This window comes from Crassostrea angulata, chromosome 5 (genome assembly GCF_025612915.1).
Source record: "Crassostrea angulata isolate pt1a10 chromosome 5, ASM2561291v2, whole genome shotgun sequence".
Taxonomy (NCBI): Eukaryota; Metazoa; Mollusca; class Bivalvia; order Ostreida; family Ostreidae; genus Magallana; species Magallana angulata.
The window spans coordinates 1025587-1169765 of NC_069115.1; the positions used below are offsets into that span (position 1 = coordinate 1025587).

A 144179-nucleotide genomic window follows, 5' to 3' on the forward strand; every position below is an offset into this window, starting at 1 on the left:
TCGTTATTGAGAAAAATGCACTTAATATATAAAATCGAAATTTCAAATTTACAATTATATAACAATCTGCCTTAAAGCTTGTTTAAAAAGATATTGCTTGATTTTAAAATTTTAGCAATTTCTGGAAATTGAGATCATTTGTAGTAATTTTATAATGATATTGCTTGTTAGTTTTAAACAGATTTCGCTACTGTTTAGCAGAGCTACAGAGTGCATGTTTCTTGTAAAATTAGATTGTCGCCAGTAACAACGATCAAATGATGAATAATATTTATTTATGTTTATTTGCTAATTTTCATAATTTCTTTGTTTTCACACCTGATAACTTCCAAACAAAAAAAGATGAACACTAAAAACTACAGTGACAAATTACGATACCAATATTATTGCAAAATAAAAAGCCAAAAAGTTTTGTCAAAAGTAAGATAATACTAATCGCATTAAGGATCTTCCTTACAGGGAATGCTACTTATTCTTTAAAATATAAGCTTTGGTATTCGAACAATATTTCCAGCCTTATTTAATAATACACCATGCAAAGACCCCTAATGAATAAACATTACCAGATGTTAGAATATCAAAATGGAGTAGCTTAATTCTTTTCATTTAAGCATCAACTAGATGGTCTCTTCTGGGGTATATTTTAGGGTATATCATTGAATTTGATGAAGTCTAGCTCACATCTCATAAGACGTAAAAAGTATCGTGTTTTTAACAAGTATTATTAAAAGGATGTTGTCATGGACGCCTATGCAGATGTCACAACAGTATTTCACCGTAGGTTCACGTCAAAACCTATCTGAGGCAAAACCATTCGAATTCTTCAAAATTGGGCCGTTTTCGACTGCGACAGGGGCTACTTTTTTATGAGATAAAAAAAATACCGATATGTGTAAGATGTCTGACTATTCACGTTTTGTAATAATGCGAGCTAGGTCATTTTTGTGATGTGTGTTGTTTTTAATGGGAAGAGGGGTGATAGGTTCTTGGCTTGTGGTCTTGTGGTTTTCAAGCACACGTGTAACTTCGACGTAAACAAACTCTCGTTCCTTGCTGGATGTACCTGTGTTTTGCTACTAAATTGTAGAAGCTTTGATTTTAAAAATATCAAAAGGATTTTCGCAGAAGTTTGTAACTTGTGTCTAAAGATGCGCATTTATGGTAGGGATTTATAGTAAACTTGAATACTGTAGTGACACCTGCAATACATACAAGGTCTGCCGGAAAGGCCCGAGAAGTTGCCATTGGATGGAAGAACTGTTTTCACCAGCGTATCAGAGGTCGTATTAAAGAAAACTCGTAGCCATGTAATAGGGTACGGGTTCTGTTTAGAAAAAAGTGAACTCAGAAAACTTTCAGTTTTTTCCCGACGTTATCAAGCAATATTTAATCGGCAAGGTTTCTTTTCATATATGCTAATATAATGGGTACAGTTATCACATAATACGCGAATTTATTTAAATATCTAATAGTTACATGTATATTTAATTCATAGCAATGTTGAATCTTACAAATCACTTTCAATTTTTACTGTTACTAAGTGTTTTTATTACTGCGTAATTTGTCCATACTGCACATCAATTAGATCATTAACTAGAGCAGAGCTCGTGGCAAAGCCCCGAGTAGGTCTTCCGTTGTTGCTGCGAGTTGAAAATATATGTTATATGGTGTCAAACGATTATAATGACTAAACTTTCAGTTCTGCTTTTGTTATAAAAACGTGTTGTGATTGAAAGCCTGTATATAAAACGTGTTTTGAAACAAAGAAAGGAAGAAAATATTTTAGGAAAACTATTTGTCGAGCAGAGTTTATGTAATCGTTTCAAACATTCTTTAAAAAGTGAGATGTTTAATGGCGAGTTAAATTTTCAAGGGTAGCAAGCATTGTTATAAACAGTATGTACTCATGATTCATGTCAGGAATTGTATTTCTTTTTTAAACTGAACCCGCCTACAAAACACGTAAACCTTTCTCAAAGATAACTTCTATATTAAAATATTTCTAAATTTTTGAAGACTATGTGCAAGTTTAGAATTGCGTGCTGACAAAATTTACAGACCCTAAAACGTACTACTACACCAAAAAAGCGTGCGGCCTACGTGCGAGAAACGTTTCGTGTAAACCTTTTAGAGTTTCATGTAAACCGTTTAGCGTTTCGGGCAAAGCCTGTAAATCGTTTCGAGCAAAGCGTGCGAGAACCGTGTGAAACGTTCATCAGATTTCATTCGGAACTCTCTGACAAGTTAATTGTTTCAAAATGGCGCCCGTGTTTTACATTACTTTAACAAAATTGAGCGAATTTTTAACAAACAAAAGAAAGGTACATATATTAAAAGACGACTAGTAACAGATAATTACATGTATATTTAACGTTTTCATGCGATGTTTCAGTACTGAAACAATATTAAATGTCGCTATACATAAGAAATATTAAATACAGTTAGCGAAACATGATTTCTATTGGAACAAACCTAAATCAACTTTAACTTGCACGATCATGTTTTGATAAGCATGTATTTTTATTATTTATTTACATCGATAACTCTTACTGAGACCATTCGGCTGTGTACAAGCAGCACACATAACCTCGGACATCGGGTGAGACCTGCACCTGGCTAAACCTGTCAATCAAACTCTGTGTATTTGTTTTCATTGGATGGTCAGGCGTCTCTCTTTTGTCAAAAGCCAATGGAAAATTAATGACTTCAAGGTAATCGGAATACGTATTTGATGAAGCACACAATTTAAATGATAGAAAATTTATTAATTATTTGAACAAAATTAAATGTAAACATAGAAAGGTAATCAAAGGCCGGAACGGCCACAAAGGCGTCGAACTGACTTTTTCTTTTATATAGAATGATATCAATAATTTGAATTTCTGTTAATTTAATAGTTGTATATCAAATAATTTTAGACATAGAATAGAGAAGTATATGAATTATGTTTTGTGCTGCTTTAAAAACAAAAATAAGTTTATTTTCTTATAAAATAGGTATTGGTGCTTTTACAATTCAATAGCTCATTATCAGATTATGGTTACAAAATTTGAAGAAATGTCAAAGTTTAAAAATAAATTATTTTCTTTAAACAATTTTCACAGGTTCGTGATTTGAATACATTAACAGTATGTCCCTAATTATAATAATAAAACATACTTTTATTTAATTCAATTCCCGTTTGAAACAAGTCTCCCTATGGTACTGTTGTTTACAAACAAATCCACAACACGTGCTATCTAAAATGCTCGACCAGATCAACTGCATTATCGTGTTTATTCACTAGATACGTTTATCGCTTACATTTATTTTGGAGACCGTGCCCGATAACAAATAAATCTACATCGCAAATTTTATTTCTTTCGGGCACGCTCTCCAATTAAAATGTAAGCGATAAACTAAAAAAATATTTAGTGAATGTTTACACCTGATTGTATTCATCCGCCATTTCTTGATTAAGCAAATTCATACTTATGTCAATAACCAGGTAGGCAAAGTTTGTTTTTTTGTACACAATTTAGTTTAATAAATGGAATAAAAATTTTGTAATACGTTTAATACTTTAAGGAACTTATTTCTTATGCGCATTTAAAAAGCGGTGCAGTGCATGAATTTGGGCGATTGCTAATCCAGACGATCGCTAGAAGGCTGTCGAGCATTAGCTCGACGCCTTAATAAAAAAATTAATTATTATGGGAATCTATACGCATTGTACTCAATTCAAATAGATTATATTATGATTTTGTTATTTTATGTAGTAAAATCACCCTTCCAACTGTTACTCAATTACATAACAATTGATGACCTGGGCTGTGTGCGCTGAAGCGACACAAGATTCTCGGTCGCATGCGGCAATTGAATTAACCCAGACTGGCCGAATAAACAAAGGGGTGGGAAAGTGAAACAAAATGTTACACATAAGAAACCACCAAAAATGATTTTCGACAGATCTTGCTATCTTTTCTCCAATTAAAAAAAAATCCAGCGCGAGCACCTGTCAGCGGGGCGGGAGGAGGGGAGGGGGGGGGGGGGCAGCAATGAGTTCGCTTCCACAATGAAACTACAGTAGTGATTAATATGTGACCGATAGAATCTAATCTAAAGTTGTTTAAACTCATGTGAATATTTTTTAAAATAATCATCGAATGCCTCAATTCAGGGCATTCCTTTATCGTGCTAGCACCTACCGCAAACATGTAACATGGGACTTTGATTATAATTTGATTTGATTTTTAAACTACCTTATACGCTATCGTATAAATCAATGCTTAATCAACTGTACAAGTAAAATAAATTTATCTTTTCATCTTAAACCAATATAATAGTTGAAAACATAATAAAATATAGTTGTGTCCGTGCAAAATATGAAACATAAACGCGTCATAAAGTACATGTAGAAGAACACGAACCGACCGCGGATCACTTATCCACTCGCGCCGGATCTCCTCAGCCATGTGCGAGGGATGATCATCATTTAAATGTTTAATATTTGAGGGGGGGGGGGGTGTTGATTTAAAACATTAATTGTACAGTTTTTAAAGTAGTTTACATAAACAAACCAACCATTAGTTTATGTCTAACGATTTTTCCGATTTGGAGTAATATCGTTCATTAATATTCATTTACACTCAAATATTTAATTAAATATATACAAGTAGGACAAACTTTTATAACATAAAATTAAAACAGTTCTTGTATATACGGCTATATTAACTCAAACACGTTCATATGCATGTAAGTGTAAGTCGCGGTGTGCGAATCTTGTGTATTAAATAACCGCTTACCGCTAGGTAATGCAGCCGTCGCTGATCTCCTCGGCCGTGGGCAAAGAATATATTTCGTAAAAGGTACAACGCACAGAAACGCACAGCTCACAACCAAGGAAGATGTGAAAAGTTTGCAATATAATGACCTTACTCTATCAAATAGAAGTTATATATTTTAAACTTAAACCCCACAATTGATCTATGTCTATTATTGCTTTAGAGAATGACATTGCTTTTATTAATTAAATGAACTATTTCTTACTTGACATCCAATCGTTTAATCCACAAAAGATTTTGTGTAATCAAAACTAAAACAATTCTTGAGTTCGCGGCTAAATAAACTCATATATGAGAGACGCAACTCTCGTGTATTAGATAACCGCTGACCGCTAGGTAGTCCAGCCGCGAGCATGGTGACCGATTTTCTCGGCCGCGGGCGAGGGAGAGCTTACGTAATGGTACACACACACACAGCTCTGATTCAAGGTAGATTTTAAATGCATGGAGTTAATAAATAAACTGTAATGCATAGAGTTTTTTAATTCCATATTTTGTGGTTAAAAAGAAAAGAAAAAGAATGTTTTGTTTTCCAGTTGCCGTTTTTAATGATTGTGCACTATAAGAACTTAACAACAATGACTTAAACTCCTAAAAAAAAAAAGCATGTACTCCAACAAAATTTTTTTTTTTTTTTTTTTATAAATTAATGCCTCCTGTATAAACCAGCATACTTTCTGCGGCAACTTTATGCCAGTTGTACGCACAAAGACTTTCGTTAACTTGTCAAATGAAAACAGGTACATGTCAACATGTAAAGCTTTTTACACTCATACTACACAAATCACTTACAAAATAATATTGTTACGACCTTTATGAGATCCCAACAAACAACTTTTCCAGCGACATCCATATCAAAATCCAAACCATTTTTGAGTTATTAAGCAAAAACTTTTAGGGGCTATTGGCCCTTAATTTAAGGGGCCAGCCCTTTTTTATTGGTGTCAAATGAAAGCCCTTGATATTCTGCACAACTTTTATTCTGCATGTCTCAACAAAATATTTTTCGTTAAAAAGATATAAAGGAAAATATGTCTACATTTTTGCACTTTTTGGAATCCTGTTTTTTGACCCCCTACCTTTTCCTAAATAAGGAACGTAATCCAAAAACAAAAACCGATGTATACAACTTCAATGTCTTTGTTATTCAAATTCGTTGGATTCCCATTCCCTGCTATCATAGTCTCGGAGCCTTTGTCTGGAAACCAAAGGCCCTAAAAAATTTTAAAAGGGGAATAACTCGTTAACGGAAAGGGAATTCTAACTTTTATGAATTGATGAAGATAGTGTTTTGTAAAGTCCATTAGCCCTGAAAATTTGAGCAAAATCCATTCAGAAATGAGCACGATATGAAGCCTCAAAGTTCGCGTCTAGGAAGAAAAAAAAAAAAAAGAAAAATAAGAACTAGAGCAGAGCTCGTGGCAAAGCCACGAGTAGGTCTTCCGTTGTTGCTGCGAGATGAAAATTTATGTGATTTGGTGTCAAACGATTATAGCGAGCGCAGCTCGCCGGCGCGCAGCGCCGGCGCGAAGCGAGCTCTACCGGCAAGGCGTGTGTGAATAGAAAATTCGGACCAGTTGCACATTCATTCAACGGATATTTTTGGCGTCAGTAAATCGGACCAGTAATGCCTTGTTTTAATCGTCCCAGTAATTCCCTGTAAATATGATTTCCCATTTCACACTCTCACGAGAACAAGATAAAAGACTATGTACATCATGCATTGTAAATAAAATAATTCCATTACATAAGACTAACAGAGTTGTCGTTCCTTCCAGTGACGTCACAATTGATTTCTTGCACATTGATCCCACAAAATTTTTCGGAGTCAGTAAATTTCGACCCACAATGCAATTTATCAATGTCGGACGATCTCACTAGACTTGATTCCTTCTCGCGAGAATCAACGTAAAACTTTTGAGAAACAGATAAATTGTGTAATTTTAAGAATATCATGATTTTTAAGTAAACAAAACAGTATATTTCACTTAGGTTTTTTTCAGGGTTTTTTCAAAGAGACAGACGACACTTGACCGACGTGAACTTTGACGTCACAATAAGGGGAGATTACTCTAAGTAGTTATTGTAAATCTGCTGAAATATAAATACCAAAATCTTCTCAAAATCTTGCAAAGCTAACGAATGGGGACATCTTTTTATTTTAATAGGAAACAGTTGTAACTTGCTCACATTTATTTTATTCACTATATATTTACAGTAATTTCCAGGAACGTTTTTTAAAAGGGGGCGCAGCAGCATCATTAAAAAAATATTTACAAGCAAAAATGAAAAAGAAATTCACAAAATCAGGGAAATTCTAATCCGGTTGAAGAATGGTGAGTGCGTAGTATGCATTTAGCTCTTTAACTGCTCAATGGTATCTTTATTTTCACATTTATTACATCCTCTCCGGGGGGGGGGGGTCCAAAACCATTTTTATTATATGATCAGCAATTTTTTTATACGTAAATTATATTTTTTTTAAACGGGGGGGGGGGGGGTACTCTATGATAAGTCAATTTTTTATATGTAAGTTTAAGAAAAATGTCTGCTGCAAGAAAAGAGGAAATAAACTGCAATAAACATTATGTTAAAATCTTTATTATTCAACAACATTGTATCTGAGATAAATTCTATTTAAATAAATAAACAATCTTATAAATTATGAATAATGAAAATTTACTAGAAAAAATAGGCATGTTTATATTTTATTTTTGCATTCTAATTCATTTACGTTACGTTGATACTTTTATTTTTATTGATTTATCATAATTCATTATTTGATTACATGCTGCGCTCGCCCCAACGGTCGCACCGTAAACATATTAATGACTGATGACTAAAATTTCACTTCTGCTTTTGTTATAAAAACGTGCTGTGATTGGAAGCCTGTATAAAGACAGGAAGAAAATGTTTTAGGAAAACTATTTGTCGAACACAGTTTGTGTAATTGTTTTGAAAACTCTTTAAGGCCCTGTCACACAAAGTTTCGTTCCCAGTGCGTGTTCACGGCGTTGTAAAATTAATGGAATCGCCGTAGGATCGCAAGGAAAATTCAGAAAGGCGTTCTTACAGAGCTCCCAACTACGTTTCCACAGAGTTCTACTTGGCGATTGACTGCCTTCTCGCTGGGTATCCGCCGAGCGCTCATGACGTTCTAGGAATTTTTACCGCGCATCCACATCGTGCTCAGCGCGCTGACTGCGTGCACATGCGCTGTTGGAGACTTTACGGCGCTGTCATGGCGACCTTTCTCCACTTCTACGGTGTGTTTATCGGAACGCAGAGCCACGGCGCATACTTTGTGCATGTTCAAAGTACGCACCGTCGCATGGCGTTCTAAAATGTTCTAGGCTAGGATATCCCACCGCGGCGAACGAAGATGCCGTTGAGTTGTTTCGGCGCTGTAGAAGACTCTAGTTCGTTTACCATGGCGTTTTACATTATTCAATTACGCAGCGGGATCGCTGTGAGGACGCAGCTCCAGTGTGACAGGGGTTTAAACAATGAGAAGTTTAATGGCGAGTTAAATTTTTCAGGGTAGCATGGATTGTTATATATTACATGTACTCATGATTCATGTAAGGAAATGTAAGTAAAAACGTGCATAAAAAACACGTAACTTCTGTAAATAAATCTTTCTAATATTTTGAAGACTATGTGCAAGTTTGAATTTGTTTTGTGCTGTCAAAATTTGGTAAATAGCCAAAATTGATGGCATCTATGAACATTTATTCAGGGCTGATATTATTTGATAATACGAGTAGACTTGAACATTTAAAATAATAATCAGTTATCTAAGATCATCGGGAGAATTTATGCATAAGTGAGCGTCTAAATTTTACTCCTGATATACAGACACCGCTATGTAACGTAAAATTTAATAACATTATTTACAGAAATGAATATTACTTCTCCCTACGATGCAATAATATTCAAAATCCCTATTTTTAAGTCAGTTTTTTTCTCCTTTATCGGATCAACAGTTATTCTCTCGGAGAAAGTTTACGTATGTATTTAAAAAAAAGAAGAAGAGAAACTTCAATTAAAATAAGCGGAAAATAATGGTGTTACGGTTTTTATTTTCAGTTAATTTAATTAAATGTGACAAAGGCGCATATTCGGTCGGATTTTTGGTATCATGTACATGAAGTAAATTTGATGCCAGTTCCATGTTTGTTTTTTGTGGGTTTTTTTAATTTTTATTTTTTTTATTTTTTTGCTTTTCTCTGCTTTATCATAAAGATATATAAAAAAAACTACGTACATGTCACAAGCAATATTTGCCTTCTCTATTTATCTTGTATTTTAATAGATTGGGTAATCATTGTCAGGGGCGGATACAGGATTTGTAGTTAGGTGAGGGGGGGGGGGCGTTGATAAAATTATTGAGGCAGGGGGTCTGGGGGCCGCCTTGAGGCCCCCCGTGGATCCCGAGCAAAGCCCTGGTGGGGGCCCAGGGGGCGAAGCCCCCGGGTTTTCGTGTATTTTGAAGGTAAAACCAGGCTCAAAATAGTGGTATTTTTTCAGTTATGTACACTTTACACAAAAGCCTTTTACATATATATATATAACAATTTGACACATATTGGTACTTATACCTAATACATGTATTGGATTAAAAACAAAAAGATTTGGGCATTTATGAACTCCCAAAATTAACTAGGTTATCAAAGTTACAACATTGTAATGACGTTACGGTATCCGACCCCCTATTAGCTGTTAGAAATATCTGATGCATCAAATCTTCAATATTCTTATATTAAAATAGTCTATTTACCTAGAAAAAATTCAAAAAATATACAGTTATTCAGAAATTTCTGCTTGCGTCGCAATATGGAAATGACAGCGCAGTCTACACTTGAAACAAAACTGCTGGGATTTCCAGTCGATTCTTGGTCGAAGCCCCAAGTTCAGGGCCCTGGGGAATTTGTTGCAGCCACCATAATGAAATGACCAACACTGCTTGTTTAAAACACAGTTTAATTGGTTTGTTATCAGAACCTGTCAACATGCATTAGGATTAGATGTTTATAGATGTTTATAGAGCAGCAGAATTACAGTCAGCATAGCACAGCTAATGTATCAATGAGGTGAAATATTGAGTCAGGCATAATTATAAATAAAGTGAAACACAAAATGCTAACTTTTCTATGTAAAATTTATCAAATCATCTACAGTCATGCATACTTTGAAAATTTTAGGGGGGGGGGGGGGCGTGTGCCCTCCACGCCCCCCCCCCCTTAAATCCGCCAGTGATTGTTGACTTAAAATTAGTATTCCACTGGCTGTAGCTAACCTTGTAAGTAAATTAAGTTGCATGACATCCTCATACCACACAACTTCAATAAAACTTTTTAAAAAAAAATCAATTTTCATATAATTAGCAATAAAGAAAATCCCCAAGAACACATGTCCATCTCACTGAAGTGTAACTTTGAAAAGCGCATATTTTTTTGGGAGGCAGATATGTCGCTATATTATAATAGTCTGTAAGTCAAGTAAACTAATCTGTCCTAACTTGCAATACTTTGATGATTTCTATGGCGACCACCTGCATAGCATAATGTAGTCGTATTTCATAACATCTTATCCCAAGAAAACATTACATTTGACTTAAAACTTTTAATTATAATATATATTATTCTGTTCATAATTTACTATATATAATAGAAGTTTAGCGTGTTCGACATGTTAATTTATTATAGCCACGTTCTCAGATTACGATCCCGCACCATTAATGTGAAAATGAAAGTCTTGTTGTTTGAACATTGACCACTTTGAAGAAAGCACCCTTCGAACTGTTGATTAATTACATAACAATTGATGATCTGCAGCCATAAATAAGCTGGGGCTATATATGTTCTGAGCTGTTTGCGCTGTTCAAAGTGACACAAGATTTTTGGTAGCACGTGGCGATTGAATCTACGCAATATAGAAAGTTGAAATTTACAAAGACTGACCGAATTAAAAAAACGGGTGGGAGAGAGAAACACGCTCAGGAGAAAATGTTACACATAAGAAGTCACTATCAAATGATTTCCGACAGATCTGGAATTTAAAAAAAAAGAGAGCACTTGGCAGCGGGGCGGTGGGAGGGCAACACAGAAATAAGTTCCTTTTCACAATGAAACTAACGACCATGTAGAAACACTACAGAAGTTATTAATATGTGACCGATAGAATCTAAACAAAACTTGTTTCAAAACTCATGTGAATATTCTTTAAAATAATCACCGAATGCCTTAATTCAGGGCATTCTCTTATCGTGTCAGCACCTACCGCAAACATGGCACTTTGATCATAATTTGATTTGATTTTTAAAATTACCTTGTACGCTGTCGTATAAATCAATGCTAAATCAATTGTACGAGTAAAATAAATTCATCGGTTCATCTGAAACCAATATAATAGTTTAAAACATAATAAATATAGTTGCGTTCATACAAAATACCAAACATGCACGCGTGATAAGGTACATGTAGAGGTCACTTAATTGCGCGGGATCTCCTCGGCCATGTGCGAGGGATGATCATTATTTAAAGGTTTTAATATTTGTGTTGTTGTTTTTTTGTTGTTGATTGAAAACATTATTTGTACAGTTTTTAAAACATTTAAGACTTACAAACCAACCATTCAAATATATCTCACGAGTATTTCCGATTTGGAGTAATATCGCTTTTATTAATTATCAGAACGACTTTTTAATTTACTCTCCAATGTTTAATTTAACTAAATACAAAATGAACAAACTTTTAGAACATAAAATTAAAACAGTGTACGGTGTATTAACGGCTATATAAACTCAAACACGTTCATATTCATGTAAGTGTGCGGGTGCGAATCTTGTGTATTAGATAACCGTTTACCGCTAGGTAGTGCAGCCGTGGATGATTTCCTCGGCCGCGGGCGAAGGATAGATTACATAAAGGTTTAACGCATACACACGCACAGCTCAGAACCTAGGAAGATTTGAAAAGTTTGCAATTTAATGACTAAATTCTATCAAATAGAAATTCTTTTTTTTACTTAAAACCCACAATTGATATATATGTCTGATATTGCATTAGATTGAGAATGGCATTGCTTTTATTAATTAACTGAACGATTTCTTAATTGACACCCTATCGTTTAATCCAATTGAAGAATAAACCTTTATGTGTAATCAAAACTGAAATAATTCTTCAGTTCGCAGCTAGATTAACTCAAATATGAGAGACGCAACTCTCGTGTATTAGATAACCGCTGACCGCTAGGTAGTCCAGCCGCGACCATGGTGACCGATTTTCTCGGTCGTGGGCGAGGGATAGCTTACGTAATAATACACATCTCTGATTCAAGGTGGATTTTAAATGCATGCAGTATGATAACTAAAATGTAATGCACAGAAATTTTTTTCAATAAGTATTTTGTGTTTTACTAGAAAAGAAAAAGAATGTTTTGTTTTTCGATTCTCGTCTTTAAGGATTGTGCACTATAAAAACTAAACAACAATGACTTTAACTTCTATATAAAAAAAAAAGCATGTGTTCTAAATTTTTTTTTATGAATTAAAGCCTCCTGTATAAACCATCATACTTTCTGTAGTAACTTTTTGCCAGTTTTACGCGCAAAGACTTTCGTTAACTTGCCAAATGAAAGCAGGTACATGTTAACATGTAAAGCTTTTTACACTCATACTACACAAATCACTTACAAAATAATATTGTAAAGACCTTTATGAGATCCCAACATACAACTTTTTCAGCAACAGCAATATCGAAATCCTAACCGTTTTTGAGTTATTAAGCAAAATCTTTTGAGGGCTACTGGCCCTTATTTTAAGGGGCCAGCCCTTTTTTATTGGTGTCAAATGAAAGCCCTAAACATTATGCACAACTTTTGTTCTATATGTATTTAGGAAATATTTTAAACTAAAAAGTTACGAAGCTTAAACATGAGAAAAATTTAGTTATTTTTAAAACATAGATTTCGATTGATTAATTCGAGTGGAATAATTGGAAGAAACTAAAATTAAAAAATCAGAGGACAATATTCAAAGTGTCAATAATAAAGATTTTTAACTATAAATTATTTGCTACGGACCATTTCGGAGCCTTTGTCTGGAAACTAACGCCCCTAAAATTTTAAAAAAAGGGGAATAACTCAAAACCGGAAGTTGCGATTTCAATTTTTGTTGTGCTCTAGAAACCTAATTTAATTTACAATATACCGTGAAAATTTGAATGAAATCAGATGACAAACAAAAAAGTTATTGAGGATTTAAAAACGTCTAGAAGAAGAAAAATTATAATGAAGAAGAACCATCAGAATCAGTACAAGGTCTTCCGTTGGAAACGGAAGACCTTAATAATCTTAACCCGCACAATAATAGAAAGGTCTTCCGTTGGAAACGGAAGACCTTAATTAAATCATATTTGCAAATTAAACGAGGTTAGCTGGTATCACTTTATAAAGATTATTACATATATTTACAGTAGTATTTCAAGTAACTCGACAGTTATATTTTTTTTTATAAATAATAATCAAATCATTGGTTTTGGAAAATTATAATGTTACATATCAATGCAAATTGATAGAAAAATATTCCTGAAATATTGCATACAGAAAACGAAGCCTAAAATAATGTTAATAAAAAGCAGCACAAATTATCGTGGAAAAGGTGTTAATCCAAAAATTTTGTATAAAAAATTCTGCATTTTTATTTAAAACATGGTGTTCATAACTGTAACATATTAGATTTAAAACACTCAAAACCTATTGATGTAGAATCATTCCAATTATTAATAAACACCTAAAACACAACCTAATGCATATAAAATCCATTTTTTTCTCGAAATTAATCATCATGATATGGCTTTTGGAGCACCCGTATCTGATATATAATATCAATTTAAATAAGTTCTCCCTACTGCAAACTTACGATATTTCAAGAATACGTCATCTCCAGGGTACGACCTCTCCAGCATCCGCCAGTAGGTGGCGGTATATAGGAAACGCGAAAACGAAAGTGGAAGTAGGTTTAGAAATCTGGCGACAAAAAAGCGCTGCAGCTATGCTTAGCGCTTTAAAAAAGCACGTTTCCATGCAGTCATGCTTACATGTACTTACCACGGTAAGGGGATTCTCCTTTATAGGCCTACTGAGACTCTTGTAGACAAGTGGAGAAACTCGACAATGTTTTAGTTGATATGGAATGTGTACGTGTATATGTGTGCTCTGGGACTTTTTTTTAAAAAGAAAAATGATATAATCTGTGCCTGAAACATTCCCCAAAATATATATGGTTTATGCACATAATTGTAGCTCATCTGCTTGGGGGGGGGTTATTATTTACATTGTTGTTGGATTGGCAATCGGGGAAATAATTCACGGTGGCATAAACAGAGAGTTCATGGTGTCTTTAATAGAGAGAAAGAGAGAGAGAGAGAGAGAGAACGTTTCACGTAATTGCTGTTACAGCAGTATAGACCTATAAAAAAATGCTTCGGATCCATATATAGTATACCTATGACTTCAACTTCTCAATATTTCAATCTTTTCAAGATAAATTTAGGAACTGTTATCTTTGCTGCGAGAAAAAAGGGCGGGGGGGGGGGGGGGGGGGGCGGGGCTAACCCCCCCCCCTTCCCGGTTCCGATGCCTATGTAATATGTATATTAGCTGTGGAAAGAAATGTCGTTTTCAAAAAGGGGGCGGGGCTACTTGATCATACAATTTTGAATCTAAAAATCAATTAGTAAATAAAAACAGAAAACGGAATCGAAGAAATGCGGAGAGATAATATTATATGCCTGAAATATATGAACGTACGTACGTTATCAAATTTGTATTTACCCGTCTCGCCTGTAATATATGGTAGGAACATAAATCTTCAGGTTTTTAACAGTTAAAGGAATAATTTAATGTTTTGTTTTTTGAAGTTTGAATTTTTTTATGTGTGTATATATTATAAAAAAAAGTAACATTAAACATTTCGTAAGATTGTCTGACATCAATAATCTTTTCACCTTTGACCTTTAGCCTATGTAAACAGTACTTAGCAAGTTGTGGAAAAATCACCCAGGTAGCTGTTGACTTACTTTGTGAAATGAACATCAAATATTATTGCCGGTAAGTGTAAACATGAATTATTTATTAAAATGGGAAAGTTCCCGATATCAAAAAGGTTTCTTTGTTTTTGGAGAATTTTACAATGTACATGTGACCCAAACCAAAATATTTACTTATACGGGGTCAAAGTTCAGTTATGAATGGGAGAAAGCTGTGCATGCGATAGTGCATGCAGACTACACGTGGGAAAATAACAATAAACCGACCAATGGCAGAGATCAGTTCGAGACAAATCGTTTCTGATTGGCTGATCATAAATAATCTCTGTCAGCAATAAATACCGATATTCTGTTGATCTTACAATCATAACACAGTTTGCCACGCAAGCAGATTGACCAAGAATAAAAGGCTACCAGAGACTAAATCCACCCTTATTTATTTCTTAACAAGTCAAAATGCCGATCATTGAAAAAAGCCAGGTCTTTGATAGCCGTGATGAAATTGACGAATGTTTTCTGGTCAGAAGATTATCCCTGTACGCCACTATCCGCCCCGAGGACATAAAATCTCTAGGCGCGGATCCAGGACTGACCAAAACCCCGCGCGGATCCCGCGGGTCTCTCCAAGATTTGTTCCGGCCCGCCCGGGATCTCCACCATGACCTGGCCATCACCGAGGAGAGAGTGTGTGACGACACCCCGGTCATTGACGGGCGGGGTTTCCCCATCCAGTATAAATCGGCGGGAATCAAGCCGCACGAATTTCCCGTGATCGGTAAGGTTTTACCTTTATAAAATGATTTACAACTGATTTACATTATTACGAAACTATTTCAGTAGTTACATTTACTTCAATATATTTTGTTAATCCTTGTTAAGAACACATTTTATAGCTAATATAATATGTATCAAAATAATATATATATATTGAATTTTTACACTACTTAGTGTAATTTTACCCTAAAACGTACAGCAGGAACATTTTATTTGAGTAAAAAATATTAATTTTTATTTATTCAAAATGTTATTTTTTAACTTTGTCAAAAGTACCAAAGTAAATTGTTTAACCTTATTGATATTTTTGAAAAGATGATCATCTAAGCATTGAGAATTGTAAGGTAAGTTTATGATGATGAATCATTGACCGAGACTTTGTACCTTATCGACCGACAGTTACCATAGTAACGACAAGACAGCTCTTGATAAAACTGGAAAGTTCCAGCTTATGTAGCGCATCTGTAATCGATATATACCTCATTACGCATAAAGGGGTTCAAATAGGTGCACATATGCACCGCTGTTTATCATCATTAAGGAGGTTCGATACTCGTAGCTCATAGGCGTCGGACCCCCCCCCCCCCCCCCCCACTGTTTTTGCAAATGTAGACTTAACCATTAGGCACATAGCATTATAGAGGGTTTAGCCCCCCCCCCCCCCCCACTTTTTATCGCCGGAAGTATAGTAGTTCCTAAATTAACCTTGAAAGATTGAGAAAGTCGGAGTAATAGGCCTACTCCCCCCCCCCCCACGGATTAGGAATTTCATGATTTGGGGGGGGGATTTGGGTAGGGAAAATTGTTTTTGGATAGGCATCCCCCCCCCCCCCCCTGGATTAGGATTTTCATGATTTTGGGAAATAGGTTTTTTGGCAATATTTCTGAGGATTAGTCTAGCCCCCCCCTTTCAATTTGCTTCCGACGCCATCGTAGCTACTGCATAACGTTTTTATTTTATTTTCTAACACAGAAAAGTTAAAATTGTTCTGTGTTTTACAAATAACTAGCGAATGAAATTGAGTTTAACAATATCGAATTATCAATATTAGTTCAGTTGACCTTAGATTACATTGACAATTTTGATATTTAGATATCGGTGGGGGGGGGGGGGGGGGGGAGGGGGTGATAACTCTACAATTTAATGTGACCTGAGACCTCTTTATCAAACAGTGACTTCTCTGACCTGTGTTGTAGACCGTATGTTGTGGTTTGAAAAGGTTTTGTCTTTTCAGTTACCTTCGATTTCTGCTGTGACGATTCGGCAGATAATTACGGATAGTTGTGTAAGTGGTAACATATTCATGTTACGTTACTGAAAACAACTGCCGAAATTTGTAGATTTTAATTCTGATGTCATTTTGTCACGTGGTATATGCAGATGGAAAAAAAAGATAAAAAAAAAAAACAACTAAAAATCATACATTGGGGTTTGAGACTAGTTTACCATAGTGCATATGAAAAAACGGGGTATAATTTTTAACATTTCTTTGAACGTGGAGAAAGCTTCACCCACAGGGGCATCGTATCCGCTCTACACTCTATGACATATATATAATAATACACAAGGGAAGAATCGAAAGTAGGACACGAAATGTAAACAATGTCAAAAAACAACTTACTTCACAAAAGTTACGCAAATCCTCGCACACATTGTTGCAAATGTTGTAAAAAAAACACGTTCACACTCAAATATTTTTAATAAACTCGGTAAAAAGCGTTTTTATCCCATTAAAACCGCTGTCTGCTGCAGAAACCCAATCTCTTCGCCCAAGAAAAGATAACTCTGTACTTTCTCTCTATATATGTTCAGTAATGATAGTAGATATTTCGGCAGTAAACTGTGTAAAATGTCTGGGGAAATTTTCGTCGTATATGTTACTACCGTAAACATAATAAGTTAACATGCGTTCCGATATATTTGGCATGTACTTTAATTAGCGTAATTTAAAAAACAAATTAATATACATGTATTTCCTATCATTTAATCTTTTGTAGAAACGTAAATATACTAGGCTAGTAATTTGATACTGACAATTAAAACAATGCTGAAATTCTTAGGCAACGACAATTAATTTTGAAGGTTTAAATTGGAATAATTGCAAAGACAAAAAATGAATTATGAGTATTTTAATTATTGAATAAAAAAATAATATAATTTTTTTTAATGTGAACACCAACGTAGTTTTCCATTAACATTTAAGAGAAGAAAAAAATATTTAAAATTTCCCCAGACATTTTACAGTTTACCGCCGAAATTTCTACTATCATTACTGAACATATAGAGAGAGACAGTACAGAGTTATCTTTTCTTGGGCGAAGAGATTGGGTTTCTGCAGCAGACAGCGGTTTTAATGGGATAAAAACGCTTTTTACCGAGTTTATTAAAAATATTTGAGTGTGAACGTGTTTTTTTACAACATTTGCAACAATGTGTGCGAGGATTTGCGTAACTTTTGTGAAGTAAGTTGTTTTTTGACATTGTTTACATTTCGTGTCCTACTTTCGATTCTTCCCTTGTGTATTATTATATATATGTCATAGAGTGTAGAGCGGATACGATGCCCCTGTGCTTCACCCAAGAGACAGCGATCGAACAGTCGAGGAAAGAAGAAGAGGAGGAAAGACATACACAACACAACAGCAATGTTCTAAATTACCCCATATTTAATTTTATTCAAAATTATCCAACGGGGAAAAATATTTATTAGATAAACGGCATCTGCCAATGCTCATTTTATTTTTGAACAGGGCAATGAAATACCACGTGACAATTTAATTTATTTTAAATTGAAATCGCTCATACTTGCACCACAAAAACCTTTGTAATAAAAACACATGCAGATATTGATTATACTGTATTTTGATAAAGCGTTCTGTATGAATATATTATGCCAAGTGAATTTTTTCTTGATGCAGTATGTTGAAGCACTCACTAACCGTCAAAACTTCACACTGTATATTAAATGTGCATTTTCACGGTTAATCTAGTCAGTTTAAAAGTACGATGCTCTTTATTCAAATCGATGCATTGTAACGTATGAAATGTAAGACAACCGGTTTTGAAGAGTCCTCAGCATTTTGATTTTTTTTCGTCAGGTTTCCATGTCGACGAAAACATCTGTCCAGGGTTCCGATACCGAGTTCGCTACATGGGATCCAAAGACTTCCTGTTCAACGGAGAACCGCGCATGCTCCAATCCATCGGCCTTGGATATGGGAAGCGACTGACTTTCTCGGGAGAAACTCTCAACAACAACGAGAACTACTTCTGGTCCGACAGTCGACCGGAAGGATACGCATTTACAGTATGCGCAGTGGAAGCTGGCGACAAATTCGTCATCTATGACGAAATGTCACATGTCGTTGGTGACGTTGATATTATTGAGGTCGAGGAGAGCCAGACAGAAGAAAAGACCGTCTACGAGCCTGATTACGTCAAAAAGATCGTCCGCGTGCGTCTTACCGCCAACATCCAGTACCATATACACCACGGTATGTTGATGGACGTCACAGACCACGTGACCAACCTCGAGGGTACTGCGGTGCTTGTACGTCACAGGGGCTCAATGGCGGCAACTCTGCAGCAAATCAGTGACGTGAACGTTCCCCGTTTCGGCAAGTGCTCGCTGTGGAAAGAATGAGGGGGTTATACTCCAGAAAAAGACTTTACCTCAATAGGAAGCGACCAGGGGCTCCAAATCCCCACACTGCCCGCGGGGTCCCATCGATGATAGTCCCTGATGCACGTGCATTACACAGTGCCGTGCAAATAACTGATACCATGTTACTTTCAGAAAAATATTTTACATATACATTTGTATACTGTTGATGTTTTTTATATACATTATTGTTTTCAATTTTTTTTAAGTTTAAAAAATAAGAATAAAAGGATATTCTTTGAGAAAATTTCTTTGTTGTTTGTCAAGTGGATTTATAAAGTAAAGTCTTTAAATTCCATATGAAACTCAACTTATATTGTATATCAATTGCACCAGAAGTGATCTTGTGTTGACAATCAGTTTAATTGGAGGGTTCAGCCGAGTTACAAATGTGGAAAAAATAATTTTGAACGTTCTACATTGGTTTTTATGACAACAATTTCTTTTACTGAATTGCTAGAGTTTTTTTTATTTAATTAAAGGAGAGCATGTCAAGTTAAGAAATGTAAGAAACATATATTATTCAAATTTCTAAGACTTATTTTATACAAATTTTGTTTTAAAACTTACTTTTTTTCTAATAAGTTTAGGTAGAGAGTGACATTTTACTATAATTCACACATTTAAATAATCCTTTTGCGCTTTAAAAATCTTCGTAACTAAACAAGTTTTTAATGATGGCGTTTTTGACGCCATTTTACGATGCCTATATCGCTATTTCTTTGAAAAAGTGACTCCATCGCAAATTCGTTATTTATAATTATTAATTTCATGAGTTCTAATTCAGGAACATATACGAGACAACACAACAACAGGGAAAGTTTTGTTTTCCGGGATGGGGGGGGGGGGGGGGGGGGGGGGCCAAGGCCTATTTTCCATGAACCCCATCCCCGACCCCCTTCTAGATCCACACAAGTACAGTGCGGTCTTAGAGCAATCGCAACTTCTCGGGCCTTTCCGGCAAGCTTGGAAAAACACCTCGAGGTGTTTTTTTTCGAGCTCTGCCGGAAAAGCCCGAGAAGATGTGATTGGTCTTTGAGGTAACGCTAGTTCAAGCATTGTACCCGCGTTCATACACGGACGTTGTGCTGGGTTTGTCTGTGGCTTTATGAACAACATTAGATAATACGGTTGATGTAAATATTTAACAGTACATTACATAACCAATTTAAGGCAATTTAAATGAAAAGAACATTCACAAGAATTTCATGTAAAACTATATTTAAGGTGCCTCACTACACCTTGAAATTTTTTCTCAAATCAGCAGAAAATTACTTTATTATGATAGAAAGCAGGATAGATAAGTAGAATATATGTCAAATAGGCGAACAAAAAGTGCAATTTTGGATAAAAAATGATATTTTTAAAAATTTCATTTAGTAAACATAAACAAAAGCCCAGGCGGATTCGAACTCATGATCTGCGGTTCACAAGCCTGATACTCTAACCACTGAGCTATGACGATATACAACTGAATTGATTGATACAAAAAGTTTAACAAAACATTTAAATCGCCATCTTGTGACGTAGTATCTTAAAAAGTATAAGTCTTGGTGTAGTGAAGTACCTTAATTAAACAATAAAATGCTTTCTGTGGCGATATGAAGGTGGCAACATTGCAGAAATAAATACTTTTTTTTCAGCAATTATCGCTACCTTCATAACCTGCATGAATCATCAAAGACAGCATTCTATTTTTTATATTTACACTTTTTTGCAAATTAATAAATGGATTGGAAAAAGTAAGTAAAAATCACTTTATTGCCAAATCGTCTCCTATGGGAATTTGAGTCTGACATCATCATGATTATTTCGTGCAGTCCGTGATTTTTCTTTTGTCGCTGTAGGTTTTGACCAATCGATAAACGGGGCATGTATATTTCAGTCTGGCTGTTTCTATAGAGCTATGAATTCACGATAAGTTTCCGTAGGAAATAGAGGGAATCATACTCGGTAGATGTAAATATATTTCGATACATTGGATATATTTTATTTCTCTGTCAACGGAAATCTCGTGATTTTTAAAATCTATATTTATGAATTATAAGACATTTCGCCAAAAAAACTACAAAACGCCTGCACCAGAGTATATAACTGCTTATAAATACCTTTCACGCTTTGGCGGATCTAAGTCAGTGCGAATTTGCATCAAAAAATATGCTTGTTACGAAATTATATTGAATGGTACATTTTTGGGGTGAATATATATATTTACTGGGAACGTAGAAATTAGGATTTGACAATTATTGACGAGTCAATTCGTTTCTTAAATGCGCGATTTTAGGTTTGATGGATAAACGCTTGCAAAGCACGACCTTTGGTGCGAAAACCGGATACATGGGAGGGAACTTTCCAGAACGGGGTATATAACCAAGGCTAGGGCATCGCAGGCTAATATCTTGGGTTAATCAAAAAAAATATTTTTTTTTATCAATTTGATGCGGTTTTAGCTTTGATGGAAGGAACTTTCTAGACGGGTGTCAAGGAATTCGGTTTGACAAAATAACGTCCCGGCGGAGCTAAAGTAAAGCTAGGGGGAGTTAACCATTGGGCAAATTCTTTATATCTGACAAATTGTGTTTATATTGTGTAAATAGATATGCATCCAGTAGCGTTTTTGTTTTTGTTTTTTTTTTATAAATTTCATACATTTTTTAACATGACAGATTGGTAGCAAGCCTTTTATACAATAATTTGCAAACAATGAACAGATTGTGCTAAAAAAAAATCAAGTATGCATAAAACGGGGAAGTTGAATTGGGGGGGGGGGGGGGGTCTTCAAAACAGTCTTTTATCAGATTTCTGATATACTTATTTGGAACAGTGACAAAAATTATAGTTAAATAGGATCCAAAAAACCCCCAAAATTTAGAGAAACGATATATGCAATAAAAACCGATTTACTGGTTTGAATTTAAATAGAAAAGTTTGCTATTTTTTTCCAGTCTTCTGCAGCAAAACGAGTGAAGACCATGTACGTATATGTATAAATCATCCATTTCAGTTTATATTTTTCATCACTGCCCGCTCCTCTATATATATTCAGCCATGCTGTTTTTTTTATTTAAATTTTAAAGAATATTATGAAAGCAATGTTCTAAAAGCGGAGAAATGTTACATTTTTTTTTTACTTTATTTGTTTAGTTCAAAAGGTAGTACGTTGTCCCATACTACCCCAAAGCTGAAATCTGTGCTTTGCATGGTGCAAGGGTTTTAAGGAATAAAGTTGTGAAAGTGGATACAGTATATACAAAAATAAACAAAAATACTGTTTTACATATTGTGCATTGTATCAGTCTAATGAGTACAGTGTTAATTCCCGCGCTTTCGCAGGATATCATCTAGTGATTTCTAGAAATAATTGTAAACATCCAGAACCATTCTCTCATGTAGTATTCCATAAAATCCTCTGCATTATCTTAATGCTATATAATAATTATATATAACGTACCTTTTTTATTTTTAAAACTGAGTTCAAATTATGATCCCCAATTGCTAGGTCCCAGTGTAGCGGGTCATTTCCGAACTTTTAGCCCCACTCCCATTTTTTTTAAAAATAAGAAGATCCTCTTCACAATTTTTAAATACATGCAATTTAAAAAAAAAATAGTAATAAAGATATTCTATTTTTTTAATTGTGTCTTTATATAACACTAACTGATATTCATATGGTGTACATAGGGTTATTGAGGTTACATATGTAGGCCCTGCCACTGCTTGAGCGTCACAGGATCCGGTTTGGTCGACTTCTAACAAACCTGCTTTCATCGTATAGGAAATAAGCATAAGCGTCGGAACCGGGGGGCTAGCGGGGCGCTCCCCCACTTTTTTGCAAAGTTAGACCAAACCATCTGCACATAGCATCAGAGAGGGTCCACCCCCACTTTTTTCGCAGAAAATATTATATTTCTTATACATTAACATATATCTAAGTATCAGAAAGCTATCCCCCCCCCCCCCGCCCGCACATTAGATACCCTTACCACAACAAATTAATTAGGAATTTCCTGATTTTTGGGAAATAGCTTTTGGGATATCTCTCTTCTTTTTTTTTCTTTAAAGTTTAAATTTACTTTTCAGTCGTTTGTATGGTCAGTCTGTTAAAAATAATTAGATATTTAATTGCTTGATGATTGATAAATAACTACAGTGTATGTAACTAATATTATATATTAACGAGATTCACCGGGGCTCGTCATGAAGTTTTTTCACCCTTTTAAATATGTACCACCTCTAACGTTATACAATAAAATACATTTTATTTCATTGTATAGAGGTGATACATATAAAAGGGTGAAAAAACTTCGTGACGAGCCCCTGTGTATAAATCAAAGATGTTCATCCTATTCTTTAGAAATTCAAAATGATATAAAGAAATTGTTTGTTCAAATCGATAAATTCGGAGGAAACTTTTCTTTCAACGAGATTTGTATAGTAGTAAGAATCGGCCAATCAGAGGCCTGCTTTCTTCCACGAGAATAACACGTGTCTGGATGAAAACAGTGCATGGAATCTCTTTACTCGGTTAAAGTTTAACTACACGTAGATCGCTGGGAATAAATTAACAACGAATTCTACTGGTTTATTAAAGTTACACTTTTAGAAAAAGCATCAAGGTAAGATCACTAATTTAGGTTGCCCATTTTTGTTACAGGGAAGACATTTTGACGGGATGCAAGATTCTGCACACGAATGGTGGGGTAAAAAATCGCAGCTCCCATGTTTTGTATTAGAATAAATCATTTCCTCGTTAAGTTAATCAGGAAACGGTTGTATTTGCATGTTATTGTTGTCTTCTTTCAAACTGACAATAAATATCAATTGAAATTTGTCAAAAATTGCTGAATCGAGAAGAAATTAACCCTGTGTTGACATTTTTCTGCAAACCTGCACGTGTCAAGGGCGATTATTCGAGATCCTGTAATATCATGATTGTGAAAATAAGTTTTGGACAAGGTTAGGAAATGTATCAATATATGTATTAAGGATAGTTATACGTATACGTAAAGTTATGCAAACAGGGATCGAAATATGCCGTGTATACAGCGCTGTGTATAGTCCGTCCAGACGGCTTGCATAACATCAACAATCAGAGGTTCACCCCCCCCCCCCCCCTTTAAATTTGTATTTTATTTACATGCTTGTGCATGATTAATCAACAATAGACGTTGGAATTTGGTGAACTTCAAGAAGTATATGTATTTATGAAATTAGGTCAAGCTAACTGAAAAATGAACCCATTTGTATCTTCTGTGGTCTGTATACAGTTCACGGTGCTTGATTTGACATGGAGGGCAGTGAAGCATAACAATTTTTTTTAGCAGACTCCTGCTGGATTTACCCTGCTGACTCCAACTGGTATCAGACCATTAGATGGTACCCCGCATTGGTCAATAATCTGAGTGGATCTAAGTGTGTGTGTTGGGAGGGGGGGGGGGTGATTATGAAACTACATCTTGATGGAGACAGATGAACACATGTGGTAGCCACATGTCATCTACCATGACCTTAAATCAAAAGGTCACAAGCTGGGCAGCGAGGGCTGATGGCTAGGTATTCCTCCAGTCAGACAGATCTGTGTCAGCTGACCCACTATAGAGTTGTGTACTTTAAGCAGTTCATGTACATGTAGGATGGACATCTTTTCTCATATTTATCTGTTTTAGGCTCAACATCGCCATATAGCAGCCAGATTTTGAGACTGCCAAAATATAACTCTATCCTCCCCCCCCCCCCCCCCCCCCCACCTTTCATCACATGCTATCCAATTCTTTTTTATCCAGATCTTTTGATTGCATTAGGTACAGTGTAATCACAGTATCATTAGAGATAAGATTATTCGTAAATTATATATAAATTGCAAACATAGGATGTGTACGACTGACAGCAATCACATGTTTATTTACACTCTCAAAGTGGTTAAAGGGGGTGGGGGTGGGGATGTGGTGGAGGTTGGGTTTTTTTTTTTTGGGGGGGGGGGGGGTTGGGGGAGGGTGACCAGAGTTTTAGAGTTTAGTAAGTGTGGAAAGGGAAGGGGTTGTGGCCAGGGGAGGGGGGTACATATTTCCTGTATTTCAGTGAAGAGCTAGCTTTTCTCCAGGAATTGGTTCATTTGAGGTCAGTGCACCCGTCCTTAAAACACATAAACAATCTTTGACCGGTAAAGCCAGGGTGCCTGGTTAGGGTATTGAGCTGATTATCCCTGGCACCCAGCCATTTTTAGTGACACACACACACAGAAATTAATTTTCTCTGTACTAGATTTATGTTCTTGTACTCATGGTATTAAATGTAAAACTGCATTTAACTGACTAGCTCCGGAAAAGTGTTTGCAAACAATCAACTAGTGAAGTTCACGTTGCGGTTCCCCAGGTTTCCATGTTCAGAGAACGCAGTGTGTGTCTTTTAGGTTCAGACAAACTGCAGACAAGCTGCACCATGATGTTGCACTCGAAACTGCTGACTCTAGTCTTACAAGTTTCTCCGACAGTTTTTCATTAATGTGATCAAAGGAATTTCAGTTTTGGGGATTTTTAACATGTTAAACATTGAGCTTTATGGCATAAAGTTGAATTTGTTAATGTGTATAAAACATAAATAATACTGCAAAGAAATTTCATATGAAAGTCTTATAAAATAAAATAAGACAGTTCTGAGGGGGCATAGTTCAACACAAATGCTTGGAAAGAAAAATTCTAGAGTAAAAATTCAGTTGTAACATTTTGCTCTCTCTGGTGCCATGTCAAGCCCTTCTGTAGGATGCAGTTATGAATTGCTGCGTTATTTCATGTTGTACTATTAATATCAATGCTCTATTTTTTCATACACATATGACCTTTTCTTTGATAGACAGCGCCCCCTATCTTCTTTATCTCATGCATGTATACTACAACCGACCCCCAGCGCCGCTTGACCTTAAATAACATCAAAAGGGGGCACTTGTTGATCTATTTATTTCCCTATCAAATGTCATACACCATGGCTTGACACTGTCAATCAATGTGCACAGGTAGTAATGTCATTGTGCACAGGTTATAGAAGCGTGTCACAATTTAAAAACATTTAAAAAGCCGTTATCTCTCATTGCACATAGTTGAGAGGCCCAGGGTGACCTACTTTCGAGCCCCTCAATGTGAGTCAATATGTGTGTAACAGTTTAATCTGGGTCATTAATGTGAGGCCATGAAATAGCAGCTAACAACTGCAATCTGAAAAAATGTTCCCCAAATTACAGGCATATTAAAGAGTTTTTATTGTAAATAAAGTCAGTGGATGTTAATATGTTGAATTTTTTATATATCTGAATTGCCAAATAAAAGCTGAAATGTGCATTGATTGTGTTACCGTATTTATGATAACAAAACATATTAAAAGGCATGTTTCAAGTTTAGCATGTGATTGTTGCATTGCATTAGTAGCATTAATTTTATACATACCATATAATTCTTCAAGACAAGTACTTGTGTACTAGGCTTAGAAATAGTCCTTTATTACAGTCAAGCAAGAATCCAGGTTTATAACTGTCCCCCAAATTACAGGCGTATTACATTGTAATGAGTATTAATTGTTATTAATATGGTCCATGCATGTTGTGGCATTTACCTCAAACTTCTGATGTAGGAGTTACAATCCCATCAGATGTTGAGGATAGCTTATAATTACGCGGTACATTTACTCCGTCGGTGTAAAGAAGAGTTCTGGTACACGAGTATATATGTATATCATGGCCGCTATTGCATACAATGTTAAGTAGGAGTAGAGTTTGAACATTTTGGTTGTCATGAGGCAACAATTCAGTTCACTTAAATTCAGTTTACTTGATGGTCAGACCGCTTTAAATTCTGACGCCAGATAGCTCAGTTGGTACACCACCTGACTAGAGATTCAGGGGGCCCGGGTACGAATCCCTGTCTGGTCAGTCAATATTTCCCCCATCCTGTTACATTAACATTGAGGACTCTTGAGGGGCAACAAGACTTAACATCAATGTGGCAGATGTTTGAAATATAAATTTGTATTTTAAAGGTTTTAAGAATTTGATTGTCTCTTTATTAACCTGTGATCACATTTCAACAACTTTATGAGGAAAGAAAGAAAACTAATTATTACCCAGTCTGATTAAAATCAAATATTCCACTAGCTCCTTTATTTGGATGGTCGCGTGGAAGCTCTACAGGACCATCAAAATATAGGTTGATTTTAATCAGACTGTTTGTTACCCTTGTGAATTAAGTATGTGCGTTGTTACTGGGAATTTTGTGAGGAAGTCCTGTTATAGGCTATAGCTATGGCATTGTAATGTGACGCTGTCCTCTTTCTCTTGTAGCAGGTACTGTAGCAGTGTATACCCATGAGATCTGTCAGGGAAGAGATGTCTACAATGAAGGGACAGTTCCCCGGACTGCCCCACCCCCAGGGCCTGTATGACCCCACCTTGGAGAGAGACGCCTGTGGGGTAGGATTTGTGGTCAACATTGATGGCTCCAAATCTCACAAGGTCAGTCAGCAATATTTACTGAGTGATAAATTCCTAAAAAAAATCTTTGATTTTGTTGTTTATCATGTTTATTCAATCCATGAAATCAATTTTCATTGAGGTAAAGTGTCCTACTATGGATTTTATTACATTAACCATTTTCCACAAATTAATGAATTCTTGAAACTGAAAATTCACAAATTAAATTATTAAGAAAACCACAGTATCTATACAATGTGTTTTTGAATGAATTGATAACATGCATATAGTGTACATATTGTTATATATATAGTGTACAGATTGTTATATATATATGCTTTAGTTTAGTAATAGTGTGAACAGTACCGTAGTACCAGTACTCATAGCATGGATAACATGGATACTGTTCACTGAGGCGACGTGTCTATGTGTCTCTGCCTGTTTTAGATATACCACACTACACTATACACATTACTAACTGCTTTATGTATATGTACCCAGACAGTACACATACATCTGTGTATACTACACATGAATGAACATATTACAGGCATCCTCGTACACCTGTGCACACTTAGCTCCCAATAACCTATCATACACACATCAACTGCCAGACATCTGTGTATTGTATACTTGTCAGAACTATGTAACAAATATAACAGTACTTTTATCATTGTGATATATACCCTTGACACTTGCTATCCCCCCCCCCCCCCCCCAAAAAAAATGCTCTCAATGAAAGAAAGAATCAATGGACAGTGATGTAGAGAACATTGAAAGCTGACAACAGATTTGACAGAAGCAGGAAACATTACAGGTGTAATGTGTACCTTGGCAAGGTGTGATTAGAATAAAGCATACAGGTGTAATGTGTACCTGGGCAAGATGTGATTAGAATAAAGCATACAGGTGTAATGTGTACCTGGGCAAGATGTGATTAGAATAAAGCATACAGGTGTAATGTGTACCTGGGCAAGGTGTGATTAGAATAAAGCATACAGGTGTAATGTGTACCTGGGCAAGATGTGATTAGAATAAAGCATACAGGTGTAATGTGTACCTGGGCAAGATGTGATTAGAATAAAGCATACAGGTGTAATGTGTACCTGGGCAAGATGTGATTAGAATAAAGCATACAGGTGTAATGTGTACCTGGGCAAGGTGTGATTAGAATAATCCCATCAATTAAATTAAACTTCCTGTCTGCTGACTGATTTGTGTACATACATGTACACATGTCACTTTTTAACCATTCATCCCTCTTAAATAATTTCCTTGTCTTTGTGTTTTTGTATGAGAGTGTGAAAGTGTGAAAAAAAAATTTATAAGGAGAGAGAGAGAGAGAGAGAGAGGGGGCAAATACTTGATGAACAGTAACGAAGTGTGATGTAGCATAAATCCAAATCTTGTGAGACCCTGTCTATGAAATAAAAATGTATAATTATAAGATTTGATCTTTGTTGTCGGCAGTTTTGTCCCATAAATTGTTGTGTCTGAGAACTTTTAAATTATAATAGTTAATATTAGAACATGGAAAATCATGCCAATATTGATTAAAATAACATTTTTCAAAGCCATTAAATGAGTTATTTACATTACTAACATTGTATCATGTAATATATTGACGTAATAGACGAACACAATTATAGTACATTTTGCAGTACATTGGATGCAGGCAAGACAGGATGCTGCAAACATTATGCATCAATAAGTCATATTGATCTCACACAAATTCATCAGCAAGTCTTCCAACAGATCACAATTAATTCCCATTAAGCCCCCCAGGAATTATTGGACGGTTTATGTATACATTGCAATTCCCATAAAGCCCCGAGAAGTTTGATTTGTGTATTGGCAGATAGACGCATGCCTAACTTCTATTAATATCAGTTTTTTAATAGGAGCTCTTGCAGCCAAATATAGATTTTCTTCTTCTTTCCACTCTCGTTTGTATTGAGATACAGAGAAAGGATACGGACATGAAGTGTAAATCGACTCTGACAGCTACTGGCATCCTCCCCCAAATATTGGCTCTTTCTGTAGAAGTTTTCTGAGGCCATTGGAACCTGATTTGGGCCAGACATGAAATGGAAATCTATTTGTAACATGATGTAACGCTATAAAAAAACCCACCCAGATTTATGGTGATAAATAAGTATACACGCTATATACCCACCCAGATTCTCAAGATATGGCGTTTGAAATGTTTGAATGAAAAACCATATATTATACAATTGTAGTCTTTTGATGAGGTCAATACACGGTTTTATAGACCTGATGAGAGTATATCGACCAAGGACGAAGTCCAAGAAATACGATATTAAGATAAAAGAGAATATTTTTAATATGAAGAGTTTGGGGATTAGATTTAATTTTCAAGATGACCATCATGACTGATTACATTAAAGATATTACATTAATTTATCATTTATGAGCAGACCTTGAAATGAATTCAGAGTCATCTTAAGGCATGTAAATGCATGTAAATCAGTCTAGTGAATGAAAGGTGCCTACAGGTTTATGAAATTAAAGATACTATATAAGTTCTGTCAATGATGATAACAATAGCTTTGGTTGATTGGATGTATCAGGGCATAGAATGTAGACACATGCAATGAAAAATCATGTAAACTTTTAAACTGTCATGTTATATGAAATATAAAGGAAATAAGTAACAAATATCAGAGTTTTGTCCCTTTGTGACCTATAAAAAGTTTAGAATGCCCACAGTCCCTCCTAAAATGACATCAAATAAGATTTTAAGGGTTATACCTCCTCTTTAAAATGAATTCAAACTAAATATAGGTATTAGGATTACATTACAGACTAAATATAGGTATTAGTTAATTAGGATTACATCTCCCATGATTTGATACAGAATGGTAAGAATTGTAACAGTTGTTGATGTCATTTCAATGATAAACATCCATGGGTTGATTACACCCTAATTAGATTGATATTATCATTTGTCAATGATTACAGTGCTCAGATACAACACTGATTACATTATGTTATTACATAATCATTACATTTTCTTTAATACAGGTGCACAAATACAATGTTGATTCCATTATGTTGATTCCAATATGTTGATTACATTATATTGATTACATTATGTTGGTAAGATAATCCTTATATTTTGTTTATAACAGGTGCCTAGAGACAATGTTGATTACATTATGTTCATTACTTTATGGGGATTTCACTATCATTACATGTTGTTTATTACAGGTGCACAGAGACAATGTTGATTACATTATGTTGATTGCATTATGTTGATTACTCTATGGTGATTACACTATTAAAACATGCTGTTTTTAACCGGGTTTTCCAACTGAAAAATCGGGTTATTAAAATGGTGAAAATGGCAGGCGGGCGGGTCGGCGGCTGCCAAAAGGGTACCCTCATGGTATGGATAACTCCTCCTACAGTTTTCAAGATAAGAAGTTGTTCTTTTGCAGATCAATTGTACATATATCGGAGGTGTGCATATTTCTAGGATTTTGATTTCCGATAATTTATCGAAAAAATACCAGCTTTTGAAGTTAGTCATTTTTTGGCAAAATATTGCATATAGGGTACCCTCATTGTACGGATAACTCCTCCTACAGTTCTCAAGATAGGAAGTTGTTCGTTTGCAGATCAATTGTACATATATCAGAGGTGTGCATATTGCTAGGATTTTGATTTCTGATAATTTATCGAAAAAATACCAGCTTTTGAACTTAGTCATTTTTTGGCAAAATATTGCATATAGGGTACCCTCATTGTACGGATAAGTCCTCCAACAGTTCTCAAGATAGGAAGTTCTTCTTTTGCAGATCAATTGTACTTTCCGATAATTTATTGAAAAAATACCAGCTTTTGAAGTTAGTCATTTTTTGGCAAAATATTGCATATAGGGTACCCTCATTGTATGGATAACTCCTCCTACAGTTCTCAAGATAGGAAGTTCTTCTTTTGCAGATCAATTGCACATATATCAGAGGTGTGCATATTGCTAGGATTTTGATACTGATTATTTAGGAAAAAATTACTAGCTTTTGAACTTAGTCATTTTTTGGCAAAATGTTGCATATAGGGTACTCCATTTCACTGGATATGGGTTGACATGGATTATGGATACAGTTCACATAAAAATAAACCCGGTTTGCTGTCACATTGACAGCTTTTCACTTGTTTACAGGTGCTTCGAGACAGAGACCATGTGAATTACATCATGTTGATTGGGTTATGTTGATTAACTTATTGTGATTACATTATCATTACATGTGGTTTATTATAGGTGCTACGAGACTCTGAGACCATGTTGATTCGGATGGAGCACCGCGGGGCCTGTGGGTGTGACAATGACTCGGGGGACGGGGCAGGGGTCCTGACCGCTATCCCCCACAACATGTATGCCCGCATCATGAAGTAAGTGCAATCGTTCACAAAATATTGTAATATTTTGTATTACCAGGCCTCAGAATCATGAAGGAATTACAGACTGAGGTCAATCAGTCAGAATCCCATACAAGATGTACAAGTATCATGAATTAAGTAAAACAAAAAACTTAAAAAGAACATTTGATGTTATAGAATGACTGCATGTTACATTGTGTGAGTGCATTCTCTATGCCATACCTTACAACATGTTTGTCTGCGTCATGAACTTCAGGTTAAAGTTAAAAATTTGTGAATATCAGATGTCCAATCTTTAGATCAGCATCTACATCATATGTCACCATGAAATAATATAGTTCCGTCTCTAGAGATGTACTCGATGTTTTGTAGAGCGGACCAGGGAATCGATCTACCAGAGCCAGGCCAGTACGCCACAGGAATGATGTTTGTCGACAAAACCCAGGTGGAAGAGGTCAAGGCCGTCTTCACTCAGATGGCAGAGGACTTCCAGATCAAGGTAAAGGTCATACAGAGGTCAGGGATAACAGGTGAAGGTCAAAGGTCATTGTTCACAAAAATAACTTGAAAAAAATAAAGTTCAGATAGAATTTACATGCAATGGCCAAGTTAATTGTACAAAATTTAAATTTGTTTAGGTGTTTAAATTTGATTATTGATCAGTGTTATGTAAGATGACAGCATGATTCACATGGAAATTTCAGCAGTAAAGATTAATTGTTACATACTTAATAGAAACAAATTAAGATATGTTGCCTACTTATGGTTCAAGGTCAAATAAACCAGCTCCCTAGCAACGCTGACCATAGTAACGAGAACGAGTAAAAAGTGCTGAGAGAAATCAATTTCTACTTAAAAGAAACTTTGATTTTCATAGGTGATTGCCTGGAGAAATGTGCCAGTTGACAGCACCCAGATTGGACGTGTTGCCATGACAACTGAGCCAGCCATTTTGCAGGTAAATATCCAACTCCAGGGGGAGTGTTGGGGATTTTGTGACCACTGTATAAATTTTATCATAACCATAAAAACATGAAAACTTGACCCTCCCTTTGTGTTAGGGGCAGAGTCAGGCTGGACGTGAATACAGAGATAGGGACGTAGAACTCCCAGAGTCGGTGCTCACAAGCACTCATCAACATTGAGTAAACTAGACTCATTTGTGATTATCTGAATCCCTCAGAAACCCACTACAGCTGAAACTGAATATGAAGTGTCAATTGTCGTGGGTTTCAGCCAAAGTGTGATATAAAAGTCCTTGTTAAAATAAATTTTGAAAGTATTATTTTTGCTGAAGAATTTATAATATTTGGGGGGGGGGGGGGGGGGGGCTCAAACACCTGAAACTTTTCTTACATCTCTGTGTGCATGTCTCGGTCTGATTCTACAACAGTTACTCAGTTGATTTATAAACAGAACATCAGCATGTTGGCTGGCACTTTATGCACAGCTTGGTCTTTGTTATAAAGATTCAGTATTGTTCTAAAAGAAGTCCCAATTTTGTTGTAATGAATTACATGTATGTAAAGTTTAGTTACTGTATGATTTATACTCCTCAGTATCTGTTGATTTTATCTTCTCCCACACTTTACTCAGAGAGAATTAATGTATTTTAACTTTTTGTATTTCTGATTAGTTCTAAGAAAGGCAAAACATCATGATATGCTTTAACCAATGTTTATATTCTAGGCAAAAGAAATATTGTTCCCATAATGCCTCATTCAAAATGGTTTTGTGTCCAGGTAAATCATATTGTTACAAGGACATGTTTTGTTATCAGTGTGTCGGGAACTAGCTGTTGGCTGGTTCACTTTTGGCCTGTTTTTCCAGGGTTGCTTCCCTTTGATGAAGTCGGCTAGCGAGAATGTTAACGGGCCCGAGAATTGAGCCCTTTTGTCCGGCCTCAATTCGATCGGTCGCCTAGGTTGGTTGGTGTATCATCTGTTCTAACTTATTCCTTTAGTTGTAAATGAGACACATCCCACAATGCAACACTGAAAACTTATTGCTTGATATACAACCTAATGACAACTAGAAATTAAATGTTTGAGTAAGAATGATATTTTCTCCAAAAAACAGTAACCTTTTATATTAAAGGCCTTAAAATGTAATGTTCATGAAAGTAAAAACAAATTTTGATGACTGCATGTAGCTTCACTTTTGATGCTATAAAATATGGTCAAGCTTGTTTGAATAAGCTATTCAGCGTGTTAATTTTTGTTTACCAAAAAATGGGTGGATCGAACAATATGTATAAGTTTATTTTGACAAAACATCGTTCAAGTAAACAGAATATTGAACCTTGGGACAAAAAGTGAAGGCAATAGAAGGTCAAGGTCATAAAAGGGAACCACACTCAATTCACAAACGGGGATTCATAACAAATTCCAGTAGCTGATCCCAGTAAGCAAGCTTGGTAGGACCTCTTCTTTCAGTGTTGAATTGTGGTGAGATATCTTTTACAGCAAACGAAAGTTAAATTTTACATTACACAGAAAATCTTTAATATGTGTTTTGTCTCAAAGAAAGATAACTCTGTATAAACAGGAACTGTGATGTCTTTATTTACAACTGCACTTCATCACACATATCTAAGAGACAATTTTTGATGTGCTCAGTCTATAATTAAATACACACATGTAGCTAAACATGTAATGTCATTCTTTGGTTTAGAATTGTAGAAAAAACAGTATTTCAACCAATTTATTTATTATTTTGTAATTAAACATGTACACATTTTAAATATTCTGCGTTAGCTTGTAAAATTGATATATATGATTTTTTTTCTGCGTTCATTCAAAGAGCATCATGTTACAATATCACACATAAAATAATGCTTCTTGTGTGCTCCGCATATAAATGACATGTATCACATGACCTTATTCCTCAGCAGGCTGGTCCAGTGACATCACTGTTTCTATTTTTAGGTGTTTGTGACAGGAAGCAGTGATCTAGCCGAATTTCAGCGCAAGGTAAGGGCATCATTGACGGGGTCTCTGGAGCGTTTGTTGTCATTCATATCTGCAATGAGTGTCGTGCAATTGTGTTTCATACAAGTGTGTGTGCTTTTGTCAGCAAATATTGCAGTAAATGCTCACCTAGTCTGATTCATACTTTTCATTTGTTTTTGTTTTTTATGTGCAATAAATGTAGTTAAATTTGATTTAAACTAAATTTTAGTAGTGTGTTGTTTGTTTTTCTGACGGGTAAGACATACGTAAACTGTGGTCAAGGTCACAAGTATACCAAATGTCAAGGTTGTCTCCTCTCTCCATCTCTGTTTTCTTGTTTAATATAATCAATACACATCAGCAACAGTCCAAGGGTTTTTCATTAATAACTAAAGCTCATTTGGAATAAGGTCAAATTTTCATCAGATTTAATTTAAAATCCTTACAAATAAAAAACGATTCATAACTGGAAGAAAGAAATATACCATTAATGATTCTAATGTCTTACTAATCATAAGTTTACAAGAATAACAGTGTGTTGATATTTCTCCAAAAAAAAAAATAATCTGAAATGAACTTAACCGGTATGGAATAAATTTCTAGGTTTATGATTGCTGATTTGATTTATTTAAACTATTTATTTGATTTGTTGAATTTTAGCTGTATTATTGACTTGTATATAGGTACCAATTGGAATTGATTTGCTTTACGGTACATGTATTTTTGTTGAATTTTAGGTGTACCTTTTGAGGAAGTTCAGTTCCCATAATATCCCCAAGAAGAATCTCCGATACTATATCAGTACTTTGTCAACAGAAACCATTGTATACAAGGTTTGTATGGAAGGGGGGTGGGTAAAACCAGGGAGAATAGCTTGTTTTAATGGCAGAGTTGTTTTGATCAAAGCCCTCAAGTTAAAGGAATAAATTATTGCAAAAACCCAGTTCTTGGTTTTAAAAAGAGAACTTCATTTACCGTAAATGGGTAGATGTTGATATCAGAGTTTGATAGGTAAGTGATTAAATTATCAGAGTGGAAATTTTAAAGAGAAATCAGCTGGGCCTGGGGTTGTTCAAGTCAGAAATGATTATTAAAAAGTCATTAAAATCTGGCGATAGAATTTGCTGATTTTGCATATTGAGTCTAGGTGCATGTGTTTTGGTGTGTCTCTTTTTCCACACCACTCATCCGTGAGAAACGATTTCAAGCATGGAAGTGCTGCGTGAACATGGGGAAATTTTTGTCACATTAATGTCCTGTGTAACAGGAGTTGACAAAGTGCACACAATACTATTGGCCCTGGATTTGGATTCCTGCCAATTCAGGCAGCCCAAGCAGGGGTCCTGCAGTGATTTGTCAGAATTTTGTATAACCACCCCCCTTCCCCATACCAACTTTTGATTGTTGAAGGTTAAAGTCCAATAGGTCAATGTTTACATTGAGGAAATCCAACATCATAACTGGCATTCTGAAGCCAAGACCATTGTGTTTAATAAATGCACAGTGTTAGAAAAGTTGTTACGCCATGATCAATTTATCAAACTTATCTTTACACTGGTAACATGAAAGCACCTGGGAGTTTTCTGTGGTTGTATACAGGTGATTGCTGACAAAACACACAAGTTCAATTATTCAGATGTAGAGAATTCAGTCCACACTTGTTTGATAGAAACATTTTCTCGTATTGATTTCCCTTTCTGTTGGTGTGTTTTATTGCAAGCTCCTGATACGGTTTATTGTTGTACAACTTCAGACCTTGCCATGGTTTTAATAAAGAGGAAACAGTGTGTACAGAAAACATTACTCAATGTTTGCTCTCCTCAGACCACTAAATCCCGCTATTTATTGTAGAGAGCTTTTACACCTTAAGTTATGTAATTTGTGTGTTAGTTACTTAGTAGCATATTTTTTTTAATTACAAAAGAGCTCCTTCAAGGGGAGGTAATTAAAATGTTTCATTAACAGGATTTATTAAGCTTCCTGGCTTACTTGTATATTAATACCTGATCATACAACGTGAGTTATAAGGAAATAAATCCTTGGGTTTCCTTATCATATGTACCTGGTATATTGGTTCAAGTTTACTCCAGGCTATGTTTGGCAACAAGTGTTTGTTATAAATATTATTATTAAAATGAAATTTAAAAGCTAAATTCTCAAGTTCATTCATGATGAATTTCTTGACTAATATTCTATTTTATCTAAAAAAGAGTTATTTTCATATTTTTCTAAAATTGTCAAATATCGTGCAAAATTGATGACTTCAATTCAAACCACAAAAATATTGGTGTTTGATTTATCTTAGATAGAGAGAGATTTCTCTGTCTAATTCCAGTCCAAATAAAGAGAGATAACTCTGTTGTCTGATTTCAGGGCCAGCTGAATCCGCGTCAGCTGTGGAAGTACTTCCTGGATCTGGAGAACCCGGAGTACGAGACGCACATCTCCCTGATCCACAGTCGCTTTTCCACCAACACCTTCCCCAGCTGGGAGCGCGCCCACCCCAAAAGGTCAGGGTCACACATAGAAATACGGTCTACAAAATATCCCCATCAATTTTCATGCAATTTTTTGTACAAATATACCATTGGTATCTAGCTGGCACAAGCTCAAAAACTGGACTGCTCTGAATCATCACTTTTCATTTGTTTCAGTCAAAATTGATTAATTTTTCACAAACTTTAGGAGATTCAATGTAAAATTTCAACTCTTGACCATGAAAAGTTTTATAGAGAATTAACTTCTGAATGGCCATGTTTTGGCTTTCTGTTCACTGTATTTGATTTGACGATTTATGATGATGCTTTAAACAGGGTCCTGGCCCACAATGGAGAAATCAACACATTGAGGGGTAATGTAAACCTGATGCGTGCTCGGGAGGGCGTGATGCACAGCCAGGTTTACGGGGACCAGTTAAAGAAGCTGTACCCAGTGGTAGAGGAGGGGATGACTGACTCAGGCTGTGTGGACAACGCCCTGGAGTTCTTGTGCATGGCCGGGGGGAGAGAACTCCCAGAGGTACGCAGAGGGGTGGGGCTACTGTAATGGCAACATATAATTAAAGGGAGATCAAAACCATCAAGAGCCTGGATTTCAGTACCTTTTAGTACTTTGATTCAGAGCAACATATTCAGAAAACTATATATCTGATTAATATGCATTGAAATGGGAAATTCACTTTCCATGAAATTCACGCAAGTTCTGTAATACATGAAAAGATTTATGATAAATTGATGTATTGATCATGTAGACATTTTACTTTTATGTCTTAAAAAATTTCTATAAAGGAAAATTAACTGGCAAGTGATGGTTGTAGTAGTGATTTTTGATTAACTGTCAATATTGTATTTATCAGGCAATTATGACCATGGTTCCAGAGGCGTGGCAGAACGACAAAAATATGTCGGCGGAGAAGAAAGCCTTCTACCGGTGGAGTGCATTCGCCATGGAACCCTGGGATGGACCAGGTAGATTGGATACCTGTGTTTTACCTGTATTTTACACCTGAATTAATCATGTCGTTAAGTTTTTAAATCTCCTATCTCTGAGATTTACGTATTATAAGATAGGAACATATTGAATGTTCAGTTGATGTTTTCAATGAATTTTCTACTGAACAAAATTAGAGTTGCTTTGTAGTTGGTGAGTCATGTACAATGTAAATGTATTAGCACATATATGATATACCTGTAATTTGTTGATTAGCCCTTCTGACATTCTGTGACGGACGGTATGTGGGAGCCATCTTGGACAGGAATGGGCTGCGACCTTCACGATTCTATGTCACAAAGGACAACGTGATGTACATGGCCAGCGAGGTCGGCGTGATTGACCTTCCCAGCGCTGATGTCGTACAGAAGGTGAGTGGACGGGAGGGGGTCGGGTGATGTCTAGGCCACACATAATTATTTCTTTCTTATCTATTACACTGAATTTTAATTTGATAATTGACGTCTTTAAAATTGCTAATCTTCTTTTATTGGTACTTTGAGTTCCATACAAAGATGTGAATTCTAGTTGATTGTTTCGCTGTTTTTGTTGTCAGGGTCGACTGAAGCCTGGGAGGATGTTGCTGGTGGATACAGAGTCCAAGTCGTTCATGCGTGATGATGTGATTAAGAACCACCTGGCGGGGCTCCGACCGGTCGCTAAGTGGCTCCAGGAACAGGTAAATAAGTCAGAGAACTAAGAATGGAGTTGTACAACAAACTGTATATTGTAAAGCATTGGTTTACATGTATGTGGTGTATTGTCTGAACAAAACTATCGCTTATTGATAGAGGAAATTCTAAAGGGTTGCATATCTGTAACAAACTTTAAAGAAATGTGTAAACCAATATATGATAATTTGGGAGGGAAGTTTTGTGTCAGTCAAGGCAGGTTGTCAAAATTGTGTGGAAACAAATGCAAATTAATGCATTTAGAATGAACTAAATATACTGAATGAACTGCAAATCAATAACATAGAGATGTTTCTCAGTGAGAATGAAACTGTTGGACAATGATGTCTGAAAATGTAGCATGCATTATGAGATACTGTTTCTTTGTTTCCATTCAGTTTTTCCTCCAATTTCTATTGTTGACTTTCTTGATGTAGACGATGTCCCTGGATGAGATTAAGAAGTCATGTGACCCCGCCTCCCTAGCCCCGCCCACTTACGAGCTACGAGAGATCAGGCACGACGGTTGGCTGCTGAAAGATCCCAGAATTCCATTGTTTGGCTACACCATGGAGATAATCAACATGCTGGTACTGCCGATGGTCAAAGAGAGGTAGGGGAACCACACGTAACGGGAACAAGTTTATGTTTGTTCCTTCGCGAGGAATTTATATTCAGTTGAAGTTATTGACTAATTTAGGGCCGTCAATGGGCAACAAGATAATTGTAGAATGTTGTAAATAAACACTTTGCACAATGTACACATTGAATAAAAGCATTATCTCTGAATCATTATCATCATTACATTATAGAGATTTATTGCTCTCCCTCTTGTTTACTACAGGAAGGAAGCGCTGGGATCTATGGGTAACGACGCCCCACTTGCCTGTCTATCAAGGTATAACCCCCTCATCTTTGACTACTTCAAGCAGTGCTTCGCCCAGGTGACCAACCCCCCGATCGACCCCTTCAGGGAGAAGATCGTTATGTCACTGGTAAGTCAGGGACTCTAGGGTGTTCACATCAATTTTTGTCCGTTAATTCTGTCTCCTCATCTATCCATTTATCTCCTTGTAAGAAATACTATGGCGAATCTCTTCATGATCCAACAGATACTGTTCTATACGATGCATGTAATAGTCAAATATTTCTCACACTGACTGCAGCTACAATCTCTGAAAATGCAGCATCCCAGTATGAAGTAGCCACTTTTCATAATGGTTTAATATTATAGGGCAAAAACACATATCCTATACATGTATGAAGTTAACTGTAACTTGGCGTTTGTTTTAATAGACACTCTCTATGACGTGTACCTTGTTACTGTACCACTTTGTTCATACATTGTATGATTTTGTAATATTATTTACACTGATTACTACTCTTGTTCAATTGACAGGAACAAGTATGTCTAATGACTTTTACACGTTAACTGAATCCTTTTTTTTTTGATTGACAGGCATGCCCAGTGGGTCCTGAGGCCAACATCCTGGAGCCCAGCGAGGCGCAGTGTCAGCGCCTTTGGCTGGAGCAGCCCCTCCTGTCACTGACCGACCTCCAGGCTCTCAAGGTCGTCAATCACCGTGGCTGGAAGGTCAGTCAGAGGTCATAGCTACCACACAATATCTTGTCTTAGGACAAGCATTTCATTCCTGGGTGAAGTACTGGGAGAGTTTGTAAATGTTTGCAGAAATGTTCATGGTTACCTGCTGCAAATCTCTGAGTCAGTAATGTTTCTGTTGACTTCTTCTGTCAATTTGTTCTTGTATTTTAAATATTTAAGAACTGCAATGGTTGTGCAAGATATGAATAATTGGTATGAAATTGTCATAATCCCATTGAGTCATGAACCATTTGTACTGGTAATAAGAGTGTTTTGGTGTGTTTAGGATGCAAAAACTATGATAATGCAAAGTTTCAAGTATTAACTGGGTTACAAAATACTTAAGTCCATTCTATTTTACCACATCCTGTGTGTATTCCTTAACTTAAACACACTGTGAAGGATCTTACAGAGCAAGGGAAATAAGATTTGCTGGTTCTTCTCTAAATAACCATGGTTTACTGTACATTCTATATGAACACATCCATTGTGTAGTCATTGTGAAATCATTTACTTACACCGTTTGCTGTGATCTTACAGAGTAAGGTGATTGACATCGTGTTTCCGCTGGACGCCGGGGAGGACGGACTGGTCCCCGCCCTACAGAGCGTGTGTCAGCAGGCGGCTGAGGCAGCCAATCAGGGCTACCAACTCATCATCCTGTCGGACCGCAGTGTGGGCGCCAACAACGTACCCATACCGTGAGTAGGGCAGGAAATTATTGGAATGGAATCTCTAAGCAAACTTTCGTCAATGGTCTGTAAATATTTTACATAAGCATATGATACATTAATCTGTCTTTTGTCAGGTCTTTGCTGGCAGGGGGCGCTGTCCATCATCACTTGATAGAACAAAAGCTCCGCCTCAAGGTGGGCATCATCTTGGAGACTGGAGAGGCCAGGTCAGTGATTGAGATCTTATTATTAACTGACATGAATTTTAAAACCAATATAGGTGACAGAAAACAGAGGTCTGTTAATCAGAGCTGGCTTTTATTCCCCGACTCTACAACGAACTTGTGCTGCTCTACTAAACAAACTTCGTTCTTGCAATCTATGTAGATTGCTATGATCAATTTAATACTAATCTAGGGCATTGAGAGATCTAACAGAGGGCTTAAGATTCTTTTAGGATAATTTATTGTGTGATATAAAATATACTTGGGACTATAGATCCTTATGATGCAGATTGTTCATTATCAACAGTAATTCTAAGCTTCATATGTGTATGAAATAATCTTCTTTCTCTAGATAATAGTGTAAATTGTTATCTATTGAGGAGTTTTGACATTGTCTTCTCTCTCTAGAGAGGTCCATCACATCTGCACCCTGCTGGGTTACGGTGTTGACGCCATCTGTCCCTACCTGGTCTACGAGACCATCTCTCGTCTCCGAGGGGCAGGGCTACTAGACCCCCCACTGTCCGATGACGAGGTCTTTGACAGCTACCAGGCCGCCTGTGCCCGTGGAATCTCCAAGGTCATGGCCAAAATGGGAATCTCCACACTACACAGCTACAAGGTAGGTCAGGGGTCAAGGTCATTTTGAATTAATCCCAGGGTTAGAGTAGGTTATTAATTCACTATCTTGTATTTATTAATATCGTACTCTGGAATACTGTAGATTCCTAATTAAGCGGGTGGAATTAATATCTGTGTAAAATGGCAAGAAGTACCCTTCGCAGATTTTAAAATCTCGCTATTTTTGCTAAGGTTAAAAACTACTAGAAAAAAGGATAAAAGTTCAGTGTTCGCGATTTATATTGTCACGATTTGATTGGAAATAACGAGATCGCGGAATTAAGTACTTGCATAATACAAGAAATTTACAGTATATCAGAAGTTTGTTAAGAGAGAGCCTATAATGTTACGACTACAGTTTAATTAATTTTTTTAGGAGGCCAAGATCTAGTTATGACTGATAAGGTTTCTGTTTTGTCAGGGGCTGAGATCTTGTAATGACCTCTCTGGTTTCTATTTATACAGGTCGCAGATCTTAAAATGGCTGGTCTGATTTCTATTTTTAGGGAGCCCAGATTTTTGAGGCCCTGGGTCTCCATAACGAGGTGGTCAACATGTGCTTCAGGGGGACGGCCTCCAGGATTGGGGGAGTGACCTTCAGAGAGCTGGCCACAGAGGTAATGCATTGATATGTCAACACGGTAACATCTGGTAACTTTTAAACACTCGATGATCAATTCGTTATGCATTTTATTTGTACAATAATCTTCCACTGTAAATTCCATCAGCATCGCGTACAATAATCAATTATTAATTTAATGGTTAAGTATTATTAATGGCCACTGATCGGTACCCGGTCAACTGGACACGGATTAATTAAGGGTAGCATTGTGTTCAGTTTATAATTAGTAAAAGAAAAACAAGCTGCAAGTGTTAAATGTCAGGGGACCTAGGTCTAGGCTGTTCAAGTTAGGCAGCAAAGTTTGTTAAGCTTAGACCACGTTCACATACCGGTAGATATATTGAGTCAATTTTCCATTTAAAATTACAACATGTGCTTTGCTTTGACTGTGGTGCTGTATTTACAGGCACTGAGCCGGCACAAACTGGCTTACAGACTGGAAGATACGGATGAATACATTGAGATGAACCCCGGGTTGTACCACTGGAGAGATGGGGGTGAGCAGCATATGAATGACCCCCTCACCCTGGCCAACCTACAGGTAGGGACACCGAGATGTCTACAGTAATTATCCTTATAGATCAAAACTTGACTATGTAGACTAAATAGAACTCTCACTATTTTTATTTATCTACTGAATTTTAAGAGGGGAAGGGTGTTTTCTTTAATTTTAATATCTTGAAACCCGGAAAATCTATAGGTGTTTCTCTGATTCATTAAGTTCAATAAAAGGACTATGTGCGGTTTTATGCATTTTTTGCCCCCAAAATTAAAGTTTTATAAAGCGCTTTAAAAATAAGGGTGAAGGTAGTTAGAATCATATTAAAAATAAGGGTGCAAAAGGTTATCGCCACAGTAACGTCATAATGTAGAATTGACGTAATGAATATTGCCTAATTTTGATAAATGTTTTGAAGCAAAATATGGGTGTTTTCCGATGGTTTTTCGACTGGGAAACATTGAGCGCAGGCTTGCTCAAGTACCATATTTTAGTATAATGTGTATAATTATCTGAAGAAAAAAATATGTTTAAATCTTACTTGAGCAGACCTGTGCTCTATACTTCCGAATGCAAAATGAGAATATTTTCATCCGTTTGCAAATTTGCGGGAATAAGGTCATAAAGTTGACGTCATAGATAAATAGCCGATGAGCAATGGTGGTTAAAATCAAAATTAAAGTGATAGGCATCCATTGTACAATGATTTACAATGATTTATGAAGTTTTTATTTTTATGCGACACTATTTAAAAATTGGTTAAAATTGGGGGCAGATATTAGACCATACCGCACATAGTCCTTTTACACTTAATTAAGGCAATGGGAAGGGTGATAGTTTTTTGATATGGGCTTCAGCCTCAAAGAAAACTTGAAAAAGCTGAAACCAGCAATGATAACTGAGTGAAAATAGAAATTTTCAAACAAGTACATGTACAATGTACATGCTTGGTTTTTTTTTGAGAGCCCCTGTTGAAGCTGGGGCATTTGGAATGTTGTTTAAAGCTTTACAAAGATTTGTTTTAATGGAATCGTCTTGTCTATAACAATAGGATGCAGCCAAGAACAACAACAAGTCTGCGTATGGGAAGTTCACAGAGTCGGCCTGGAGAAGCGCCATGAAGTGTTCCCTGCGGGGTCAGCTGGACTTCACCTCACGCGACGGACCAATCGACGTGGCCGAGGTGGAACCCGCCTCAGAAATCGTTAAACGCTTCTGTACAGGTATCTATGTAGCAATATTCTGTCCAGCCTCAAACTCATAAATTTTCCTGTTTTCAAAGAAAATAATTTTATCAGGTAGTTTATATTAATTAATTAAACATACCAAAAACAAGAGTGTTTAGGAAGTTTTGATAGTACTGTCTATAACATTTTGTTTATCTTGTGAATTAATCTCTAAAATTTAGGTATTTTTCAGATTTGAAACTTGAAAATCTCACCACTAATGCCTCAAAGAGTTTAAGGAATTGAGATCTTTCATCTTTATCGAAGATTTATATTCTAACTTGTATTTGACTTTGGTTTTACAAACAGTGCCATGAACTTGCTGTGCAAATCTTGACAAAACTCCTGATTTTTGAGATTTTATATCTGTTGACAGGTGTTTTAAATTTGAGTTTTTACTTACAGGTGTGACCAGGTTGTATTTCTATAATTCCAGGTGCAATGAGTTTTGGCAGCATCTCCATGGAGGCCCACACAAGCCTCGCCATCGCAATGAATAGAATCGGAGGGAAGTCCAACACAGGAGAGGGAGGGGAAAACGCAGACAGATACCTCAATGAAGACCCACAGTTCAACAAGCGATCGAAGATCAAACAGGTCTGTACAAACTTGTGAAAAGAATTAGTGACTGGAACTAAACTATCCCACTTCTCCTGAAACATGAATTATTTCTAACCTTTTCATCATTTCAATTTTTATAAAACAAAGGGGGAATCAAACTTCTCTTTCGTTAAAACTTGTTCAAGAAATTCCAAACTGGAAGCTCACAAATTATTTTTTCATGCACCTCCCCCTTCCAACCCCCCCCCCCCCCCAAAAAAAAAAAAAAAAATTCAATTTTTTTTTTTTAAAATTTGCAAATTGTTTATGATTCAGCAATGTTTTTCCATTCTTCAATTTTCCTTCCAACACTTTAGAAATACAAAATCTTTTAAAGAGTGAATGACCTTCAGAGACTAAGGTAGATTTCAAGGTAAGCTGGACGAGTTAATGATGCCAAGTGGATCAATATTTGGCTGTGACAGTTTTTCTATAATGTCATTGCTCTTGATCAGAATCACCATTAATTGAGCATTATATTTTTTAACAATGAACACAATATTAAGTGTTGGTTCTGTGCAATTGTGCTGATTGTTGTCATGTTTTTCACCACCAGGTGGCGTCGGGAAGGTTCGGAGTAACCAGCTCGTACCTGACCCATGCTGATGAACTCCAGATAAAGATGGCTCAGGGGGCCAAGCCCGGGGAGGGTGGGGAGCTACCCGGACACAAGGTAAGGACCGGTCAGATATCGGAGACACCCCCTCCCCACATACACACACAGACATAACGACAAAGTTCTGGACAAATTCATGTTTAAACCAATTGCTGGCTAATTTGCCAAAATTTTGGAGTTTTTTTATTGTTAAATTTGACTGCAGAAACAATTTTACACAATGTACATAGCTGTTTAAGATATTCTGTGATTAAATACAGTACACTTAAATGTATCTGATTCAAATAAATGAATGAAAAGTTTGAAAGCCAGACATTGCTCTAACAATAAATTTCCAGTATATGTAAATACTTCTATCTATTATTATCTATCTATTAAGAATATATGATACCCAAACATTGATATTTAACAGTTAATTAAAAAAAAAAATGAATTTGCAAATAAAATGTTTACAATCTTCTAAATTATCCAGATGTACGCTTTAGAGTATATGAGTTGTGCGGTCACTGAGATCTTGTTTTCAGGTGTCCAAGGAAATAGCTAAGACGCGTCACTCAATCCCTGGGGTGGGGCTTATCAGCCCTCCCCCTCACCACGACATCTACTCCATAGAGGACCTGGCAGAGGTGAGGCTCCTTGTTTGTGTTGATTCATTTTCAAATACTAATTATCTCATTTCTGCTAACCATACACAGCTAATTACATGATTGGATGCCTCATGTCAATATGACGTGAAAAGAGCACTCACTTGTTTTAAAGTATGAATTTCACATGAAATGCATTTTGTGCTAGATTTTACAAAATCAATCTAAGTATGTTAAATGCATATGACACATGACATCACTCCATGTGAAATTTCTTAATGCAAATTTTAACGTGAAATTTGTATTAGACTCATATTTCCATGTACATAGAAAAAAAATTACTCTATTAAAATTTGTATTTGATTTATTGAATGTCAATTCTTACATTTCAAGTTCTTGAATTAATAATCTCCTTTCTCAAGTCCCCCTGCTTTCACTACCTATGTGTACCCTTGTGTCCATTACAGCTGATCTATGACCTGAAGTGCTCCAATCCTAACGCCAGGATCAGTGTCAAGCTGGTGTCGGAGGCTGGGGTCGGAATCATTGCTGCCGGCGTTGCCAAGGTAGCCATAGTGTCTGGTTAATTCATTGAAAGAAGTGATTATTATAGAAGTTTTGTCTGTTCAATTGGTTTAATCAGGGAAAGAACTAATGGCAAGTAGGGATACAGCCCTGAATGTATAACTTATAGAATAATATCTCATTTCATGAACGATGCAGGAAATGTAGTGCTACTGATAATTTGTTGAGATTAGAGGTAAACTCCATTAATTCCATCAATATACTTACCAAAAATATACGAAGTCTTCTGTCCAGCCAGTACTGACTAAGTTTTTGCTGTTCTGTTTCAGGGTAAAGCGGAACATATCACAATCTCCGGACACGATGGAGGGACCGGGGCCAGCTCCTGGACCGGGATCAAGAACGCCGGGCTCCCATGGGAACTGGGAATATCCGAGACGCACCAGACCTTGGTAATGAATGACCTGAGGTCAAGGATCGTGTTACAGGCGGACGGACAGATCCGATCAGGTTAGTCTTGTGTTTCTTCTACAGCAATCAATATGTCAATCAAACGAAATTAACATATACAGGATTCGCCCTGTGTCATTTTCGCCCTTAAAAAAGTAACGCCCGTCTTGAATTTGCGCAGAAAAGTTATCATTATTGAGAGATAGTTTGAGACATGGAATTTGCTCAGTCTTAAATTTGCCGTCTGATAGTGAATGGGCAGCAAAAGGGGTGAAAATAAAACGGGGGTGAACATTTCCTTGTATACAGTATATGTACACTTGTGTTTTTCCATCACATGATCACACAAACCCTAACCATGTGAAAAGAAAACTATGCTATGATATAATTGTGTGTAAACAAGTACAAAATGGTAATGGGTGTTTGTTTATAGAGAGCTAAGGATTGTGCTCCGTTGTTTTTAGGTCGTGATGTGGTGGTGGCAGCCATGCTGGGAGCTGATGAATACGGATTCTCCACCGCTCCACTGATCACCCTGGGCTGTACCATGATGAGGAAATGTCACCTCAACACCTGCCCCGTCGGCATAGCAACACAGGTAACAACTGTTACAGCTGTCGTAGTCTGATGTTATGTCAGAAAAACACCAAACAGAACAGATCCATTTTATTTAGAAAAAATAGATACATCTGTTTTGATAGATACATGGACATGGACATGAAGGTTGATGCAGAGCGTGTGTTACTTGTTTCATTTGTAAGATTGTCTAGCTACGTTAAAAAAATAAAGGTTATTGTTATATTCAGTAGTATATTCTCACTATATAACTCTATGTAGACAAATAGTCAATAATTATTGTAATATTAGCTCGTCTGAAAAATATTGACCGGTCAATATTTTTTTGATATTGACCGGCTAGGAATAACATCTAGAGAACATTCCCTCTATTTCAAATAATCGCCTCTGATTTGATGATTCGTCATCGATGACGTAAATAACTCTTCGCGACTCCAAAACAAGTTGACTTCATAATAGACAGTCAGTCAAGGCAAGTAAACAACGGACGCGCAATGCGACGGTTTGCTATCATAACCGATATAAGGATTTGCGTTTTACTGTGAAATAAAATCAAGTATAGAACATCTGTATGTTAATTCTTACGGGCAGCAGAATATCACCTGTCCAGTGACCGTTTGATGCTGAGGATATTTTGGAAATGAACCTTGCACAAAATTGAATTCGTGAATTCTTTGTTGAGCTGAGAAAATTACGGCGATCTGGTTTCAATTACTTTCTTAAATTTTGGTTTGTTTCTTCATATAACAAAACAAATGTTGACTGTGTTTTCGGGCAACATTGATTATATTAGCCCCCTTGGGACGAAAATATTGCCCTCTGCTTCGCGTCGGGCAATATTTCGTCCCTCGGGGGCTAATATAATCAATGTTGCCCTCAACCCCAGTCAATATTTGTATAATGTACAATGCATTAATTCAATTAATTAATGATTAACATAATTAATTAGTATGTCAGTGTATACATTGAGTATAGGTGTAATGTAGTCCATGGTCTGGAATTTGATAGTTCTGTCAGGTAATAAGTTGTGAATGTATTTTATTGTATCTTAATTATCTCTTCATTGTTATTCATCTTTGCATCTAAATCGTCATTGTTTTCTGTCTAGTAATGTTATTTTTAAATCCTGATGTTGTATGTTTATTAACTATAAATTTCAGGACCCAGTGTTGAGGGCCAAGTTTGCAGGGAAACCCGACTATGTCGTCAACTACCTGTTCCTGCTGGCAGAGGAGGTAAGAGTTGTCTTCCCTTGTCGACTTCTTATTGCTAAACTTGAGCAGAATCAGGCATAATTTGTATCAGAGTTAATACTGATTTTTGTTCACATATTTTATTCACATATGCAAATATTCCTCGCTCAATTAATGACCTTTTTAGGCAGAATTTTTGTCTTCAGGTCCAAAAAATCTTATGTTGTCCTCATACCCAGTTTATTATTGTATACTGTAATTGTTATGGAATAAATATGAATGATTAAAGGTTGAAATGCTGCAGAGCAAAAACAGATGTAAGGAATATGTTCAGATGTACTGTACATTTGTATGAGTTTTTTCGTTCGTATGTTACAAATTTTTTAAAATGCTTCTTTTAAAAGAACTCTTGTCTCGGTAGATCCGTGATATTCTAGCCAAGCTTGGCAAAAGGAGTCTACAGGAAGTGATCGGCTGTACGGAGCTGCTCAAGTTCTCTCCCGACCCGGAGAATCACAAGGCAGGCCTGCTGGACTTCAGCCTCATTCTGAAGAATGCCCTGACCATCCGACCAAACACCGAGATACTGGGCGGCAGCGTCAAGCAGATATTTGATCTGGACAAAAGACTTGTAAGTTTTAGATACAGAGATTTTAAAGATATAAAAGGAGGGGGGGGGGAGGGTAATAATGTAATCTGGATGAAAGGTTGGAAAGAGGAGGGAGGGGGTTTGAATAAACAGATACTTCAGGTAGGGGAGGCGATGAGGTGAAGCACATAGTTGATCTGCATAAGAGACAGGTCAGTGGTGGATACAGTTTGTTATAGAGATGAAGGGAATGCTCTTGTGTGTGGGTGTGGGTTTGGGGGATGGGGATGAGGTTCAGCCGGTATTTGTTCCAGTTCCGAGGCTGTTCAGTGTAAAAGGCTGGTCAGTCAATGTCAGATGTGTAATATACGACAGTCAATTATTTTGTGTGTGTGTCTGTCTGTAACAAACTCTCTCTATTTGTCTGTAACAAACTCTCTCTACTTGTCTATAACAAACTCTATCTGTCTGTCTATCTGTAACAAACTCTCTCTATTTGTCTATCTGTCTATAACAAACTCTCTCTGTCTGTAACAAACTCTCTCTGTCTGTAACAAACTCTCTCTGTCTGTAACAAACTCTCTCTGTCTGTAACAAACTCTCTCTATTTGTAATAATCTCTCTCTATTTGTCTGTCTATAACAAACTCTCTGTCTGTAACAAACTCTCTCTGTCTGTAACAAACTCTCTCTATTTGTCTATCTATCTGTAACAAACTCTCTCTATTTGTCTATCTGTCTATAACAAACTCTCTCTGTCTGTAACAAACTCTCTCTATCTGTAACAAACTCTCTCTATCTGTCTGTCTGTCTATAACAAACTCTCTCTGTCTGTAACAAACTCTCTCTATTTGTCTATCTATCTGTAACAAACTCTCTCTATTTGTCTATCTGTCTATAACAAACTCTCTCTGTCTGTAACAAACTCTCTCTATCTGTCTATCTATCTATAACAAACTCTCTCTGTCTATAACAAACTCTCTCTGTCTGTAACAAACTCTCTCTATTTGTCTATCTATCTGTAACAAACTCTCTCTATTTGTCTATCTGTCTATAACAAACTCTCTCTGTCTATAACAAACTCTCTCTGTCTGTAACAAACTCTCTCTATCTGTCTATCTATCTGTAACAAACTCTCTCTATCTGTCTGTCTGTCTATAACAAACTCTCTCTGTCTGTAACAAACTCTCTCTATTTGTCTATCTATCTGTAACAAACTCTCTCTATTTGTCTATCTGTCTATAACAAACTCTCTCTGTCTGTAACAAACTCTCTCTATCTGTCTATCTATCTATAACAAACTCTCTCTGTCTATAACAAACTCTCTCTGTCTGTAACAAACTCTCTCTATTTGTCTATCTGTCTATAACAAACTCTCTCTGTCTGTAAAAACTCTCTCTATCTGTCTATCTATCTATAACAAACTCTCTCTGTCTATAACAAACTCTCTCTGTCTGTAACAAACTCTCTCTATTTGTCTATCTATCTGTAACAAACTCTCTCTATTTGTCTATCTGTCTATAACAAACTCTCTCTATCTGTCTGTAACAAACTCTCTCTATCTGTCTGTAACAAACTCTATCTGTCTATAACAAACTCTCTCTGTCTGTAACAAACTCTCTCTATTTGTCTATCTATCTGTAACAAACTCTTGTCTGTTTGTAGGATTATCAAGTTCTGGAGAAATGCCGTAATGTCATTGACGGTAAAGAGAAGACGGTCACTCTAAACATGAAAATCGGGAATGAAGACCGAACATTTGGTTCCACCCTCAGCTACTACATATCTAAGTAAGTCAATCCTCAGTTACTACATATCTTAGTTAGTCAACCCTCAGTTACTACATATCTAAGTAAGTGTCAAGTGTGGCAAAAACTGAAGTTCCTTATGCACCACAACCTATGGTACAGCATATTCTAAATCTAATTGTCTTTTTTAAAATGCTGCAACAATGCTCCAGAACAGATATAGAACGAAATATGTTTGATGATATATTCTACATGTATATCCTGTTTGATGATATATTCTACGTGTATATCCTGTTTGATGATATCTGATCAATCTTATTTCCCTCACCCCACAGGAAGACAGTAGGGGACGGTCCATCCTGTGCTTTATTTAGCCCCTTTATCAGACAGTTCTCTTTACCTTGTATTACTGTGTCCCCTACCACTGATTTTTTTTCCCTCACAGGAAGACAGTAGAGGACGGTCTCCCCAAGGGCAGCATCAACATTAACCTGACCGGCTCCGGGGGTCAGAGCTTCTGTGCCTTCCTGGCTGGTGGGGTCCACGTGACCCTAGAAGGGGACGCCAACGATTATGTTGGAAAGGTAGGCAGCAGATAGAGTCATATTGTTCTTGTAAACAGTGAATAACCACACTCATTTATTGCTTTTATTGTAAACACTTTTTCAGAATGAGCATTTTCAACTCTAACTTTTTTACATTATTATGAAACCTTTAGACCCTTTTATGAACAGTTGATACCAAATATCCAGTAATTTACGTGATGATCTAATTTTCGTGATGATTTTTTTTCATGACCTCTTTTAAATTGCAAATAATTTAATACGCAGAAATTGTATCCTGTGTCATTTTCTTTAAGAAAACTTTTAAATCGCAAAAATTAACTGAGGCAAATGAAAAATGTCACAGATTTTCCCTATTTTCAAAAAAAAAAAATTTCTAACACACAAAAAACCCGGATATATGGTAAGTTGCTTGGCAAATATTTGGTTCTATGGCTGCTATGATTGTATGTGAATGGTTTAAAGTTTCATAATTTGTCCCATGATTTGGGTTAAAAAACCTCATTACCCACTTCCTATTTTACCATTGTGTACTTGTCGTGGGGGATGTAATTTTATGTGCACTCTATGAACCTCCGATTGTACTTTAACAGGGTCTGTCCGGGGGAGAGGTGGTGATTTATCCCCCCAAGGACTCGCCCTTCGACTCTGTCAACAATGTGATCGTGGGTAATGTGGTGCTCTATGGGGCCACCGCCGGCAAGGCCTTCTTCCGCGGACAGACGGCCGAGAGGTTCTGTGTCAGGAACTCAGGAGCCATAGCCGTGTCAGAGGTAAGGGGTTACAGAGAGGTGAGGGGTCACAGAGGTGAGGGGTCAGAGAGTCAGCAGTAAGTTGCCAGAGATGAGAGAGATGCACCTGTGTTACTAATATATTAAAAGATGAATTTTGACAGTAAAGTCTTGCCTGCCTGTGTAACATATAGATAGGTTGTCACAACATTCATGATACATGTGTCATTGAAATAAGGTTTAACATATTATGATATTATACTTGTGTTCTCGGAGAAAATTTAATATGGTTTTAGATCTTCAATGCTCTTTGGACAATGTTTTTATGTGCTTCATTATTTGATTAATCTTTTTTGACAATTTCTTTAAAACTTGTGTATTGTGATATCCACTGTATTTCTATTATCTACTTAATATCGACAGTTTATATGTGGCCTCCTGTACATTTATTTCAATGATCTGTACTGAAAAATTATCTACTTATTAAATATTGACATCTTATGTGTGGCCTCCTGTACATTTATTTCAATGATCTGTACTGATGAATGATCTGCATTGCAGGGATGTGGGGACCACGGCTGTGAGTACATGACAGGGGGGCGTGTCCTGATCATTGGATTGACCGGCAGAAACTTCGCCGCCGGAATGTCTGGAGGACTGGCCTTTATCTATGATAAGTAAGGATTCTGTTGCATGAATATACATGGATTGTTTAAGCCTTTGAATATTTATTGATTGTCTCAGTATGAATATTCATTGACTGTCTCAGTATATGAATATTTGTTGATAGTCTCAATTTATGAATATTTATTGATTACGAAATTATATTTTGTTCTCTGGACATGTAATAATTCATTGGTTATCTTGGTCTGTAAACATCCATTGGCTATCCTTCTTTCAGCTCTCTAATTATTTTCTAGGATTATTTTACACTGTTAATCTTAAATGAATGGCAACAATTCGCTGTATTACCATAGATGATTTTGTTGACAGGGAGCGCCGGTTCGACTCGATGTGTAACAAGGCATCTGTGGACCTAGAGAGTCTGGAGCTCGATGAAGACTCTGACTTTATCCAGAATCTGCTCAAGGAATTCCATGAAAAAACTGGGTCAGTACGTGCCCTAGATATCCTCCAGAACTGGGCCCAGGAGAAACAGTTCTTCATCAAGGTGAGGGTTTCAGTCACACAGGGTGTACAAGGTTCTTCATCAAGGTGAGGGTTTCAGTCACGGAGAGTGTACAGTTCTTCATCAAGGTGAGGGTTTCAGTCACGGAGAGTGTACAGTTCTTCATCAAGGTGAGGGTTTCAGTCACACAGGGTGTACAAGGAAAGATGGAGAAGGCACTTAAATGATTGATACAAATCAGCTGCCGTGAAAATATATGTATACCTGTCAGCCATATGTGTTGCCATATGTTTACATTTGCAAAAATGCTTGTATCTTTTTTAATGTTTTAATGGTTCAAGAGGTCATATTTTGCAGTCAATATTTTTAATGACATAAGCTTATAATTTAATTTTTTCATGATTATAATAAACATAAAAACATAGCTAAGTTTAAAATTAGAAATGATTTGACTTTTTCAAACGTTACTATAAGTTTTAAACAGCAATGTTAAAAAGTTTACCAGAATTTAAAGTTGGTGCATGATCAGATCTTCATGTAGATGTTCTGGCTTCACAGGAATGATCATGTGACCAACCAAGTTTATACCCAGGTGATCTTTTTAACATTGCTGTTTTTACCAATTAAACATTAATTTGGCTTGATAATTACTTGGTGATGTGATGCTTAAAAAAAGGTTTTGAATTAGAAGTTGTTAGTGTAAATTAAAAAGAAAAAGAGGTTTCTTAGATTAACAAATTTATTAAACTGTTTGAATATAGGTTCAGACTTATAAGAAATCATGTGCACTTCACAATCATCATTCCCTCACTTTCTAGGTGTTCCCCCGGGAGTATCGCAGAGCTCTGCAGGAAATGGCGGAGGAGGAAGCGAAGAAAGTGGCGGAGAATGAGTTGATTAACGGAGGCGTAGACGGAGACGAGGAAGATGACGAGGAGGAGGTGATTAATGAGGCAAGGGGGTGATTAATGAGGCTGGGGGGCCAGAGAAACTAAAAGATTACTCTGTATTGGGTTATTATTGAGGCGAAGGGCCGGAGAAACTAAAAGATTAATATGTAACAGATTATTTTTGACCCGTGTACTTTTTGCACTTTTGCACTTGCAAATCATTTCAACCAGGATTATATTTGCCCAAGCACATTAAATACTTTTTCTAATTAACACAGTAATTTAAAAATTGTTTTGAATCGCCAAGTCTTAAATTTGCCTGCTCACAATGAGGGTGAAAGGGTCGAAAATAAAACGGGGCAAAGAATGCCCTGTATACAGTATTTTTTTCTGGGGCGTTATTAAATGATGATCTGTGTTGGTCCTACTGTATGTAAGTATATATTGACAACTTGTATTGTTGTTTGTAGCAGAAGAAGCCCGCAGTAGTAGATATAGAGGAGACCATTCCTAACGCCACACAGAATCTAAAGAAACTAGACAAACTCAGGCATGTCATATACAGAGTTACTGCCCTTTATGACTCGCTTCCTTTAGGCTCACCTTTTTTTTTTCTCATGTGAAGATCTCTGTATATCTAATTAAACTATATAATAGCTTTTTATTTCTCTCTCTCTCCATCTCTCCATATCTCTCTATCTCCCTCTCTCATTCACGAAAATTTCTCAACTCAGCATACGTTTTTGTTTTTAGCTCACCTGAGCTGAAAGCTCAAGTGAGCTATTCTGATCACATTTTGTCTGTCGTCCGTCTGTCCGTCCGTCCGTCTGTCCGTCTGTCTGTAAACTTTTCACATTTTCAACATCTTCTCAAGAACCACTGGGCCAATTTCAACCAAACTTGGCACAAAGCATCCATAGCCTAAGGGGATTTAAATTTGTGAAAATTAAGGATCAAGCCCTTTTGCAAAGGGAGATAATTAGGAATTTATGAAAATTTTCGAGAAATTTTTAAAAATCTTCTTCTCATGAACCATAAGACCAGGAAAGCTGAAACTTGTGTGGAAGCATCATCAGGTAGTGTAGATTCTAATTTGTGAAAATCATGACCCCCGGGGGTAGGGTGGGGCCACAATGGGGGGGGTCGAAGTTTTACATAGGAATATACAGAGTAAATCTTTTAAAATCTTCTTCTCATGAACCATAAGACCAGGAAAGCTGAAACTTGTGTGGAAGCATCCTCAGGTAGTGTAGATTCTAATTTGTGAAAATCATGACCCCCGAGGGTAGGGTGGGGCCACAATGGGGGGTCGAAGTTTTACATAGGAATATACAGAGTAAATCTTTAAAAATCTTTTTCTCATGAACCATAAGACCAGGAAAGCTCAAACTTGTGTGGAAGCATCATCAGGTAGTGTAGATTCATAGTTGTGAAAATCATGACCCCTGGGGGTAGGGTGGGGCCACAATGGGGGGTCGAAATTTAACATAGGAATATAGAGAGTAAATCTTTAAAAATCTTCTTCTCATGAACCATAAGACCAGGAAAGCTTAAACTTGTGTGGAAGCATCCTCAGGTAGTGTGAATTCAAAGTTGTGAAAATCATGATCCCCAGGGGTAGGGTGGGGCCTTAATGGGTGGTCGAAGTTTTACAAAGGAATATATAGAGTAAATCTTTAAAAATCTTCTTCTCAGAAACTAATCAGCCAGAAAAGCTGAAACTTTAGTGGAAGCATCCTCAGGTAGTGTAGATTCAAAGTTGTGAAAATCATGATCCCCGGGGGTAGGTTGGGGCCACAATGGGGGGTCGAAGTTTAACATATGAATATATAGAGTAAATCTTTAAAAATCTTCTTCTCAGAAACTAATCAGCCAGGAAAACTGAAACTTGTGTGAAAACATCCTAAGGTAGTGTAGATACAAGGTTGTGAAAATCTTGACCCCTGGGGGTAGGGTGGGGCCACAATATGGGGTCGAAATTTTACATAGGAATATATGAAGTAAATCTTTAAAAATCTTCTTCTCAGAAACTAATCAGCCAGGAAAGCTGACACTTGTGTGGAAGCATCCTCAGGTAGTGTAGATTCAAAGTTGTGAAAATCATGATCCCCGGGGGTAGGGTGGGGCCACAATGGGTGGTCGAAGTTTTACATAGGAATATATAGAGTAAATCTTTAAAAATCTTCTTCTCAGAAACTAATCAGCCAGAAAAGCTGAAACTTTAGTGGAAGCATCCTCAGGTAGTGTAGATTCAAAGTTTTGAAAATCATGATCCCCGGGTGTAGGGTGAGACCACAATGGGGTGTCGAAATTTAACATAGGAATATATGAAGTAAATCTTTAAAAATCTTCTTCTCAGAAACTAATCAGCCAGGAAAGCTGACACTTGTGTGGAAGCATCCTCAGTTAGTGTAAATTCATAGTTGTGAAAATCATGATCCCCAGGGGTAGGGTGGGGCCACAATGGGGGATTGAAGTTTTACATAGGAATATATAGAGTAAATCTTTAAAAATCTTCTTCTCAGAAAATAATCAGCCAGGAAAGCTGACACTTGTGTGGAAGCATCCTCAGGTAGTGTAGATTCTTAGTTGTGAAAATCATGACCCCTGGGGGTAGGGTGGGGCCACAATTGGGGTGTCAAAGTTTAACATAGGAATATATGAAGTAAATCTTTAAAAATCTTCTTCTCAGAAACTAATCAGCCAGGAAAGCTGACACTTGTGTGGAAGCATCCTCAGTTAGTGTAAATTCATAGTTGTGAAAATCATGATCCCCAGGGATAGGGTGGGGCCACAATGGGGTGTCGAAGTTTAACATAGGAATATATGAAGTAAATCTTTAAAAATCTTCTCAGAAACTAATCAGCCAGGAAAGCTCACACTTGTGTGAAAGCATCCTCAGGTAGTGTAGATTCATAGTTGTGAAAATCATGACCCCCGGGGGTAGGGTGGGGCCACAATGGGGGATGGAAGTTTTACATAGGAATATATAGAGTAAATCTTTAAAAATCTTCTTCTCAGAAACTAATCAGCGAGTAAAGCTGAAACTTGTGTGGAAGCATCATCAGGTAGTGTAGATTCTTAGTTGTGAAAATCACGACCCCCGAGGGTAGGGTGGGGCCACAAAGGAATATATATGGTAAATCTTAAAAAATCTTCTCAGACATTAATCAGCCAGATGATTCTTTATAATTGTTAAGACTTTGGCCCCAGGACAATTCTTTGGCCTCACAAGAAGGTTCAGAGTTTATGTACGTTTATATCCCATATATATACAATTGTTAAGGATCTTTTTGAGAACTGCAATACTCAACATATGATATGACTATAAAATCATCCTGTTAGAAAAGGGACTAATGATTATAAACATAAGAATATCCAGGGGAAAAATGGATTTTATTTATACAGGATCAACATGTATTATTGTACATTGTCCAGATAGTTTGTATTATGACTCCATTAAGCTGATTTTATCATACCTATTGTTCCTCAGGTGAGCGATGTGGCCCATGGGCCTCTTGTTTGAAGTATGTGAAGTAAATCCCATATAATTTTATTGACCTGTGCTTTGTTACAGGGGATTTATGAAGTATGACCGAGCGTCGTACCAGTACAGGGACGTGAAGACACGACAGAAGGACTGGAAGGAGATCTACAACCACAAAGTTGTCAAAGACGGACTCAAAGTACAGGCCGCCAGGTAAATACTCATTACACAGGTAAATATTCATTACACAGGTAAATACTCGTTACACAGGTAAATACTCATTACACAGGTAAATACTCAAGACACAGGTAACCACTCGTTACACAGGTAAATACTCATTACACAGGAAAATACTCAATACACAGGTAAATACTCATTACATAGGTAAATACTCATTACAAAGGTAACCACTCAATACACATATAGCCTCTCATTACCGTGTGTGATTATATATAGAATCTATAACCACAAGCTGGTCAAAGCCTAAGGTGCAGGCTGCCAGGTAAATACTCGTTACACAGGTAACAACTCATTACACAGGTAAATACTTGTTACAAAGGTAAGCACTCGTTAGACAAGTGTATTGACTGGAGGATACTGTTCTGTGTATATATATAATACCTGAGTTTTTTGTACAGGTGTATGGACTGCAGCGTACGTTATGTATATATAATATCTAGGTTATTTGTACAGGTGTATGGACTGCGGCGTACCTTTCTGTCAGTCACATGATGGATGTCCACTCAGTAACATCATCCCAAAGTGGAACGATCTAATCTTCAGGGTGAGTTATCAGTCTGTTCAGTGAATTGCCAGTCTGTCGCTGTTTCTGTAGAGTTCCCCCCCTTACACCGATCTGTTTGTTTGTGACAGGATGACTGGAAGGAGGCCCTGAACCAGCTCCTACAGACCAACAACTTCCCAGAATTCACCGGCAGGGTCTGCCCCGCCCCTTGTGAGGTACGTACAGATTATTCCGCCCCATATCATTCCGCATGGTTATACAAGCGAAATGTGTTATTTGAAGTTAAAGTCTTGAGTCTATGGCATTGATGAAATATTGTACTTTTTGGTATAGTAAGTGGCTTCTTGTCTGTTATTTATTGAATTGTTGTATTATTTTTGTTGTTGTAGGGGGCATGTGTCCTGGGCATCAACTCTCCCCCGGTCACCATCAAGAACATTGAGTGCGCAATCATCGACCACGCCTTTGAGATGGGCTGGATCAAGCCAGAACCTCCCCTCACCCGCACGGGCAAGAAGGTGGCGGTCATCGGGAGTGGACCCTCGGGTCTAGCGGCTGCCGCCCAGCTCAACAAGGTACTGAGTCCATGGGGATTCCCTGTGATCACCTGTAATCAGGTGTAATTAGTCGGTGTCAGTCATTAGCCTAATGAAGCAATAGGGAGGCTGGACTGTCAAACAGTTACCCAGTTTGCCGTCACATTGAGAGCTTTTCTCTTATAATAAGGCTTACAGCAGTTATTTGTAATTTGTTGTTATCTTGGTGAGATTCTTTTAAACCTAATTTTTAGTTATAGCCAGTACTGTAAATTCCTTATTATATGCGAGTACTTAATTACGCGATTCCGCCGATTTGTATCAAATCACGAGAATATAAATCGCAATCACCAATTTTTTGTTATAATTTCCTATAGTTCAAAACTGTCTGAAAAATAAAGACGAGAATTAAAAATTTGCGAGTGTTGGCTCTTGCGATTTTACGCGGATATTAATTCCTCACTGTTTATTTGGAATCTACAGTAAAGGGTCCAGAGGATCAATTACCACAAATGAACATTTAATGACACACCATTCCATGTAAATTGGGGCAGGAGGTTACAGTGAAAGAATTCTTTGAATTTTGAGTAAAAACATAAAGTTTCCTCTTTTAATAATACATTCATAATGACGAACCAAGCCTCGTTTATGAGTCGTATATATCATTCTGTGTAGGTCAATCAAAATCAAGGCCAATTGGAGTGAAAAATTCTCTGAATTTTAGGTAAAAAAGATATGTGTTAAGTGTAAAAAATTCATGATGTACTTACTCTTGACATCCACCAAAATGGATCTCAAACACAATCCAAATCAAAAAAGGAAAATCAAAATTCCTTTTTTTTGACCCTGTTTTTCATATCTGCATCCATATAAACCCTTTTCTGCCAAAAATAAGCCTTTACAAGTCAAAGTTCATGGAATTTTCCTGCATCATTGACATTTAAATGCATTACACAGACATTTAAAATGAGTAACGTTCCTCTTATTCTTATAAAAACTTATGAAGCATCAGAAGAACGTTCCTCTTTACCTAAACTAAAATCTCTACATTTCATCTGAGGAACGTTCCTCTTTTCACTTTAACAGAAATCTTCACAAAGAATCTGAGGAACGTTCCTCTTTTCACTTTAACAGAAATCTTGACAAGTCATCTGAGGAACGTTCCTTTTTTCACTCCAACTGAAATCCTGACAAGTCATCTGAGGAACGTTCCTCTTTTCACTACAACTGAAATCTTCACGAGGAAATTCTTGAGGAACGTTCCTCTTTTCTCTTTAACTGAAACCTTTACATGGTACCTGAAGAATGTTCCAATTTCCTACATTTGAAAGTAAAAACAGCAATAAGCAAAATACCGGTAATCTTAAATTAAATAGGCATTTAAACATGTTATACTTTACGAAAATATTAAGGATGTTAACAAGTACTCGAGTACTTGACTATCGCTCAGTCCTGATGATGATCAGCTAAAATTTTCTAAGTTGATTACTCGATATAAAGTAAAAAAGATTTTGAATTTTTAATATTTTATATCGCGGCATTTTTGGGTGCCCCTTGTGTATTTCTTAAGCGGCAAATACATGTATATTAATTGGTGTCAAAAATTGATCTTGTATTGTAGATCAAACTATAACTAATTGTTTTCAATAAAAATACATAGGCATGTAATTAAGAATACCAATTTTAATATTTCTTTTTATATTAAATATCAAGTTTAGTTTGTAATTGGATTAGATGTTTATATAATTAAAAATTTTACTATATTAATAATTGTCTCAGTGCATATGATTTTATAATTACTAAAATCATAAAGCTCGCATCCATCAAATTCAGGATGGAGTTCCCAAGTAGAGCTGCATATTCCAGAAAGCACTTTCACTTAATTCGGTCTTTGATACATGGTTGACATGAATCAAGGTTTATCTTCTGTTCTGTTTATCTTCTGTTCATACTGTGTGACTAGCTGGATGGCTTTTGAACTTTTCTGTGGCCTCATTGATTTCCTCCCAGGGGGGGATGTCCAGATCTTCTATAGAATCTATGTATGATACATATTTGCATTAAAACTCATCATCGCTAAATAACTTCCTGTTATTTCATTTCATAATGAAGATCTGGTTGTAATGCTTATTTTTGTTAACAACACACAAATTCTCAAACATACATTTAGGTATTGACATTCTTTAAGAAGAAATACCAAGTATATTAAAGGTCACATAAGTTTTTCCCTGCTTAACTTGAAAGAGAGAGAGAAATTAGAGAGATGTAGCAAGAGAGAGAGAGAGAGAGAGAGAGAGAGAGAGAGAGAGAGATTTGTACAACAAATATATATACCTATATACCTAAATATGTTGAAACATTTACAGAATCCAAGCAGGATAATTAAGCATGAGTTTGATTTGAATCTACCAAACATCAATATACTCTTGAATTTCTGCTCTAATCTTAAAACACATTGGTATTACTGCATTATTTTTTTTGGATGGCGACAGATCTTAACACTTCACATCAAATCCCAAAGCTATTGTTATCGGGGCCAAACATTCTTGTGATTATGAGAATGGTTCACAGCTCTAAATTATTTGTTTTAAGCCAGACAGCTGAGCAGATGGAATTTGCATAACTTAAATAAAGCAGGAATTATTAACCACGTCAAACAAGAGAGCTGTATAATTCAGATTCTGTTCATCTTATCAATTTAATGTTGCAGCAAGGGAATACTAGAATTCAGTAAATAAGCTTGATGAGCTTGGGCAAACTTATTTTTGTTTGAAATTTAGAAGCATAAATTATTCAGAATATTTGCTCATCATAAATTCTGACTTGTTATACTAAGGACTTTATGTTTGTTTCATCAAAATTCTCTTCAATATTTTACATGCTCCCCAAAAAATGGGGGGGGGGGGACTCCATGTTTATTCACTTTTTGATATGTAAATTTAAGAAAATTGTTTACAGAAAAAGTTAAGGGGGGGGGGGGGGGGGTCCCTCCTACACCCTGATGCTACGTGCCTGCTTGAAAGGGTTGATTTAAAAATAGGGTGGTGTTTTTTTTTTTAAAGAAAACACTGCAAATAAATGCATCTTGGCTGATAGAAGAAGTGAGGATAAAAGGCAAAAAATTCTGAATGAAACAACATTATAAGGATGATTTAGCATCAATATTCCCAAATCACTTAATTTGCGGTAATTCCTATCCCCTACCCCCCTTCCCCCCTCCCCCGACCAAAAAAATAAGATGAAGAAAACACCTTACATTTCTCCCCTAAAAGAAAAGCTAATTTCGTGGAGGGATAGGACAAATCATCCAGTCATTCTTTAATTGAGTATTTATGTAGTATTTATTCCTTTTTAAGATATCAGTAATTCTCAGGCATGAATAACTTAATTATCATCAGTGCACTAGCTATAACTATATACCCGCTATCCATCTGCGGGTGCAACCAGATAATCTAAAAAAATTGTAAAAATTAAAAGTCTACACCAAAGAAATTAATTGAAGAAATATATGAATAATTTGATAGTTCTAATGTTTTCAGTTTAGAAGTAAAGTGGATATATTACAAGGAGAGGACATACATAGGCTATGCCTGTTGTCCAATCCTATTGAATTTATTCAATTAAACATGTTTAAATAAATTAGAAGTAAAGTGAAAAAGTCTTAATGATACCCGTTATCTAGTATTTTTGTTCAACTTAATTGTGCATATAATTCATTTCAATATAATATAAACAGTCACCATGTTAAGTTTGTTCCTAAAACATCAATTTACCTGTCTTAAAGTTAAAATTCATAATATACAACTGGAATAGTGAAACGGATAAGTAATGAACTTAGGAAAAAGTTCTTTCCTAATTACTTAGTCTTAAGTTTGCTTTGTGAAATGGGCCCCTGTGCACTCATTAGATTAATCCTTTCACATTTGTACAGGTTACAATTAATTGTGTGATAATTCATTTTGGCAGATTAATCATATATTTAATATTGAACTTTTTCTTAAATAGAGCATGTACCTATTCCATATGACCTAATATCTGTTTATGATTTTCCTATTTACAAAGTCTGATTTGTAAGATCTAAAACTCACATCATGTAAATGGAGTTTATAGTGTTACTGAATTCATTTGTCCCAAGAGGGCCATTTTCCTAGCAATGGCGTTGTCTGTTGATAAGCATTTGTAGGGGAAATTGATAACCTGTAAAATGAGAAGTGGCTAGCAGATTACGCTGTTTCAAAAGAGCCTTATGGGAGTAGTCCCAGAAGGACAGCTATAGTGTGAGATTAATTTTAAATTAAGAATAACAAACCTTAATCTTCAAGCATCTTCCATCCCGATCAAGCTCTGTCCAAATTAATGCTCCCCATCCTCTAGACCAGCAAACAATTCAAATGCAGTGATTTCAAATCTAAATCCAATAGGCAAAATATTTTGTCACTGCCAATCATCATCACCTATAACATTACATTGTATTATGATTACATTTTAATTTTGCACATCATTTTCAAAATTTGATGATTACAATAATTTTTTTAAATATCAGATAATCAAGAATTTTGTATCAATTTAATTTAAATGCTTTAGATTTGCAATTACCTTGATTGTAGTGAATTAGCAGAAGAGCAAAAGAAACTCAGTTATGTATTTTAAACGTTTGGATATAATAAAAGTATTTATTACCTTGATGCATGCATCCTGCAAAGTTTGCAACTGCAATTTCCAAACAATATTTCTGTTCTGCTTCATAAAGTACACATGCAGCGTTGATCTTAAATTAAATTTGCGACCACATTTTGCATCTGTTCCTAAAGCAGTGATCTGCTGTTGAAAGCTCTCAAATTTCACACAGTTACTATTATTAGCACACCCCGAACATCTTATCAGCATCCAGTTAGTGATTGACACCTGATAGAGGACCTTAGTTTGTGCATGTAACAGCAAGTTGTTACTCAGCTTGAAATGGCCGGCGGTGACATTAGCAAACCAAATGAAGCAGAGGAATATGGGCTTTAGGTCATGACATTTCTATTGACCATGCATGCTGAGAAGTTATTGAAAGAATATACTGGAGTATTTTGATATTAGATATTTTCTAGTTGATAAACATGAGGTACTCCAAGCAAGCCAAAAAGTGAGTTGGTTTTTTTTTTTCATAAAATATCCTACTTAATACCAGAGGTAGATTTGTAGATTTATCAAAACTACGAGTACACTATTGAATTGTAGCTCGTGTATGTTGTGATTTTATTAGGAAGGGGGTGGGGGTATTTCATGCGCGGATCTAGAGGGGGGGTCGGGGGGGGGGGGGTCCCGACCCCCCCTGGAAAATGAAAATTTATTAAATTTACATAGTAAAATTATTGCGAAAATATGCCTCGGACACCCCCTGGCAAACACAATTATCCTTCGGACCCCCCCTGGAAAAATTTTCTGGATCCGCGCATGTATTTGTTAGCTAGTGTAAGATAATATAATTTACATGTATATTAATATAATGATTGCATTTCATATGAGAACTGTAATTCAAATTTTACATCCTAATAATGTTTGTTACTATCATCCAGCTCAAAGAATTTGACAAATGCAAATTTCTGGTAACCTGATGGTTTTCTCAAAGCTTAGGTCCTGTCACACCAGATTGCATTCCCCCAGAGTTTCACGATACTGTTATATTTCTGGAATTGCTGTGGGTTCGCTGGGAAATTCAAAAACATTGTACTGTTTACAAGGTGAAAATGTGACAGTTGACCAAGGGATTTCTACTCAGCTCCTGCAGCGTGAAACTGCATTCCTACAAACTTTTACTAACAAATGACTGCGCTCCAACTGAGTGCTCATAATGTGCTTAGAGTTGTGACCTCGAGTTTACAGTGTGTGTGTGTGTGTGTGTGTGTGTGTGTGTGTGCACCCTTTTTCATCAGTCCTTATATTACTTAACCAACATCATATTGCTGTTTCAGCGGCTTGACACAAAGTTTTTGATTTTATATTTAAAATTGTTAAATTATGAGCTGCAAACCCGCTATCATCAGGAGTAATTTTGCACACTTGTTAAACAAGTTATTTAATAAGTGACATAATTAGCATGTCTTCTAAATTTCAATTGTGCTTATAGCTACAAGTGCAATAGGGGTTTTAGTGAAAATCATCCCTGCAATAATAATCACCGCAATGTATCAAATCAATTTGCATCATGATAGATATTAAAAATAAAATCAGGATTTTTCAGTAAAATGTTGACAATCGCACATCAATTATTTACAATTAATTTAAGCAAAACTTTTTTAAGTCCAATTGCACAGAAGACGAACAGACGGATAGTCAGACGGACGGACAAGGTGATTCTTATATACCCCCTAAACTTTGTTTGGGGGGGGGGGGTATAGAAACAATAAACTTAAGGTCAGTCGCGGGTTTACAATTTTGCGCCCTCTGCACAAGGTATTGCACAATACTTAAAGGAAATAGTTTCAATGTCGTAAAACACAAATGCAGAGTAAAATGTTCAAATATTCAGGTTATCATGTAACGTTTCTATATTTTTAAAATTTATTTATTATAAAAAAATTTTTTTTTTAAAAGTGAATCCTTAGAAAAATGTTCAGAAGTATTTTAATCATTTCGCCTCTTCTAGATCTTCAAAATCGATGTTATCCACCTCGAAGTCAATGTCTTACGATGACGTCAATTGAGACTCTGAGTCTCCTTAAGAATGATTAGTTAGCTTACTTTTGGTTTGTCAAAATCGTTGTTTCAATTTGTCTTTTATTAGTTTTACAAAGAGGATTGTTGCCAGTCATAGTTTGCGTAATGATTAAAATACTAAAAAAGGAAATGTTTTGAAGTCCTCGGGTGAGAAGTTAACATTTTGTTAAATGAAATGAGGAACTTTCCTCGAATGCATTGTAAAGATTTCAATTTAAGGAAAAAGAGGAACGTTCCTCGGATGCTTTATACAGATTTCATGTAAAAAGTAAACAATCAACTTGTGAAAGATTGTACGTTCATCAGATGCTTTATGTAGCTTTCAGATGAAGTGAAAGGAGAAACGTTTCTAAGATACAGTGTAAAGATTTCAAGTCAGGAACGTTCCTCAGATGCTTTGTCAGGATTTCAGTTTATACAAAGAAGTGGAAAGAGGAACGTTCCTCAGATGACTTGTCAAGATTTCTGTTGAAGTGAAAAGAGGAACGTTCCTCAGACGAATTGTCAGAATTTCTAATGAAGTGAAAAGAGGAACGTTCCTCAGATTCCTTGTGAAGATTTCTGTTTAAGTGAAAAGAGGAACGTTCCTCAGATTCTTTGTGAAGATTTCTGTTAAAGTGAAACGAGGAACGTTCCTCAGATTCTTTGTGAAGATTTCTGTTAAAGTGAAAAGAGGAACGTTCCTCATATGAAATGTAGATCTAGATTTTAGTTTAGGTAAAGAGGAACGTTCCTCTGATGCTTCCTAAGTTTTTATAAGAATAAGAGGAACGTTACTCATTATAAATATCTGTGTAATGCATTTAAATGTCAATGATGCAGGAAAAATTCCATAAACTTTGACTTGTAAAGGCTTAATTTTGGCAAAAAGGGGTGTATATGGATGCAGATATGAAAAACAGGGTCAAAAAAAAGGAATTTTGATTTTCCTTTTTTGATTTGGATTGTGTTCTCAATTTACGCCAAATTGTGTTTTCTTTATGAAGGATAATTACACAACTCACTGTTCATTGTAAATCAAGGAGATACTCTGGTTCATAATTTACCTTATAAAATATTCATCACATGTTATGAATATTCATTGTATATTTTTATGATTTAATGCATCATTCCATGTAAACCAATAAAAGTTGATCAGAAGTGATGCAGTGGATTGCAGTGGAAAAAATATCTGTATGAAATATTCATTTGAATTCATTATTTATCAAATGGCATGTAAATTAATTGAAATGGATCCCTATGAGTGCAGATAACTGCAATAAAACAGTTCTCTGGATTTTGAATCAATAAAGCAGTTGCCATATTTCCTGTAATAGAATTTAAAAGTTGCAGAGGTTTTCTGCAATGATATCGTTTCTTTAGATTTTGTGATTCCCTACATTCTGTAAATTCCTTATATAATGCGAGTACTTAATTGCGCAATCCTGCTGTTTTGTATAAAATCACGAGAATATAAAATCGCGAACACAGAACTCTTTACCTTATTTGTTATTGTTCTCAACTCTGAAAAAATAATGGCAAAATTCTTAAATCCGCAAAGGATTCTTCTCGCGTTTTACGCAGATATTAATTCTTCGCATTAAATTAGGAATTTACAGTAATTATAAAAGCTCAAAAACAGTTCAAAAACAGTGTTAACAGCATGTTAATGAGGCATAGACTTTACAATTTGAAAAAATATTTAAGTCAAACTTAGATAAAGTCAAATTAAGTTTAGTATCTATGTACAAAATACCACTAACAAAATAATGTCAAAGTTTTTTCATAACATGCATAAGGAATGTATATATTTCGCTGACAATCTTAAAGGGTACCAATTTTTGAAATTTTTTTCAGGCACATCAAAGGTTTTAATTTGATAATATTTGTGGTAGATTTTGAGAAGAAAACTATGAAGGTTTTGTTTATGCGTTGATTTATGTTGTAGAGTTGATTTTGATAAGACAGTTATGGAGTTTTTGTTTATTTAGGCCGGACACACCGTGACAGTGTATGAGAGAAACGACCGTCCAGGAGGACTACTCAGATACGGAATTCCTACCATGAAACTCGACAAAGATGTGAGTATTCCACGAACAATCTATTTTGTAGCCAGTCATTCCTTAATGATACCTACAACTCGTGTGGGGTACGTGAGCTTGCTCATTTTTTCTTTCATATTTTATTTATTTATTTATTTTATTGATTCCCTTCGTAAATGTGATGTTATTCAGGTAGTAAATGTGATGTTATTCAGGTTGTTAATGTGATGTTATTCAGGTTGTTAATAAGATGTTATTCTGGTTGAAAATGTGATGTTATTCAGGTTGTTAATGTGATGTTATTCAGGTTGTTAATGTGATGTTATTTAGGTTGTTAATGTGATGTTATTCAGGTTGTTAATGTGATGTTATTCTAGTTGTAAATGTGATGTTATTTAGGTTGTTAATGTGATGTTATTCAGGTTGTTAATGTGATGTTATTCAGGTTGTGAATGTTAAACTATTCAGGTTGTAAATAAGAGTCATTTAGATGCTTATTGGGATGTTATTTAGATGCTTATTGGGATGTTATTTAGATGCTTATTGGGATGTTATTTAGATGCTTATTGGGATGTTATTTAGATGGTTATTTTTATGTTATTTAGATAGTTATTGGGATGTTATTTAGATAGTTATTGGGATGTTATCAGGTTGTACAGAGGAGGGTAGATCTGATGACACAGGAGGGGATCGCCTTCGTGTGTGGACAGGAAGTGGGTAAAGATCTACCGGCCACTAACATCCTAGCTGAGAACGATGCCATGGTGCTGGCTCTAGGGGCCACCTACCCCCGCGATCTACCTATTCCAGGTAAACACCTGTACAATTATACTTCATCAACAGGTATTAACTGAAGTAGTTAATTTCTTTCAGTAACACTTCCCAGGCCCTTCAGGATTTGTAGGGACAGCATCTTCATTTCTGTCAAATCATTCATGACTTGAGTTTCATTTACTTCTTCACTATTTCCCCGTCCACTCATTGTCAAGGACTAGATGTTTAGATGATTGTTGTGTTGTCAATGAGAACTACTCTGTCATTTTAATGAAGAAATTATTCTTGGATTGAGTTAGTAACTGTTTTTTGGCCCTCTCTTCCTTTCTCTCTCCTCTTCCTATGAAATGATTTTACAAGAAGTTGATAACTTATGTTTGCAGGAAGAAATCTGAATGGTATTCACTACGCCATGAGCTTCCGTGTTGTGATACTGTAAACGCACTATATTTGGCGTGTACGATATTTTGCGGAAATTGGTTTTTGAACAAGTTGGCATAGATTTGAATTAGTGTATTCTTGAATGTGACTATTCTTATACATACATGCATGGTATTAAGCGATGTACTTGATTAAGCGGAAGTCGCATTCCGCCAAAAGCGCTTCATAGAGTACACAGCCAAATGTAGAACGTTTACAGTATTACAAGAAGTTGATAACTTATGTTTGCAGGAACATTGGATTGAGTTAACTGTTTTTTTGCCCTTTTCCTTTCTCTCTCCTCTCCCCACGAAATGATATTACAAGTAGTTGATATCTTATGTTTGCAGGAAGAAATCTGAATGGTATTCATTATGCCATGAGCTTCCTTGAGTCATGGCAGAAAGTACAGCATGGGAATGAACTGGACTATTTAAAGGTGTACGCCAAGGATAAAGATGTGGTCATCATTGGGGGTGGGGACACAGGCTGTGACTGTATAGCTACCTCACTCAGACAGGTAAATACATAGTAACCTCACTCAGACAGGTAAATACATAGTAACCTCACTCACACAGGTAATTGTTTTCCCTCAGACTGAAATGTCACATTTTGATTGGATTAAACATGGCACGTGATTGCCTCATATATCTCTATGTAGGTTCTTTGAGGATTAATATTAGGCAATGTGGCCGTCATTGGCCGCCGCCTCACCTACTCATCTCGATTATTCATATTATTTAACACAGAAACCGTGCTCAGTAAGTCCTTAAAATATTTAGAGTAGTGGTCCTTTGGAATTATTTTTAAATTAGAGAAGTTGCCCTTTGAATATTGACGTCACATTGTTGTGTCTTGAGCAGAACAAAATGGCAGCGTCTAACGTTAAATTTGCTCAGATCTCTGCAGAGGTTAAAAATTGAATAGCAACAAAACATTGTAAGTAATATGGGTGATCCGAAGATTTTTAAAGCGTATTTGAAAGGTGGTATTGATAATTTTGAAGAGTTTAAATGAGTTTAATTGGACGAGATGTAAGGCATTTTGTACATGGCTTTGCGTAGATCACCGCTATTTACCAATGAATATGTCGCTTGATAGTCCTCGGGAAAACAAAACACTTATTAGGTTAGTTACTGACTCACTACGGAAATATATCGGGTTGATCAATCTCATAGACGGCTCGGCTTCGCCTCGCCATCTATAAGATTGATCAACCCAATATATTTCCGTAGTGAGTCAGTAACTAACCTAATAAGTAATAATACATAGTAACCTCACTCAGACAGGTAAATACATAGTAACCTCACTCAGACAGGTAAATACATAGTAACCTCACTCACACAGGTAAATATATACCTCACTCACACAGGTAAATGTCTACCTCACTCAGACAGGTAAATAAATACCTCACTTACACAGGTAAATAAATACCTCACTTACACAGGTAAATACATAGTAACCTCACTCAGACAGGTAAATACATAGTAACCTCACTCAGACAGGTAAATAAATACCTCACTCAGACAGGTAAATACATAGTAACCTCACTCAGACAGGTAAATACATAGTAACCTCACTCAGACAGGTAAATAAATACCTCACTCAGACAGGTAAATAGATATCTCACTCAGATAGGTAAATACATAGTAACCTCACTTAGACATGAAGATATATACCTCAATCAGACAGGTAAATAAATATCTCACTGAGATAGGTAAATATATACCTCACTCAGACAGGTAAATAAATACCTCACTCAGACAGGTAAATATATACCTCACTCACTAGGTAAATACATAGTTACTTCACTCACTTACAGGTAAATACATACCTTTGTAACCTTACTCACTGAAAGGTAAAAAGATACCTCATATCACTCAGACAGTTACTTGTATAGGTACTTCACTCAGAAAGGTAAATTTAAATCTTACTTACACAAGTAAATGAACTCTCACTAATGTTAGTAAACCTACCCCTCTTTTAAATGAAAACGGATGAAGACATCATTCAACATAAAATTGTATAGTCTCACATTACTGGGGACTAAGAGTATATCTGAAATAGGTCTGATTTTGGCTGATGATGAGACAGAGATATCCTGTACTTGATGATGTATTTGTGAACTTTGATTTGTTTCCTAAGGTTTCTCACTCAGCAGTATTGTTAACAATCTCAAACCATTGCAGGGGGCCAAGAGTATAACAACCTTTGAGATCCTCCCTCCTCCCCCACCCACCAGGGCTCCCAGCAACCCCTGGCCAACATGGCCGCGTGTCTTCAAGCTAGACTATGGACATGAAGAGGTCCAACTCAAATTTGGGAAGGATCCTAGAATCTTCAACATAAAAAGCACGGTAAGAGTTGAGAAAACAGTGTAACAATACTACATGTCAACAGTGTAACAATACTACATGTCAACAGTGTACAATACTACATGTCAACAGTGTAACAATACTACATGTCAACAGTGTAACAATACTACATGTCAACAGTGTAACAATACTACATGTCAACAGTGTAACAATACTACATGTCAACAGTGTAACAATACTACATGTTAACAGTGTAATTCAAGAATGCTTCATATAAACAAAATAAGTCAGGAATTCTATATTTGGACATTGTGATTCAAGAATGCTACAAGTAAATGGTGTAAGTCAAGAATGCTATATGTTTTAATGATATTAGACTGATTCATGTTAACAGTGTAAAAAAGATTTGTGCTATCAGTAAGAAATTCTGTGTTGTTATTTGTAGGAGTTTGTGGATGATGGGAATGGTAATGTGAAAGGTATAAAGACAATGAAGGTGGAGTGGACGAAGGATAAAGCCGGCCGCTGGAACATGGCCGACGTGCCAGGTACGTCTACACATCTGTCAAACTGTCCTTCTGTATCTCCATGTCTTTTTCCATTCATTTATTCCTCCATCTGTCTTTCTGTCAACTTTTATCTGTTCTAATGACCATGATTTATCTAACAAAAATGAACCATAAATAGCTTAGTTAAGAAGGGGAAAAAAAAATCTAAGTAATAATTTCAGTATAGCTGTAATTCGCTATATCTTTGTTCGATATATATCTGAATTTTGCTGTACAATGTTCTATAAACCTGATTGTTTCTAATGCTTCTTTTGTTCTCTATGTTTGTATTATTTGAGATAAGCTATAATAATTATGTTCTACTAGCCAATTCTAGACATTCTCTTGTTTGAGTGCAAGAAACATTCAATTCAAACTGACAAGTCTAAGGCACTGACAGGTCTCTCACAAGCCACAGGCAATTACAAATCTCAGAAAGTCTCTTATACATCTTAGACACTGACAAGTCTCTAACACTGACAAGTGTCAGGTACAAGTCTTGGATACTGACAAGTCTTGGATACTGACAAGTCTCAGATGCTGACAAGTGTCGGACACTGACAAGTCTCAGATACTGAGAACTCTAGGATACTGACAAGTCTCTAACACTGACAAGTGTCAGGCACTGCTCAATCTCAGATACTGACAAATCTCTAACACTGACAAGTTTCTGTCTGTTGTGTAGGTTCTGAGGAGTTCATTAAGTGTGACAAGTTTCTGTCTGTCATGTAGGTTCGGAGAAGTTCATTAAGTGTGACAAGTTTCTGTCTGTCGTGTAGGTTCTGAGGAGTTCATTAAGTGTGACAAGTTTCTGTCTGTTGTGTAGGTTCTGAGGAGTTCATTAAGTGTGACAAGTTTCTGTCTGTCGTGTAGGTTCTGAGGAGTTCATTAAGTGTGACATGGTGCTCCTGGCCATGGGTTTCCTGGGACCAGAGAAGAAGATTGTGGATGAACTGAAAGCCAAACTTGACCCCAGAGGCAATCTGGAAACCCCCCAGAACAAGTATTCCACTAGTATCCCCAGAGTCTATGCTGCTGGAGGTAGGCATCTTTCTCTTTACTGTTTAATTCACCTAGGAACGTGACATTTCATTTATATTTTGAATTTTTCTCTCATAATGCACTGCTTTAAATCAGGTTGATCAATTGAGTTTATTATACTTTCATGTTCAATACTAAAATCTGATTGGTTTAGATGCAGTTGATAATCCGTTCTATTACCCTCAATGTTAGCAACACACTTGGCAACGGGTAACACTATATATATGTTTGGGAGGGTAACAGTTGAAATTGACACCCCAAGGAAACCATTGTCAACCGACGCGAAGCGGAGGTTGACAATGGTTTTCGAGGGGTGTCAATTTCAACTGTTATCCTCCCAAACAGGCACTGTTTATTTTATTATACTGAATGTCTTAATTTTATAGATTTTTTTTACTGCTTTTACATAGAAATGATGTGAATTCCACTGCGAACCGTACGCGCATAATTTACGCGCATGTAACAATTCGTTGTGTTACCGTTGCTAAATGTGTTGCTAACTCTGAGGGTAATAGAATTATGTATTGTTATATTCAGTAGAATATTCTCAATATATAACCGTATAGAGACGAATAGTCAATTATTATATTATTAGCTGGTCCGAAAAATATTGACTGGTCAATATTTTTTCAATATTGACCAGCTAGGAATAATTTCTAGAGAATATTCCCGCTACTTCAATTAATCGCTTCTGATTTGTTGATTTGTAAACAACCCCCTCGGGACAAAAATACTGCCCTCAGCTCTGCTTCGGGCAACATTTTGTCCCTCGGGGCTAATATAATCAATGTTACCCTCAACCCCAGTCAATATTTGTATAATGTTATCTTGTATGAATTTGTTTTTCCCAAAAAATGTTTCCTTCCATTTACTGACCTTTGAACTCATTTTCAGATTGTAGGCGTGGCCAGTCCCTAGTGGTGTGGGCCATCTCTGAAGGTCGCCAGGCAGCCCGTCAAGTTGACCTTGACCTGATGGGATCCACCTGTCTGGCGGGCCCCGGTGGTATGGTGTACCAGCCCGAGTCCTAGAGGACTGGGAGTGGATAGACATTGAAGGCAGGAGACAAACAGGAGAGTGAATCAAAGGGAGACAACCAGCAAAAAACCTAGTCAACCAGTGATGCATCTCTCTTGGTTGGAACATTTATGGAGAATAAAGATTTTCTTCTTATGTTGGATTTGAGAAAAATAGTATGGCCATCAAAGCATGTAGAAAAAAGTGAAATAAATATTAATTGTTAACACTTCATGAAAGATACACCATGTCTGTTTAAATAGAGGGTAAAACAAAAAGATACTACTGAGTGTGTATCTAACCCGTTCCTTTCGGCTCCATGTTGTTTGGTTGATTTTATAACTTAATATATTTTTACTGTTGTTTTGTTATGTTTGTACCAGAGTAGAGTTTTTAGTATAACCAGTTCTAGACTTCTAGAGTTTTTGTACATAACTACAGATGCGTATGTTCATGCTAATTGTTTGCTGTAGAAAAAAAGTCCACAAACTGAATGTAGATTAAGCATGTGCATGGAATGGTACTCGACAGTGCTTCCTTTTTTCCAAACATTTCATTTTTTTTTTTTAGAAATTATTCAAGTAAATCTATAATCTTAACGTACCGTAGAAGCACATATTTTTGTTGGGTCAAAATTTCATTGTTTTTAAACCAAATACAATTTCGTTGGCATTTAATTTCGTCATATCGTTATCGCTTGTATTCATTAATACTTGGGTTACAAATTCGTCATGGATTTAAATTCGTTGATTTATATTGCCAACAAAAATAATGAAATTATATCCCCAGCAAATATATTTGCATCTACAGTATATAAAAGGTCAGGGGGCAAATCAAAAGTTCAAATTTTTCTCTGTTGGTATTTTCTTTGATATAGAGAGTTATTGTTAAAATTTGATTAACTTTGTTAATAACCATAAGATTGTTAATTCCAGTTTGAGAAAGATTGTTACACGTTAATAGAATTTGGTGTCACAGTTAAATTGTTACAAATTGTTATTGCTACAGAACCTGTGATCAGTTGTAAATAACAGATTCCTGGTGATGATACAACTATAGACTGTGTATTGACTTGTTATTAGATCGGAATGTACACAACTTCAACATGCATGGGATGAAAATTGCTCTTTAGAAATTTTAATTTTTAAAATGTAAGAGTTATTCCTATTGTCAGGAAAACATGGTAGAGACTCGCAAACATTTCCGCTGTGTCGGCTCAACCAAAGCCTTACTTTCAGCCTGTTGAATCGTCGTTAAATGCTAGTTGTGATTTTTATCTTTGGAGGATAATTACATGGTGTATTTTTCCGCTTTGCTCTTTGCTGCATCACAAGCGTTCACTGTCGCGTGTGTGTTCCTTTTACATTCAGGATTCTCACAAAACGTTCTAATGGTCATGTCAGACACTTGATGTAACTAGGTTAGCTCTGACCTTGACCTCAGGTTTAATAGTTCAAGGCCGCTATCAAGTTTTTGACCTTTATTTTTGCAAGGGTTAATCAGACCCAAGAATTATAATCTTCTGAAAACCAATTTTTTAATCGACAGACTTTTAAAATTGATGTCAATTGGTGCCATAGCAACGGCACTGTTCTACTTATGTCATGTGTATTTTGGGGGCGGGGTTTGTAAAGCATAATATACACTGCATGTTGGTGCATTCTATTCTTGTTTAACTTTAGAGAAATAAATTTTACTTGTGAGAAAAAGGGGTCTTCTGTTTTATCTATCTGTTGTGAAGTGGATAGTTACTTTTAAGATTGTTTGATCGATGAAGTCTTCGTTTCTTTACGCAATCCTACTGGTATCCTGTCCCAACAAGCTCAATCCTACTGCTATCCTGTCCCAACAAGCTCAATCCTACTGCTATCCTGTCCCAACAAGCTAACTATTGTACAGTTAATATGTACAATCCTACTGGTATCCTGTCCCAACAAGCTAACTATTGTACAGTTAATATGTACAATCCTACTGCTATCCTGTCCCAACAAGCTAACTATTGTACAGTTATTATGTACAATCCTACTGGTATCCTGTCCCAACAAGCTAACTATTGTACAGTTAATATGTACAATCCTACTGGTATCCTGTCCCAACAAGCTAACTATTGTACAGTTAATATGTACAATCCTACTGGTATCCTGTCCCAACAAGCTCAATCCTACTGGTATCCTGTCCCAACAAGCTCAATCCTACTGGGATCCTGTCCCAACAAGCTCAATCCTACTGGGATCCTGTCCCAACAAGCTCAATCCTACTGGTATCCTGTCCCAACAAGCTCAATCCTACTGGGATCCTGTCCCAACAAGCTCAATCCTACTGGGATCCTGTCCCAACAAGCTCAATCCTACTGCTATCCTGTCCCAACAAGCTCAATCCTACTGGGATCCTGTCCCAACAAGCTCAATCCTACTGCTATCCTGTCCCAACAAGCTCAATCCTACTGGGATCCTGTCCCAACAAGCTCAATCCTACTGGGATCCTGTCCCAACAAGCTAACTATTGTACAGTTAATATGTACAATTCTACTGGTATCCTGTCCCAACAAGTTAACTATTGTACAGTTAATATGTACTTCCATTGAACTCCGAACCTATTCACTTCTGACAATTTTACGTCCCTATTAATCAATGTTTATATATACTTCCACACACCATATTCTTGTATTCCGCTTGCGACATTACCAAGTATAAAGTTAAAATCTTCACTGCTGATAGAAAAAGGCGATAATTGTCAGTACGGCTGGTTTTTACTAAATACTTGTACCAATAAATATACAGCAATACACAAAATTAATACACAAAAATTTTTAATAGTTATATAAAAGATGTTGTCCCATTCGTCTTATTATTTTCAAACAGTAAATATACTGGTTAATCTCAGTCAGACAAGACATATATCTGCACATGTCTGGAAGATTTCGTCAAAACACGTGTTGTCCGGACATTGATGGACAGTTGGCGTGGCTTCGTTGCACGTGACGTAATGCGTGGATTTTTGTGGATGGCGTATGCCCCTATTGTCGACTGTGTTCTGTCCGCAGAGTGTAGCTGATTTAAATATAAAAATAAAATTATTGTGATGAACATTAAACTGGTAACGGTACCTATTATATAAACAAAAGATACAATAGACATTTGGTGCTTGCTAATAACATGCTTTATTTACAATGTTATGCGGATTGTGTAAAAAACAATTCAACTGAAATGAGGCCTCGGAATTAAAAAAAACATTGTTCATCTAACACTGTTTAGATAGCTTGCAAAGTAATGATTTACTCACGTGATAAAACGAACACATCCGTCTCGTCATAGTCTTCAGAATGCTTGTATTTACAGCGAATCTTGGCCTCATCCCAGACTTCAGTAAACACATACGTGACACTGATCGTTTGTTTTCGAACACAGTTACGGTCCTTGTCAACTACAGTTGGGTCCGGAAACTCGAAGTTCCGAAACACAGTCTCGTTTTGTAATTTAACTTGAAATACCAGCTTCCCGTCAGGATAACTCGGTTGTCCTTCACATTTGAAGTCTGTAGGTTTATATCCGATGACGTCACCTATTTTTGACATAGATGGTTTTCCGGTTGACGGCGCTATATAAATAGAAGACAATATTTGTATCATGTCTGAAAACCTCTCATACTTAGGAAACAACTTCATATTTTTCAAAAGATACGGCTTGAAGAAAAAAAAACCAAATTAATGTTATGCAATACTCAGTAATTAAAATGAAAAAATCTTCCAATCTACTCACTCTTGATGACCACGGCGATGCTTTGTGATTGGACGTTTCCCTCAATTACGCATGAGTACAACCCTTCATCTGTACATCGGAGGGAGGCAAAACTAATGGCGATCTCGGCCAGATTCTCGCGTATGGTAGGCGTGATGGTGAGGTATTTAGGGTTGAACCGCGTCTGGGCACGCCCATCGGGGGCCACGTGGACAACGGTCTGGCCATTCCGCTCGATGTTGAAGTAGGTCCAGTTGTTGTGATTGGTCACTGTGCAGCTGATCTCTTTACCTCCCTCCCCGACTTCTCCCGTCGTGTTCTGTACCCGAATCTCTACCAACAGTTCAAAAAAAACAAAACTCATTGTTAAAGAGGATTTCATGGTCGTGGCTATTTTAATGAAAACAATTTATAAATAAGTGCATATTAGTGCATCGATGTACATACAGACCTGTTAAATAAATATATTATAACGCAGCAGTACGTATGATACAGGCCGGATGATATGTTCACTAGATATAACAAATGTAAGCTTGTATACTGTTTTACTGAAGAACATGTTTCGGTGTAGACAGATGTCGTATTGGAAAGGTTTAACAGAAATATATGTATTTACATGTATATATGGATAAACAACAGAGAATAGGATTGATGGACATGGGATATCTGGACTACCTGATTAAGGTGGCTCACTACACCTTGAAAAAGTTTCTCAAATCAGCAGAAAATTACTTGATCATGATAGATAGCACAATGGATAAGAGGTATATACGTCAAATTGGTTAAAAAATAAGCAATTTTCGATGAAAAATTATGTTTTCAAGAATTTAATTCAGTACAAATGAACAAAAGCCCGAGGTGGATTCGAACTCATGATCTGCGCTTAACAATCCCGATACATTAATCGCTGATCTATGACGATATACATCCCTATTGATTGATATAAACAGTTTAACAAAACATTCAAATCGCCATCTTGTGACTTAGTTTCTTAAAAAGTAAAATACTTGATCCTTTTAAATTACCCTGAGACGTTCACTTAAGGTGGGTGGTGGGTTTACCCCATAAAAAATATGTACTAAATTCACGCGCAGAGTCGTCATTTTTACATGTAATCAATCATTACGGGGATTTAAAAGAATTATAGTGAAAATTATATGGACATTACGGCATCTGAAGTAAATTGTCTGATAGATTATTTCAACCTAATGTATAATGGAAAAAGGTCAATATGTCCAAAACTAGCGTAATTTTTGCCCCGTAAATTGCATTTTTCCGAAATTTCCCGTAAAGCTACATGTACACGACTCTAGCTATTGTAGATTAAAAAAATTGCATCACGCATTAAAAAAACATCTTTAATTTTCCTGTAGTTTCTTTTATGTAATAGAAAGATCATATCAAAAGAAATCTTATACTTGAAGAATGGTCGAAGCGTAAATTCAAGCCCACGCCAATCAAATCAAGTCCCGCCCACGATGGTGTCGTCACAATAGTGCCGTGACTGAATGGACAGATATGTTATTTTTAAAATGAACTTTCAAACGTCTTAGGTTAGTAGGATGAAAATGATTTGAAGCATATTAGTTTTCATTGAATTAAATATTTGGCAGTGAATTATTTAAGGCACACTATCAATTACAGTCATTTGGGGTACTGGTATTTTGAATCATCCCGCGTTTAGTGTTACCTGAATTTTGAGTTATCGCTGTGCAATATACGAATCATCAGTTAATGAGGTTTCCACATCGTTAGCAATATATTTATTGTGTAAAGAGGAAATATAATATATTTGATTAATAATTTGTGGTTTTATTAAAGTACTCGCTACACTCTATGCATGATGAAATTTGCAAGGTTGTTCTATATTTTTTCATTTATGGTGACGCATCAATCTGCAGAAAATTGACAACCTGTATTTTGATAAATCAGCACGCACTTTAAATTTAATAAGATATAAAGACTGTTAAAGTTTATAACAACACCTATCAAATGTAGGCCTGGCCCAATTGCTGCATTATCAACCCCTTCCAGTTGGTGTCTTCCCACTTAGCTAAAATTCTTAATATTTTATGGGTGACTGATTTTAGCTAATGGTGCACAGGTAAGGGTGTCAAAGAACAAAGGAACTTTATTACAGGTGAATTATAGTCTGTTCAATCATTTACCTTAAGTAAATGTTTAGTTAAATAAAAAAATAACAAGCAATTTTTTTAAAGATAATGTTTAAAATAAAAAAAATAATTAAATATATGTAATAGAAGTAAATTTTAATAATTAAAAAGGGTTTGTTCTATGATTGATCGTAATTAAATTTTATTTTATCTAAAATTACTTAATATTTATTCTTTTGAGGAGAAGGAAAACAGACATAGTTGCAGTTTAAAGTTTTTGGTGCGAGCACCCTTTGATTACAATTTGTAAGTTACTACTGGTCCTCACTTTACCAAGGTCACATGTTTAAAAGATAAGACTATTTCAAACTTGCATAGTTAATTAAACTATAATATAAATGAATTGAGAAAGAAGTAGCTTCAGATACAGAGCCCGATCTCAATTAGATCTATTAGTAATTGCTGGTCCTAACTTCACCAAACTTGGATGGTGCATCTTATGAACCTGATGCACCTGACAGGCATGGATGCTGAATCCGAGCCACAGGTTTCGGATGCTGGAGGAGGCTAATTTTTTTGAAACAGGTCACATATTTTATAGTTAATAGTACTATTTCAAACTTGCATAGTTGATTGAACTATAATTTAAATGAATCGCAGAGGTTGCTTCAGCGGCAGAACCTGATCTCCATTATGAAGGATGCTTAAAAAATCCTTCCTCACTCAAACCTGCCTTATGGATGTGTTTGATGTTAAACGATATCATACGATTCCTATTATATAGTATCGTATGATATGATGCACTTCTGTTTTATAAGACACCATATAATATAATATGTTTTATTGTAAAAACTTATATGATACAATATGATATTGTATTAATTTTTTAGCACATTATGATATGATATTGTATCATGATATTATTAGTTACATGGTTTGTAGTTGACCTAATATGGTTTATACATATATAAACCATAAAAGCTCCGCTCTCGCCCCATATGGAATTTACTGACCATGTATAAACCATATTAGGTCAACTACAAACCATGTAACTAATAGTATAGTATTGTATATTGTGTAATGATACAGTTTTGTATAATATGATATGTATTTTATATTATTTTATCTCATTTGTCTTGATATTGTTCATATGGTATAGCAATATATAATATTGCATCATATGAAACAATATTGTATTACATGAATTGGTTTATATAATTTGTGATTATATCACAGGAAGTTGTAATATATGATATTTTAATATGAAATCTTGTACCATATTATACAATATTTGTATAATATAATATTGTTTTAAAAAAATATAGTACTATACCTCATAACATGGCATCATATTATACATAAAAATGTTATTTCGAATTATATTGTATCATATGATATTGTTTTATATTAGGTATCAAATATGATACAATATGATACAATATCATACACTATTATGTCATATGTTACGATATTGTGATGTATTAATATGTTATATGATATTGTATCATTCTATACAATATTGTATCAAGTATCATATAATGATATTGTTATTATAATACGTGATCAAATACAATAATGTATAACACGATACAATGTCATATCATATGTTACACATATATTGCATCATTATTTATTACATTATTGTATTGTATTGTATGATATATATTGCACATATAATATTGTAAGTATCATAGAATGCAATATCGTATTTTATATTATTGCATTAATAAACATTGTATCTTATAATACCGTATGAAATGAACATATGATTATCATACAGTCTTATTTAACATAGGCTATACATGTACGATATTATTGTGTCAAAACAGTATCCGTGAATATCCATGATCATTTAATATGCTATGATTTTCATATATTTGATAAAGATAGTCTCATAAAGGTGATGCCTCATAAAGGTGATGCCTCGTCTCGGTGAGCTTTGTAATTTGTGATTACTTATGTTTTTTTCTATGTGTAAAACTCAAATTGGGTGAAATCTGTCATAAATACTTGGAAAGGTGATAAACAATTTATGAACTTTTGAAAAAAAAACCTCGAATGAATTGTGAATTGAGCATGTCAATTCACATTGATTTAAAAGGTTGTCTGGGACGTCCATCTGAATTTTTTCAGACTGGGAGCTACAGACCCGCAGCTAGATCTGAGTGGGTTACACCGAGGGTAATGCTCTCAGAACAATATCAGAAACAGCTTACGCCCCTTTTTAAAGTTTCAATCAACCAAAAATTCTTCGTTATTGGAGAACAAAAACGATTCTTTGAAAAAATGAATTATTTAAGAGAAACGGGTACTTTTGATTGGCTGAATAACTGGGCAATGTTCTAAGTATTTATTTTGATATAAATGTATTACTATATATACAAAGTATAGGTCTTACTTTTAAAAGTCCGTAAGACCTGAATGCCTTGATAGAAAAGCAACCGAGAGAAACTTTTTCGACCAGTATATAATTATATATAGCCCAGTGGTTACAGAGGAGCGATGGGAAATTATATAGCAACCAAATACTATTATGATGAACCAGCTGTAAAAGTAAGTAGTTACTATAATTCTCAATCGGCATCAATAAAACGACAAACGTATTGTATTCATATGTTTTAGATAAAATGTGATTTACTGAACCATTTATTTATACTGTTGGCTCACCTGAGCTGAAAGCTCAATTGAACTTTCTTGCTCACTTTTTGTCCGTCGTCCGTTTGTCCGTCCGTCTGTAATTTTTTTCTTCTTCAAATTTTCGTCTACTTCTCAAGAACCATTATGCCAATTCTAACGAAACTTGGTACAAAGTATCCTTGGGTCATGGCACTTAAGTTTAATTGTTTAAATAAAAAGACAGACCCTCTTTGAGATTGAATATAATTTAGAGCTTTTGAAAAATTGTTAGCATAATTATTTTAACCTTTTCTATAACCATCTGGTTAAAAAAAAAAACAATCTGAGATAGTGTTGATTTGAGTTGGTTAAAATCATTATTCCCAGAGTAGGGTGGGGAAATAATGAGGATTGAATTTTTTCAGAAGTAAATAAAGAAAATCTTTGAAAGTCAAATTTGGATTTCTTTGTAATTAGCGTTAATAAACTATTCAGTCATAGCAACACGGAATTTGAAATGAAATGAATTGAATTTTGTAATCGCCAAGATCTGAGTTTCCGCTCCACATACAATCATGTAGATTTTAGTGAATGGAGCGGATCCACAATTTACGTTTTAAAGATAAAAAAAAATTGTACTGTCCATGAACGAAGTCAATCTCTGCACTAAGTTGTAGAATATGCTTTAAATATGAAAAATTGTGGGGGTTTTTCCTTTCATCTAATTTTTCTGTCAAGCCTAAAAACATTCTGATTTAAAATTGTGAATAAATGAAAGATGATTTAGAAAAAAAGAGAAAAACCACCAGATATTATACCGTATTTTGGCGGTTCTACGAAAAAGTAAGAAAGCATGCAGAAATGTAACGTTATAATAATAATAATAAAACCCCAGCTCCGGTGGTTTGGAGTACTTGTCGGCGATTAGTGAACTCTTTTTTTGATTTGAAGATCATTGACACTTGATGGATGAAATAAACCGCAAGTGTCTCGTTGTTTGTCACGACAAAGACATGCATTCCTGACACCTAACAGGCCCAGGGGTCACAGGGGTCACGCTCCATTGTTCGAATGATTTGAATTTAATTGCTATTCAAATAAAGATTTAATTTTATCACTGCTATAGTCTGTCACAAGATATTTATGCAGCACATAATTTGGACGATTTTTTTTTCTCATAAAAATACAAATACCTGTGAAGAAAGTGCAATTGAAAAAGATGAGAGGGATAATATCCAACTTGAAGATAACTTCATTAACACATTAAGATTTTTCACTCGTAAAAATTCACAAGAACGAAAACAGATTTCTTACGGAGATTTATAATGGGGAATGTTGACATCTTTTCTTCATTCGGCAGTCACTCGGAATACCTCGCACAATTTTCAACGTTATCATCCAGGTCTGTTGCAATACAAAACCCACTAGACATCACATTGTTTAGCAGTGTATTGATACCTGATAAGCAGGGGGGGGGGGGGGGCTTTAAAGAAGAAATTTTGGAAATTTTTCGTACTTTTGATGAACATCGTTTCAACCCTGAGCTATTTACAAATATTCATCGATCAGTAATTAAGCAAGATGTGAATCGAAGATATATTGGTCATAGGCGTCGGAACCGGGGGGGCTAGGGGGGGCTTAGCCCCCCCACTTTTTTTGCAAAGTTATACCTAACCATTAGAAACATAGCATGATAGAGGGTTCAGCCCCCCCCCCCCCCCACTTTTTCTCGCAGGAAAGACTATTGTTCATAAATTTACCTTGAAAGATAGAGGGGTGAGATTCAGTAGCATACTAGCCAGCCCCCCCCCCCCTCCCCCCACGGATTAGGAATTTCGTGATTTTGGAGAAAAAAAATTTGGGTAAGTAAATTTTTTTTTGAGGTACACTCCCCCCCCCCCCCCCCCCCCCCCCCCCCCCCCCCCCCCACGGATTAGGTTTTCCATGATTTTGGGAATTACTTTTTTCTCAATATTTCTGAGGATTAGTCTAGCCCCCCCACTTTCAATTTGCTTCCGACGCCTATGTTGGTACAGATTATAGTGCACACTTTAAAAAAAAGTACGCCACTCTGACATTGATCTTTAAATATTAAATACAAATTAGGTATTTGATTCAAAATGACATGCATTGCACACAATCTCATGAGATTTGTACAATTTTACACTCCGTTGATTGAATAGCGGCCTAAGGGATATAACTCTTTTAGGATGGAAACCAAAAGTATTTAAATGCGGTAACGGACACCTCGTCGACAAACAACTCATCGAATGCGACAATAAACATATATTGCATCATGGTGAGGGAAATATGAAGATTTATTCCCCTAAGAAAAATATTATTTCCCGAGGGCTAATATTAAAGTTTTTGGCTTTACATCGTAATTGTTCCATTTCTTGTAATTGTCTCTCTTGTCTTTCATAGATTCGAATCTTTAATTCAAAACAAACATAGTAAAATTGATTTTTGTGATAAAGGGAATTTAAATTATTGAATATTTATGATTTGACCAGATTTGTCAACATCGTATGCTCATACCTTTGAAATAAAAAATCACGAGACTTTCGAAGAGGTGAGACACGATATTTATTCTCGGGGCGACACGACACTTTGTTCGCCCTGTCACGTGACTCTCTAGACCAATCAGATGACGCGTTATATAGAATAATCATATTGAAGTATAATAATTTCACTTATCGAAAGTCCAATAATCGAAAGTATAACTTACCGACACAACGTATCACTGAAGGACAACTCGTGGATAACGACAACTCGTATATACATCAAAACGAAAATGTTTGTACACTTTACAGATTTTTTTTAGAATGATATGTCAACAGATTTTGTTCATGATTGTAGATTTATAAGAAAAATCAATATAATTTGTAAGTTCAATTAAGATTTAATGACAAGCGCTGTACATGCACATTTAAAAGTTACACCGTCTTAGCTCTTTTGTGTTTTGCACATTTATTAATTTATAAGAAAATCAATTTTATGTATGATTATTAAATTAAGATTTAATGCAAAGCGATGCACAGAATAAGTTATACCCTCTTGATCCTTAACTGTTACAGCTTTTGTGTAAATATAACCATGTGCATGGCTTTACATTCATTTGAATTGTGATTTTAATTTAACAGCGATGTACGGTGAAAAGTAATGTCCTCCTCATTATAATATTCTTTTCTCTTTAACAAATTGTGTATGATAATGCATTAATTTATAGAAAAAAATAAACTCTGGTTTAATTTTAATTAAGAGCTGTAAGTTTATAGGTATTACGTCCCTTTAATCATTTGCTGATACAAATTATGTATATGATTATGAATTTAATTTATAGGAAGGTTTTGCTTTAAGTTGTGGTTTTGATTGAGATAAAATGACAACCACTGCTGCATTATCATTGACCTATTACTGTTCATTACAAATTTAATTAATTCAACGATTTTTTAGTCTGATTAATTATCAATTTATGAGCAACATTCAATTACTCTTCTGATTTTCATTATTTTTAATCAGGATTAAATGCCAACCACTGCACACCTAAAAATTAGGCGACCTCGATTCTTTTCTGTCGCAAAATTTGGATTTCATTATCGCCTACCTTCATAAGAAATATCTTTTTTCATTTGCGATTTTGATTAACTAAAGATTTTTTGACAGTTTAACAATAACACACTTTGAACAAACGTCCATTGTATTTGAACTTTAAACATTTGTTACGGGGTTACCATGAATTACATTTATAATAATGATGATAAAACGCAGAATTAAAAAGAAATAATAAAAATGAACATAAGTTTAAAAAATGTTAAAGATAATGAAAATTTTAAACGAGGAGTTAAAGAATAAACTTTTTTGGCTTCAGCTTAAACTCACGTAATTGGAAAATATACATTGTATACATACATGGTGTACATTACTAAAAGAGGAAAATATTGTACAATAGAGTGTGTTCTATTATTGTTGTTTTTTTTTTATTATCTTTTAAAACCCACGTCAACAAAATAAAAGTAATACGTGCAATTGATTCTTTGAGTTAAAACAATCAAATGAATTTACAAAGTTTGCATTGACTTAACGCATTAGTAACTCTGGGTATTCTTAAGAGTTTAAACCGATTTTTAATTAAGAATCAAACTGTTTGTTTCTTTTGAGCATCGGCTGAAAACAATAAGGTTGTGAAGACGGACAAGGTCATGAGAAAGAGGGGGAGGGGTGTGGGAGTAAGGAGGGGGGGGGGGTGTCGGATAACTCTGAGTGTACTCACCGGAAGTCGGCTGTCTGGTCTCTCCGAGTTTGAGAGACATCTCCCTGAGTTTGTCCTTCAGAAGGTCATTTGTCTGGATGACCCGTCGTAGCTCCGCGCGCAGCCTCGAGTTCACAGAGGTCAAAATCTTCAGGCGCATGTCCTTGTGGATACCCCGGATCTCAATATCGGAAAACTCCGTCTTCAGCTCCGAGAATTTCTCCCGGATCTGTTTACACTGGTTGATCTCAGTGAGTAGCCCCTCCATGACCTCAAAATTCTGGGGCACTACCTGACCAAGAATGACTGTCCCGAGAAACAAAACAAAAAACATGGCGCTATATTCCGTCTATTTTCAAATACCGGGAAACAAACTGAAAAAATCGCCAGATTTTGGGGCCAGATCAACCATTGTCGAAATCCAAACTGAGAAATGTCATAGCTCAATTGAGAACATTATCATAAGGAATTCCAAATGCTAATCAACGATCGAATTCATTAACAAACACGCTTTTTATATGTAAAAACGAGTGATTATTTTTTTATAGGTGTTCAATCAAAAAGCCCGATTTTCTGAATATATTAAATCTTTTGTTGACAAGTTTGATGAGAATTGTCTTTTTATGAATAAATTGTATAAATGTGAACAACTGGGAATGATAAGCTTGCCGGATAAGGTATAGGTCGGGACCGCCAGAGAGATACAGCAGTTGGCGATCTAGGAAACAGAGGGCCGCGTGATCGCGGCCATGTTTAGATTATAGTGATCTCTGTAGCCGTATATATGAGATACTTAGTTGTATTTACGAGATACTGAGCAATACATTTGAGATACTGAGTCATACATATGAAATACTGAGTTGTATTTACGAGATACTGGGCAATACATTCTAGATATGAAATACTGAGTTGTATTTACGAGATACTGAGCAATGCATTCGAGATACTAAGTCATACAAATGAGATACTGAGTTGTATGTACGAGATACTGAGCAATACATTCGAGATACTGAGTCATATCTGTGAGATACAGAGGTGTGTTTACGAGAAACAGAGTTATACATATAAGATACTGAGTTGTACATATGAGATAATGAGTTGTACATATGAGATAATGAGTCGTACACGAGGGCTACATATAGTCGTTTATATGACATGCTGAATTGTATTTACGAGATACTGAGTTATTCATAAAGATACTAAGTCGTACATATGAGATACGTAGTTGTATATGAGATACTGAGTATCTACGAGTTTCTATGCCATTATTACGAGATATCTGGTCTAATAGAATGTTTGAGATATTTGGATTGTACATACTGCCTTTTGACAAACTTTTTCAAGACAAATATACAGGATTTTTTTCAGAAATGTTGGGAAATATGGTATTCGGTCCTAAACGACAATACGGAAAAATAAGTCGTTTTAACGAGATCATTAGTAGATTTTCGGCACAACATTGTAATTGGGGGGGGGGGCATATTCAGTTTTATCACGTTAAAAAAAATAACAACCTTCAAAACTGATGCATAGATATGCCTGTCCACAGATGCAGGGTTGATCCAAAAGTAATGTCACAGATGTGATAAAATCATAAAAATAGGGCGTAAAGCGATAAAAAAAAAATCGAACTTTAAAATGTTTACTCATCTAAAAATTTCAGAACAAAATAAAAACTTCTGAAGGTAACGGATTATGGATAGTGGGGTAAGGATAGTTGCCACACCCATTTATCGTTGTGTCTGTCTTCTTGGCTTTTTGTTTTCGTATTTTAACAAAACACTGGAACCACATTTCAGACATGCTGGTCAGTATATCTCATAATCTACTGTTTGATTTATCAATTTCAATACGTTTTCTGGTGTTTTGGGATTGAATTAGTAAAAGCAAAAATGCAATGCTCTCTCTTTCCGCATGAATGGCTTCTCTGTTATTTGATAGCAAAATGAATGTAGCGCCGCATAAATAATCGGGATAATCAATAATGGTCTTTAAATATTTACAACAGTCAGAAAATTTTATGCTTAATCTGTCTTAAATTATTTTTCAAAATTTTAGGCTTTCTGTTTTATCAGCTTTTTAATCTTCTCTGAAATAAAAAAAAAACGTCAGATTTGAATTTAATTTACAATGCGGTATTATCAGATTTTATAATGAGGAACAATATAATCATAATTCGGTTAATAAAATATCAAAATCAAAATTTTATGAAATATTTAATTTGAGTAAGAAATTAAAATTGCACATATTTCTACAATACAATATTCACATGATGTGCGATGAATTGTGTGACATTACTTTTGAATCAACCCTCGTTTATCTAGAAATCGGTTTTATTTTACATTTTTATTTTTTGAATCACTCAAGTCGCAGCATGCACTTAGCGAGGGTCGGTGAGACACCGGACAGAATTTCGTGCCCCCCCCCCCCTCGAAAAATCCAAATAAATTAAATTTCAATAGACTAAATATGTTTAGAATTATGTCACGTACGTGGTAAATCGCGGAAAATGGGGAAATAAGTTGGCGCAAATGTACATTGGTTTAATCGTAAAATACAATTTCAAATAATTAATATAACATCTCCGTGACTATTTATCATAAGAATGTTTGCCACATTTATCCCTTTGTTAAACTTGTTACCACAGGACAGTAAGGCGCTAGTTTCATACAGGATGTCTATTACATATGTAACTGTACACAATGTTGATAGACTTCCTCTATGACACACGCGCCTGTGCTTGTAACACTAAATTTATAATAACATACCATACCTTACATACATAAAAGACTTCTATTTCGTCGTCAGCCTTTGCATTGTAATTATTGTTTTCTTCATTTAATGAATAAATTACTCAGCTGTGCAAACTTTCGACTAAATCTCGTGAAATATATGCAATATGAAAACAAAAGGGACATCACTCTTGGACCGTGACGAGTTTAGGGCCTCCGACAATAATTTTTGCAAAACACAATTTCTAACTATTTAATATTTTTAACAACAGGAAGAAACTAATTATATTTGCCTTTTAGTGGTATCGATCCCTCAACCTAAATTGCTTAGTCCTATAATGTTATTAGAGGACTGGTGTTCCTATAATGTTATTTAAGGACTGGTGGTCCTATAATGTTATTTAAGGACTGGTAGTCCTATTATGTTATTTAAAGGCTGATGGTCCTATAATGTTATTTAAAGACTGGTAGTCCTATAATGTAATTTAAAGACTGGTAGTCCTATAATGTTATTTAAGGACTGACGTTCCACAAGAAACCGCTGAGCCATTTCATCATGATATTATTCAAATGCTGTATGAAACAAGCGCGGAGCTAGAGGGTGGTCGGGACCGCTACCTCGGAACCCCCCCCCCCCCCTTGAAAAATTCAAATTAATTAAATTCACAAAACAAAATTCCCGAAAATAGCTAGACCTTGGAACCCCTCCCCCTTTTTCAAGATAAACATGTCCCTCGGACCACCCCTCCCCCGTGCCCCGAAAAAAATCTGGATCCGAGCGCGCACGGTCTACATTTGTGGCGTGATCTTGGCTACGAGTTTACGGACTTGTATTATTATTCTTAAAACTTTCATTTTTTGGGATGCAAAATGATATTTTTAATGTATAATCATGATCACCTCAAATATTTGTTGATCGTACATTTCCATCAGACTTCAATAGACTATGACAAAATATGGAGCACAGAGTCGCTCTTTAAAATTAAAAAAAGCATCTAAAAATGACGCTATTCGAAGATTTTGGTATGCGTACATCAGTTCAAATCAATATATTCCAAATATTCAACCCATTTAAGGGTTATAAATCAATGTTATGTTAAACATACTACATTGTTTGGAACGATTTTTTAAAAGAATCACCAGGGTTGTTATTTTTTTCAGTATCTTATATGTCTTAAATTAGGCATTTTACACGTCTTATCCCCCCCCCCCCCCAAAAAAAAAAAATCTTCAAGGAAGATGGATGGATAAGGCATGCCCCTAAAAGAACAAATGAAATACTGTAAAAATGATATATCAACAAATCTGATATTAATAAAAAACATTTTAATCAATGTAACATAATATAAATTTTTAATCCTTTATGAACTTCAGTTTTGATAGAGTGGGTCTGTGCTCCATATTTTTGCCATAGTCTTAATAAAGTTCAATGGAAAACAAAACGATTTCAATCAGCAGGAAAAAACACGTGGAGAGATAGTTGACCCGCAATACATTAAAATTATCATTTTTTATCCCAACAATTGGACTTTTCAGAAAATGATACAAGTCCGTAAATTCCTGGCCAAAGCAAATCTGTGATATTGCAAATTGGAGTATAATTTCCCCAGTAAAATCTTATTTTATAAATTCCGCATTTACAGTAATTTATCTAATGTCTAAACTAATCTGTTATATTGGAACACTAGAAACATGGCATGACTTTAAAAAGACAATCAAATAAATAAGATTCAATTTTGAAATAAAAAAAAATTGAATTGTAACAATTTCTCACCTCTTGAAGCATCTTCCCAAATCAAGAGTTTCTGATCCGCTCCGCTATTCATAAACCCTTGACCGAAAAGGCAGAGTTTGACGGGCTTAGAAACCCCGCACGCTGTTTTGTGTCATACAGGTAAATAAATACCTGTAGGTAAATAAATACAGGTAAATAAATCATATCTTTAGATTTTTAGATCTGATGGTTAGTTTGTTGATCACCGAGCCACCTTAATTCTATTTGTGTCGTTTGTGAGAAGCGGTGCAGATCAGAAACTCTTGACTTGGGAAGATGCTCTTGAAGTAAACAATAAAGTTTAAGATAACGATTGAACGATTTAAATGATGGAACGATTTAGATATATGGATAAATTTTTAATACAAGTTAATTTTTGTCATTAAAATTTTCTTTGGGCTTTCCTTCCTTAAAACTGTCAAAAATATTTTGAAAAAAGATTTTTAAAAAATTGGTCAGACAAATCTTCAAAAAGTTTCAAGTACTTAATCTTACAAGCAGACTAATTATATCTAGAATGTCTGTCTTTTCCAGTTAATTTGTAACACTGTTTTAAGACTATTTAGATCGCCGTGATGATGCTTTTTTCACCAAATAATCAGGTTTCTTTTTGGTTTCATATACACTCGCGCTTGCATCGTTACATCGTTACTTTGAGAGAGAGAGAGAGAGAGAGAGAGAGAGAGAGAGAGAGAGAGAGAGAGAGAGAGAGAGAGAGAGAGAGAGAGATTAGCAGACTAAGGTTCAAACATCAATTAATGGATGTGGTATCGGTCACACGGTTGATTTTTGAATTGTTATTTATTTACTTTTAATGGATCTGACATTATACTATAGACTTCCCCATTGATTTTTATCGGCGGGCTATTACAAGAGCTATTTGTCAACAAATCGAACTCAAAAGTTAATCAAAGGTTGAAACAACATATAAAAAAATCATTTCCAGATTACTGCTTCACAAGTCCGTAGGACTGCTCAATAACGCTGTTAAAACCGAAGTTCATTTGATGCCTTTAGAACGAGGACTCCCGCCGGAGAGGAACAGAAAGGATCGCGCCAAATTTCATTTAGCAGACGATTGCGGTATTAAAAGTTGATATCGACTTTATTAAGTGTCGTTTGTAAACCCAAGCGTCGAAAGTCAATGATCATCTATTCATCTGCATCTCATGCTTTTAAATGTTTCAAAATCTTGGATACAAATATTGTGAATCTACCCGAGTTTTGACACCTCGACCCTTTTACGCGTCACGACTCTCCGGCGTAGGAGGGGAAAAAGGACCACACTTGTGTTTGTCTTACAATTAACACATTTATTGATACCCTATATCTCTCAAAAGGGAAAACCAATAAAGTTAAATAAAATCTCATAATATCAACAAAATATGTCCGCTTTTTACATAAGAACACATACTGGGGACCTATTTGGTATAGCTACGAATGCGTTTTGTTTTTACGTGTAGGTTTGAGCTTCCTGCGGGGGGATCGATGACTCTGTATATAACGTGAGTTCTGGCTCCGGTCCGTATCTTTGCTTCTGCTACACAGGAAAACAAGCACCGGGGTCTGCGCTCAATTAATGAAACTCTGAATTATCGCCAAAAATTTACAACAACAGGTCATAGAGCCAGGTTAAGGAAAAAGGAATTTTTTAAAGGAAAAAAATAGGAATTGGAAAATTTAAAAAAGTATTTGTCCAAAGACACAGGACCGTAACAGAATCTGTGAATTTGTTAAGAAATTGAGAAAATGTTTGCTACAGAAGCGAGCGTTATTTCACCAACCCAGGACCCAGCGACAGTTAAACGGCGACTCGCCTTCCAGAAAAGTTACAGCCAAGAGGTGAGTTAACGTAACGTAACGTAACGTAACTTAAATATAAGGCGAAGCTACCGTGATGTAAACATGTAACGTTATAGCTTGCGTAACGTAAACATAAAGCTAATATATTAATTGTAACGTAAACCCATGAGAGCAAAGCTACTGTAACGTAAAAATAAGGAAACGCTATCGTAACTTAAACATATGGAGAAGTTAGCATAACGTAATCATATGACAAACTTTACGTTATCTATACAAATGAGGTGAAACCAACAGGGGAGAACTAATAATTACAAAATCATTAAATAGCCAGAAGAAATTATGCATTATATTATCTCAAAACTTTAGCACTCTGGGCTGCGTTTTACAAAAGAGCTTACGACAAAGTAATAAATATTTTCAGTCTCATGAAATGATATATAAAAACAAAACTTAGACAGAACTTTATTTATACAACTACTCTGATGTCCATAATAATATTCTACAGCCATGAGAATAAAACATTGATTAGTTTGTGATTAATTAGCATTAATTTGGTCGTAAGTCGTAAGTTCTTTTGTAAAACGCAGCCCAGGATTATAATACTAGCAAATTGTATAACGTAAATTTTCAGTTTAAGAAAAAAAACTGATTTGATTTGAACATATTTTTATGGTACATAAATACAATGCACAGAATGTCTAAATAGAAAAAAATAAACTTTCAATCACGATCTATGTTACAAGTACAAACCTCTGATAAAACACAGATAAGCCCTCACTCACTGCCAATTAAATATCAAATTGTACATGAAATATTCATACAATAAAACGGCGATTTCGGATTTTATTTTATAAGTTTTTTTCCCCGGAGATTAGTTTGACTTTTAGGAGTTCGGTTCGCTTTGCTCGGGGAATTCCGCGAACAAGAGGCCCTCATTTATTTCATTGTGTTTTTAATTTAGGATCGAGTTAATTCTCATTTGGTAGATACGAAGGCATTTTGTGTACTTTACTTTCTCGATGAAGTCAAGATTTATTCAATACATTGGACTAGATTCCAGCTTTCTATGTCGTGGGTATAATTATACACACAAAAATTTCATAAAGAAAATAACCTATTGTAATTAATGAATTTTATTAGCATCATAACATTTTAATTAAGTATAAATTAGAAAATGGAAAATAAGTAACAAAGTATTGAACTGATATAAAGATAAAACTAGAATTTGAGATCCTTATTCCTTTGGTGAGGGTCAAATGATCTCTCTCTCTCTCTCTCTCTCTCTCTCTCTCTCTCTTACGTAATATTAGTTTCCGAACAAATAAGAGCACATTACCAGAAATCAATCCATCAAAACGTTTAGAACAATACATTTAATGCCGTGTCAATCTGTATTGGGGAAAATTTAAAATTCAGAATGAAAATGTCAGACCTTGCACTCTATCTCCTTGGTGGAGGCCCGCCGTCCAAATACTCAAAGTATATCGCATTATGTACACCGTTTTACTCAACTTTTTATGTAAAGCTCAGAAACATAAAAACGATGTTTTACTATAAGTAATCTATTTTTTTTTATAGTGACATGGGTTCTATTTATGATATATTTACAATGATAAATATACATGTAGATATGTCTTTAACATCCCACCCAATGGGCCAATATTTCACCGTTTGTCAAAAAGGTATATTTTAAAACATGACAAAGGATGCATGTTCAATTAGGAGTTTATATTTTATATATAAGCAATATAATATACTGCTTTGCAGAATCATACATGTACATGTATCATCATTATATGGTTACCACCCCCCCCCCCCCCCATCTGAAACTTTCTAGCAATGAATGACTTAACAGAAGTATGTATACCATGCACCCTTTCTTTAATTTTCGAAATTCAGAGAAATTCTATTATGCCACTAAAATTAATATTTAATCATTCTATGATCCCAGTAATTACCAATCAGCCGGAAAAAAAAATGTTCTTGGTCAGGTTAAGAAAAATTAAAGAAGCCGTGCGTCCTAACGTTAGTGTATATTTGACTTTTCAGCTGATCTTTCTTTCTAAAAACTGTTCATGATACGAGAAACGTTGAATTAGACTCCATTGTTGCCGATAAGAAATGGTGGGATATCAAGGCATTAGTTCTTTGCACCAGAGGTCGAGTATGGGCGGTGAACGTTTGGATATCATCCTCTGACTGGCTAACCCTACTGCGCTAACAACAATCAACATCTGATTTCTGTAAAAAGAAAAAATCATAAAGCAATTGTAAAAATCATTGACATGGAGCTGAAGTTAATAAAACTCTTTTTTGTTTGGAGGTAGAAAAATACTACTTAACGGTCATTACCATCAAGCCTCGTTAATAGAGATTTCGTCTGGCTCACTGTTTGATAACTATAAGAACGAAACAACGCTCTAAAAAATCAAAGTACTGAAGTACTAACGGGAGTTGATTTCATTGATTACTTTTTAATTTAAAATCAAAGATATGTAATTTCGCCTGGCAAGTAGATTCTTACTTATATTTGAATAATTACGCACATTTTTCTTCGAATATGAATTATGACTTTACCGACAAGAATTCCGAGTTACGGACGGAAACCCCGATATAAATCAAGTTGCGTAATATCTTAATATAGAAGTAACGCCATTACACTTTACAAGGTATTGTGTATCAGTAAACAAAATATTTTTTGGAAAATTGTATTCACACAATGTAGAACTCTGGGATACATACGACTACAAAAAATATCTAAATTGCTTGTTCCATTTAAAATCTGGCTGTTTTTAAGGAACATTGTATTCTTGAAAAACAGTGCTTTTGAATACATAACATCGAATTTAAAATTTTCAAGTACTCAAAAGTACCAAGTGTTGTCAGCAGTGATGATTTGTGCTTAGGTCCAAACACTGTTTTCCTCCGGTTTGCCTGAGTAACTGCATAGGAGAGTTGATTAAAATCAACTCCCAAAACCTTCGCTGCCCCGTGACGTAACGCATCCTGATTTTTTTTTGTACAGACTTTTCAAATAACAACGATTAAAAAAGTTAAGAAGATTTAGAAAAAATTATCATTAAATTTATAAACGGCCTGAAACGAATACTATTTATAGCAGTGACAAATTGATTCAATCACGGAAACGCTTGTAATCAGAAAAGTACTTATTATTCCTAACCGATATACCAGTATTAAATGTCACAAATTGGGTTTTATTTATCTGTAAAAATATTGGTCTTTCCGAGTACGCAATGTTTGGACTTCCAACACAAAAGATTAATTAATGGACAGGATTGGGGGAGTTGTTTTATTTTTCCGCGCATAATTCTAAGTTAATTAACAACCAAATATTGGAAATATTTGCATACAAAATGCCCAGTAATTGTCTCTGTATCACTATGTTTTTTTTTTTATCGGTTTAAGAGCTTAGATCTATAAATCTTAATATAGCGACTGTTAACTCTGTATCAACGCAGAGTAAAATCGACTTGTCCGAGAACTCAATCCGTCCGTAACTAATCCCTCTACTACAATGGAGATAATAAGCCACTCACTCATCTGATTATTTTCACATTCTTAGATAATCTTTAAGGTGTTAAACTTTGATATTAATAGTTTTAATTCTTCAAATACAATTTGTTATAGTTTTGCATTTTTTTGGTTGCATTTTTCGATTTTTTTTAAATTTTCAGTTAATTTGATATATGTAGAAATTATTTGGTTTTGCATGTTTTTTTTATATCTCTTTTAAAGCTATAACAATAAAGCTAGGATGTTTAAAATACTGCTGTAACTGATGAAAATTAAACATCAGCAAAAACCTCCCGATAACTCTGAGATCGCGGTGCTGATACACAACTAAACATTGACAGTACCGTCCAAAGGAATGTGTCAACTCTCAAAGAGAGACAAAATATAACTCTCAAGGGAGGTAATCTAGACCTCTCAAAGGGAGATAACATTAAGCCTGTGATGTCGGATCCCCGGATTGAAGATTTCCTGCTTTGTCTCCATTGTTCCAGTGTTTGCTCCACTCTTCGCGCTCCTTCTGAGTGTTTATTTTGTTAATGAATATTTTTGTTAGACCGCCATCGTAAATCGGGAATAATCACGAAACACACTTAGATGTCACTCACTTCGTTCCCCCGTCAGGAGTCCAGGGAATTCTGGGTATTACCGGGAACTCTGGGTATTGGACTTAACAACGCGGAGAATTATTCATAAAACTCGGCAATATTGAGTAGCGATGTACATGATCGGATCAAAGGATCTGATTTAAATCAATTTGTTTGAATGAGTTTCTTCATGTACTACAATTTCTGAATTCAAAATTAATTAGATCACGATGAGAGACGATTCTTGAGATCCAGTGAATATATTTCTCGATGTTTAGAGGAGAAAATCAAAGAAAAAGTTGACTGAAATAACAAAAGGAAGCTTGAAATACCAATAGATTATTCCCTTGCATATCATAATAAGAAGGTGAGACTGTTTAACAGAATACCCATATATACATCATACTACCATTAAAGTACCAACAAAAAAGAATTAAATCTATTTTTCTGAATTGTATCATTGAAAATCGAGTTTTTCTTACACATGTCAACTAAAAAAATCCCTTAGATCAAAAAAGAAGATTCTGATAGAGTGCTTCCTCAACTAATGGCAATAATTAAACTGTATACAGTTCAGACCGGATATAGAATAAGAAACCCTAAACGATGTATGGAACGTGGAAATCCGAGAAAAGGCAAAAATCAAAACTAAAACCCGACTGGTGTTTGCCCCCCTCATTGATTGTACTTATAGATAAAGCACCAGCTTGTCATGCTGAAATCAAGAGATTGAATTTCTTCGACTTCGCGTCCCTGGTTTCCAGCACAATTGCAGAATTTGCATCATATAACTGCATTGATTATCACACGCCGATATTTATGCTGTCAACGCCCGGCCGTGTGTGGTACAGCTACCGACTCAATATAGACCGGAGGATTGTTATAGCAAACCCTGCATGTAAAGTCTGAAATGGGTGCATTATTTTCCGTTATATTTTTGTTTCTAAGATTCTGTGGATTCAATACGTACATTATAATGTTTCTTATCTTACGCAATTCTTTGGTTTTATATCAAATCACGAGGAAATAAAGAAAATAAAACAAAAAATTTTCTCATAATTTCAGGAAGTCCAAAGTTTACAACTATAATGTAGATTGGAGTACCGATACTTTATCTTTTTCACCTGCTTGTAAAGGTTCCTCCTCAATGCCAACTATACAGCATATAAATAGAGGTTTGGTTACACTTTCCAACTCCGCATATCACTATTTATAGGCCTTTAGTTGTTACAGGTAGATGTCAAAGCGCATTAATTTAATGTACATGTACTAGTATTGAAAGTTTTTTCAGAAATCATCACAATTAACAAATTACTAGATATCACAAAACGAGATAAAGGCTTGCACAAAACTACAGATTTATTAAGAGCTGATTAGAAAATAATTATTAAAACAAAATTGAAGAGTTATGTATACAATCGCTAAAATACATATTCATCACAGATACTTCGCCCAAAGTAATCCATACCGTGAATTCTGAATTGAATTTTCGTTGCAAAGTCATTACAAAAAGGAAATCCGGTTCAAACATCTATTTTGCACTTATTTATTAATTTTTTTTAGCTGAATAACAAATAAGTTCAAATATATAAACAAAGAACTATTTTAACTATGAAATAAGCCCACTTTTCTGGATTAAGCCTATCTTATGGTCTGAAGAATTTGAGGTTTTATCAAAACTTTTCATTGTGATATTTAGAATTTTCGTGGGCAAAATTCTAAAATTGTTGTTGACACTTAGGTTTGTGGACAACGGTTCTTCAATGTGTCGTTGATTAAGGCCACCTTTGAAAATTGTTTGTATTCCTCCGAGTCCGTGTTCAAATTTTGTTTCGGAGGGTAAAGCAATATATAATTCTTTTTCCAAATTGCACGAAAATCTGCGATCAATTTGTTGAAAGAAAAGATATTCTCAGTCTGATTATAACGATACAGTCCAATAGATCATGTGGAAGGTCCTTTACCCGACAATCAAATAAAAAGAAGTTGTGACGGTTTGATTTAAATCGTAGTGAGATATATTTGTAGGATTGTTGGAAAAAATATCTTGAGTCAGGTACTTTAATTTCCGTCAGTTGGTCGGGAGAGGGAATGCACACTACTTATGAATTTGGCCTAATGTAAATTATCACGATTTTTTTTACTTTAAAATCTTGAAATCTTTTCAAATGAATCTTAAATGAAAACTGAAGTTCAATAAATAAAATAAAAGGACAGTTTTGCATACATTATACAGCATGGTTTTCCCTTTTACTCCTGTTTATGCCAAGATATGGGCTGCCTCGAAGGCCCATTTGGGCAAAGGTTGTGAGCCCAGTGGGCACATCATGCTGGGCTTTTTGTTTTGTTATGTTTTAGCGCCCATGTTTTGTGCATAAAAACGTTACACAATTCAATGACCGATAACTTGACCAGATTGATAATAACTTTTGGGGATTTTTTTCCAGCATGGCGGATCGTGGCGCCGGAAAAGCCTGATTGAGGATGCGCGGTTTGAGACGGTGACAAACATCGAGTTCGCGAAACGAGAGCGCACCATCAGTAACCGGGGCTCCATCAGCGAGGAAGAGGAAGTGTTCACTCAGAATGGGGATACCCCGTCTCCCGTGGAAACCGACCCCTCACGGCTCTACGTCATACTGGTCACACTAAAAGAGGGAATGACGGCGTCATTGTCCCGGATAGTTCGTGTATTTGAAGTAAGTTGTGTCATTTTGTTTACATGCACTTCAGAAACGACTGTTCATTTGTAGAATTATGAGTTTAGGTTCGGTGAAATGGATCGGCAGCAAAACTGTTTTAGACGCTGTATAGATTGCACAGTTTGTAGGCAGAAAAATATGAAGGTCGTGGTTTTTCACCAATGAGATAATTGTTACAAGTTACACATAGTTAGACAAGATATGTTTCACCTGATAATGATTTATTTTATAAATTTAAACAAACGTCATTTAGAATTTGCAATTAAGCTAAATTGTACTGCAGATTTCCGATTGAAAAAAATAGTATGACGTACACAAAAAGTCAAAAGATAATTATATCAAAGCAAACAGAAGACAAAGATGATCCGTTTTTAGCATTTTGTCCCACAAAGAAGAGTTCTAATGATCTATTTTGTTTTCAATATTTCCTCTCCGACAAGAATCGCAGTAACTAAGATCAATGTCATTCGCCATCACTTATTCCTCCTTGAATCACCCCTTGTAAACAAACGCCTAAGAGATCAATCATCAATTCGCATTTCTATGATGTTCAGCACTCTGTATAAATTGAGATCATATCGCTATGTCCGATGCTTTGATCTTCCGATTTTAAAAAGTAATTTTCCTTCTGTATTGAAAGAGTTCTGAATACTTAATGTTTCCAATTGTGGCACGGTTCGCTACGTTTGATTTGATTCGTTCTGGGGTCTAGCTTTACATCACTCTTACGTCAATTGACCCTATTTGACCCTCAATGAAACTTGCGCTTTGAAGTCTTATAAAATCTGTTACTTTTCTGTGGTTCCAATGCCGACTCCTGGTCCCGAGGTCTCTTGTTCACTATCGAGTTTAGAAACCCATCCCTGCCTTGTCATTGATGTTAATGGAAAATGTTACCTAATTCCCGCGCGTTGCTAATTATAATTGTTTAACCAATAAATCCTACACCCAAGTCTTGTCTACACCTATCTGCTATATAGCTAGTCCCTATAAAAAAAACATGATCGATAAAAAAATGTCGCATTCTTTTTGCTGATTTTTTAAACTCCCATCCATAACACATTCGTCTAATCTACTACTTGTGACACTAATTATACCGTCCCTTGGTCTGTATTGGCGTCGGGCGTCGGCAATGTATTGTTTCACGCCCTTACTAGACTATTTATACCCGTTTGTCCAGCGTCATAATCATCTCATATTGTTTTTAATTAAAACAATACATTTTGTTTCCTCCTGTCTTCTAACAGTGTTTATTTTCTGCAGAATTGTTTCGTAGTGCAATAACAGGATGTTGGTATGGCAGAGTTGACAAACTTAAATAAAGTATGAATATGTCTTGGAATCTATAAAATTACAGGTAACCACGGGCAACCCCCTTCCCCTCCCAACCCTGGTGATTAAGTAATTCATTGAATTTTTACCTATACATGTATGTTACACGGCCGCTGATAACTTGAGTTAGTTTAGATTTTACCGCTTACTCTTGCTCAGTAGCATTATAATTCAGATATTTAACACGAAGTACAGAAATAAAGACGAATTGTCCTCATTATTATAGAAATGACAATAAATTGTATAAAACGACATGCGCATTGGTACATTTTATGCTAAAGCTGTTTTAACGACAGCGAAAACGTTTGAACAAATGTTAACTGGTTTGCACTAATTAGCCAAAAGAAAACTGCGTTGCAAAAAATACCCCCCCCCCCCCCCCCCCAAAAAAAAATAAAACCCACAAAAAACAAAAAACAAAAAAAAAACCCCAAAAAACCCCAAAAACAAAATCAAACAAACCAGAGAATATAAATAATGATTTTTATCAGCATTTTGTATTACTGTTAATCAGGGCTGTTGCAACCATACACACCTATCTTGCGAATACATGCATGAAAAAAAAAGGAGTTGTGGGCGCTGATAGTTTCTTTCGTTAGCTGGTGATGTTTAATGAGACAACATTTATCTCAAAATACAAGTTTGTCCCAATAAAGACTGGAACTAGCAACTGATTAAGTAAACATGCTAGCAAGCTTACTAAAGTGTCAGCCATTTTTATTTTGCCACTAGAATAAAAGTTGAATAAAAACCGAGCGACTTTATTCCGGCACTTTTATCGTAAAAATCACAAAATGAGACACAGAGAGAACCATTTTAACTAGATGGTACAACATACCCTAAACATAATAAATTTATAATTTAGAAAATTAGCTGATTATCTATATATAAGGAATTCAAGGTCCTCATTTGGACACAGTTTTTGTTGGATTTCTGAAAAGCAAACGTTATAATGGAATTCTTTTGAGGTAAGGAATATGAATTTTTTTAAATTTCGTATAACCTCTTCAAAATCAGACGAGTTTAACCCAAGTGGAAAAAGGTTCAAAATAATCACAATTCTACATTTGAATTTGTTAGGTGGTTTTTAAATCAAAATACTTAATTTTTAAGAAAAAAAACCCCATTCTTAATGGTTGAGTCTTATGATGAACAATTTTGATTTTTTTTATATACATAATTGTGTATATAAACTATTCATTTATATCACATTTAAAGTGTACTGACTTTAAATATTTACAACTATTAAATCCCAAAATTCCCGAGGTTGAGACATTCTTCTTGGTAAAGTACGACGTTTAAGTTACCAAAGTAGAGTACATTTATAAGTAACTTCATTTAATTTTTCTAAAATCTTTTTGGATTAGTTTCTTGTTTGCAATTGACTGTTTATAGCAGCACACAAACATGCCATTTGCATACATGTCCCATGCGCGGATCCAGAAAAAAAAATCTGGGAAGGGGGGGGGGCGGATCCGAGGGCACAGGATGAATCTCTGCCATTCAGTCAACTGAATGATAACTGAATGGTCTGTAAAGGTGACTAAATGGCACAAATATGCCATTCAGTTACATATTATATTCATCCTGTGAGGATATCTCAGTTTCTCAGGGGGTCCGAGTCATTTTCACTATGAAATTTTAAGAAATTTTCCGAAGGGTGGGGGGGGGGGGGGTGCGAACCCTTCTTACCCATCTAGATCCGTGCATGTGTCTATACTCTATAAAAAACTAAAGCTTGTAATTTAATTGAACTACTTCTATGTTGTTAGGTATACGTAGGCAGAAAACCCCCCAGTTTCTCAGGTTTTGGGGAATCATTGTGTTTGTAAAGGACTACGTGTCCAACATCTCGTGTTTATTTTGTACAGTACTACATACATATCATCTCGTTTATATTGAAGCAAACTTAGATTATTATAAAACTAGCTCTGGCTAGTTGATTAACCCTTTAAGTGGATCGGTAGAGTGGTGGATATGTTTGCTGAAGGAACAGGGTTCAAACCCCAACAGAGGCCATATTATTTTTATGTTGAATATCATCATCATTATCATTTAACGACATCATTTCTTTTAAATTTCAGACCACAAAAGTGTTCCTCGACCACATAGAATCACGGAAGTCGCACAAGGCAGGAGCCATTTTCGATGTTTTGATACAATTCGTATGTTCCCGCCAAAAGGTGACATCATTGATGAACGCCATACGTCAGAATCCATCGGTGGAGGAGGTGACGGTCATTGGGGACAAGGACGCCGACATTCAAGGTCACCTTGCTCTGGTCCTGATTACTGTAGTACCATCAGTAGTCGTTGAATGCCAATTTTCGTAGATTTCGTTACTGATTTGATCAAAGTATAGCAATATCTAATATCATATAGCATTGCTAATTTCAATCGCCATGAATTAACGTATTCTTCAAACTGAAATTTTCTCTCCACAAACATTTAAGCCTCCTTCAATTGCTAAAAACACAATACGTCTTGACCCCGAACTGTCTTTTAGGATTCCAAATTTCAATGGAGGTTTGACCCCATTTTTACTGACCTTATTTTTTTCCTGTAGATGCATGGTTTCCTCGACATATAGGTGAACTGGACAATTGTACCCACCTCGTGACCAAGTTTGAACCCGAGCTAGACTGTGATCACCCGGTAAGTAGTTTGTCTGTCTGTCTGTCTTTTTTCTATGCTGTATATATCTGTGATCACTCCCTGTGTCGTTGTACTTAGACGCTGTACTGTGTGATATGTCTTTTCTTCATCTATCTTCTTTCTTTCTCGTTCACTTTTATTCTGTAATCTTTAACATTTAAATTTATATGATAATGACCAAAAAAGAAGCAATAAAAAATAAAACAAACAAACAACCCCCTAAAAAATAGAGAAAATAACCCCACCAAAATCATATCTACAAGTAACTAAATTAATAAACAGTAAAAACTTCCCTATATGAACATATAACTGCAGTACATTACACTCAAACAAATTCAGAAAACATATGCTTTGTTCAGAGGAGCAGCGCTAGTCGGGCTGGAGAGTTTTTGGCGGGTAATTAAGACCGTAAATATGGACGCCGTCTCCATAAAAACCAATTAAGGCAGTTTTATTTATCAATAATTGATTCGAATCAATTTACACCGGACGGGGCAGACTTTTAACCTAATTGATTTACTCGTGAATAAAAATCAGATTCCGACGAAAAGAAAATATTAAGTGAGTACGTTCCCATCTCTGCCTGTGTGCTTCGCCTCCACTCTCCATCCGTGGATTCTGCTCTGCAATAAACACGGCAATACATTAAGTCGCTCGCTTAGAACGGGATTTTTTCTCTACATAAACACATTTAAGGCACAATAAAGAAGTATTTAGCGAGTTTTCATTTGCTTCAACGATCGCTGCATAAAAGGAGTATTAAAGTGATTCATTTGATAAGAGTGCGGAAGTTAGCGATGTGAGTACGAGTGGTATTTCGTACGAGTTAATCGATTAAGTTGGTATTTATATGAACGTATGATAGTTTTTGACGACATAATGTAAAAGTAAACATTTTTTGTTAAATTTAAATGGGTTGACGTCAGACCAGTACATTTAACAGTTTATAATACATAATACTAGCAGAAGAATACCTTAAGCCTTTATACTAACTTGTATGGGTGTCCGATCCCAAATTGGACCAATTTTTCACACAAATAAAATTGATATCAAGGTCATCTCATAGTTTGTTACAAAGAGGACATTTAACAATTAACTTTAAGAGAGAGAGAGAGAGAGAGAGAGAGAGAGAGAGAGAGAGAGAGAGAGAGATTCTTGAAATTTTCACATACGTCACTTCCTGTTTACAGGGGTTTACAGACGAAGAGTACAAAAAACGCCGGAAACAGATTGCTGATATAGCGTTCGAATATAAACAGTAAGTAATTGGTAAATGAATATATTCATCATCTTGACATTGCCAATCAACTACTTTCACTTTCAACTACTTTCACTTTCTTTACACATAGCGGTCACCCAATACCAAGAGTGCAGTATACGAGGGAAGAAATAGCCACGTGGTGAGTTGATGACGTCATTTGAGTTTTCGTGCTGAAACTTATCCCCGTAAAGTGTTTTTGCCCGTATTGTTGCATTCAGTTAGATAGAGTGATCAATGAGTTTTAGATGTACAATAAAAGGTTTGAAATCCAAGAATGTGCATTAGGCGTAGCCGTTTTCTTAAAATATCTTTAACTTACGGATCTATTTCTACCTAATGCCCTGTGATACCATAACTATCTCATCATTCAGTACCGATGTTTGTTGTGCCTGGTATCCACTAAGAATAGAAATTACGTTGCTAGTATTGCCAATCATACTCAAGAGTGCATCTGGTGCTCTCCAGATAACGTGTTTGGAAAAATTCATTCCTTTATGAAAAAACCATGTTTGGACATACATGTACTATACTATTTATACTGCGTTTCGAAATTATTAAGCTCTCTTGCCTTTTCAAACTAGAAAAACCCCACAATCACGAGCCTATTCTATCAACGTGCCGAATCATAGATGAGTTGTCATAATATTTAGAAATCACAGCGGAAACACTGACAAAGCCAGAAACAACTGAGTTACGAGTCGAGCAGAAATAACAGAAAAAGTAAATTAGTACTATCTGTATCGGCTGCCAGCGATATTTAGTAACAAAGGCTATTGAATAAACTGATCCAAGTGTTAATGCATTGTACATATTTTCAGCGGCTAATTTTACAATATTTAGCCTCTAGTTTAAATGACCCAATTAACGATCTGCATCTAAGAATAACCCATCATAACTGGGCGATCTTTGAAGTTTAGTGAAACACAGAAACCGCGTAATGAATTTTTTTTTTGTTCTGATAGAGTATTCAGAGTAAAATATCTGGAGGACGCAATATGATACGATCACCGATCCCGACTTGAATATGTTAATTCTCTTAAACTGCCCAATAAAACATGCGGTCACAATACAGGTGTCAACAGTCGACTTATAGGGCTGGTGGAATACTGCGGTGTTGGAATTTCTCCCAGAATCTGATTCTGTGGCGACGCGTTGATAGAAGTCGGAAAGGGCCCATTAGCGATGGCAGATAGCGATCGAGCGCCATTGTATTACTCTGCAAGTTTGATCCAGTGCTGACAAATTACTGTATTTGCATTTGAAATCTATTAAAGGAGATGTTTTACAATGGGGCGGCTGACGAATTTGCTAACTGTTTGGGTCTGGCGATTTGACAGATCGCTGCGATATAATGATGTATTTCGAACCCGATCAAAAACCACTAAACGATAGTCATAAATACAGAGAAAACGGCGTAATAAAAAGTGAAGAGGAATAAGAAATCCAGAACTTGAGTTGTGTTAATGAGATAAAGATTGTATTCAGATTAACATTAAACGATGAACCATTATGCAGTATTTGCATGAATGTTTGTCATTGGGTTATTTTCAAGTTGAATTGGAATAAATTACATGCACATCTTACATTGTATTACATTTCAGAGCATATGAATACCCACGTTTTATATAAAGGAAGTAACATGTCAATTCTAAAATTTGAAAAAGTGTTTCAGTTATCAAGTGTCAGCTAATTCATTTCAGGGGCCATGTTTACAAGCAACTAAAGGAATTGTTTCCTACGCATGCGTGTCGCGAGCATATTGAGGCTTTCAAGGGATTGGAGAAAGATTGTGGCTACAGGGAGACAAATATACCACACCTAGAGGACGTGTCAAACTTCCTCAAACGTGAGTGCAATGAAATGATGATTTAAATCACATACAGCAACAATATATATCTCATCTACATGTACACCATGTAACATGCAATATAGAGGTGAATAAAGAGAACTAGTTTGAAATCGCATTACAGGTAAAACCGGATTCCAGCTGCGTCCGGTTTCGGGTTTACTCTCCGCCAGAGACTTCCTGGCTAGCCTTGCCTTCCGGGTGTTTCAATGTACACAATATGTAAGGCACGGATCCAAGCCCGACCACTCCCCGGAACCGTACGTTGTTATTCAAACAAATATATTTACATTCTACTGTGTTTTCCAATTAAATTCTGTAATTTCTAAATGCCTCTAAATGCAACAACTAATAACTGCATATGAATTAACATGTAATTTAAATAAGTAGATCCAGAACATTGATTTCTATGTTATCGGTCAAAAATATATTTCAAAACTTGTCAAAACACCATATTTTACAATTTTTCAACAAAAAAGTTCATTTTTTTGTAAAAGCTAAATTCAAGAGTTGTTTTTCATGAATTATATTTTCATGCTCATCGATATCAACTCAACAGTCTATGTGGTAACCAGTTTAAACCGGTTTTATGAAACAGCTGTTCTTGCCGTTACTAATTAACTTCTTCTATGATCTGCAATTTATATCGATTTAAAGTAAATAATTGATTTCATCAGTAAAAGAATGTAAATATAAGCATTAAATAATTTATTTTTGATGTCGTCGTGTCAATAATTGCCGTCAGGTGGGCAGACAAATTATCATAACGAGCTAACGCGCGTTATTTAATTTGCCTTCTCATCTGACGGCAGTTATTGCCATGACGACGTCAAAAATAAATCATTCAATGCTATACTAAATATAAACTTTACATAAGAATGTGTATCAACGTCAGTAAGACTCCAGAATTATATTATAGTTACATTAATATCTTGTATATAATGTAAAAAACATTTGCAACATGTTTAAAAATAAGAACGGTTAACGTCAATGTTAAAACTAAAAAACTCCACAGATTATAAGAGATTAAAGCAATGTCTTATATTAATAGCTTTCTTTAAATCTCTTTTTCCAGTAATAATATGCATAAGCTCTGTGTGTTAATATAAGTTTAATATGATTATCTTCCAACAATTTTTCTAGAGATTGTGTACACGAGTTGTTGGGCCACGTGCCAATGTTGTCTGTTCCCGCATTTGCGCAGTTCTCACAGGAAATTGGTCTGGCGTCACTCGGAGCATCAGATCAAGAAATAGAGAAACTAGCAACGGTATCAGGCTTAAAGTAGATAGATTTAAAATAATTATGCAAACAAGATGTAGAGCATCACAAAGATCATCACTCTGTCACAGAGAATCGTAAATGAAAAGTAAAAAAAACCCAAACATTAAATTAAAACAATACTGTGATTCAAATTAATTATTTTGCTATATATACAATGTATTGTGATTTCATTAAATTAAATATTTGCGGTTTTCAATTCATGTAAATTAAGTAAAATCAAAGTTTCAAGGATACCTAATATCATGATAAATTATTTTAATAACACAATATGTTGATAGATGTTGTATTTCAATAAACAAAAAAAAAAAAAAAAAACAAAACAAAAATACCAAGACTAAACAACAAAATTTTTTAAATAACAACCAAAACCAAAAACTAAAATCCACGAAAATTGGAATTCAACGAATATTGTTCAAACCAGAGTATATTGATTGATTTAAAAAGTATGCTTTATAAAATAACTGAATGACAGATATATAGAATAAAACAGTTTTATAAATCAATTGCTTTCTACACAGTTATACTGGTTCACCGTGGAGTTCGGCTTAGTTCGCCAAGACGGAAAGTTACGAGCCTACGGCGCCGGAACCCTGTCATCCTACGGAGAGTTGAAGCATGCGCTCTCGGACAGCCCCAAGCAACTTCCGTTCAGCCCGACTGTGACGTCAGTGCAGGAGTATACAGACGAAGATCTCCAGCCGATCTACTTCTACGTGGAGTCGTTTGAGGACATGATGCAGAAAATGAGGTGAGCATTCTGGGTAAAATGATTGTAAAATGATGAAGTGAGAGGATTCTGCGTAATATAATGAAGATACTGTGGTTTCATCAATATTCGTTGAATACCAATTTTCGTGGATTTTGTTATTAAGTTGATCCACGAAATTAAGAGTGTTCAATTTCTATTAACATTTTGTATTGATAGGGTCATTGGCCAGTTTTACTTTATCCACGAAAATTGATACCTTTGAATATTAATGAAACCACAGTATTAGGTAAGCATTCTCGGTAAAATGATTGTAAAATGATGAAGTGAGAGGATTCTGGGTAATATAATGAAGATATGAGGTAAGCATTCTCGGTAAAATGATGTAGATAAAGGGTGAGTATTCTGGGTAAAATGATTTGGAGTAAGTTAAGTTGATCAGTCTGCTGAGCAGGCACGTAGCTTCAAGCGGGGGGGGGGGGGGCAATTTTTTTTAATTTAAGTATAAAAAAAGTATATTAAGATGGAGTTGGCAACCCTGTTTTCTGTAATTTGATGCCTCTGTGTTCTAACAAAGAGAGCGGCACCCCGGTGTCACCTGTCAAACTTAATATGTCCTCCTGATTTATCAAACATGTTGATTTGATTACAAACATGTCATGTAACTTTTAATACGAGTCATCGATCTACCTATCTTATGATTTAATTGGTTGATTTACAGAGACCACGTCTCCACCATCAAGCGGTCAGTTGACCTCCGGTATGACCCCATTACGCAGTCGATCCAGGTGATTGAACACAAGGATACCCTGGAGACACTGGCCTCGTCCCTCAGAACGGAAGTCAGGAACCTGGAGAAACTCGTGAAGCGAATGGACCTCGTCTTCGTGTAATAAAGCCCCATGTTATGACGTCACGAAAAACTAAGTCACCCGGATGTTACACTTTTATTGTTACGACAATGTGTGTAAATGTATCCAAGGCAAATCTAGTAAAACAATATATTACACACGCTTTTTTCCTGCGCTATTAGACATTGAAATTATCTAACTCTATAGGGGAAAACATTAAGTTATAATGATATCATTCTATACTGCAGAATGGATTAACGATTTGAACTGAATTCGAGCTTTGTTGAAATATAATAATCTAATAGTGTCCATTTATAAAGATATAGGACTCTACTTACTAGTAGTTGCATGCGCAATATTCATCCGCGAGAATAGAACATGTGTTTGATAGCAAACATTAACCCGAAAGTTGTCTCAATTTTTAAGACATATATGTTCATGACGTAACAGATCGCGTGACTAATATACTTTGTAATGTAGCAAAGCATTGTTTACTACAGTCATTATTTATGTCTTATACGATGTACAAATAAAAGAATGGTACATAATCTCCTGTTATGTCTTTGTTGACTGTTTCTATTAAATAACAGGTTTTCGAGGGGATCATTTCTGTACACATGATTCTCTCGTATTATGGTATATTTTCGTGGTGATCAAACAGTCTTTTATTCTATGGACTCCTGATACTCTCAAAATAAAATTCCTAAAATATAAAGACTATGAGGAAATTAAGAAACTATTAAGAAAATATTCATTTTAAAAGACACGGAAAATTTGATTATTTCTAATAGTTGGCCCATGTGAATATATTTTACCTGTATTTGCATGTGTATGACTCCACAGATAGCAAAAAAGGGTTCGGGTACCGCAACACAAAGTACCTGTCTCTTAAGGGGGTATGGGACACCTCTATATTGTGATGTACTTCATATCAATAAAATAATTTATATTTTTAAAATATTTTCTTTCCCGTGATTGTTAGCTACGTGTAATCAGGCACGTAGCATCGTTTTTGAAGGGAAAGGGGGGGGGGAAACTCATCAAAATTCTTGACAAGCAAAAAAAAAAACAGAAAAAGAAAAGGGGAACTTTTCAAAATCTTCAAAAACCTAATCCGAGGGGGAGGGGGGGGGGGGTGTGGCGTAGTAGGTTTGATCTTTACTCCTCATTTCCTTATTCCTTAATATGGTAATGGAGTAGCGCAATGGGTTAGAACGTTCGTTACAAATCTGTAATTTTAGGTTTCTGGTCAAATACTGTAAAATTTAAAAATTCTAAACCGGTGAAAGTATTTTGATTACAATGCAGGCACGCATCTTCGCTAGGCAGGCACGTAGCATCGTTTTGGAAAGTGGGAGGGGGCCAGACTCATCCAAAATATCTTGACAAGCCAAAAAAAAAATTCAAAATCTTCAAAATAATCCTAATCCCTGGGGGGGGGGGGGGGTCCCTTATTTTTATTTCCAAGGTGTCCAAGTAGCGAATTGACAATGCACTCGCTTTTCACAGCTGCGACCTGAGTTCGATCCCCGTGATCAACAGTGGTTTTATGTGATAGGGTATGGCGGTCGCCCGCTTGGACACGTGGGTTCTCTCCGGGTACTCCGGCTTCTTCCCACATCAATGACCCCCTCACGCTAACATCCGTGCCAACAAGAGATATTAATATAAGTTGTAAAACGTCCTTATCAATCGTTGCAAAATAAATAAAGTTCAATTTTTATTTCTTTTTTATGCTTAAAATTAAGAAAAATGATTGCTGCGAGAAAAAGTGCATGCTACGTGCCTGTAATGTAATTTTATCCAATTAAGTTAATGTCTTCAATATCAACAGATGTCCCATACCATCTTAATATATTCAACTTTTAAACACTAGTGGTTGAAAAAATGTTACTGGAGATCAGCATTCTTTAGTTATGTTTCATTCACTGTTGTATTTAGCGCCTCACATACTCAATAATGTTAACTAAATGGTGGGATATACTTGATTTTACATCAAAGTAAAATATGATTTTTAATAAAAATAAGCTGTAACATTTATAATCTAACTATAATTTTTTTTAAGTATATAGAATATCAGAGTCCAGAGGAAAATGTGATATCCTTTAATAAAACTTATATTGAAGGAAACTTTGTTTATTCAGCAATGAATACATGATCAAATAATTTCAGTGTGATTTATTTGAGTATTAATTCAGTATCACATTTGACGGATTGGCACAAGATGAAAGAATATTTACAAATCTAACGCAACCTTAACAGAACATAAAAAGTTAAAAGTTTTATCCTGGCCCGTATCTTGACAAATCATTGAATGTAGATACAGAAAGAGTTTATACGTTATCACCGTCCAATAAAAACAAATTTACACATGAATGAAGCGTTACGCTTCGGTTGATGAGTCGGGCTCGGAGTTCGAATCTTCCTCCTGTGAACTGCTGCCTTCGTCGTCATCATTACCGATGTCCATGCTTATTTTCAATACTTTCTTTTGAGGAACAGGGAGCTCAACTTCAGGCGTATCATGGGCCTCGTTTTCACTCTCTTCACTGATTGGTTCGTCTAAAGGCTCCGCCTCAATTACATGAAAACTGTCTAATGGGGATGATTCGGGCTCTTTCGAAATTTCCGAGTCCTTTTCAAACAGTGGGTTGTCCAGTGTTATGCTTTTCCGTCTCGTTAACCCTCGCGGTGGCTCGGGATTGTCCGATATCTCGTCAGACGTGAACTTGAGCGAAATGTTAATGTTCGGCGAATCAAAAGCTGGGTTATCTTGTGTGATGCTCTCCCTCCGCACCAAGCTAGGTTTCGGTACCTCGACTATTTCCTCGTCGGAATCGTCCGACTGGCTTGGTGAACTGGACGCCGAATCATCGAAGGAAATAGTCCCATGGTCCAATGCAATCTTTCGTGTTGAACTCTCGCGGCGAATGTTGCTCAATTCCTCAAGGATTTCTTTTTCTTCAGTTGAAGAAATTTCATCTTTGTCGCTATTTTCCCTTTCATTTGAATCTTGGTAAGAGATCATCATTTCAGATTCAATTGTCTTTGACAAAGGTAAAGAGTTTTCATCATCTGGATTTCCAACAGTATTGGTTTCCTTTAGAACTTCACTCATTGTCTTTTCTGCAGTCATTGGTACAGCAGAGATATTAACATTGGCCTTGACATTTCCGTCTGAAGTATGGACGAGCTCGTTAGAAATGACCTCAAACGAATCGGACGACTCATCAACAGACTTCAGGTCATGTGACACAAACGAGAAAGCACTATCACAACTTTTAACATCGGGATCGGAAATCGACGAGACGGAAATGTTCAAATGATCGACGTCCGTATCAAACGATCTGTCCGCCACAGCGTCCTGGGCATGCTCAGAGACATCGACTTCTGGCGCATGCCCATCATCACTGGTGTCCTCTGCCTTGCCCGGTGAGTCCTTTAGGTCGATTTCAAAATCAGACTCTTGTGGAATATGTTCTACCTTTGTCTCTTTTTTCTCGTCTTCGTTTTCTGATTCATGAGCTTCAGATTCATTCAATACAACAAAAGAGTCGCTAGAAAATGATTCCGGGAACGACTGATCACGTGATATAAAGATCGTTGATTGGTCAGCTGCTTCGTGTCTCGTTTTTTCTTCAGGTTGTTCTTCAATTAGTTCTGAGGCAGAGGAGACGATCTGGAATGATTCACCGAGATTGGTTGGTTCAGTGGGCTCGATACTTCTCGTTGCCTCATCGTCAGTGACATCGTCGCTATCTGACGTATGATTCGAAGCATTTAAGCTGACGCCATGATTGGAGTCCGCGCCAACGTTCTCCTCAACACTGGATTTGTCGTCGTCTTTAAAAGCAACATTTTCATACGCCGGAAATTCGTCCTCAGACTCGGACTCCATTGATGGCTGGGTCGAGGATTCTGATTCCACGGATCGTTGTGTTTGGGGTTCTGATCTAATGGTTGGCTGTGTTTGGGGTTCTGATTTAATGGTTGGCTGGGTCGAGGATTCTGATTTCTGTGAGGCCTTGGTCGAGCCAGTTATTGTAGTTTCGTACAAATGATCGTCCTCTGACGGAGTTACGTCCTCATAGGTCATGTGACCATTTCCGACCAAAGACTCCTGATCTGTGACGTCATCGGGAGATTTCAAAGACTCCATTCTCTTTATCTTGGTAGTTTTATTTTCTACATTTTCATATAACGTTTTGTTGTCATCGCTTTCAATTTTCTTAGTTGCGTCCTTCTTGCCTTTTGTTGATGCGTCTTCCTCTTCGCCATTTTCAAAAGGCACGTGTTCAGATGAATACAGTCTCTTCGGCTTCTCAGGTGCTTTTTTCTGTAATTGCGGAGAATCCTCAAAACTCCGTCTGTAATTATCGTATATCGGCATTGAGTGGGTGAGACTAGGGATAGGCTGGTACTGTGGATCGTCCTCCATTAGAGCTGGGTTGTCATGAGCAACGCCGGTGTAGGCAGCGCCCTCTTCGATGTCTCGGCGATAATCGTCGTCTATGGCGGCGTTCTCTCTGACCAGTGTGGCGGTAGACGATCGCTTGTTGTAGGCCGGGTTACTGAACTTACTAAAATCTTTTCCTACGATCATGCGCACTGGGTACTTCCGCCTGTACCAGACGTAAACTAAGCAGGCGCCGATCCCGATCAGAATAAGAGGAATAGAGACCGACACCGCGATGACAGCGGGGCTGGTCCCACCCGAGTCGTTTGTATTTCCGGCGGAAGTCGTTGTTGTTATAACGTCATTCACTTCCTGTAAAAGAATACGGTAGTTATACCGTCTTTCGGACTGATAAATACATGCAAGTCCTAATTCAATAAAAAAAATAAAAATGAAATGATAGATAGAACAAGGGCTTAGAGTTTACGTGCGTTCTTAAGGTTGCATTACAATAAATACTTTCCAATTTTTCTATTCATGTGTTTTCATATCATGAGTTTCTAGAATATCATTTTTTCCATATGTGTGGTATAATACACAATGTTCGTAAAACTTTCCATGCATAACCTGTTATAGCGTTGAAAGGGAAATCATTCTTCTTCATTAAGTTAAATTTGGGTGTAAGCTGACATATTGATTGCAGAAAAAACCCACTGTTAATTTTTATCATAGCTAAAATAATTCAATATTTAAAAAAATAAGCTTAAGAGAATTGAACAAATTCTAAATTACCTTTACAGTTATTAGGCAGTGATAAAATTGCACTCGTAATTACATGTTTACATGTTTACATGTTTACATGTTTAAAAACCAGGGATTGCCTTCTCCATTAGTATGAGAGTTACGTGATTGTAATTCCTAATATTGGTTCAGAAAGAAGTTAATTGGGGTCTCTTTACTTGTTTAGATGGTGTAGTAAAAAAGTCTTTTGTGCATGCGTAATCTTAACGTGGAAGGATCGGAGAATCAGCATTTTTATGCTTGTCTTACATGTAAAGCCTATTTCCAAGAAGTTTTAAAGCACATTCAAAATAATGAATCCTTTGAGCTTTGAATATTTTAAACAAGTCTTGAACACAGTTTACCATACATTTTCTTTTGTAATTATATAACACATTTTATATGTCTCTGGTACAAATTGTATAAAATCAAAATAGTTCATTTCTTTCCTTTTAATTTTACAGTTAATTTTACAGTTTCCATAAATTTCTAAATCAATGAAACGCTTCAAATGTGTGGTAACAGTTTAAATCTTAAAAAACATAAGAGAAGACGAATTAATCTAAGCATCTGATTTTGATTAAACTATACAAATGCATGTAAAAACAAAGTCGTTAGAATTTTCCTACCCAACGTTTTTCTCTTCATTTTATATATTTAAGAATATTTTAAAATTATAATTCAGAGAGAGAGAGAGAGAGAGAGAGAGAGAGAGAGAGAGAGAGAGAGAGAGAGAGAGAGAGAGAGAGAGAGAGAGAGAGAGAGAGAGAGAGAGAGAGAGAGAGAGAGAGAGAGTTAGTTACCTCCGTGTTCCTGTGTCGGGGTACCGCCAGGTAATAAACCGTCCTCTCGGTACCAGGCGTCCCCGGCTCCGTCTGATTGCCCCGGTAGTTAACGGACACTTGACTCGAGCACACGGTCGTGTTGACAAAGGGGCGGATCCCCTCCGTCTCATTCTCATCCACAATCCCAAGGTACGCCCCGCCTTGATCCGCGCCCGGGGAGGAGTAGATCTGCAGACATCGTCCGGGATCAGTTTGTATCGTCCATTGACAGGACTTCGTGCTGGATTTGATGGAGATAGTCTGAACGACGGACGAGGAATTCCTTAAAAGGGGCGGATCACAAATAGAGGCCTGTACGTCTATCACAATGCCCACAACTTTGGGCACAGAACCAAGGATAGAAAAAAATAAAAATCCGTGAAAAACACTCCTCATCTTTTGGGATTTTCATCGGGGCAGAGAAGTCTATTTTCCTGTGAAAAGTTAATCAGTATTCCAACAATTTAGATCTAAGTCTCAGCCCGTCAAAGGTTATAAATAATGGGTCGATAATAGGCGAGCGGTCCCAAGATAAACCTTTATCAAATTACCGCATACTATATTACCTTTATATATAGGTGTTATAGCGAGGAAAAGTTGTCCTTATCACAAACATAATTATGGATAAAAAATTATAAAATATTGGTTTTTTTTTTTTTTCAAAGCTAGCATAAAAAGGATTTAATACCTACATGTAATTGCATCTTACATACTTTCCGTTTAAGAAAAAGGGGCGTTTCCAGCCGTAAAGGAAAAACTGTTCATGCTAAAGTTGATTTATTTAATACATGTATGAAGAAAAAATGAAATATACGATTTTTTTGTTTAAGTGAGTTTTTTTACTATCAAGTAATACTTACACTCAATTAATAAAGGTAAATAAATTACACCACAGAATCCCAGGTATTCATTGCCCTTATAAATGTCGATCCCGATCAGAAAAAAAAATCGGCGAATTAAAAGAAAAGCAATATATGACTGTTTCAGAGAAATAAAAGCCCCCGCATTTTCACCCATCTTCGCTAGCCAAGGTTTTTCGGTCCACTTTGGGAAGCAAAGTGGACCGAAAACCCTTGGCTAGCGAAGATGATTGTCAAAATACTGATTCGTAGTTAGGGGGATTCGAGGTACTTAAAACTTTTTTATAATAATGTCAATTTTGTTGATTTCCTTATAATGTGTTATGCCCCCCCCCCCCCCCCAAAAAAAAAACAAAACAAAATGGGGGGGGGGGGGGGCAGCTCCTTCAAAACTCAATTTTCTTTAAGTGAATAAGAAATATTTCTAATGGAATAATGGAGGAGAGCCGTCCTTGCCCCCACCCCCCCCACCCCGCCTCCCGGCGATAGATGTACGTGCCTGGCTCTTATTGCAAATCACCGCAACTCTCGTTTGAAATCTGATTTACTGCAATTGCGTTCTGGAATAATGAATGCAGGAAGTGTCAGGATATTATGGGAAGCAGTAGGTATAATTGCAACGACTTTGTAAGTTGTAAGTTCGAATCCCACTTGGACTTTATAATACAGTAACCTTAATGACAGAGTTAATCAAAATACTGAATGTACTGAAAGCCGGCCTTTAATTACTTTGTCTTAATTTAGTGAATAGTATCTACATAAAGCAAATATTATAAATATACATTGGCCAGAATGTAGCAATTAAAATTCGAATCTAAATTCAACAGGAGACTGACAAGGAATTTGTGATGTACACTAAAATTAATGTGAAAGTCTTAAAGCTCAACGAGATTTGAAATCTCACTTTGTAAAAATAACACAAATATATTAATGGTTTTCCACTTCTTAATTTGAAAATTTTTAAAAGGTCTGATGGTGGTTACTTGCATTTGTATTAATATTTTAGACAGAAGTTTAGACTTGACTTGTGAAATGATAAACAGCACATCGAAAAAGAAGTTGGACAAAAAGTGGGATTAATGCAGGTATATTGTTATTAATTTCTCTCTCTCTCTCTTTCTCTCTCTCTCTCTCTCTCTCTCTCTCTCTCTCTCTCTCTCTCTCTCTCTCTCTCTCTCTCTCTCTCTCTCTCTCTCTCTCCCCAGAACTTACAATGATGTAAGTATTCAACAAAATTTACTTAAGGAATAGAATGAAAAAACTTAACTCATGTTGTATTTGCAACTTGATCTTGATACTCTTCATACTTTTATTTTAATAATGGAACAACTGAGGCAATTATAAACTTATAAACCATCTTAAAAAGTGTTACATTCTCTGTTTCTTTTTCAGAAACTATTAAAGCTGCAGTGAGTGAGAACCATTCACAGGAGAATAACAAACTTGTCTATATGATATTTGCAACAATAAAAATGATTTGTATTTCTCTCTCTGTTTTTTTCATCAGATAGCTGGAGCTGCAAAATTAATGCAATTTTTAAAAGACTCAGTGTTGTAAAAACAGGATAATCAGTTGAAGAGGGAAATTCAGAAAGAGAATTTGTACCAACAATGAATTATAAAATAAAAAAAATATTTAAAGGCATATATTCAAATATGCATAAGACATATGTGATACATGTTGTGTAAAAAATCCCAAAGGATAAAGAAAATGAGTAAACACAAAAATGAAATTAACATATGTTCAACATATGTCTAACATATATTTACAAACATATGGTAATCATATGGTTATCAAAAACATATGTTTAATATATGTTAAACATATGATGAACATATGTTTATGAACATATGTTTAACATATGGTGCTCGTTTTTTATGGCGAACATATGTTTCAGAACATATGTTCAACATATGTTGCAATTTTACCTGTGTACACCGGAAATTGTACGGCTATTCTATTATATCTATATAGAGTTCTTTGTGCAGATGGTTCTTTTGGAAACTTCAGGCCTTCTACCGTGTTTAATTTGCCATATTTTGTTTCCAGTTTTTCTTACTGTTTCTTACTTGGGTTCAAAATTGTAAACCCATAATTATATGAAGATAAAACCGAAGCATACTATACATCGCTGTTAACAAATGTCAAAAAATTGATTTGACTCCCTCACCATGAATATCCATGAATAGATTCGATCATTCAATGAACCAGAGATCTCACCGTAAAGCAGTGTCGTATAATGTCACATCCATATTGTGTACGCACCGATGTTGTGGACGAGTCCAATAATGGGATCATTTTAAAGTTTGATTTTGGAATATCAATAAAACAAGTTCAATATAACACTTAATTTTTTTTTCCTGCTCGTAAGCTTACAAGTATTTGATACTTTCTTGATATAATTTGAAAAAATAACATATAGGCATTAACACCAGAGACATAAATAATGTTATTTATGTCTCTGCTAACACCAAAGAAAATATGATAAATTCTATTTAAAGAATAGTTTTAAATCCTTTTCATATCAGAAAACTGACATTGAAAGAAACCGGTAAACATAAATTACGTTATTTACCAGATCTAGAATTGAAGAAACAATTAGAAACCGATGTATTCTAAAATATCACCTCTCGTTTGGCATAATAAACAATTTATTGTATGAATATTTGGGAGAAATGAAGATTTATTCCTTCAGAAAATTTATATTAACCCCGGAAAAAACTTTCATTGGGGAATAAATCTTTATATTTCCATCACAATCATGCAATAAGTGTATAATATAGATCTACAGTGATTAGTCGTATTTACATTTTATAAAAGCTCATGCACCGAGAAGAAGTCAGGGGCCCGGGAGCTTATGCTATACCGCCGGCGTCGGCGTCCGTTAAAGTTTTTGTTGCAGGTCCTGTATCTAAGTTATTACTTGTCCTATCTTCACCAAACTTGCATGGACTTGAAAGACTGAATCTGAATCCTGAATTTCAGATGCTGGAGGATGTTAAGATATTGGAACAGGTTAAAGTTTTTGTTGAAGGTGCCCTTTGATAGCAATATCTAAGTTACTTCTTGTCCTAACTTCACCAAACTTGCATGGATGGTGTGCCTTATGATACTGATGCACCAGACAGGCTTGAATGCTGAATCTGAGCCATAGGTTTTGGATGCTGGAGGATGTTAAGGTTTTTAGAGCTGGTTAAAGTTTTTGTTGCAGGTGCCCTCTGATGAATACATGTATATCTTAGTTATTACTGGTGCTTACGTCACCAAACTTGCATAAATGATGCGTCTTATGATACTGATGCACCTGACAGGCTTGAATACTGAATCTGAGCGGTCAGCGCCAAAGGTTTCGGGTGGTGGAGGAGGTTAAGGTTTTTAGAGCTTGTTAAACTTTTTAAAACAGGTGCCCTTTGATGAATATATCTTAGTTATTATTGGTCCTAACCTTACTAAACTTGCATGGATGATGCGTCTTATCATATTGATGCACCTGACAGGCTTGAATGCTGAATCTGAGCCATAGGTTTCGGATGCTGGATGAGTTTTAGTTTTTTTGGAACAGATCACATGTTTTATAGATAAAAGCTTGCATAGTTGATTTAACTATAATAAAAATTATCCGTAGAGGTTGCTTCAGAGGCAGAACTTTATCTCCATTATCAAGGATGCTAAAAACATCTACCTCACACAAACCTGCTTGATAGACGTATTTGTTTTTAAAAATGATGTAACATGATTCCTATGATATAATATGTATGATATGATACACTATTGTTTAATATAATACAATATTATATAATATTGTATCATGTGATACGATATTGTATATTATATAATATCGTATCATACGATATTGTTTAATATGATATTGGTTTGCATAATATTATTTTATCACACGAAATGTATTCTATGATATTGTAATATATAGTATTGTGATATTGTAATATATAGTATTGTATTATATACAAATATGATACTGTATCATACAATACCATACTATATTGTACAATATGACATCATGATGTTCAGTATTGTGATGTATTATGTGATGTTACATTATATCATATAATAATATATTGTATCATATATTATGCATTATGATATTTTATTATGTGATCAAATACAATAATGTTAAACACAAAACAATGTCATATCATGTGTTACAATATCATATCTTATCATTATTTATTACGGTATTTTATTGTATTATATGATATATATTGTATGATATATTGTTTTTTTTTATATAATTGTATTACTAAAGATTGTATCTTATCATACTGTATGAAACGAACATACGATTATCATACAATTTTCTAACAAATGATATACAATATTGTGTCAAAACAGTATTCATGAATATCTAAGATCATAAAGTTTGAGTTTCATACAAGATGATGTAGGTGGTCTCATAAAGGTGATGCCTCAGAAAGGTGATGCCTCGTCTCGGTGAGCTTTGTAATCTGTGATTACCCCTGTTTAAGTTATATGTCTAAGTGTTTCGTTTGTGACCGAAAACAGGGAGGTTTATGATACGTTTTCCCTGTATATATCGGTATATCCCTCTAAGTATTTTTAGAATAGGTAGGTCAACAACGTAGTGCCTTTAGGCAAAATAGTTCCTATACTTGCAGAGTGTATATACATTTACTGGGACATTTTAAATCAGAATGCTTGACACATGTCAGAAAAGAGGATTTGCAATTTTAAAAGCAAGTGTCAAAATAATCATTTGAAGGAAAGAATTGAAATTAATTGATGTACACCCTTTCCAAAACTATGAAGTTCCCTACTTTAACTCTCATTTTTCAGTTTTTCAATACAGACGCATTTTGCCGGAAAAGGAATCTAAATTCACACCACGAAATTTTAACAGGAGAGAGACAATATTTCATTCAAGAGGCCCCTCGTTGCTGAACGAAAATTAGGGCCGGAGCTATGAACCCGAAATGCATTTGTGGACTATACCCATATGGCAAAGAACTGACGCTTTGAGGAGAAAAGTTAAGATTGTTGAGTTAGACGAGCTTAATCATCTATATTTGTTCCAATTGGATGAGTTATGGTAATACCCATTTGAAGTGCAACCCCCCCCCCCCCCCCCGGCCAAAAAATCCCCAACAAACAAGAGGCCCATGGGCCACATTGCTCACCTGAGGAACAATAGGTATAATCAAAGTACTGAAGAACTGAGGGGAGTTGATATTGTCGATGTTTATTAATTTTAAAATCAATGATATGTTATTTTACATGACAAGTACATGTAGTTTCTAATTTGAATCACGCACATTTTTATATGAATTTTTGTACTTTTTCGACAAGAATGTCGAGAAACCCCCATATGAATAATGTTAAATTATATTTAAAGATAAAATTAATTCAATCAAACTATGTATCAGTGATAGAAAATTTCTCGAAAATTGTATAGATCCAAGCAATATTGAACTCTAGTCTCGTTCAACCAAACGCTCGGCTGACACCGTAAATCTGACAAGGATTTACGGAGACAGTCGAGTGTCGAGTTGAACGAGACTATATTGAACTCTGGCGTAGGAATACATACGACTACAAAAAAATATTTAAATTGTTCGTACCATTTAAAATCTTACTATTTTCAAGGTATTTATCATTAAATTTCCTTGAAAAACAATGCTTTAGCATACATTACATCGAATTCATCAATTATTTTCAAGAACTAAGTCTTGACAGCAGCAATGATTTGTGCTGAGGTCCAAACATTGTTTCACTTTCGGTTTGTCTGAGTTACTGCATAGGAGAGTTGATTAAAATCATCTCCCAATAAAATCAGCATAATGGAGTCATAATACAAACTATCTGGACAATGTACAATAATACATGTAGATCCTGTATAAATTAAATCCATTTACCCCCTGGATATTCTTATGTTTAAAATCAATAGTCCCCTTTCTAACCTGATGATATCACATGTTGAGTATTGCAGTTCTCAAAAAGAACCTTAACAATTGTTTACATATGGGATATTAACCTACATCAAACTCTTAACCTTCTTGTGAGGCCAAAGAATTGTCCTGGGGCCAAAGTCTTAACAATTATAAAGAATCATTTGGCTGATTAGTTTCTGAGAAGAAGATTTTTAAAGATTTACTCTACATATTCCTATGTAAAACTTTGAACCCCCCCCCCCCCATGTGGCCCCACCCAGCCCCTAGGGATCATGATTTTCACAACTTTGAATCTACACTACCTGAGGATGCTTCCACACAAGTTTCAGCTTTCCTGGCCGATTAGTTTCTGAGAAGAAGATTTTTAAAGATTTACTCTACATATTCCTATGTAAAACTTCGACCCCACCCCCTCCCCATGTGGCCCCACCCTACCCCCGGGGGTCATTATTTTCCCAATTTTGAATCTATACTACCTGAGGATACTTCCACACAAGTTTCAACTTTCCTGGCTGATTAGTTTCTGAGAGGAAGATTTTTTAAGATTTACTCTACATATTCCTATGTTAAACTTTGACCCCCTCCCCCCATGTGGCCCCACCCAACCCCCAGGGATTATGATTTTCACAACTTTGAATCTATACTACCTGAGGATGCTTCCACACAAGTTTCAGCTTTCCTGACTGATGAGTTTTTGAGAAGAAGGTTTTTAAAGATTTACTCTATATATTCCTGTGTTAAACTTTGACTCCCCAGAATTGCTCACTTGAGCTTTCAGTTCAGGTGAGCTAAAAAAAAACAAAACAAAAAAACCTACTCGGATGAAGTTTGAATCCGTTACAGTACATTACTATACCAGTACATTTCTAATGCTAATATTTAATTTCCAGTAGTATAGATTTATGTCTTTTGCCTTTTAAGACTTTGCAATTTGTAACAATCCTAAAATCTGTTTTATCTTATTTTCAATAGAAAATATATAATATATGTAAAACAAAGAAGAAAAATAAATTAACTGGAGTAGCGTACCATTGTCAACTACTTTATATGTGGAAGGGGGGGGGGTACTTTCGCTGACATTGACTTCCCGTTAGTGACAAAATACAAAACATCAATAATTCTAATTATACATTAGTACTTTATTACACAAAAACACAAATAAAACAGCATTACAGGGTTAAACTATTCCATACAATAGTGTGAACAAGTGAAAATGAAAAACGGCAAATACGTGACAATGAAGAACGGTTATACTATTCTGTACGATATCTGACAATGAGGAAAGATTAGTTGTAATGTAAAAAATTACATCCGTTTTAGATTAAAAAAAATATAAAATGTTGTTTGTTTATATAACATAAACTTTAGCATTTAAATATATCAACGCAAAATCAAATATATAATAAGTTTGGTTAAAACATTGACAAACTATATGAAAAAAGCACCTAAGATAATTTCCCCGTCTGGAACATCAAGTCAAGATAGATATACTTCCCTGATAATATATCAACACGCAAAATTCACTACCTGTACAATATATATTTAAAATTTCATTGCTTATCTTTAGCTGCAATTTTAAATAACCCGTTTGTTATCTGATGATATACCGATTATGAAACTATCATTGCTCTAAAACAATTAAATGATCAATGCTTTTCAAAATAAATCAAATAAACAGCTCTATTCATAGAGATCACTAGGTACATACATATCAAAATTCAACAAACTATTTGGAATTAAAGATCAAACATTATGAAAGAGCAAGCCAGGGAATAGTGTCTATACTATTTAGAAATATTCACCAGAACATTTTACACTAAAGCAAAAAAAGAAAAATGAAGAAAAAAAAATCAAACAAAACAACAAAGTTAACGTAAATTCAAGTGTTCGCATTTCAAGACAATTGATTTGCAGTATTCTCTCTTTCCTCTACCAAGTACAAAATAAAACCAATCCCATTAAACATATATCATATATGGCTTAACCCCAACAACATCTATTAGCAATACTGTGAATTTTATTTACATTATATACATACATGTCACTTTATAGTTTGTTTATAGTTAAGTTACACATATACATCCTTGTATATAAGCTTACAGTTATACAATAAATTGTATACATGTACATATGCTTATATATACATAGATATCATTTTATAATTATATACCACGTAAGTTGTGCAACACAGCAAAGAGCTGACAATCAAAGGCCAAATCACAATACTAAAAAAGAATAACCATGTACATACTTCAACAAAAAGTTTACAACAAAGCAATGATAATATACAACATAAAAGAAAACTATTTCAAGAAATAGTTATTATGGAACTTGTCTGCATAACACTTCTTTCAGTTTAACCATTATAGGTCAGATAAACAAGACCGTATGCAATGATTCGGTAGAAGTATCTTCAGTATATCATATCATTCATTTATATGACATTCCAGTATGTTCAATATATCTTCAATATGACATTCCAGTATGTTCAATATATCTTCAATAAAGCATTCCAGTATGTTCAATATATCTTCAATATGACATGCCAGTATGTTTAATATATCTTCAATATGACATTCCAGTATGTTCAATATATCTTCAATATGACATTCCAGTATGTTCAATATATCTTCAATATGACATTCCAGTATGTTCAATATATCTTCAATAAAGCATTCCAGTATGTTCAATATATCTTCAATATGACATGCCAGTATGTTTAATATATCTTCAATATGACATTCCAGTATGTTCAATATATCTTCAATATGACATTCCAGTATGTTCAATATATCTTCAATATGACATTCCAGTATGTTCAATATATCTTCAATATAATATTCCAGTATGTTCAATATATCTTCAATATGACATTCCAGTATGTTCAATATATCTTCAATATGACATTCCAGTATGTTCAATATATCTTCAATAAAGCATTCCAGTATGTTCAATATATCTTCAATATGACATGCCAGTATGTTTAATATATCTTCAATATGACATTCCAGTATGTTCAATATATCTTCAATATGACATTCCAGTATGTTCAATATATCTTCAATATGACATTCCAGTATGTTCAATATATCTTCAATATAATATTCCAGTATGTTCAATATATCTTCAATATGACATTCCAGTATGTTCAATATATCTTCAATATAGCATTCCAGTATGTTCAATATATCTTCAATATGATATTCCAGTATGTTCAATATATCTTCAATATGATATTCCAGTATGTCCAATATATCTTCAATATGACATTCCAGTATGTTCAATATATCTTCAATATAATATTCCAGTATTTTCAATGTAACAATAATATCAATATGAGAGCATCTTCAATACAATCATATCTAGCTGTGGTCACTTCTATGCATTGATTTGCATCTTGAGCAAATCCCATCAGACCGACGAAATACTTAGTGACAATATAAACACATAGCATTGTGTGTAGATGTATCAAGTCGGAAAGTCAAATGAAAAAAAACCACCCATACATCTATGTAAATACAAACGAAGAAAACAGAATCTTTTAACTATCATATGTTCAAAATCAGATTCAGTACCATTCAAGTTCTTCTATTAGTACATAACACATTGTAACATAAGTTATAACAATCGGTAATAGACACTTATAATAAGTAAAAGGTATCAGTATTGACTTTTATAATCAACCTCAGTCTGTAACTATGAACACTTGAAAAACATTGACATATATATATAGACAAATACAAAAATCATTTTGACATTGATAATAAATAAAAGAATAATTCAACACACAGAAAAAGATGGCTCTGACTGCTTTATGTGCAAGAACGAAGAGACAGTTTTAATTTGAAACCTTTTTCTCATTGGATTTTTATGTCACAAGATACAATTAATATGCACATGTAATAGTATTAGAGCCAGTTATAAGCAAACCTATACATTGATTTCAACAGGAAAATCATAATAAAACAAACACAAAAATTACCAAAGCAATTCTAACCTTAAAAGATTAGCATACATGTTACTAGTCCAGAATTATTCTTTACAAATGGCATAGTAAAAACATAGGTAGCATAACTCAAGTCTATTGCACATCAAAATTAAAACTAATCAACAAAGGACAGATCACAAACACATACATATAGTGAAATTCTCAGCGAATCAAATGTTCAAGCTGTCAGTGAGGCAAAAAATAAATAAATCTGCCGTTTCTTTACATTCCATCAATATTGACCAGAAAGAGAAATAAATAGAAAAAAATATATGCACTAATTCCTGGTTTGATACAATTTTTTTAAAGTCTAAATATTTATTTTTTGAAATGCAATGTTCTTGTTTGATGTCATGTTAAATTTTACGAGTTCCTAATTCCTTTTACAAATATCTAGATTAACATTCTTCAGTATAATTATATTTCCCCTTATGGTCTTAAAATTTACTCATTTACATGGGTTCTTGTATCATTGATGTTAACTTTACACCCTCCTTTGATCTCCTATTATTATTCTGTACAGAGAAGTCTCACTCATCCCCTATCAGGCACATCAATCTGTCCTTGCTCAAAACAGTAACACAAGTCAGAGACCCTTCCTCGTGCAAAAATCCCACATTGATTCACTTGTAAACGAATCCATTTCTCTGATTGGTCGATCTACTGACACTACCCTACACTCAGATGTTCACACTTTGTATTACTACGGGAGTAAAATCATTTGATTAAATCTACATGTCAAAAAAAAGCACTGACGATTCTCCCAGTTTTCTGCATATTTTAACTCTGTCTTACATTTCTGTACATCCAGTGGTGTAAACATGTTATAATATGGAGAAAAAGTTGGTAGATTAATTTGACATGTTAAATATTCATTGGGGTCTTTATTAACATCTTTTTGTTTGCATTCAGCTATTTTCCCCCCACACAGTATAGAACTGATTCATCTTCAAACTTGTGTATTATGATAGCATAAAATATGTATCCGTGATGAAGCTTTATACATCGAGTCCTACGAATATTCTAAAGAAAAAAGCTCTTTAACATTTGGAAATGATGTACATCGAAAATGATCTTGCATAACATATATTATATATATATTGATATATAATTCTGTAATACATGCATCGGTCGTAATGATGCTCCCAAATCCAAAATAACCTATCTCTTGAATATGAGAAGACAATGTGTGCTCATCTCTTAGTTGGAAACTTCACTGAGGGACAAACTAGCCTGCTGATACAATGCGGTGATACATCAGGTAGTGTCTGAGGGCAAGTGGCAGGTGAACAGGAAATGTTTAAATGTAGCAATCTGGATAACAGGACAATATTAAAGGCCTGATTATATTTCCCCTTTCTTTCATGGTGCCATAAGTGATGAAAATTAGAATCTTTTGTTTTGCTTGTGAATTTTTTCAAAATTCTGACAATAAACAGATGTATAGCGCTTGAAGGGGAATTACTTAATAATAAAAATAAACTCAATCTGATAGTAACTTAGTACTAGCCAATGGAGACCAACCACTCTCTCTAACTTAAACAAGAAATCTCCTTAAACTATTCCATTTTTTTGTGTTTCAGATGCAAATTTTTTGCTTCTGATCCTAAATTGATTGAAGTTGCAGTTACAAGTTTTAAAAGACTTTTATCTTAAAAGAAAGTGCCCCCTCCCTTCCCAAATTTTGAATACTGTTCAATGTATGAATTTTTCAAAGAAAAGAAAACCAGTTTTGTAATGTCCCCATCAGACGGCCATTTTACACGAGGAAGGTTTTGACAGTGCCCCTGACAAACTCCCTACAGATCGGACATTTCCTCATGGCGGGGGCGCAGTCCTCACAGCAGGCGAGATGTCCACAGGGCAGGAAGGCGATGGACACGTTCTTCTCCATGCAGATCTTACACAGAATCTGATCCTTCAGGCTCGTGTTCTCTTGTTTCAGGGAAGTCAATTCTGTTCAAAAATAAGATTTTAATTTTGCATTTTTAAAAAAAACTTTTGCCACAATTCTACATATAAATCTTCCAGATAATTCAAATATATAAGGATTAATTACAAAGTCAGACTATCATATATTGATATAATATATAACATAATGCACCGTGAATGAAAATATTTCAACTCTGGGGGGAGGGGGGGTGCGCACTTAAACTATAGAGTTTTTAAATCTTTCACAAAATATTGATGGCTTCCTAAATAATATTTTTAATAGCTGTAGAAATTAAACATTTCTTTGTTAATTTTTTGGCTGGTGGATTTGTTACAAAGGGAAAAGATACCATCGTGGACTGTAGTGAACATTAAGAGTGGAAGAGTTATTCCTCTTGAAATTTACACCATCCAATTCATCTGATTGAGGTTCGATATTTCTCTTGAATGCTTACCATCAAAATATGGATTTGGGAGAGAGTTTCTATTTTCATGTTCATCAAGGGATGCTTGATCTACAAAAAAGCAATATCTACAAGTAACATTGATAAAGAAGAAACATCTCAATTTCTTTAATTTTAAATTGTCTATTCTCTATCTGAAAGACAAGTCTTTGTTCTGAAGCATTACTGTATACAGGGTTATTTTTGCCCTGTGTAATTTTCGCCCTTCTACATTTGCAAATGGTTTCACCAAGTCAAGAATTTGCCCAGACACAGTTATGTTTAAGGAAAGATTGAGACTTGGTAATTTGCCCAGGCCTAAGTTTGCCCGCTGACAATGAGGGTGAAAGGGATGAAAATCAGCTGGGGGCAAATATTTCCCTGTAAAACAGTATGTCCTGCAGTGATCCAAAATTAATGCTTTTATTAAAAAGATCTGTGGATAACAAATCTGACATGAAACAAAATAATGATTAGAATTTGAATGTCTCAAAATACGTGTCTGGGCGAATTTAACATGGGATTTAAACCATTTGCAAGTATACACGAATGAAAAAACCGGGGCAAAAATAACCCCTTGAACAGTATCAACAATAACTGGAAGATGTCATTTATATTTAGTCCCTATCTGGTTATTTCTTGGGATAAGGAATATGGCAGCAATCAACACCAAAATGACACTCAACCCCCTTTTAACTTTCAATTTCTGGTTTCAAAACTTATATATCCTTGTGAATTCCACCGACTTCCTTGAAATTTCACATGAGAGGACACTTCTTCGTGAATTGTTTCAGTGAACTTACACCCCTCCCAATTACAAAAATAAACCCTCTTAATATTTTAAGATAATTTGTTTACCAGCATTAGAAGCCTCCATTGCAGAGGCAGCCTCATTTGTGGAATTTTGATTTCCCTCTGGAGCAGGGTCTGATTGGCCCATGTGATGAGCTGTGTTCTCAGCCGTGGAATCTGATTGGTTGGTACTGTTGGTAGGGTTCTCAGAGACTCTTTCAGATTGGCCAACAGGAGTTCCTGATTCTGATTGGTTCAATTCGAAAATGACCTCTAGAATTTCTTGGGCTGATACCTTGTGCTTTCCTGGGAATAAATTATAAAAATAAAGAATGATAGGATGTTTGTAGATATTAATTGTTTGAGCTCATAATAAATGAAATGCTCATGTATACTCTATAATCATCATTCTTTGTATCCACCCCAATACATGCATCAGAGACTACATGTGATCTGGAAATTGATTAATTTTAAAAAAAAAACGATCTCCAGGATTCTCTAAAAATAAAAAAATTAGACATTGAAAGTTTGTAGAAAATAATAAATTGTTGTCTTCTTAATATGACTTGGATGATCTCATTTCTGACTGCCCCTGAGTGATTCCTCACGTTGATTCAATCAAAAACTCATTTTGATTGGCCAACTTATAACCTGAAATCTGATTGCTTCAAATGGAAATAGGAAATGGTCTTCTTGAGCTTTCATGTGAATCACTCTTTATCAATACTATATGTCACAAAGCATTAATCGTGTTTATCACATACAAATGAATGATTGTCATAATAATATAACAGAATATCATTCAATTATTACAAAACAAGAAATATGTTATGTAATCTCCATTCTTAGTTGTTTCCTCCCATAGACTGAATCAGTGGAATGTGTGTTATGGCAGACAAGAAGTTGTCCAAAGGTGTACACCTGTTTGACTGAAAAGAAATAAAAACTTAACTGTAAATGAGCTGGTTGATAACACTGCCATTACAGTTAAATGTACAACACAATCAAATACTGTACAATCGTGACCTTCCTATAATCAACCAAAATCATTGTTATTTAGTCCACCTCATAGCCAATCTATTTCATGGTCATATAAACCATTAAATAACAACATATAACATTATTTAGTGCAAATACTCATAAATTTTGTGACATTAAGGTAACTCGGAAGTTTACTGATTATGAGAAAACCTACCCTGAAAATTTGTCCACATGATCCATAGGTTTCAGAGTTTTATTTCTAAATTTATTTGAGATTTGTCTGCGCGGTAATATACAGCATTATTGTAAATAATAGCTGGTAATTCGTATTATGACTGTTTGAAGACCTCCCCTTATTGCCTAATTTTTCTTATTAGCAAAAATAAATGGCAGTACATACACACAACCATGTTTTATATTTTTCTATCAATCCTAGACAGATCAACAATATTAAATAAATGTTTTTGTGTTACAAATACAGTGTCGCTGATAATATTAAGCACAGAATTTCAATGAAATATATAGCAAAAATGCAATTAATGTAATGTTGTGAAGAAAAATAGCTAGTTTTCTTTTTATGAAACATCGAGTCAATCAATGCAAAAATAGTTGCCATACAACTATTGACAGAATAAATTCCTAATCATATAAAATTAATTAGCTTAAGTCAAAAGAATTTAAATTATAGTTAGATTTGTAGTTGAAAATACGGAACTTATATTTGTAAAAGAGGCGAAGTTAATGCATAAGGTTTCATTGATTTACTTATCTAAACATGATTTTAAATGAAGAAGTTCCAACGAATACTCATACCTTATACAACAAAATATGACAATGTAAGTCATATATTTAAATTTTTAGCACTTAATAATTATAAATGTTTGTAGAAACTACATTTAAGCTTTTTGAAATATTTCCTTTTTTCTTACTAAAGATCATTTGTTATTTTAAAAAAATGTACAAGTTTGTTATGACGGTCAACTCTTTATGTCAATTCCTATTGTGACGTCAGAAAAACCTGCGTGCTACGTTAAGAAACCCAACAACCATCTTAATTTATTTTTTAAATTAAAAATAAAAAAACTAACTAAACTGCACTTCTTCTAGGTCCTGTAATGAATATATCATTGCTATTTACTAGATCACACCAAGTCTTACAGAAAATCAAAATTATTGTAATTTAACGCCCTAAAACTTTTAATGACCAACAATGTAGCACAATAGAATTCAGCATAAGGTTTGCAAGTCATGAGTTTGAAAACCCACTGAAACGTTCACAATTTTTACCTTCATAGGAGATTTTTGATTAAATATTGCAATTGCATTGGTTAATACTGCAATTTAAAAATTTCTAAATGGAGATTAAATTTTGAAATGATGTTTTTTCACTGACTTTAATACTGAAGTTGTTTAAATTCCACGGTGCTAAAATTTCATGATTTCTCAAAAAGAACCAATCGCAATGGTCTTAATTTCATGATCACAGTGTAAGCATTTACACGTTTTAAAAACTTCTGTTAGTATTTACGATGGGTTTAAATTAGAGGCAAGACAATAAATTGCAAACATAGTGAAATTAAAACCATCATGATTATTTGCCAATCTACAGTTTATCATTAAGTGTTCCATACCAATTTAAATATTTACATTTGCAAATATGCTTCCATGTATGAACCTACATAATAGCAAAAAATATTCAATTTTGTATGAATGTTTTCACGACGTCCCAACGATAACCGCATGCACTAAACGCTTGACGGTTGCAATTATGTAAACATGAAAACACTGTTATATTAATGATTTTGAACGTTTTACCATTCTCAAATGTAAATATAAGTTATAAAAAAGTTCACCTGGATATGAACTTGGTTGGTACGTGACCAAATCTCCTGAGAACCCCTTCCGGCTAAACAGGATTCGATCAGGTGACCAACCAAGTTCATATCCCAGTAAACTTTTTCAATTGCTGTTTATTTCTTAAATAAACCACAGAGACATCATCATTTTAACATTTTTTGACCGACAGTCCTACCTCGGGGTAGCCGGCTTTTGATGGTGTGGATGGCGGCTTTAATCTTGTCCTCGCTGTAGCCCATCTCTTTGATGGTGGTTACCGCCGGCGACTTCATCACCTTCTCTTCCTTTGCCTGGGCGGAATTTGGGTCACCTAAGATAGACCACATCATGTGAATGTCAAAGCAATTAAAAATACAAAAAAATAACCTAGTTAGTTGTAGTATCTATCATAATAAAAGTTGAGTATGAAAACAAGAGTTACGAAACGTAGATGTACTAGAGTTTATCAATTAATGTCTGATAATAAATCATCCTGTACTGACACTTTTTCAGTACGTGTATCTACATGTACATACAATTGTACTTCCTTACCAATCAAAGACAACTCTATAACTTTATCATTGTCAGATGATTTTGATAATCTACATCAATTACCCTTCCAACTAACGGCTCCTTAATAACTTGTCTGTATAATGTACATACATGCCTTGACTGTTTGTTGTTACTCTATATACTTTCTCTCATTAACACTATTTTCCAGCTTTTCTTTTTCTACCCCTCTCCCTCTCTGACATTATTTTTCTCCTCTTTCAATTTCTACCCCTCCTCATTCTCTGCCCCGTAGTTTTCATTCCTCTTCTCTCTAGCATTGCCACCTTTCTGTCTGTTCTTTTTCTGTCTTCTCTTTCTCATTCACCTTACCCCCCTTCTCCCCCACCCCCCTTCTTGTATCTTTTTTCTGTCTTCTGCTCTTTTTTCTGTCCCTCTCTCTTCTCTTTGTGTCCTTTTCTGTCTTTTCTCTCTTCTTTTAGTCTCCTCTCTCCTTTATCTGTCTTATTCTCTGGCCTTTGTCCTCTTTTCCTGTTTCAATTTGCTCCTTCTCTATTTTCTTTCCATCCTTCTTTCTGTAATATACTTGTTTTCTTTCTGTCCTTTTTTTCCTCTCTCTCTCTAACATACTTATTTTCTTTCCATCCTTCTCTCTCTCTCTCTCTCTCTCTCTCTCCTCTCTCTCTCTCTCTCTCTCTCTCTCTCTCTCTCTCTCTCTCTCTCTCTCTCTCTCTCTCTCTCATACTTATAGCTGTGTTTGTCTGTTGGTTTCCCACTTCTTCCTGATTTCCCTGTTCATCCTGAGTGGATAACAACACAACATATTTGTAATAAAATGATTGAGCAGTTTTCTTGCAACCACAATGACTTTAATATAAACAATGATTTTAGAGAATCTGATCAATGCTTCTTACCAATTCCGCTGCACGTTTCTGCACCAGGTCTATAAACTCCTGCCCACGATTTTGTCGAACGAAAGCACATTTTTTGAACCATCTGGCATGTTCAACCTACGGAAAAGACACAAAAAAGAGATGTTTTATAAAAATCTCAGAACATGACATTTCTGCAAGTTACATGTAGGGAAAAAAGATTTCATTAAACTGAATCATCATTTATTCATTAAAATCTCTTTCCTTTCTCCGTCCTCTTGCTTGTCTCTGTCTTTAACTGTCTCTTTTTTCTGTTTTTGTCAGTCTCTATTAGCTAACTGTTGCTCTGCCTGTCTCAGTCTTAAATTGCCTATTCAATATTTTGTTTAAGAAATAATATCTGTCCACTTGTATGTCCTTCTTTCTATCTCTCTACACCAGTCCCTTGCCGGCATCTCTTTATTTGTCCCTCTGTCTTTCTGTTCATCTCTATTCTAATTTGTCTCTTTTCAAACCCCATGAGTTCTTTAATCAGATAACTGGTATGTCCATTCTTTCCCCATTGTTCAGTCCTCCTGTCTGTCTGTCATTCAATTACTCTTTCTCTTTGTCCATGTCTCCTTCAATCTTTCATTTGAGTCTTTAAATCTGTCCTCTGGCTAGTCTGTCATTCTTTATTTGTCATTACATGTATATCACTTTCTCTCCAACCAAGTTTTAAACTTCTGTCCATCCAAGTTTTAATTTATCTCCATCAAACTTTGAGTCTGTCCTTCATCTTTTCTGTGTTTCCACCTGAAGTCCCTCTCACAAACCGGTCACTTACCCAGGGGTCGTCCCCAGCCTCCCAGTTCCTCAGTCCTCCTCCACAGAAGAAACACCTGGTATAATCTCCATATCCAGCGTAGAAGAATCCCGCCAGGGCCATGTCGCGTGGAGTCTGTGTCATAGCAGCGGGCCAGTCAGTGTAGGAACTGATTCTTACTGCTAGGATGGCGTACGACGGGTACTTAGGGCGGTCAAAGTTAATTCCCATCGGGTCCCTCTTGAGGGCCTCTAGCTGGGCCTCTTTACTGTGGGGTGAGGGAGCCTCAGCTGCCGCAGTGGAGTGGAGATTGTCTGTAGGAACCTGTGGGGTGGGGGTGCCAGTGTTTCTTGGGGTGCCAGTGTGTCTGGATGAGTCAGTGTTTCTGGGAGTGGGGGCAGCAACTGCTTCACTTGTAGGTAGTCCTGCTGAAAGCTGCAATGCACATGTACATAAACTATCATCATGTAGCATAAAACATCCTGCTTTGTGATTATTTTTTAAACACAAAGATATCATCTCCTTCAAAAGAAATATTCATAGCAAAGAAAAGAACAGAAAAAAAGAATCCCTACATGGGCAGCAGGCTTGGAGCCTAATCTTCAGTTTCCTTGTAACTTTGTTGCGCTATTTTTGCTGTAAATTAAGGTTTATTTAACAGCAATTTTTATTTCATGTAAGGCACATGCATGGTTACCTGAGCGTTTTTTGCTTACCTGTTGACTAGGTATGACATTCTGGTTTTCAGTCAATGGGGCTGTATTAGTATCTCTCGTCTCCTGGGGTCGAGAAAAGTTCCCCTGGGGTAGAAGGTTGCTCTCCTGGGGTCGAGTAAAGGTCCCTAGTGGTGAACGGTACTTCTCCTGGGGTCGAAAGGTTGTTTCCTGCTGTTGAAGGTTTGATTCCTGGGGTAGGAAGGAATCCTGTTGGGGCCTGTTCAATCCTTGGTCACTTAATCCCTGTACCGGGTCAGGGGGGCCAACAGAGGAGGCCACTCCTGATAAAATCTCTGGATATAACAGATTCCCATGGGAAGGAAATTGCTGTTGATCCCGTGAAATCTGCCCCAGATTAGGGGTCTGATTGGAGGTCCCACGGGAAATGGGTATGTTGTTTGATTGACCACTCTTAAATCTGAAACAGAAAGAATTCAGTAACATTGCAGAATCATAGGAGTATCATAGCATGCAGAACTACTTGGTACAAAAAAGGAGATGAGCTGTAAAACCAATTTACAATGCATTTTAAAGTTAAAGATATATTTTGTGCCTGACAAATCACCTTTTAGTTTGATACACTTACCGACAGTTAGGGCTGTGGTATTGGTTTGGGTCATCACTAATCCTCCATCCCTTGTGGACAACATGACAGCTGTAACAGCGAGCTTTATCGTCCTCCCCAAGAGAAACCCAACCGTTCCGGGCAAGAGTGGTAGAGAAGATGGAGGTCAGGGGCCAGTCAGAGAAAGTCCTCAAGCGGATCCACTCATAACTAAAAGCTTCGTCTTCCCCAACAGAAAGCAGAGACACGCTGTCGAAAAAACTACTGAGAGTCTCTGTTGTCATCAAGGAGAAGCCATTTGATGCAGAGGCTGATTGAAGGGGCGAGGAATATGAGGCGCCGTTCTCTCTGTCCTCCTCCTCTGTCGCTGGTGTAGATTCGTTATCTACTATCTGTGTAGATTTGTTATCTACTATCTGTGTAGATTTGTTATCTACTATCTGTGTAGATTTATAATCTACTATCCCATTCTGGTGTTTTAGGGGAATCTTCACAGTCTCTTGAACACCATTAGCATGGAGGTGATCTCCTTCATTACATGGTTTTCTCTGTCCAGCAATTTGTGGCTGGGCTTCTGCTACAGAACCATTCACTATCCCCCTGCTGTCTTCACAATTTTCATTGCTGCTACTGTGAGCTATCTCATGGAAGGTGGTTCTACCGTCACTGATACCCGGTCGTACATCATACAGTACCGTGGGGTTCCTCCTCAGACTGGTCTGCCAATTAATGATACCTCTCAATGATCTCTGTATTCGTCGTTTGTTTCTTCTTCTTCTACCCTGCCTGTGTCTTTTTTTTGGTTTATCTTTTTTTACTTCTAATCCCTCTGTGCATTCCAGAAAGACTGCAGCTTCATGTGAATTTGTTGTTTTACATACTGTAGCTTCAATTCCTTTACTCTTTTTACTGTTCTCTGGATCATTTTCTGGCTGTTGAGTTGTGTTAGCATAATAACATATAATATCATTGACCATTACATCAATGTAGTCTCCATCTATCGAATCAGGTGAATTATTCCAAGTCGTGACCTTATTAGAAACATGCAGACTATCATGCATACTTTCATGTTTTAAGTTAAAGCTTGAGCCCACTTCTGGCGACTCTAAAATACTATTGTAACAATAGACATGGCCAGGAACATAAGAATTATAGAATTCTTCATTAATTTTTTCCTGTTCAACATCCACTTGACGAGACTGGCCAGGTACATGTACTAGTAGAGGTGCATTAGACTTGTAACCATTTCTTCCAGTGTTTGATTCTCTTTGCTTCTCACTCAACCAATCATCATCTTTGGTGTACTCAAAGTTTTGATCCATTTCAAAGTTTCCTAGGATTCCTGCTCTGCACCTTCTAATTCTAGGTATCTGACAAAATGATTGCTCCGTTTCTTCAGGCAGTTCAATACTGAATTCCACTATACTATCATCTTGAAGTTCTGTGACCACTGTTTCTTCATCAGATGCGAGGTTATCATCCAAATCAATAAGGTCCACATAATTTATTTTTAGAATATCATCTTCCCTATCCGCAGGTTTCTTTTTCCTTTTAAACTGCCTTTTTGTTTCCGTTTCAATTAAAAAATGACAATGTACAAAGTTAGTGGCATCTGTACAGTCATGTAATTTTCCATTCATCAATTCTGTATCTAGGATTTTCTCCTTTCCTATTTGACTTATGACAAGAAGAACCAACCCCATGATGCATATGATGCAAAAAGCTGAAAAAATAAATACTAGCTGTAAATCAGAGACCAGAACATTTTAAACAGTCACATGCTTTATCATATACTTTAGGTACAAAAGTCACTAACAAACTTGGTATTTGCGATTTTATATTCTCACAATCTGATACAAAACGGTTTAATTGCAGAATAAAGTACTTGCATAAAATAAGGCATCTACAGTATTTGAAATTGCCTACCAATCTAAATAAATCAGACCTGTAAAATTGCTTCTCTACAATATGCCATACAAGATCTAAAAGCATACCGTACAGGGTCATCCCAAAGCGACCTTCAAAACAGCCAATAAAATCACTGCTGCGGCTGTTGAAATTTTGGCTAGTAATTTGGACATGTGTGTCTTTAGCACCAAAGAACATAAATGCTTGACGTGTCTTGTGTGGTGAACAAGTGCATGCATTGAATATGCATGAATTGAAGTTTATGGTTTTTTGGGATGATTCATGAAAGAACACTCTATTCAACCAGTTTTATGCACAATTTTTGCAGGAAAACCCATATTAATTGGCATCAATATATACACTCTAAGTATCAGAGTTGTAAGATATTATTAGAATCATTCATTATTACAAGTGTGGGATAGTGAAATTCCACCTCGGGGCCAAGATTCACGGTCTAGGGCGGAATTCCAAGGTGGAATTTAACTATCCCACATGAGTTTATAATGAATGATTATTTTTCTCGCATTATTTTAAGTTAAAAAATGATGCCAGACAACTTTCTGTTACAACATTCAAAAGATTACTTTCGGTTTATCCCTCCATGTGCTTCAAATAGTGCAAGTCAAAATGAGAGCACACAAAAGTTTTTTCAATAAAAATATGATAAATTGTAATTAACTAAGCAAAACAATTACTAAATTGATAATTTCAACTAATCATTTTGCATTTCCCTACAGCAGACGTTTGTTTACGTTTTAAAACGGCGTAGTAGTACATAGTGTAAGACAGAAAAATCTCACACTGCTGTCTCACGACGACAAACCGATCTCACACCGGTGATAATGTGAGAAAAAGCTATCAAAATACTGTATACAGTGTAATTTTTGCCCTCCTACACTTGCAAACAGTTTCAGCCCATCTTGAATTTGCCCAGACACAGTTATAAGTAAAGAGAGATAGTTTGAGAAATTGGAATTTTCCTAGTCTTAAATTTGCCCGCTGACAAGAAGGGCAAAATGGGTGAAAATAAAAATGGAGGTAAATATTTTCTTGTACTGTGGTTTCATCAATATTCGTTGAACCAATTTTCGTGGATTTCGTTGTTAAGTTGATCCACGAAATCAAATGTTCATTAAAGTTCAATTTCAACTAACATTTTGTATTGATAGGATAATTGGCCACGAAATTACGTATCCTTGAAACTGTGGTTTTCAGAAAATCCAAAAAAATTGATACCCACAAAAATTAATAAACCACAGTATATAGTAATATAAGACTTGTTTACGAAAGCTTTACTCTGATTGGCTAACACAATTTGGTTCATACTTTAAAATTTGCTCCGAGATGACCCATTCGTACTGGATGTTGATAAAAAAAGACAAATAAAATGACTCTCTTGTTATTACTCAATAGTTTATCCCACTATTTGAATAAATGAATACGTTAATATTACATGATGCATTACCAAGTAATCTGAGTATATTGTGTATCAGTCACCTCCAAAACAAATAGAATAACTCAAATTGTGGCTAACCTGAAAGCACAGAAACTAATACTGTGTAGATAAAAGATGTTTGTTCTTGGACATCTTCCATTTTTATGATATATTCTGGTTTAATCCATTTATTTCAACGTCTGGTCTCAGTCCTGATCGAAATAGAAAACAAAATGATAAAACATCACTAAACAATTATAATAGTTAACATTCATGGATAAAATTTTATATCAGATTTTAATTTCAACAATCTACTGTACATCCAGTTGGCCAAAAATGTAAGAGATATTATTCTAGACAACTTGTAACACACCAGTCAACATAACATCCAGTTTTAACAGTCCAGCTCAATCTTTGTACAAGTTCCTATTTTAAAGAGAAAAACCCACAATAATTCATCCAATTTACAAATAAGCATGAATATCAACAATTTTATTAAATTCATGATGTATTAGAACATTATTTAAAACCAGAATTTCCTTATCAATTAACATGATTAACATAATTTTAAAATTAGATGAAATTTATATCATTCTCTCTTTGTAAAATCAAGGAAGAACAGACTAGGTTAAAAGAACATTTTCATGATTTGGGTTGAAAATTTTCAAATTCAATTTTCTCTTTTACATGAACATGATGAAAATAAGTAAAAGTTTGGTTTATCTTTTCTAAAATTAGGTAGATGTGATACCATGAAGTTAATATTGAATGCAGAAATCAATTTAATAATATTTTTGCCAGCCACTATTACAAAAAAATTTAAAAAGAAGATGACCAGTGATGGGCGAGACTGAATTTCATCATTTTAAAAATCATGATGACTTCTAATCATAAAACTGATTTTTAATTACGACTCGCTGAAACTCATCATTTTCAGAATAATGATGAAAGACAGTCATAACTATTCGGAGTTTATTTTAAAATATAGAGTGACCTCTGAAAATTAATAAATATGACTGTATTTCATCAGGTCTGGGCATATTTAAGCTGACATGAATTAATAAAAGCATTTGGTCACATTATTATTTAGATTCCATCTGTTCTCAACTGCCACTGGGGTATTATACCGGTCGAGAAAGTTATGGTTAGTTGGTTTCCGATTGAGTCATTCAGATTGCATGGACTTCTAAATAATTGAACAACACATTGTAGTAAATGTGATTGTGAAAAATTAAGAATAAAGTAAACTACATTCAATATATTCTTTGAAAGAATTTTCAATGGGTCTTATTGTAGAGCCAGCTGGCTGTACTTCCTCCAACATAGTAGATTAGTGATAGTCAATCCAAGAATGTTTAAACAGTGTAACATCGCTTTTATCAGAAACACTCTGTTTTCTAAAATCCATGCTGTCACTGCACAATCTGCTTCAATGTGTTGTTTGTTCATATGCAATATTATTTAAGCAATGGATTTTTTAAAAGATATTGTCTCATAACTGCAGCGGTGTTTGCATACAAATTGAGTAACACACATTTTCATTGCTTATATTTACATTTTTTTTAACTTCTTGCCTTGTCTGCAAATGTGATTTATACCTTTAAAATGCTATTTTATCCTAATGGTAAGATCAAGTTAATGGAAGAGCCACTGTAACAGCCACAAGCCTGAACTTTGTTTCTCGCTTGTGATGTTGCATTTTACAGCATTCAACGTTTGTCATGTCATAATAAAACTTGTCATTTTAACCTTTGAATACCCTGTGTGTGTTACAGAGTTATAACTGCAGTAGCTTTCCACACACTTAACTTGCAAAAAATATGTGGAATGTAAATATAACAGTAGGACACTGGAAATGTTCTACAATGATAGTGGATTTTTTAAATATGTGTGCCTTGATTTCGTCTTATTTTTTTTCATATCCTTCAATGGATATTCCTAACCAGTGCAGTGGTTGTCATAATTATATTATATTTGTTCAAAACATGTTCTTACAAATCTTTCCGTCCAATGTAATGTGTTCGGGTGAATGAATACCTGAATGTGGTGAAGCATGAATAGTGCTCTCTGCCATATGTAGGGGGTGTGTAGCGATGAGTGGATAACAGAAATCAAAAACTGGCGGTTACTATGTCTGAGATGAAAGGGAAGTAAAACATACTTATGAATTCATGTCAGCTTTTATTATTTCATTTGTTTTATGGGGCACACACTACTTTATTTTGGTTCAATTGTGGGCCAAGATGTTTCTCTACACATTGGACCATGCAAGGATGGTGTACTTTATCTCATAAATGAAGTCAAAGGGTTGGAAGAATTAATTTTGGAATGAAAAAATGATAAAAACAAGACTTATTAACAAAAATAATAAAGATGTGTATATTATGTAGTCAGGAGATCGTCATTTCTACTTACTACATAATGTACACATCTTTAATTATACATCAGTTATTTTTCAATATGATAGATTTCAGTCTCACCCCTGGGTGATAACTGTAAGCCAATTCTCATTCTCACTAGTGAATCACCCCCCCCCCCCCCCTCCCTTGATGTGAAAATACAAAATAAGCAATGTCAACATTTAACAGGAAGTTTACATCCAATATGTTAAAAAATGAATCTCACCATGCCTAAACAAAAAGATTCTTAAAATTTTAGGCATCTGCAAATACTATAGTTGCTGAGAAATCTTTGACAAAAATACGATAGAATATCAAGAATAAACAAAAAAAGAAATTTAACTAGAAGTTTATGTCCGATTTGTACAAAAATAAATCCCATCATATAGCATACCTTAGCTACTTGTAATGCTTTGAAAAAATTTGAAAGTCAAATATTGAGTTATATGCAAGATACAGAGTTTGAACATCTTTGTTTTGTAAAAAAAAAAAAAGCTTGAGCTTTGTTATGGTTTACATATGTGTTTTGTGGTATAAGTCTCAATCAAATGTTGCTTTTTTCTGTTTATCTTATTATCTATGAACACATTAAACCAGTTTACCTTGTTTATCATGAGTCATTTGGTCAATGAAATGGTAATTTCATACTTTACATTATTTGTAAAAAAAAAAACCATAAGACTCTAGCTTTGTTTACGTAACATTTATTTCTGTCCTCTGTATTTGTCTTAAAACTTTAACATGTTTAATATAGTAAAATTAGTAAGCAGTATTCTTTGGTCAAAAGTCATTCTTGCTCGAGCTAGTGATGTATTACATGAGCCTCCGACTATTTTCTAAATGTTATTTCATCTAGGGATGAAAATTAGTCACTAGTGTAACAGGCCCCGCCGTCACCATATTTAAATCAAAATTTTCTTTTTCTTTTTTTTTATGTATAAAATAGTTTACTTGCTCATTTTGATTGATTGACCAAAATTTGAATGTTAGAAGTCAAGTTTTAAAATCGTGTCCAAGTTCCTTTAATATATTAACATTTGAAATTTGCTTTCTTATATGAACCTGTAGAATAGCAACAAGAGGCCCATGGGCCACATCACTCACCTGAACAACAGTTCCTTGTAACATTCTATTTCCTAGCATATGTTATTTTTATTTTAAACTTTGAACCCCTTTCTGGGGCCCCAGTATTGGTCCGGGGTTTATGGTTGGCTTTAACAACTACACTAGTTGAGGACCCTTGCATTGTAATCTCACAAACTGTAGCATTGTAGTTCTCAAGAAGAAAATTTTTAATATTTTCGATATATATTTCTATGTTAAACTTTGAACCCCACTTGAGGCCTCAGTATTGGTCTTGGGGTCTTGGGGCCCCAGTATTAGTTCGGGGGTCACGGTTTTACCAATTTAGAATCTACAATAGCCAATGATGCTTGCATCTCACAAACTGTTGCAATGTAGTTCTTGAGAAGAAGATTTTTAAACATGTTCCCTATATATTTCTATGTTAATTTTGAACCCCTTCTTGGGCCCCAATATTAGTCTGGGGGTCACGGCTTCCACAATTTAGAAACTTTACAATTTGAGAATGCTTACACTAGTGACTAATTTTCATCCCTAGATGAAATAACATTTAGAAAATAGTCGGAGGCTCATGTAATACATCACTAGCTCGAGCAAGAATGACTTTTGACCAAAGAATACTGCTTACTAATTTTACTATATTAAACATGTTAAAGCTGAACACCGCTCATCTTTTATCACCACTATCCCTACAACCCCTATATATGCTGCAGACCTCTTACACCCCTGCGAATGTTAGTGTCATTTAAGGTTTTATTTGACCCTTAAGTTTTAGTTTTGCAGTAAAAATTGTG

At 35.5% G+C, this 144179-nt stretch overlaps 6 protein-coding genes and 1 long non-coding RNA gene across 12 annotated transcripts in view; 3 read left to right on the plus strand and 4 right to left on the minus strand.

Annotated features, from left to right (window-relative positions):
• The first annotated feature begins 15155 nt into the window (after positions 1 to 15155).
• LOC128186203 (uncharacterized) lies at positions 15156 to 19560 on the plus strand. The gene is made up of 2 exons (XM_052855988.1): positions 15156 to 15650; positions 18749 to 19560. The coding sequence occupies exons 1-2, from the start codon at positions 15332 to 15334 to the stop codon at positions 19291 to 19293; spliced, it is 864 nt and encodes a 287-aa protein (XP_052711948.1). The 5' UTR covers positions 15156 to 15331; the 3' UTR covers positions 19294 to 19560.
• A 4220-nt stretch (positions 19561 to 23780) lies between these two features.
• LOC128186176 (uncharacterized) lies at positions 23781 to 74816 on the plus strand. 5 transcript variants are annotated; one of them, XM_052855926.1, is made up of 47 exons: positions 23781 to 23927; positions 27638 to 27808; positions 32052 to 32182; positions 32543 to 32669; positions 33048 to 33128; positions 35098 to 35142; positions 35859 to 35954; positions 37495 to 37631; positions 37935 to 38139; positions 38477 to 38588; positions 38827 to 38981; positions 39167 to 39289; positions 39719 to 39894; positions 40126 to 40276; positions 40741 to 40875; positions 41425 to 41585; positions 41693 to 41785; positions 42191 to 42404; positions 42910 to 43020; positions 43432 to 43566; positions 44576 to 44747; positions 45187 to 45347; positions 45907 to 46023; positions 46491 to 46592; positions 47018 to 47116; positions 47405 to 47585; positions 47990 to 48123; positions 49262 to 49336; positions 49716 to 49925; positions 51548 to 51672; positions 52076 to 52214; positions 52787 to 52966; positions 53486 to 53601; positions 53918 to 54095; positions 54872 to 55006; positions 55414 to 55493; positions 58521 to 58643; positions 59124 to 59214; positions 59304 to 59390; positions 59565 to 59750; positions 68387 to 68476; positions 69088 to 69247; positions 69982 to 70151; positions 71821 to 71988; positions 72392 to 72494; positions 73368 to 73535; positions 74430 to 74816. In XM_052855926.1, exons 2-47 carry the CDS (start codon positions 27662 to 27664, stop codon positions 74564 to 74566), a joined length of 6222 nt encoding a protein of 2073 aa, XP_052711886.1. In that variant the 5' UTR covers positions 23781 to 23927; positions 27638 to 27661; the 3' UTR covers positions 74567 to 74816. The 5 variants fall into 5 exon arrangements, with proteins under 5 accessions (XP_052711886.1, XP_052711887.1, XP_052711889.1 ...); XM_052855927.1 differs by having other exon boundaries at positions 54872 to 54994; XM_052855929.1 differs by lacking the exons at positions 73368 to 73535; positions 74430 to 74816 and adding an exon at positions 73180 to 73241.
• LOC128186225 (uncharacterized) lies at positions 60509 to 64862 on the minus strand. Its single transcript, XR_008243908.1, has 3 exons — positions 64392 to 64862; positions 64021 to 64165; positions 60509 to 61749 (listed from the first exon to the last, which is right to left on the minus strand). It is a non-coding gene; the product is annotated as an uncharacterized LOC128186225 (long non-coding RNA).
• A 2567-nt stretch (positions 74817 to 77383) lies between the features above and the next one.
• On the minus strand, positions 77384 to 87686 carry LOC128186200 (uncharacterized). The gene is made up of 4 exons (XM_052855985.1): positions 87293 to 87686; positions 78311 to 78622; positions 77835 to 78149; positions 77384 to 77602 (listed from the first exon to the last, which is right to left on the minus strand). Exons 1-4 carry the CDS (start codon positions 87603 to 87605, stop codon positions 77436 to 77438), a joined length of 1107 nt encoding a protein of 368 aa, XP_052711945.1. The 5' UTR covers positions 87606 to 87686; the 3' UTR covers positions 77384 to 77435.
• Positions 87687 to 93310: 5624 nt separating this feature from the next.
• LOC128186197 (tyrosine 3-monooxygenase-like) lies at positions 93311 to 110888 on the plus strand. The gene is made up of 11 exons (XM_052855975.1): positions 93311 to 93619; positions 100146 to 100397; positions 103817 to 104000; positions 104299 to 104387; positions 105578 to 105645; positions 105737 to 105787; positions 107349 to 107494; positions 107619 to 107754; positions 108638 to 108764; positions 109297 to 109526; positions 110206 to 110888. Exons 1-11 carry the CDS (start codon positions 93527 to 93529, stop codon positions 110375 to 110377), a joined length of 1548 nt encoding a protein of 515 aa, XP_052711935.1. The 5' UTR covers positions 93311 to 93526; the 3' UTR covers positions 110378 to 110888.
• A 1803-nt stretch (positions 110889 to 112691) lies between these two features.
• Positions 112692 to 116822, minus strand: LOC128186181 (uncharacterized). The gene is made up of 2 exons (XM_052855947.1): positions 116315 to 116822; positions 112692 to 115103 (listed from the first exon to the last, which is right to left on the minus strand). The coding sequence occupies exons 1-2, from the start codon at positions 116729 to 116731 to the stop codon at positions 112719 to 112721; spliced, it is 2802 nt and encodes a 933-aa protein (XP_052711907.1). The 5' UTR covers positions 116732 to 116822; the 3' UTR covers positions 112692 to 112718.
• Positions 116823 to 126465: 9643 nt separating this feature from the next.
• Positions 126466 to 144179, minus strand: part of LOC128186179 (uncharacterized) — a 44547-nt gene continuing 26833 nt past the window's right edge. The window contains exons 5-15 of one of the 2 annotated variants that reach the window (XM_052855940.1): positions 140277 to 140329; positions 140003 to 140115; positions 136582 to 138283; positions 135996 to 136413; positions 135301 to 135714; positions 134517 to 134612; positions 134348 to 134402; positions 133289 to 133423; positions 130342 to 130581; positions 129496 to 129555; positions 126466 to 129064 (exon numbers count right to left, since the gene is read on the minus strand). In XM_052855940.1, the coding sequence (XP_052711900.1) occupies positions 128868 to 129064; positions 129496 to 129555; positions 130342 to 130581; positions 133289 to 133423; positions 134348 to 134402; positions 134517 to 134612; positions 135301 to 135714; positions 135996 to 136413; positions 136582 to 138283; positions 140003 to 140063 (3378 nt within the window). In that variant the 5' untranslated portion in view covers positions 140064 to 140115; positions 140277 to 140329 and the 3' untranslated portion in view covers positions 126466 to 128867. The remainder of the gene's footprint in view (positions 129065 to 129495; positions 129556 to 130341; positions 130582 to 133288; positions 133424 to 134347; positions 134403 to 134516; positions 134613 to 135300; positions 135715 to 135995; positions 136414 to 136581; positions 138284 to 140002; positions 140116 to 140276; positions 140330 to 144179) is intronic. The other variant, XM_052855941.1, reaches the window with a different exon arrangement.

Excerpts from the sequence above, each read along its gene's own strand:
- LOC128186176 (XM_052855926.1), top strand. The coding sequence starts at position 27,662 with ATGAGATCTGTCAGGGAAGAGATGTCTACAATGAAGGGACAGTTCCCC. Across the intron at positions 47,117-47,404 it reads TTGCTGCCGGCGTTGCCAAG|GGTAAAGCGGAACATATCAC; the intron begins GTAGCCATAGTG and ends GTTCTGTTTCAG. Across the intron at positions 59,391-59,564 it reads TCTGCCCCGCCCCTTGTGAG|GGGGCATGTGTCCTGGGCAT; the intron begins GTACGTACAGAT and ends TTGTTGTTGTAG.
- LOC128186197 (XM_052855975.1), top strand. The coding sequence starts at position 93,527 with ATGTTTGCTACAGAAGCGAGCGTTATTTCACCAACCCAGGACCCAGCG. Across the intron at positions 105,646-105,736 it reads ATAGCGTTCGAATATAAACA|CGGTCACCCAATACCAAGAG; the intron begins GTAAGTAATTGG and ends CTTTACACATAG. Across the intron at positions 108,765-109,296 it reads AAATAGAGAAACTAGCAACG|TTATACTGGTTCACCGTGGA; the intron begins GTATCAGGCTTA and ends CTTTCTACACAG.
- LOC128186181 (XM_052855947.1), bottom strand. The coding sequence starts at position 116,731 with ATGAGGAGTGTTTTTCACGGATTTTTATTTTTTTCTATCCTTGGTTCT. Across the intron at positions 115,104-116,314 it reads CCCGACACAGGAACACGGAG|GAAGTGAATGACGTTATAAC; the intron begins GTAACTAACTCT and ends ATTCTTTTACAG.
- LOC128186200 (XM_052855985.1), bottom strand. The coding sequence starts at position 87,605 with ATGTTTTTTGTTTTGTTTCTCGGGACAGTCATTCTTGGTCAGGTAGTG. Across the intron at positions 78,623-87,292 it reads GACCAGACAGCCGACTTCCG|AGATTCGGGTACAGAACACG; the intron begins GTGAGTACACTC and ends AACTGTTGGTAG. Across the intron at positions 78,150-78,310 it reads CATCGCCGTGGTCATCAAGA|CGCCGTCAACCGGAAAACCA; the intron begins GTGAGTAGATTG and ends CTATTTATATAG.
- LOC128186203 (XM_052855988.1), top strand. The coding sequence starts at position 15,332 with ATGCCGATCATTGAAAAAAGCCAGGTCTTTGATAGCCGTGATGAAATT. Across the intron at positions 15,651-18,748 it reads GCACGAATTTCCCGTGATCG|GTTTCCATGTCGACGAAAAC; the intron begins GTAAGGTTTTAC and ends TTTTTTCGTCAG.